This window comes from Hyla sarda, chromosome 10 (assembly GCF_029499605.1).
Source record: "Hyla sarda isolate aHylSar1 chromosome 10, aHylSar1.hap1, whole genome shotgun sequence".
NCBI classification, from domain to species: Eukaryota; Metazoa; Chordata; class Amphibia; order Anura; family Hylidae; genus Hyla; species Hyla sarda.
The window spans coordinates 23,013,206-23,119,808 of NC_079198.1; the positions used below are offsets into that span (position 1 = coordinate 23,013,206).

The following is a 106,603-nucleotide window of genomic DNA, read 5'->3' on the forward strand; positions in this document are numbered from 1 at the left end:
ACACAAGAAATAGGTGGAAATACCTACTCAGCCAATTACAAGCTGACAATGGTCTACGCTGCGGCAAGTGATTGGTGAACATGGTATCAAATCCAAGCATTGTGACGTCACGACCCGCCCCGTGTGACCTCACGCTCCGCCCGTAACTTCACAATGCTCCGTCCCCGTGATCGCCAGTCATCAGACTCGGAGCGAACGCGCTCCGGGGACTGATTCTAATGGGGTGCTGCGTGCAAGATCACGGGGGTCCCCAGCGGCGGGATTCCCGCGATCAGGCATCTTATCCCCTATCCTTTGGATAGGGGATACAATGTCTTAGCGCTGGAGTACCCCTTTAAGTCATGAATTTCCAAGAATGTTCCCCTTCACTTACAGCAAGCAGGGGTGCTATCAAGTAGATGTTCCATAACCTTCAATTGAAGAATTTAAGGGGTAACGTGCTCTCTGCTGACATCTCTGTCCATGTCAGGAACTGTCCAGAGCAGGAGTAAATCCCCATAGCAAGCCTGTCCTGCTCATGGACAGTTCCTGATATGGCCAGAGGTGTCAGCAGAGAGCACTGTGGTCAGACGGAAAAGAAATTCAAAAATAAATACTTCCTCTGTAGTATACAGAGTGCTGCGTTGAGAACCGGAAGACACCGAGCGGGAGGCATGGAGCGGAGGAGGCACTCTGAACCCCACAGGAACTGAGAGACCCGGGCCGGGAAACAAGCCAAGGAATGGGAATTAAGATGCAAGCTGTACAACATAAATGAGCAAGAAGTAGATCTTCAGAACTGTAAGTGGAATCTTGTTGGTAATTCATGTAATGCTGGTGCTAAAAAAACAGGAAGAGTACGGGGCTCTGTGGACTGGTAAGACTGTTATGGTCCTTGTTTTTCCAGGTATTTTTTCCAGGTTCACTCTGAGTAATAAAGAAAGAAATATAACCCATCAAGTGTGGTAAAAAGGTCTCAGATAAGATAATGGCCCCAAAATTACAACCAAGGAGATCTGGCGGTAATGCCGTGGGAGACGTTGCAAATACAGGAAAAATGGATACGTTTTTAACATCTCCTAAAGACGTTGTCAAAACAAGGACCCAAAGATATGGTGGGAGTGTAAATGGATCCAGATATACGGTCCTACAAGAGGAAGGGGTCACGGAGGAGGGAGAGAGCGGAGAGATCAGTCCTCAAATGCTGAGTTCTATTTTGAATGGAGTGAAAAAAAGCAACAAATCATTGGAAGAACTGACAGTACAAGTTGGCAGTCTCAGTTCGGATGTGGGGTTGATCCGGGAGGATATGACAAAGGTTAAAGAAAGAGTGGAGAAAATAGAGGAATTGATCCCACAACTAGATGGCAAAATTGGTGGCATGGAAAAGGCACAGGAAGAACTAACTAAAGAGAATAAATATTTGAAAGGAAAAGTAGATCTAGAAGAGAGATGTAAGAATTATTGGCTTACCGGAGGGAAAGGAAGGGACAGACCCAATAGCATTCTGTACTCAATGGATAATTGACACGTTTGGAGAACAGTCTTTCTTATCCTTGTTTGCTATAGAGAGAGCGCACAGGGTCCCGTTTACAAAACCAATACCAGGAGCTCCACCAAGGACTTTACTACTAAAATGTATGTGTGCCAGAGATCGAGAAACCCTCTTGAAAGTAACAAGGGAAAAAGGGAAGATTGAGCTGGGGAGTGCAAACATCTATATATACCCAGACTTTCCAAGAGAGACACAAAGAAAAAGGATGGAGTACAGAGACATTAAGAAAAAATTGCACAACCACAACATTCCCTTCTCACTATTATTCCCGGCACCTTTAAGGGTTGTGTTTAATGGGAAAGCATTAATTTTCCAGACTGGAAAGTGGATGGAAGTGCAAGGTCTATGATTTTAAAAATATGGAGAAGAATAGTGGAGGGAGAGAGGGAGCAAGGGAGTTAGGTGGAAAGGGGAGAGGTCTGTTAGTGGAAGCGGACTATTGGGGGGAGGGAAGGGGAAGGGAAAGGGGTGGGAAGTCAGCCTGGCACAAATGTAGGAGGAAAGGAGGAGAGGCAATATTGGAATGACAGGGGCCCGGGATAGGCAGGATGGTAGGGTTTAGTTTGGAATATTAGGGGTATTAAAGAAAGGATTATGGATAGAGTCAAGAACTACCTGCCAGCAATCATATGTTTACTCGAAACCCACCTTAGTCTGCATTCACATCTCGTTTTTACACTATGGGTGCCGGATCCAGAGATGAAATCCATTCACTTTAATGAATACTACGGTTTTAGGTCCGGTCACAAAACTGGATACGGGTCAAAAATGAGCCGACCGGAGTCACTGTTTGACTCCGGTCGTCTCATTAAAGTGAATGGAGTTCAGCGCTGGTCCGGCTGGGGTACGGGAGAGCCCGGTTTGCCCCTCCCCCAGCCGGATCTGACACCCGTAGTGTAAACGGGCTGTGAATGCAGCCTTACCCTGGAAACTGTACATTTAGTTAAAAAGAACTGGGCCGATCAGGAGTTTCACGCTTTTGGGTCTAACTATTCAGCAGGGGTTTCTGTTCTAATATATGGGAAACTCAACATTAATGTGAAGATGATACAATGTGATAAAGAGGGGAGATTCGTAGAATGGAATAGGGTATATGTGGTGCTCCCATTTGTATATATTCCCCCACCATATTCACCAGAGGTATTGAAAATATTAATGGAGTTTTTGAATGGGAAGTATTATAAGGATTTGTACATTATGGGGGATTTTGACTCTGTAATGGACAACAAAAGAGATCGTAGGGGCGGTAGAACAAGACTAGCAGACCTATGTGAAGAATTAGGTTGGAGGGATGTGTGGAGAAATTTTTACCGGATAAAAGATGTATTTTCATGTTACAAAATGAGTCACAAAACTCATGTGAATCAAAAAAAATGATACTGGCCAATGATAGTGGGGTTAGAGCAACCCGAAAAATGAGTTATGAACCTAAATGTATATCTGACCATGTCATGATTGTATGTAGCTTAGCATTACCAACATACCGTATTTTTCGCCATATAAGACGCTCCAGCATATAAGACGCACCCAATTTTAAAGGGTGAAAATCTAGAAAAAAAGATTCTGAACCTTCAACCTGCGGATCTCCAGATGTTACAAAACTACAACTCCCAGCAAGCCCGGACAATATTAATTGGTTCCAGGACGACCATTGTATGTTGAAACCATTGTATGTTGAGACCAGAACTCTATGGAAATCTGATAATTGGTTCTGAAGCCCCAAAATGTCATCCAAAAATAGGAAAAAGTGATGATTAAAGAAAAATAAGTAGATAACTAATATAGATAAAGCAAATCCTTCCATATAAAAGTAAGAAAGATCTGCTGGGAGCTGTAAATCACTGTCTATGTCAGTGTTTCCCAACCAGGGTGCCTCCAGCTATTGCAAAACTACAACTCCCAGCATGCCCGGACAGCCGTTGGCTGTCCGGGCATGCTGGGAGTTGTAGTTTTGCAACATCTGGAGGTTTGCAGGTTGAAGACCACTGGTATTGGAGGTTATACTCACGTGTCCCCGCCGCTTCGGACCAGTCTCCGCTGCCCTGGATGTTGCCCTCCATCGCTGTTGCCGCGTCCCCAGGGTGTCCCGGTCGCTGCAAAACGTCTCTGCTGCTGGGTATCCTCGCTTTCCGTTGCCGCCATCATGTCGCTACGAAAGAGATGACGAAGGAGAGCGCCAGCTATGCAGGGGATCCCGGCACGGAGCAGAAACCGAGGAGGCAGGTAAGGTCCCTCCCTGTGTCCTGTAAGCTGTTCGGGACGCCACGATTTCACCTTGGTGGTCACGAACAGCCCGACTGAGCAGCCGGGTTAGTGTCACTTTCGCTTCAGATGCGGCGGTCAGCTTTGATCGCCACGTCTGAAGGGTTAATACAGGGCATCACCGCGATCGGTGAGGTCCTGTATTAGCCGCGGGTCCCGGCCGTTGATGGCCGCAGGGACCGCCGCGATAGGACAGGTTTTAATGTATTTTTGCCGTATAAGACGCACCAACTTTTACCGCCAGTTTTGGGGAAGAAAAAGTGCGTCCTATACGACGAAAAATACGGTACCTTCTAAAATAAAAGTATGAACATCAACACACACTGGTTGGAAGTAAAAGAGGTAACAAGTGGAATAGAAGAGAAGATTAAATGGTTCTGGGGGGCTAATAAAGACACTACAGATCAATTTATGGTATGGGATGCTTTGAATGCGTATTTGAGAGGTATACTGTTTAAAAATATCTCCCATTTTAGGAAACAGGTAAAATCTAGGGAAGAGAGCTTGGTGAAACAGATTAAAGGGGTACTCCGGTGAAAAACTTTTTTTTTTTAAATCAACTGGTGGCAGAAAGTTAAACAGATTTGTAAATTACTTCTATTAAAAAAATATTAATCCTTCCTGTACTTATTAGCTGCTGAATACTACGGGGGAAATTCTTTTCCGTTTGAAACACAGAGCTTTCTGCTGACATCACGAGCACAGTGCTCTCTGCTGACATCTCTGTCCATTTTAGGAACTGCCAAAGTAAAAGTAAATCCCCATAGCAAACATATGCTGTTCTGGACTGTTCCTAAAATGGACAGAGATGTCAGCAGAGAGCACTGTGCTCGCGATGTCAGCAGACAGCTCTGTGTTTCAAAAAGAAAAGAATTTCCACTGTAGTATTCAGCAGCTAATAAGTACAGGAAGGATTAAGATTTTTTTTATAGAAGTAATTTACAAATCTGTTTAACTTTCTGGCACTAGTTGATTTAAAAAAAAAAAAAAAAAAAGTTTTTCACCGGAGTACCCCTTTAAGTGTTTAGAAGAGGAGTATGCAAAAAAATCCAGAGGAGAGGGATTGGGAAACACTAGAGCAGGCTCAGAAGAAATATAAAGAATTTAATCTGGAAAAGGCCCAACATAGAATGTTTTTTTGGGGCAAAGGAAATTCACAGAAGGTGGCTGGCCGGTATCATTAAAAATCAAAGAGAGAACAGTGAAATTAATAACCTGAAGAATAAGGAAGGGAGGTTGGTGAGAGGGCTAGAAGATATAACCCAGGTGGCGGTAGAATACTACCAAAAATTATATAATAAAACTGAAAGAGAAATAAAAAATTTTTGTTGAAACTTACTTTACCAAAATTGAAAGATGAGGACAGGGGAAAGCTAAATAAAGAGATTAGCCTGAGCGACATTCAAGAGACTCTTATCTCCTGCGCTGGTAATTCTGCGCCTGGATCTGACGGATTTAAATTTGAGATATATAGGAGTTTTCAAAAAGTATTGTTGCCCTGCTTGTTGGAGATATTCAATGAATCCTTAGGTAGGGGATGTTTATCTCCCTCAATGTCGGAAGCAGTGGTCATTTTAATCCCCAATAAGGGGGGCAAGAAAGAAAATATTGAAGATTTCCATCCAATATCTCTCCTATATACGGACTTTAAATTATTAGCAAAGATTTGGGCAGGTAGATTGAATAGGGTTGTAGGAGGAATTATAGGGGGGAGCAGAGAGGTTTTCTAATGGGGATGAATATGTTTGGGAACATACACAGGGCTTTTCTTAACCCCTTAAAGGATGCAGCTCATTTTCACCTTAAGGACTGAGCCCTTTTTTGCAATTCTGACCACCGTCACTTTACACATTAACAACTCTGAGATGCTTTTACCGATTATTCTGATTCTGAGATTGTTTTTTAGTGGTAAATTTTCATCGTTACTTGCATCCTTTCTTGGTAAAAAATCCCCAAATTTCATGAAAATTTAGAATTTTTCTAACTTTGAAATAGTGTTGAGCGGCATAGGCCATATTCAAATTCGTGATATCTCGCGAATATATGGATGAATATTCATCATATATTCGCTAAATTTGCATATCCGTAATATTTGCGTTTTATTTTTGCATAAGCGAAAATTCACGGATGCGAAAAGTAGCTTATGCAAAAATTAGCATATACACAAATTAGCATAAGCGGAAATTCGCACGCCAGTCTCACACAGTAGTATTAGAGCCTTCTTTACACCACACAAGCTGGAAGCAGAGAGGGGTGATCACTGTGAAAAAAAAAAACAATAAAAAAAAAAGAATATTCGTAATTACGAACATATAGTGCTATATTCGCGAACATTCGCGAATATGCGATATTCGCGAATAAAATTCGCAATGCGAAGGTTCGCGAGCAACACTACTTTGAAACTCTCTGCTTGTAAGGAAAATGGACATTCCAAATACATTTTATATTGATTCACAAATATAATATGTCTACTTTATGTTGGCATCATAAAATGGACTTATTTTTACTTTTTGAAAATATTAGAGGGCTTCAAAGTATAGCAGCAATTTTCTAAATTTTCATGAAAATTGAAAACAATCTGAAGGGACAGATGTTACAGAACTACGTTGGCTGTCCGGGAATGCTGGGTGTTATAGTTTTGCAACATTTGGAGGTCCGCAGGTTATAGACCACTGGTAGAGGAAGTTGTACTCACGTGTCCCCGCCGCTCCGGACCATCACCGCTCGTCACCGCTGCCCGTTATGTTGCCGTCCATCGCTGTCGCCGCGTCCCCGGGGTGTCCCCGACGCTCCGGCAAGGCCTCTTCTTCCCCGGCATCCTCGCTCTCCATCGCCGCCATCACGCCGCTACGCACGCCGCTCCTATTGGACTGGACGGCAAGCGCAGCGACGTGATAACGTCGATGGAGAGCGCCGACGATACAGAGGATCCCGAAGAGGACGTGCCGGAGCCCCGAGGACAGGTAAGTGATTGTCAGCGGACCACACGGGGCACTGTAAACGGCTATCCGGCGGGAGCTGAAGCAGTCTGCGCTGCCGGATAGCCGTTTATGCGATGGCCCCGACATACAAAAGCATCGTATGTTGATGCTGCCTTCAACATGCGATCGTATGTCGGGGCCATCGTAGGTCGGGGGGTCACTGTATTGACCTACATGTACCTACTGGATATAAAGGATTTTATTAGTAAACAACAATTTCCTTTTTTAGAGCCGTCAGTCCTAATTTTCCCCAGCTTAAGCAGCAGAATACAGACTTTCTACTGATAATATGGAATGAATTGGAACAAGAAGGAATCAATTTAATTTGCTTAGTAGAATATTCATTGTTGGGCTGGACCAGGTCTTTATCTCGCAGTGTGTTTTCCACCTCCAGATAACCATCTGATTAGGTTGTACACCATTGTATGCATCTGGAATAGGAATCTCCCATAACCTCTGCAGGCCATATAGGAGCTCTACTACATGGTGTCCCTCATTGTATTATAACACCAACCTCTCTGCACAGGTGATGGATAAATAATGATTCCCATGAATAACAATTGCAACAAACACAGAACTTTCCAGAGTTAATTAAAATGTGTAAAGAAATTGTGACCTTCAGATATAAAGGTGAATGGAGACGTTATCATCTAATCTCTTCTTATTTGTCCTCCTGTTTGGCGTCTTAATAGTTAAACAGTGAAGCTTTCGCTCTAGACAATCGGGATGTGTCATTGATACGATAGAAGATATGAAGATACGCCAAGTACTGGTGCATCAATACACAAGCTTCCGCGGGCGTTCATGTCAACATATAGAGCATACATTAAAGGGGTACTCCCGTGAAAAACTTTTTTTTTTAAATCAACTGGTGCCAGAAAGTTAAACAGATTTGTAAATTACTTCTATTAACAAAAATTAATCCTTCCAGTACTTTTTAGGGGTTGTATACTACAGAGGAAATGCTTTACTTTTTAGATTTCTCTGATGTCACGACCACAGTGCTCTCTGCTGACCTCTGCTGTCCATTTTAGGAACTGTCCAGAGCAGCATATGTTTGCTATTGGGGATTTTCTCCTGTTCTGGACAGTTCCTAAAATGGACAGCAGAGGTCAGCAGAGAGCACTGTGGTCATAACATCAGAGAAATCTAAAAAGTAAAGCATTCCCTCTGTAGTACATAGCCCCTGAAAAGTACTGGAAGGATTAAGATTTTTTAATAGAAGTAATCTACAAATCTGTTTAACTTTCTGGCACCAGTTTATTAAAAAAAAAAAAAAAAAAAAGTTTTCCATGGGAGTACCCCTTTAAAAAAATCTGAAAAAGCTCATATTTTCTACATTCTACAATTTCATTTCAAAAGAAAACCATCCTACTTGGCTAAAGTACCGATGTTACCTGTGAGCACAACTATCTTTGGAATTGTTCACGTGGTGCAATGGGTAGGAATGAGACTTCTGGACACTAGAATTCCGTGAAACAACATAAAAAGGGGTACTCCACTGCCCCAGCAATCGTAACTGTCACGATGCCGGCTGGCAGGTAGTGGATCCTCTGTGCCAGAGAGGGATAGCGAGGACCGTGCTAGTGGACCGGTTCTAAGACACTACTGGTTTTCACCAGAGCCCGCCGCAAAGCGGGATGGTCTTGCTGCGGCGGTAGTGACCAGGTCGTATCCACTAGCAACGGCTCACCTCTCTGGCTGCTGAAGATACTGAAGATAGGCGAGGTACAAGGGAGTAGGCAGAAGCAAAGTCGGACGTAGCAGAAGGTCGGGGGCAGGCGGCAAGGTTCGTAGTCAGGGGAGATAGCAAAGTTCTGGTACACAGGGTATAAACACACAAAAACGCTTTCACTAGGCTCTAGGGCAACAAGATCCGGCAAGGGAGTGCAAGGGAGGAGACTAGATATAAGGAGGGAACAGGTGGGAACCAATTAAGCTAATTGGGCCAGGCACCAATCATTGGTGCACTGGCCCTTTAAGTCTCAGGGAGCTGGCGCGCGCGCGCCCTAGAGAGCGGAGCCGCGCGCGCCAGCACATGACCGCAGGAGACGGGAACGGGTAAGTGACCTGGGATGCGATTCGCGAGCGGGTGCGTCCCGCTGTGCGAATCGCATCCCCAACGGCCATGAGAGAGCAGCGCTCCCGGTCAGCGGGACTGACCGGGGAGCTGCAGGGAAAGAGACGCCGTGAGCGCTCCGGGGAGGAGCGGGGACCCGGAGCGCTAGGCGTAACAGTACCCCCCCCCTTAGGTCTCCCCTTCTCTTTATCGGGTAACTGCCTCCCCTGGGATGAGGACACCGGGAAAGGATGGAGGGATTCCTCAACGGCAGGCAGAACCGCAGGAGTAGGAATGGGGAGAGAGGGCAGAGGGCGGGACCTGGCACGGGGCAGTGTGACACCAGGAGGAGGGCCATGAGGGGACACAGAAGCTTGCCTGATGGAACTGGGAGGGGGGGAAGGGCATTTCCTGTGGCAGGCAGAGTCCTTAATGACCTTAGGGGGACCAGATACAGGAGGAACCACAGAGTTACGGCAAGGGTTACTGGGAACCGGTTTTAGACAGTTCTTGGAACAAGAGGACCCCCAACTCTTGATCTCCCCAGTGGACCAATCCAGGGTTGGGGAATGAAGTTGAAGCCAGGGAAGTCCAAGGAGAATTTCCGAGGTGCAATTGGGGAGGACCAAAAGTTCAATCCTCTCGTGGTGAGATCCGATGCTCATAAGAAGGGGCTCCGTGCGGAAACGTATGGTACAGTCCAACCTGGCTCCGTTGACCGCGGAGATGCGGAGTGGCTTGACAAGACGGGTCACCGGAATATGGAATTTATTCACAAAGGACTCCCGAATAAAATTTCCAGAAGCTCCAGAGTCCAGACAGGCCACGGCTGAGAGGGGAGAGCTGGCTGAAGTGGAAATCCGAACAGGTACCGTGAGACGTGGAGAAGCCGACTTGGCATCAAGAGACGCCACACCCACGAGAGCTGAGTGTGAGCGTGCGTTTCCCAGACGTGGAGGACGGATTGGGCAATCCACCAGAAAATGTTCAGTACTGGCACAGTACAAACAAAGATTCTCTTCCTTACGGCGATTCCTCTCTTCCAGGGTCAGGCGAGACCGATCCACTTGCATGGCCTCCTCGGCGGGAGGCCTAGGCGCAGATTGCAGTGGAGACTGTGGGAGAGGTGGCCAGAGATCTAAGTCTTTTTCCTGGCGGAGCTCTTGATGCCTCTCAGAAAAACGCATGTCAATGCGAGTGGCTAGATGAATGAGTTCATGCAGGCTAGCAGGAGTCTCTCGTGCGGCCAGAACATCTTTAATGTTGCTGGATAGGCCTTTTTTAAAGGTCGCGCAGAGAGCCTCATTATTCCAGGAAAGTTCAGAAGCAAGAGTACGGAATTGTATGGCGTACTCGCCAACGGAGGAATTACCCTGGACCAGGTTCAGCAGGGCAGTCTCAGCAGAAGAGGCTCGGGCAGGTTCCTCAAAGACACTTCGAATTTCCGAGAAGAAGGAGTGTACAGAGGCAGTGACGGGGTCATCACGGTCCCAGAGCGGTGTGGCCCATGACAGGGCTTTTCCAGACAGAAGGCTGACTACGAAAGCCACCTTAGACCTTTCAGTAGGAAACTGATCCGACATCATCTCCAGATGCAGGGAACATTGGGAAAGAAAGCCACGGCAAAACTTAGAGTCCCCATTAAATTTGTCCGGCAAAGACAGGCGGAGGCTAGGAGTGGCCACTCGCTGCGGAAGAGGTGCAGGAGCTGGCGGAGGAGATGGTTGCTGCTGCTGTAGCTGAGACTGAATCTGCTGTAGCTGCGACTGGAGTTGCTGAGTCATGGTGGTCAAGTACGACAGCTGGTGATCTTGTTGGGCAATCTGTCGGGCTTGCTGGGCGACCAGTGTGGGGAGGTCGGCGACAACAGGCAGAGGAACTTCAGCGGGATCCATGGCCGGATCTACTGTCACGATGCCGGCTGGCAGGTAGTGGATCCTCTGTGCCAGAGAGGGATAGCGAGGACCGTGCTAGTGGACCGGTTCTAAGACACTACTGGTTTTCACCAGAGCCCGCCGCAAAGCGGGATGGTCTTGCTGCGGCGGTAGTGACCAGGTCGTATCCACTAGCAACGGCTCACCTCTCTGGCTGCTGAAGATACTGAAGATAGGCGAGGTACAAGGGAGTAGGCAGAAGCAAAGTCGGACGTAGCAGAAGGTCGGGGGCAGGCGGCAAGGTTCGTAGTCAGGGGAGATAGCAAAGTTCTGGTACACAGGGTATAAACACACAAAAACGCTTTCACTAGGCTCTAGGGCAACAAGATCCGGCAAGGGAGTGCAAGGGAGGAGACTAGATATAAGGAGGGAACAGGTGGGAACCAATTAAGCTAATTGGGCCAGGCACCAATCATTGGTGCACTGGCCCTTTAAGTCTCAGGGAGCTGGCGCGCGCGCGCCCTAGAGAGCGGAGCCGCGCGCGCCAGCACATGACCGCAGGAGACGGGAACGGGTAAGTGACCTGGGATGCGATTCGCGAGCGGGTGCGTCCCGCTGTGCGAATCGCATCCCCAACGGCCATGAGAGAGCAGCGCTCCCGGTCAGCGGGACTGACCGGGGAGCTGCAGGGAAAGAGACGCCGTGAGCGCTCCGGGGAGGAGCGGGGACCCGGAGCGCTAGGCGTAACAGTAACATTTTGTTCCGAACGCTGGGTGAGGGCTGCCACGCCCCCTCCCATAGACTTGCATTGAGGGGGTGTGGTAAGACATCACGAGGGGCATGGCCATGACATCACAACCCCCGCAGCCCACACCCAGCGTTCAGAACAATATGCAGGACGCAGTCTACACAGGCCGATTCGGTTGTTCTCTATGGATGAGTACCTACACAGGTTGGCTTATTGTGGCACAATACTTGTACTTTTTTACTCACATACTCTTGTTGAGGAATGATACCCAGAGGAAAATACGCAGGAAACATTGGATGATGTAAAAGCCACGCAAGCATTAACTCCGATCTTAGGTCACTGAACAGATGAGTGTATGCAGAGGGTTCCTTGTTCAGCCTTATTCTCCTCTAAGATAGGACTTGAAACACCAAATGAAGAAATGAAGCCACGGCACTGGGTAAGTTTGCAATTAAAAGTTCTTCTTTATTACAGCATAGCAGGTCAGTGTGGGAGCTGGACCACAACGCCGACGAGCGCTGGTTTCGCGTGCAAACACGCTTTGTCAAGGCATGCTGGGAGTAGACGGAGCCCAGTGTATAAACTCCCCTTAGCCAATCACAATAGCTTAGTGAAAATACATTCATTAACATATAAAACACAATACACAGTAGAAATTATTGCATATAGTGAAACACAGTAGTGATACATAAAACAAACATTACTGTTACTGAAACAAATTAAATATAAACTGCCCTTAGTCAGAGAAAGGAAGAAAGGTCATTCCGATCATTGAGACCAAGAGCACCCGTTGCTCCGGTCCGTATGATCCATTTTGTTTCTGCCTGTAAAAGTTTTGTGTGCCGATCCAGACCTCCGTCTGTATACATGATTCTCTGGAGACCAATAAATCTGAGTGCATTACTGTTACCATTATGTATTTCTGTCCTATGAGAGATAAGGCGAGGGCAAACTTTTCCTGTCCTGATCGAGGCTAGATGTTCACGAAACCTATGGAACAAAGGGCGAATAGTTTTGCCAATGTAGAATAAATGGCATGGACAGATCTCCGCATACTAGGGATGTAAGAAAAAATCGATTCGCACGATTATCGCGATTTTTCATTTGGCAATACTGAATCGATTCTAAATATTTTTGAATCGATCCTTTTAGGGATGTGGAATTTGTATCTCCTGACCCCCGGAACAGCATGTCCCGGGCATCAGGAGATACAAATTCCACATTTGTGGAGCCGGGCAGGCCGGATGTGACGTGGCGGCGCTCTGGGTGTACGGAGCGGGCTCCGACTCGTGCCCGCTCCGTACTCTGCGACCCCCGGCTTATTTCAGTAGCCGGGGGCCGCTGATACATCTCCGCCGTTAATATCCAGCATGCGGCGCTCTGCAGCATGTATGGAGCGGGCTCCGGACTCCTGCCCGTTCTCAGTAGCCGGGGGTCGCCGCTAATAGCCATCGCCGCGGCTGGCTATTAACCCTTTAGATCGCCGTTTGTCTAAAGGGACCTGTGAATGCTCCCTGGTGGGCTAGTGGGGTGGATCGCCCCCCCTCAGCGCGATCGCGGGCGGGCGATCCACTGTGGAGGTACCCAGAGAGCTTACCTCTGCTTCCCTGCTCTCCGTGTCATTGATAGATCCTGGCTGGACTAGGCTCTATCAATGGATCGCAGATCAATGGAGTTCAATAGAACTCTATTCATCTGTGGGAGGAATCTAATGATTCCTCCTAAAAGTCTAATAAAGTGTATAAAAAAAAAAGTTTTAAACAAAGTGTAAAAGACATTGTTTTTTAGACAGACTCGAGATATATCGCGATGTATCGTCACCTAGACGGTATCGCGATATATCAGGATATATCGAATCGCCACACTGGTATCGCGATTCGAATCGTATCGCCAAATTCTTGGCGATTCACACCCCTACCGCATACACAACAAAATCTGAGCGGCATGTAATGAAGTTGAGTATAACAGGATTAATACAACCTAATTGGATAGAACCAGAGTCGACAAACTGGTAGGACTTGAAATACTTTATCCTCACAGCATGAGCTGGAACTGGACAGGGATTTATAGCAGGTTCCGACTTATACAGAATTCCACCTAGAAAATAACACTTTGGACTATGTGTAGGCATGCCTAGCAAGAACATATCTAGGAGATGTTCACATTCTAACTAGACTGACTGGTCTGCCCACAAGAGCAGAGCGAGGAGACATGTGCTTCTGCCAAGAGTCCTATCTAGAATGTAGGAGGCCGAGTTGGAGCCATCAGTCATGTGACCAATGAAATAGTGCAAGTATCTCTGCTCATTGTCCGGTCAAGTCCTGTGGTGCAAAGTCTGGTACCTTTAAAGGGGCACTCCACTAGAAATCATTTTGTTTTAATCAACTGGTGCCAGAAAGTTAAACAGATTTGTAAATTACTTCTATTAAAAAATGTTTAATCCTTCCAGTACTTATCAGCTGCTGTTATGATCCACAAGAAGATATTTTCTTTTTGAATTTCCTTTCTGCCAGAACACAGTGCTCTCTGCTGACATCTCTGTCCATTTTAGGAACTGTCCAGAGTAGGAGCAAATCCCCATAGAAAACCTCTCCTGCTCTGGACAGTCCCTGACATGGACAGAGGTGTCAGCAGAGAGCACTGTGGTGAGGCAAAAAAGGAAATTCAAAAAGAAAAGAACTTCCTGTGGATCATAACAGCAGCTGATAAGTACTGGAAGGATTAAGATTTTTTAATAGAAGTAATTAGCAAATTTTTTTTAAATTCAACCAGATGTAAAAGCACCTCTAGTTTAAATGGTGGAGGTATATATATGAAGGCAAGGATTATCTCTTGGGTTCTAAAATTACTATACAAAAATACATATCTACCAATACTATCAACTTTATGATTTATGACTGTCAAAGGTGATGTATGAGAACCGACGTAACGGAAGAGTAAGAGGAATGGGTCGGAAGAGTAAGAGGAATGGGTAGAGAGAAATATTTGACCCGCCCATGCTTTTTCGACCCTTAAAATAGAATCTTTATTGATATGAGTTTCTGAAGAGGTTTCTGAATTTGGTCAAAGACCGCCACTCTTTTAAGACGTTCTCCCAGTCCTCTTATGTTCCAAGTAAAGATTTTAATAGAAATTTACATTAGGGGGGGCGGGGAAGCCCCTCTGGTTGGCGCAAACCTCCCTCCTCCCCAAACCCCCCAAAGAGATCCAGTAAATTCCACCAGACCTCTCAACTAGTCCTACTGACCCCAACCTCCGACCCCTTCCGACCCCACAGAACCAACCCCCACACCCCCCACCCCGAACCCCCCAGTCCACAGGATTCATATTATGTCCCAGAGACTGAGAGTCCAACCAATCAATCGCATCCTTTGCTGTTGCGAAAAAAATAGTGCGCCCTTCAAAAATTACTCTTAGGCGATATGGAAAAAGTAAGGAAAACGGTAAGTTAGCCATACGGAGTCTCTGCTTTGCTTGTTTATAGCTTGCCCTGGCTATTTGTGTGTGTTTTGCAAAGTCTGGAAATAATGCAATTTTCGCTCTGTTTTAAAGGGGTATTCCATAAAAAAACTTTTTTTTTTTTTTTTTATATCAACTGGCTCCAGAAAGTTAAACAGATGTGTAAATTACATCTATTAAAAAATCTTAATCCTTTCAATAATTATCAACTGCTGAAGTTGAGTTGCTGTTTTCTGTCTGGCAACAGTGTGCAGTTCCCGAGACAAGCAGAGATGTCAGCAGAGAGCAGAGTAGAAGAGGTTTGCTATGGGGATTTGCTTCTAAACTGGGCGGTTCCCGAGACACGTGTCATCAGACAGAAAAAAACCGCTCAACTTCAGCAGCTCATAAGTACTGAAAGGATTAAGATTTTTTAATAGAAGTCATTTACAAATCTGTTTAACTTTCTGGAGCCAGTTCATATATAAAAAAAAAAAGTTATTTCCTGGATAACCCCTTTAATGTAAATCCCCGATTTCCTGGCTTTCCTTAAAATAATGTCTCGATCGGAATTTTCATTATCAGAGCTCATGGAGGGGCTCCCGGAACTGTCTTTTTCTGGGTAACTAACTCCATGAGCTCTCTCAACATGAAATTGGTTAGATAGATTCTGCGTCCCGATATTTTCAAGAAATGGATTTTCTTTTTCTGCTCCTTCAGGGAGGCCCACCATACGAATGTTTGCCCTCCTAGACCTGTCCTCCAGATCTATAACTTTCTTTTGTAGAGTGATAAAGATATGGGGGGGAGATTTATCAAAACCTGTGCAGAGGAAGAGTGGTGCAGTTGCCCATAGCAACCAATCAGATTGCTTCTTTCATTTTCCACAGGCCTCTAAAGAGGCCTGTGGAAAATGAAAGAAGCAATCTGATTGGTTGCTATGGGCAACTGCACCACTCTTCCTCTGCACAGGTTTTGATAAATCTCCCCCATCATCCTGGGCCTTAGAGCTCGTAGTTAGCGTAGGTATAGTAGTTTCAAATTCCGTCATTTTTTTCTCTCATACGTCTCAAGTCATCTTTTAAAAATGACATTTCTGTTGAAATAGAACCCATGGGGGGAGATTTATCAAAACCTGTGCAAAGAAAAAGTTACCCAGTTGCCCATAGCAACCAATCAGATCGCTTCTTTCATTTTGCAGAGGCCTTGTTAAAAATGAAAGAAGCGATCTGATTGGTTGCTATGGGCAACTGGGCAACGTTTCCTCTGGACAGGTTTTGATAAATCTCCCCCTATGTGTATTTGAAGCTCATTCATTACTTTATTGCATTTTTAGCGCTCTTCCCCCTGCCCCCCCTTCTTCCACTTCCAATGCTGCATATCTAGTAGAGACTGAAATAGAATCAGATGTTGGAATCCCCTGCTTCTGACCTCTAGTTTTCACAGGGGCCGTGGGTGATTTCCAAAATGTATCCATCCGGGACAATCCCAGAGATGACCCAATGTTAGTTGCACTTCCTGATTTTTTTCCCGGGTTTTGGTGGCATTTTGGGAGCAACGGCTAATAAGAGATCTTAGGCCTATTAAATATGAGAGGATAAAAAAAAAAAAAGAAAAAGGAAATAATATCTTAGGCCCTTTAAAGGGGTACTCCGGTGAAAACATTTTTTCTTTTAAATCAACTGGTGGCTGAATACTACAGAGGAAATTCTTTTTTTTTTGGGAATGCTCTCTGATGACATCACGAGTAGAGATGAGCGAACTTACAGTAAATTCGATTCGTCACGAACTTCTCGGCTCGGCAGTTGATGACTTATCCTGCGTAAATTAGTTCAGCCTTCAGGTGCTCCGGTGGGCTGGAAAAGGTGGATACATTTCTAGGAAAGAGTCTCCTAGGACTGTATCCACCTTTTCCTGCCCATCGGAGCACCTGAAAGCTGAACTAATTTATGCAGGAAAAGTCATCAACTGCCGAGCCGAGAAGTTCGTGACAAATCGAATTTACTTTAAGTTCGCTCATCTCTAATCACGAGCACAGTTCTCTCTGCTGACGTTATTATAATAATAATAATGCTTTATTTATTGTTGTCCTTAGTGGGATTTGAACCCAAGTCCCCAGCTCTGCAAGGCAGCAATGCTAACCACTGAGCCACCATGCTGCCCTTAGCATACATCTGCTATGCATCTGCTATGCATCTGCTATGCATCTGCTATGCATCTGCTATGCATCTGCTATGCATGGTTGCTAAAATGGACAGAGATGTCAGCAGAGAGCACTGTGCTCGTGATGTCATCAGTGTTCCAAAAAGAAAGGAATTTCCTCTGTAGCATTCAGCAGCTAATAAGTACTGGAAGGGTTAAGATTTTTTAATAGAAGTAATTTACAAATATGTTTAACTTTCTGCCACCAGTTGATTTAAAAGAAAAAAGGTTTTCATTGGAGTACCCCTTTAAGTTCTGAGCTGCCTTTCCCCTTTCTATAGTAACCCCATACATATGAAAAAACAGTACCTTAGAGTTGATAGCTGAAGAAAACAAGGAGCACTTCAGTCTGCCATACAAGGCTGCAAGTGATTCTGGGATGTTATTTTCTCAGGCTCTCATATACATTTGTGGTAAAGAGGGGGGTATCATTTTTTTATTACTCAATATGGACCCAGAGCAGGCAGAAAATTAAGCAGACATTCAGGCTTAAAGGGGTTGTGCGCTGCCCTACAGTTCGGAGCTCCGCTCACAGCGTCCGGAAGTTCATTACTCCGAACGCTGTGTGCGGGCTTCCGTGTTCGCAGCCGCCGGGCGTGACGTCCTGTCCAGGCCCCTTGGTGACGTCTCGCCCGCCCCCTCGTGACGTCCCGCCTGGCCCCTTGGTGACGTCTTGCCCGCCCCCTCGTGACGTCTCGCCCGCCCCCTCAACGAAAGTCTATGGGAAGGGGGCGTGACAGCGGTCGCGCCACCTTCCCAAAGACTTTCGTTGAGGGGGCGGGCAAGACGTCACGAAGGGGCCGGGCGTGACGTCACGCCCGGTGGCCGCGAACACGGAGGCCCGCACACAGCGTTCGGAGTAATGAACTTCCGGACGCTGTGAGCGGAGCACCGAACTGCAGGGCGGCGCACAAACCCCTTTAAGTAACTGATCAGCTCTCCCCTGTTGTTCACAGACATCTTATCCCATATCCAAAGGATAGGAGATTAGATTTCTGATCGTGGGGGTCCCACCCCCGCGATCTCTCTGATGCACCCGGCATTCGTTTAGAGCAGTGGTCCCCAAACTGTGGCCCTCCAGATGTTGCAAAACTACAACTCCCAGCATGCCTGGACAGCCAACGGCTGTCCAGGCATGCTGGGAATTGTAGTTTTGCAACATCTGGAGGGCCACAGTTTGGGGACCACTGGTTTAGAGCGTCGGGTGCAGCGCCGGAGGCTCGTGACGTCATAGCCGCACCCCTCTCGTGACGTCACGTCCACACCCCTCAATGCAAGTCTATGGCAGGGGGCAATATCAAGGTAGAAAACTAAAAAATAATAAAAATTAAGGGAGGGGGTGGTTTATCATGATGGGGGCAGTGAACTGCGAGGATAAAAAAAATTGACAGGTACTCTATAAGCTGTGTGTCACTTATTCACTAATGTAAAGTAGTTTATGAAGCCAGTGCAGCCAAAGATAAGTGGCGATCCTTGTCAAGCAAGGAGACATGTCAAAAGTTTTGATTGGTCGGGGTCTGGGTGTTCAGACCCCTACTGATCACAAAAACAAGCTGGGAGAAGAGTTTGGTTGAGCGCTTCCGTTCCTGACTTATTGCAGCAAGATGGGGAGAGAATTGTTCCGTCAAGCACTAGTTCTAGTGATTAGTGGGGGTCTGAACACCTAGAACCCGACCGATCAAAACTGTTAACATCTCCCTACTGCTATGTCATGTTTTGCTAAATGACAGTAAGGCTATGTTCACATGCCGGAATTTCGGTGCTGATTTCCGCTTGGAATTCTGCACGGAAATTCCGCTGCAGCAGAGTTCCATTGAATTCTACCAGATGTTTCCAGCACAGAAATTCAAAATTTCGTGTCCGCAGAAAGAATGAACCTGTTCATTCTTTCTGTGGACTCCGCACGGAATGCATAGCCGTCTATGAGATGGCGGATTCCCGTGCAAGTCCATATTATGGCAGCGCCCGCAGTCTGCAGAACATCATTCCTGGAGTTTAAACATAGCCAAACACTTAAACATTTCTTTTTACACCTGTTATGAACAACTATACTAGTATTATCATAAACAGATGCAAAACTACAACTCCCAGCATGCCCGGACAGCCAAAGGCATGCTGAGAGTTGTAGTTTTGCAACAGCTGTAGGCACACTGTTTAAAAACACAGAGGTATACATATTCATTACTAGGGCTCTAGAGCAGTGGTCTCCAACCTGCGGACCTCCAGATGTTGCAAAACTACAATTCCCAGCATGCCCGAACAGCCAACGGCTGTCCGAGCATGCTGGGAGTTGTAGTTTTGCAACATCTGGAGGTCCGCAGGTTGAAGACCACTGCTCTAGAGTCTTCTGTCAGAAAAATAGAGTATATTAGGAGAACTTGCCAAGTTATATCTAAGGACTCATTATACTGGGAGATTATTGGTTAAACAGGCGCTGGCTATAAAAAAAAATAATAAAAATCATCAACTAGCCTCCCAATGTTAAAATAACAAACTTTAATATATATATAAACTTTATTAAAAGTGCAGTGTACTTCAATAATCTATATGGCAAGAGAAAGGTATATTGCAGTGGTCTTCAACCTGCGGACCTCCAGATGTTGCAAAACTACAACTCCCAGCATGCCCGGACAGCAGTTGGCTGTCCGGGCATGCTGGGAGTTGTAGTTTTGCAACATCTGGAGGTCCGCAGGTTGAAGACCACTGGTATATTGGGTTTACACCAGCTGGGTGAATAGGGGCCTATGGATACATAATTCCCAAGCACATCATGAACACTTGTATTTTTTTACATTGTTGATTCTTTACCTTTCTGCAACAATTATATCCTGGATAACAAATGTGGGTCTGTAGATCACCACCTAGTGGAGAAGGTTGGTATTACAGCTTTTCTTTGCATTCAACATTATCTACTCAATAAACTACTGTATATTGACCCCTTCAGGACAAGGAATTACAGTATTTAGATTTTTGTATTACATCATAGAGCCGTGATGGGTTTTTTTTCCCAGTGACTTTTTTTTTTTGTAATTTATTAATTAATAAGGTATATGGGGGAGATTTATCAAAACCTGTGTAGAGGAAAAGTGGTGCAGTTGCCCATAGCAACCAATCAGGTCGCTTTTTCATTTTTTATAAACATTAAAGGGGTACTCCGGCCCTAAGACATCTTATCCCTTAGCCAAAGGATAGAAGATAAGATGTCTGACCGCGGGGGTCCCGCCGATGGGGACCCCCGCAATCTTGCATTCGGCACCCAGCTCTTTGTGCTGCACGCCGCGCTGCCAGCTCACAAACTGCCAGGTGCCGACCACGGGGCCGGAGTATCGTGACGCTCCGCCCCCGCTATGCAAGTCTATGGGAGGGGGCGTGACGGCCGTCACGCCCCCTCCCATAGACTTGCATAGCGGGGGCGAAGGGTGATGTCACACGGAGGCGGAGTCGTGACCTCACGATACTCCGACCCTGTGGTTGGCACCCGGCAGTTTGTGAGCTGCCAGCGTGGCGTGCAGCTCAAAGAGGTGGGTGCCAAATGCAAGATTGTGGGGGTCCCAAACGGCGGGACCCCTGTAGTAAGACATCTTATACTGAATGCCAATGTGATACTTCAAACCACCACTTGCAACAGCTGGATGCCCCCAGCTTTGGGACCACTACTATTTGCGCGCGCAGAGCACATCAGTGACACGAGGAACGCCGGTCACCGCTCCCATACTGCTGTCATCTACCACCTACAACCTTCGGCAACCAAGTCCCTTGTGGCCGGACAGCTCCCTGTGCCAGCCGCCATACCTACAGATCTACAGCCTTCCATCCACTTGCAGACGGGCATCTTCCTCTGAGCCGGACGCCTCCGTGCCAGCCCGACTGCACTTCTCCAGATACTCCGACTGGTGAGCGGTGCCGTGCACCAAAAATTTTCCTCCGGTGTCTTTACAGTTACAGGAACGGAACTATCTGACATTACTATCTGACATTACAGTCGTCCCTCAAGTTACAATATTAATCGGTTCCAGGACGACCATTGTATGTTGAAACCATTGTATGTTGAGACCAGTACTCTATGGAAACCTGGTAATTGGTTCTGAAGGCACCAAAATGTCATCCAAAAATAGGAAAAAGTGAGGATTAAAGAAAAATAAGTAGATAACTAATATAGATAAAGCAAATCCTTATATATAAAAGTAAGAAAGATCTGCTGGGAGCTGTAATCACTGTCTATTTCAGTGTTTCCCAACCAGGGTGCCTCCAGCTGTTGCAAAACTACAACTCCCAGCATGCCCGGAAAGCCAAAGGCTGTCCGGGCATGCTGGGAGTTGTAGTTTTGCAACAGCTGGAGGCAACCTCTTTGGGAAACACTGGTCTATGTAGAGGACAGGAGCTTCTTCAGGGACAGGCACTGTCCTAAAAAAAAGAAAATGGAGCCGCCCTCACCTGATGCCCAAAGGAGAAGCTAACCCTGGCACAGGTAAAGAGTACAGAACATGTAATACCTCCCTGTACTGTAGGGGGCGCTACCAGACACCAGGGTTTTATCAGTGAAATATACATTCTGATTGGTCGGTTCTTCCAGCCATTGACACGTTTTGCAGATTCCAAAGCATTTTATGTTGAGTCTGGTTTAAAGTCACAATTAGAGATGAGCGAACTTACAGTAAATTCGATTCGTCACGAACTTCTCCGCTCGGCAGTTGATGACTTTTCCTGCGTAAATTAGTTCAGCCTTCAGGTGCTCCGGTGGGCTGGAAAAGGTGGATACAGTCCTAGGAAATAGTCTCCTAGGACTGTATCCACCTTTTCCAGCCCACGGGAGCACCGGAAAGCTGAACTAATTTATGCAGGAAAAGTCATCAACTGCCGAGCCGAGAAGTTTGTGACGAATCGAATTTACTGTAAGTCCGCTCATTTCTAGTTACAATGGTCCAGAAAAGACCATTGTATGTTGAAACTATTGTATGTTGAGGCCATTGTAAGTTGAGGGATCACTGTATAAAAAAAAATGTATTAATAAGAAATGTATATAATATACTATTCCATTGTAGAAACATCTGGGGCCTGGTGCTCTAGATTTCCTGGTGCCCGGTACTGTGGAGCTCGGGTCACCATTTTTGAGCTGGAGGAAGCATTACTAACTGGGGCCACTCTAGGGGCAGCAATACTGCTTGACAATTTGTTACGTCAGGGCTTGACAAATTTGTTACGAATCTAGGATCCAGCCAAAAAAAAAGGAGCCAGGATGGTGACTTCACTATGTCGGATGGAAGGCGGCAATGACGACACTTTATAGGTTTGCATCACCCTTCGTACGCCATTGTAAAGTGATCTGCATAGTAGGTGGAGACATTGTGGTAGCGGTGTTCTTTATATACTGTATGGAAAATATACAGCAGTGACCCCGCACCCCCCAACCCCCAACCAGATGAAACGCTAAAACTCTCAGTTTGAGCTGTGTTTGTGATGCCAGGGGCGGCTTCATCACTTCCCAGACAGAGCAGGCTTACAGCGGGACACAAGGGACGGACATCAAGGGGGATGTTAAAGGGGTACTCCGGTGAAAAACTTTTTTTTTTTTCTTTTTTATCAACTGGTGCCAGAAAGTTAAACAGATTTGTAAATTACTTCTATTAAAAAATCTTAATCCTTCCTGTACTTATTAGCTGCTGAATACTACAGAGGAAATTCTTTTCTTTTTGAAACGCTGACATCACAAGCACAGTGCTCTCTGCTGACATCTCTGCCCATTTTAGGAACTGCCAGAGTAAAAGGAAATCCCCATAGCAAACATATGCTGTTCTGGGCAGTTCCTAAAACGGACAGAGATGTCAGCAGAGAGCACTGTGCTCGTGATGTCAGCATTTCAAAAAGAAGAGAATTTCCTTTGTAGTATTCAGCAGCTAATAAGTACAGGAAGGATTAAGATTTTTGTTAATAGAAGCAATTTACAAATCTGTTTAACTTTTTGGCACCAGTTGATTTAAAAAAAAAAAAAAAGTTTTTCACCGGAGTACCCCTTCAATGAGGAAAAAAGAGGGCCGCCTGCTGATGCCTGGAGTCACTTCCTTCTCCTGCGTACAGAGTGCGACCACAGAGGCAGCTGATTGGCTGCAGCAGTCACTTGCTCATTTTACACCAGAGCACCGACCACAGGCAAAACAGGGATCAGCGCGGGACCGGAGGAAAGCTTTTTTTGTTTCTGTTTTTTTTTTTTTTTTTTATAAAAAGATGGACAATATTGGAAAGAGCTGACAAAATCCTAGGAGCCACCGCAATCTTTTCAGTCGCCACTCCTGGGATTTGTCGCACGAGAAACAGGGGGCAACATTCCTGAATTAGAACACTAAGGAGCATTATTACTAAGTAGGGACATTGGGGGAGATTTATCAAAACCTGTGCAGAGGGAAGAGTGGTGCAGTTGCCCATAGCAACCAATCAGATTGCTTCTTTCATTTTCCACAGGCCTCTTTAGAGGCCTGTGGAAAATGAAAGAAGCAATCTGATTGGTTGCTATGGGCAACTGCACCACTCTTCCTCTGCACAGGTTTTGATCAATCTCCCCCATTGAGGGGGTCTCTTACTAAATACGGTAGGGGCACTAAAAAGTATTTTAATAATTCGGGAAAACATTATTTGGCTATAGTCACAGGGCAGAATTTCTGCCTGAAATCCGCACAAGCAAAAAAAAAAAAAAAAACACCCAAATGAATACGGATGGGGAATTGGTGCGGATTTGTGGAAATTATGTCATGTGATTATAGCCTGGGGGCACTTAAAGGGGTATTCCAGGCAAAAACTTTTTTTCATATATCAACTGGCTCCGGAAAGTTAAACAGATTTGTAAATGACTTCTATTAAAAAATCTTAATCCTTCTAATAGTTATTAGCTTCTGAAGTTGAGTTGCTGTTTTCTGTCTAACTGCTTTCTGATGACTCACGTCCCAAAAGCTGTACAGCTCCTATGGGGGATATTCTCCCATCATGCACAGCTCCCGGGACGTGACATCATCATTGAGCAGTTAGACAGAAAACTTCAGAAGCTAATAACTATTGGAAGGATTAAGATTTTTTAATAGAAGTAATTTACAAATCTGTTTAACTTTCCGGAGCCAGTTGATATATATAAAAAAGTTTTTGCCTGGAATACCCCTTTAAGACTACCCATTACAGAGAGGAAAGCTCAAAGTTGGCACCAAAACTGGGGTTGGAGGGCCACTAAGGAGCCACTATTTTCGTTTGGGATACTATGTGTTGCACCCGCACATGATCATGGTCTGGGGGATTATTTGGCATTTGTATAGTAGAGTACGGTATTATTCATAGATATTCTGTTACATTGACACTTAGGACAAAATGTATCGATTTTACCGCAGTGTGGAACTGTACCCCTAGTTTTTGATGCCAAAGTAAGGAATGAATTAAAAAAAGAATAAACAAAAGAAAGGAAGGTTGTATAGTGTGATGGATCCACTGCTGACTTTAAAAAAAATTCATGGGAGATTCCAGCCTTATTATTGTGTCAGTTCATTATTTCGTAATAATTTCCTCTATTTGCCTGGTTTCTCACACGTGTAGGAGCATTTATGCACACTCAGCAGTTCCACGTAGAAACCCCCCCCATCATTTCACAAAAATGGGATGAAGCATCATCAGCTCATGTATAGACTCTTCGTAATTCTTAAAGTGTACCCGTCAGATCCAACAAAATTTTTTTTTTAATATATCACTCAGTACCTAATCCTGACCATGTACATCTAATTTTTATGTGTCTATCACCTTAATTTATTTTTGTATTACACTTTTGATTTAGCTCAGTAGTCTGAATTCCTCTCAAAGGGAGGGGCGTGGCCTCACTGTGCAGGTCTCCGCCCCCTCCCTCCAGTATGCTGTCTGCTCACATCTCCCCTAGCATTAGCAAAACTACAACTCCCAGCTTGTCCTCACTGACAGTAGCGGGACACAAGATGACAGTGGGAGGATTTTTCCTCCAGCTCTGAGCCCTGCGCTCACAGTGGTCAATCAAGGAAGTGTGTCCATGACATAGGTGATGACTCATGGACACAGCAGGACTAGTATGTGTCCAAGCAGGCAGGGGGGGGGGGGCAGTTGTTTGACTGTTTTTTTCAGTATGAAATACTGAAAATTTTCTCATGAAAAACCTATTGGTTTTTCATGCTTTGCAACATATCAAAAGTTTTTGTATCTGACAGTGCCCATTTAAATGCAAACTGTGCAGGTAAGTGTTCTTTTATCCTGCAGCACCACCACAGGGGGGATTAGGCATTACTCTGTGTCCAATGAAACTAACGGGCCATAGTATGGGATTACACAGTACTTTGGTCCATATTTTCAAACTTTTTTTAAAGTCTATTGCAGGGAATTTATAATTAGTTTTACCCTTGTTTTTGGGTGTTAAATTGGCGAAAAGTTATCAACTTTTAATTGTACCTTCTTAAACAGTAAGATGGTTGAAGTCAGAACAGCCTTCACTTTTGAAGTGGTAGCGGATTTATCATTTGAAATGATTTAAAATTGTCACCCCAAATGTCTGCGCAAATCTCACTCGGACCACATTTTGAAACTTGCTTAGATCTAAGGTATTTATCTATTTATATAGAATGTGCTCCTCTTGATACATTTGGGGGACATGAAGTACACATATACAATGAAAAGTTCCCCCCTTTGTTCCCACAGTTTTTTTTAGCCATTTCACAGAACTTTTAATCAGAACAGGCTCACTGCTATATCTGAAGACATAGTAGAGAGGAGCACTCATTGGCAGTCCTAGTACTATTTATGGGGGCACCTTTTATGATATAGTATATAGAAACACTAGTAATGGCACTGTTTATGTTTAAGTATTCCTGATGGCACTCTAGCACTCTTTATGGGGAACTCTTTGGCTGAAGTTGGGGTGTAGGGGCACTCTCATAGGAGCACTTGTATTGGCAGTACTGGCACTCTTCATAGGGCACTATGGTACAGAGCGCTGGTATCGGCAGTATGGGCACTGTTTATGGTAGCACTAGTACTGGCACAGCTCATAGGAGCACAGGTTTTGGCAGTATGGGCTTGTTTATGGTAGCCCTCTGACACAGCTCATTGGAGCACTGGTATTGGCAGAATGGGCATTGTTTATGGTAGCCCTCTGACACAGCTCATTGGAGCACTGGTATTGGCAGTACAGGCATTGTTTATGGTAGCACTAGTACTGGCACAGCTCATAGGAGCACAGGTATTGGCAGTATGGACACTGTTTATAGGGGCACTCTAATTTGCACAGTTTATAGGAGCACTGGTATTGGCTCTCTGTATGTATTTTGGGTGGCACTCTAAGGCTATGTTCACATGCCAGAATTTCGGCATTAATTTATAGCCTATACACTTCAGTGGGATTCCGCTGTCACATTTACACTGCAGGATTTCCGTTGCAGTAATTCAATTGGAGTGAATGGCCAATTAATTTCTGCAGAATTTATTGCAGACTTTTCATGCAGAATTCTGTGCAGAAATTCTGCTGTGTGGACATAGCCTCTTTATGGGGCAATCTATGGCTGAAGCTGATGGCACTCTAGCACTCTTTATGGGGCACTCTCTGCAAGTATTCCTGGTGGCACTCTAGTACTCTTTATGAAGCACTCTCTATAAGTAATGGCGGTGGCACTCTTGATGGAACACTCTTTATGGGGCACTCTCTGTAAGTAATGGTGGTGGCACTCTTTTTGGGGACTCTGCATGTATTACTGGTGGCACTATTTATGGGGCACTCTGTAAGTAATGGTGTTGGCACTCTAGCACTCTTTATGGGGCACTCTCTGTAAGTAATGGCGGTGGCACTCTCTGTAAGTATTCCTGGTGGCACTCTAGCACTCTTTGTGGGGCACTCTGTAGGTATTCCTGGTTGCACTCTAGCACTCTTTATGGGGAACTCTCTGTAGGTATTACTGGTGGCACTTTAGCACTCTTTATGGGGCACTCTCTGTAAGTATTCTTGGTGGCACTCTAGCACTCTTTATAGGGCACTCTCTGTAAGTATTCCCGGTGGCACTCTAGCACTCTTTATGGGGCACTCTAGCACTCTTTATGGGGCACTCTCTGTAAGAAATGGTGGTGGCATCCTAGCACTCTTTATAGGGCACTCTCTGTAAGTATTCCTGGTGGCACTCTAGCACTCTTTACGGAGCACTCTCTATAAGTAATGGCGGTGGCACTCTTGATGGAACACTCTTTATGGGGCACTCTCTGTAAGTAATGGTGGTGGCACTCTTTTTGGGGACTCTGCATGTATTACTGGTGGCACTATTTATGGGGCACTCTGTAAGTAATGGTGGTGGCACTCTAGCACTCTTTATGGGGCACTCTCTGTAAGAAATGGTGGTGGCACCCTAGCACTCTTTATAGGGCACTCTCTGTAAGTATTCCTGGTGGCCCTCTAGCACTCTTCATAGGGCACTCTCTGTAAGAAATGGTGGTGGCACTCTAGCACTCTTCATAGGGCACTCTCTGTAAGAAATGGTGGTGGCACTCTAGCACTCTTTATAGGGCACTCTCTGTACGTACTCCTGGTTGCACTCTAGCACTCTTTATGGGGCACTCTCTGTATGTATTCCTGGTTGCACTCCAGCACTCTTTATGGGGCACTCTCTGTAAGAAATGGTGGTGGCACTCTAGCACTCTTTATAGGGCACTCTCTGTAAGAAATGGTGGTGGCACTCTAGCACCCATAGGGCACTCTCTGTACGTATTCCTGGTGGCACTCTAGCACTCTTTGTGAGGCATTCTCTGTACGTATTCCTGGTGGCACTCTAGCACTCTTTATGAGGCACTCTCTTTAAGTGTTCCTGGTGGCACTTTGGCACTCTGTAAGAAATGGTGGTGGCACTCTAGCATTCTTTATAGGGCACTCTCTGTAAGAAATGGTGGTAGCACTCTAGCACTCATAGGGCATTATCTGTACGTATTGCTGGTGGCACTCTAGCACTCTTTAGAGGGCACTCTCTGTAAGCATTGGTAGTGACACTCTGGCATTCTTTATGGGGCACTCTATGGCTGAAGCTGACTTTAATTTCTGCCCCTTCCTGTGAGGCGGTCTACACACACACACACACACCACTCCGTTGTCCACAACCAGTTGTCCGGGCATGCTGGGATTTGTAGTCCCGCTATAGTCGGCACACGACAGCACCACAGCGCCCACACAACTACACTGAAGTGACGTCACTCCACTCACTTACCATTCCTTCCTCCCCATGACGTCAGAGCCCTGCCCCGGGAGACACAGCGCGCATGCGCAGTGCGCTTTCCTAACTCCCGGAGAAGTTTTGCTGCTCATTGATGTTCCCGGTCCGGGAGGCTGATCAGTCCGGTGTCCGCACTCCTCGGTCCCCGGAGCAGCTACTGTGAGTGCGGCTGGTGAGTACAGGCCGGGGCGGGTGTGAGGTGCTGTTCACCACAGTTCACACTGCTGCGGCTTATTGTTATGCGTTTTTTTTTATTATAATAACACAACTTGTATAGCTGTCTATTTCTTATGATTATTAACCCTGCTGTTATTGAGTATATATATATATATATATATATATATATATATATATATATATATATATAAAAGCTTATAAATAAGTCTCCCCAACCTGTGGCAAAACTACAATCCCCATCATGCCACAAACCTCTGCCCTGTGCTGATGGTTTGCTACAGTGTATCACCCAGATTTCCAGAATGATCAGGCTGGGCCCTTTGGCATTGCTCAGAGATTTCTCTACCTGTCATTGATGTGAATGGACTTTAGCTGATGTTATTGTCAGGTTTCCAGTGATGAAGTCCCTAAGACCTAGGTCTCCAAACTGGGAACCTCCAGCTGTTGCAAAACTACAACTCCCAGCATGCCCGGACAGCCGTTGGCTGTCCGGGCATGCTGGGAGTTGTAGTTTTGCAACATCTGAAGGGCCACAGTTTGGAGACTGCTGCTCTAAGACAATGATCTCCAACCTGTGGCTCTCCAGCTGTCACGAAACTACAACTCCCAGCATGCTTTGACAGCTGTTGGCACTCTAGTCATGCTGGGAGTTGTAGTTTTATGACATCTAGGGAGCCATAGATCACTGCTCCAAGTAATGCCAAAGGTGCGTGGGCGCTACTTTTCTTTCTGGTATAAGATGTCACACTCCACTAATGTGATTGTTTCCTACTGGGGTCTTATGGTGCAATGTGTGTGTGTGTGTGTGTGTATATATATATATATATATATATATATATATGAAAAGAAACAGATGTCCAGCGCGGATGTCAAGCAATACGAAATTTCTTTATTCAGCCATAACGCAAAGTGATGACAGGTGACGCGTTTCAGCCGTAATCAACGGCCTTAGTCTTACCAAGTCTGAGTCTTACTACGGCCGTTGATTACGGCCGAAACGCGTCACCTGTCATCACTTTTCGTTATGGCTGAATAAAGAAATTTCGTATTGCTTGACATCCGCGCTGGACATCTGTTTCTTTTCATTTACACTAACCAAGGTCCGGTTCTGTCCGGGACGCGGGAGGGGCGACCGAGTGAGCTGTGCCGCACTTACAATATATATATATATATATATATATATATATATATACATACCTTAAAATATAACTTTTATTAAACCAGATAAAAATATTAAATGTAGAAATACAAAAAGCCACCAGAAGGCCGCAAAAAACCACAGGTGCAACTATTAGGGAACGCTCACGCTCGCGGATTTTTTAGCGGGTTTTCCGCTGCGTATTTGAAAGTGGGCGGGCTCTTCTCGGCTGTCCGCAGCCGATTTTCCGCCGCAAGCCCCATTGAAGTCAGTAGGGACTGTGGCGGATTTTCCGCAGCGTAAATTCCACCGCGGAAAATCTGCTGTGGACAACTGAGAAGAGCCCGCCCCTTTCAAATACACAGCGGAAAACCCGCTAAAAAAAATCTGTGTGTGAGCGTTCCCTTAGGCTAAGTTTCCACTTGGCTTTTTTTTCTGGCAGTTTTTGGAATATGGCCACTGCAGTTTTTCAGCCAAAGCCAGAAGTGGATTCAAAAGGAATAGGACATATAAAGGAAGGACTTACACTTCTCCTCCCTTATGGATCCACTTCTGACTTTGGCTCAAAAACTGCAGTGGCCGTATTCCAAAAACTGCCAGAGAAAAACCAAGTGGAAACTTAGCCTAACAGAGAACAAATTGCCATACTGTTGTTTATAAGCAGTCCCTTATCCCTTTAAAGGGGTACTCCGGTGGAAAACTTTTTTTTTTAAATCAATTACTTCTATTAAAAAATCTTAATCCCTCCGGTATTTATTAGCTGCTGAATACTACAGCGGAAATTCTTTTCTTTTTGAAACACAGAGCTTTCTGCTGACATCATGACCACAGTGCTCTCTGCTGACACCTCTGTCCATTTTAGGAACTGTCCAGAACAGCATATGTTTTCTATGGGGATTTCCTTTTACTCTGGACAGTTCCTAAAATGGACAGAGATGTCAGCAGAGAGCACTGTGCTCGTGATGTCATCAGTGTTCCAAAAAGAAAGGAATCTCCTCTGTAGCATTCAGCAGCTAATAAGTACTGGAAGGATTAAGATTTTTTTAAAAGAAGTAATTTACAAATATGTTTAACTTTCTGCCACCAGTTGATTTAAAAGAAAAAAGGTTTTCACCGGAGTACCCCTTTAAGCACTAAAATCCTGATCTGTATGCCGAAATTGCTATGTGAAAAGATCAAGGTGATGCATTGAATAATAAAGTGCTATAAATAAGACTGTTAGTCTGAATTATATGTCGGGGGCGTCAATGGTTGCTATGAGTGACTGCAAGTCGTAAAAGTAACGATCTTTGGTGTGTGCCGTTACATATTTAGCTGTGAATGTGGAGTCGGCTATTGTGTTGGGTCATCCTTATGAATTAAAGGAGTTATCCGCCATAAGGTGATTTTAGTACGTACCTGGCAGACAGTAATGGACATGCTTAGGAAGGATCTGCGCTTGTCTTGGGGCTAAATGGCTATGTTGTGAGATTAGCATAGCACTGTGGCTAGCTTTGTGTGAATTGGTATTTCCTGTTTGACTTTTCTTTTTTTTTTTTTTTTTTTTACTACAAATCCCACAATTCCATTTTCCTCCCTCCCACACATCAGCCACCCCACCCATTGAAACAAAAGACCTGTGGTTTTCAATCAGGGTGCCCACAGCTGTTGCATTAGTTGCAGATTGATCCCTCCACCCATTGAAGCAGACAGGCTCCCTGTCATCAGCTGACTAGTGATGTCAGGTCTCGGCCGCATTGCAAGCTAGGAAAAATCTGAGACAACAGTCATTTTGTATGCTGTTAAAAATAAATATTGGGGTGAAAATCACAGAAGAATTGTGAGAAAACTGTCACACACAGGTACAGACACTATATTATGAACTACACTAACTTTACAGCCCCTGTACCATAGTCATATTCCTGGAATACCCCTTTAACAGTGATACTGCAGAGCTGTATTCACATGGACGAAGGCTGTCCGGGCATGCTGAGAGTTGTAGTTTTGCAACAGCTGGCGGCATCTAATACAGGCTCCCCAGTTGGGAAACACTGATCTACACCTTTCCTTGTGCGTACAGTAAATGTGCTCTTCTGGCGCGGTGTAGAATCAACTAGTAGCAAAATATGGCACTCTTAATCCAGATGGTGGGTGCACGAGTAGGGTCCCAATCCTTACTTAAATACAACAAATAACTCGGCACTCAAGATAATGCTTATGTGGGGTTTATTTCATACGCAATCCAAGTAGATAACGTTTCGGTCAGGTATTGACCTTCATCAGATCTAGATTGCTGCGGAGTATAGTGCTGGAAGATTCGGCTAAAACCGCCGTGGTTTGGGTCCTGTGTAGAGCGACTGTAGTCGCGAAGGCATCTGATGCACAGACCCTACACAGGACCCAAACCACGGCGGTTTTAGCCGCATCTTCCAGCACTATACTCCGCAGCAATCTAGATCTGATGAAGGTCAATACCTGACCGAAACGTTATCTACTTGGATTGCGTACGAAATAAACCCCACTTAAGCATTATCTTCAGTGCCGAGTTATTTGTTGTATAGCGGTGTAGAATCAGTCACTGACCAGGCCGCCCTCGTGGCTAGAGAGTAGGCGAGGAGTCCACGTGGGCAGTAACGTCCCTGTGTGAACTCTGCTCTGGTGCTTGTAAACATTTTATGGCCATATGGCTGAAACTCAGTATAGCAGGTAATATTGTGAGGATCTGATATGCAAAACAAGGGAGTGGACACGGGCACCTAATATATTATTATACTGAGTTTCAGCCATGTAGCTGTAAAATGTTTTCATCACATCCTGTTATATGTAGAATATAGTGCAACATCATAGGCTGGTAGGGGTGGATTTATCCATGGTGAGTCTAAAAAGATGGATCCAGCTCCCGAAAAGACGAAATCCAGTAAAACTTAGTGTTTAACGGTGCACATTAAAAATGGTATTCCACCAAAGCGGCAAGTGACATGTCACTCAATAAAAACAAGGAGTGAAACCTGACGCGTTTCGAGCCTTAGCTCTTAGTCCTGTGGATTTAGCAATATGTCACTTCACAGGCTTTTTTTTTTATTTTTTTTATTTAAATTTTTTTTTTTTGCTGTGTGTTTGGGGCCAAAGCGGCACACGGATTGTGATAAATTTAGCATAAATGAAAAATCACCTGCTGTAGGATGTCACTTTTCTAAGGCAAGGCAGAAGTGGTATGAATTTGCATGTTTGTTTTATTATTTTTCTATTATGCATTATTTTTGCACCTTTTAAAAAAAAAAAAAAAAAAATTAAAAAAAGACGCAGTTAATAAATCTCCTCCACTGCATAGTCAAGAATGAAGTTCTGCATTTCAGTCACGCAAAAACTAACTGCGCAAAATTTTTTCCACCAAATTATAGCCCCCAAAAAATGTCAGGAAGGCAATGAAAAATCTCTTCCCCCCCCCCCCCCCCCCCCCCTCCGTAGTTTCTGTAGCAGGGTTATCGATGGCTTTAAGGGGAACTCCGCTGCTAGACATCTTATCCCCTATTCAAAGGTAAGGGGATAAGATGTCTGATTGTGATGGGGTCTCACTGCCGGGGTCCCCGCGATCTCCCGCAGCACCCGGCGTTCTGAACAAACACAGGGTTCCTGCGGCAGTGTTGGGACGTCACTGCCGCACCGCTCGTGATGTCGTGCCACGCCCCCTCCATTCATGTCTATGGGAGGGGGTGTGTTGGCTGACACGTAGTGATGAGAGGCATAGGCCAAATTCGAATTCGCGATATTTCGCGAATATATGGCTGAATATTTGTCCTATATTCGTGAGATTCGCATATTCACTATGTTCTTCTTTTTTTTTTTTATGCGAGAATTCGTAATGAAATTTGCATAGTGCGCATGCACGATTATATCCTTCACCTAAAAGAAGGGAGTGATCAGTGTCCTCTGACTGGAAGTGCCGATATTCGCGAATATTTGCATATTCACATATTTTCGAAAAAACTAACAAAAAAAAAAAGAATATTCGTCATTACGAATATATATCACTAGATATATCAATAGATATTTGCGAAATCGTGAAGTGCCAATATTCGCAGTAAAAATTAGCATTTCGAATATTCACGCTCAACAATACTGACACGCCTCCTCCCATAGATATGAATGGAGGGGACATGGTGAGACATCATGAGGGGGCACGGCTGTGATGTCACGTTCACGGCCTCCAGCTTTGAACGTTCTGAATAAAATGTTCAGAATGCTGCGCCCCGGAGTACTCCTTTAAAGAGGTTATCTGACCCCTGATGGCCTATTAATATCATACCTGCGGGGGTCCCTCACTTGGCATCCCACCCATCAGCTGTTTTGATGCCACCACACCCCTGAAGTCTTTGCACTGTTCACCACTACTGCCGGTCTGTTCATAACTGTTAATGCCATACTTGAATAGGACAGCGCCATGGTACCCTGCCACACGAATACGTATAGTACAGGGTTTGCTAGTGTGAATGAGGTAAACATTGAAGAGACTGCCGCACCGCGACACCTTCAGACAGATGACGTGCAGGGTCAGAGCAGCGCTAAAGGTAGGAGATCTGTTTTAAAGGCTGGATTGGTCGAATCCCAATTTTTTTAAAATAACCGACCATCTACTATGTATAGGGGCACCCCAACTCACAACACCAGTTGTTGGGGAGAGAAGGGTCAGACAGTTGTGGATTTCACCATACTGGATCCTTTTATTTTCAGGGATATAAGCTGCCACCAGCGCTGTCTGACAAGGTTGTTTTCCCCATTCAGAACACATGGCCCAGTTGCCCATAGCAACCAATCAGATCGCTTCTTTCATTTTGCAGAGGCCTTGTTAAAAATGAAAGCAGCAATCTGATTGGTTGCTATGGGCAACTGGGCAACTTTTCCTCTGGACAGGTTTTGATAAATCTCCCCCAGATTTTGTTTTATAACCTTCTTTTTAGCCTTAAAGGGGTATTTCAGAATTCCCTGCTTTTTATTTTTATATTTTTAACATGCTACTGGCACTGCTGTAAAAAAAAGAAAGAAAATGCAATACTTATAGTCCCTTGCAGTGCCTGTTCCTGTTGGACTTCTAGTCCCCTGTTGCCCTAATTTTCTACCTGCTACCAAAACAGAGCATTGGAATAGGACCTGTCTCCTCAGCCACTGAGAGGGGACATGGCTACAGCCAGTAATTGGCCGAATGGGCCAAAAAGAGGAGCAATGGGGGACTGAAAGTCCATGGAGCAGGCACTGGGGGGAACTGGTTAAGTAAGTATTATTTATTTTTCTTTTTTACATTAGCACCAGTGACACTTTAGAAAAGCCAGAATTTGGGGGAGATTTCAGTGAAGCTGAACAGCAAGGGGTTGTCAGTCATAAGGAGAAGGTGCAGGGATGGGATAGGGGATAGGCTGCATCTGAATGCATCTAAAATGGCCATATAAGGCACGATCATTGACAAACACTATGCAGGCTTGATTTCGGACATGTGTGTTTGTCAGCTTCTGCGGGCGCAGCCTTAGGGTACACTCACACTACGGAATTCCACGGTGTGAACTTAAAATTAGTGTGAATGGGTCTCCGCGAGGCAGCAGAGAACATGTTCATTCTTTGCTTGGATTCCGCGAGCACTGCATAGCCGTCAATGGTGACGGCTCAGTGCCCCGCGGCCCTAGCGCCGAGGTACTTTCGGCGGCGGCCGCCAGACGGAATTTCCGCTCGCTGAATTCAGCGAGTGGAGATTCCTCAGTGTGAACGCACCCTTACTCTCATGAAAGGCCAAGTCCATAAAGTTATAAATGTCAATATGGTGCCAACCCCTACCGGGTGCTGTGGTTAGTTTAACTATAACAAACCATCTGCAGATGGATGTGTAAATATTCACTGTCTCCACCATTAGGATAGTAAGAGTTAAAGGGGTTCTCCACTGGGAAACTTTTTTTTTTTTTTAATCAACTGGTGACAGAAAGTTAAACAGATTTGTAAATTGCTTCTATATTAAAAAACCTTAATCTTTCCAGTACTTATCAGCTGCTGTATACTACAGAGGAAGTTCTTTTCTTTTTGAATTTCCTTTCTGCCTGACCACAGTGCTCTCTGCTGACACCTCTGTCCATTTCATGAACCGGTCAGAGCAGGATAGGTTTGCTATGGGGCTTTGCTCCTACTCTGGACAGTTCCTGACATGGACAGAGGTGTCAGCAGAGAGCACTGTAGTCAGACAGAAAGGAAATTAAAAAAAAGAGAAGACCTTCCTGTGCAGCTGATAAGTACTGGAAGGATTAAGATTTTTAATTAGAAGTAATTTACAAATCTGTTTAACTTTCTGGCACTAGTTGATATAAAAAATTATTTTTTTTCTAGTGGAGTACCCCTTTGAGTCCCACTGTACTCCAGCCGTAGCAATACAGAACACAGGTGTGCGCAGCACTATTCTGCCTTCATGCTGCATGCACTAGATGTGTAGACATGGGTGTGACCCTGTAGTGAAATATCAGGTTGCACTGAGCTGCTGGACGTGGGAGCTCCTATATCATTCTGGTATGACAATGAGGAAACAAACAGGAGCTCCGTATAGTATCACTTCAACCCGCAGACTGGGGAAGGCTCAACAGATCTGCAGTCTTTTCTGTGATCTAGGACTACAACTCCCAGCAAACGCGAACAGCCAACGGGTGGACTTCTGCTAATGTAATTGTAAGGTTTCCAATAAAGAAGTTTCTAAGACCCTAGTTCAGTGGTCTCCAACCTGCGGACCTCCAGATGTTGCAAAACTACAACTCCCAGCATGCCCGGACAGCCGTTGGCTGTCTGGGCATGCTGGGAATTGTAGTTTTGCAACAACTGCGGGTCCACAGTTTGGAGATTGCTGCTCTAAGACAACGATCTTCATACCTGTGGCCGTTCAGCTGTCACAAAACTACATCTTCCAGCATGCCCTGACATCTGTTGGCTGTGCGGGCATGCTGGGAGTTGTAGTTTTGCAACAGCTGCATGGCCATAGTCTGGCGACCACTGATTTAGAACAATAGAATTAAAAGCAGAGAAAATAAAGAATGTGTTAAAGGGGTACTCCGGTGGAATTATTATTATTATTATTATTATTTTTAATCAACTGGTGCCAGAAAGTTAAACAGATTTGTAAATTACTTCTATTAAAAAATCTTAATCCTTCCAGTACTTATTAGCTGCTGAATACTACAGAGGAAATTCTTTTCTTTTTGGAACACAGAGCTCCCTGCTGAATCACGAGCACAGTGCTCTCTGCTGACATCTCTGTCCATTTTAAGAACTGTCCAGAGTAGGAGAAAATCCCCATAGCAAACATATGCTGTTCTGGACAGTTCCTAAAATGGACAGAGATGTCAGCAGGGAGCACTGTGCTCGTGATGTCAGCAGAGAGCACTGTGTTCCAAAAAGAAAAGAATTTCCTCTGTAGTATTCAGAAGCTAATAAGTACTGGAAGGATTAAGATTTTTTTTAATAGAAGTAATTTACATATCTGTTTAACTTTCTGGCACCAGTTGATAAAAAAAAAAAAAAAAAAAAAAAGTTTTTCAACGGAGTACCCCTTTAACTACCTAGCGGTGTAGTTCTTTTCAAACTTTAAAACTAATTGGGGTAGGGGGTGTCTGACTGCTGGGACCCCTATTTATCCCAAGAACAAGGCTCCCTTTCCCCCTGTTTGAATGGAGCGCATGCACCCTGCTCTTGCCAAAGTCCCCTGTTCTCATAATCTTGGGGGGGTCCCAGCTGACAGACACCCACCGGACAGATTCATATCTCTCATCCCATGTTTTAGTTTTGATTATGGGTTATATAAGAACAGAAGACAAAGAAACAGCACCCCTACTGTCTATTGGCTGTGTCTGGTATTGCAGCTCAGACCTTTTTTTTATGGAACTCTAGTACTAGACGCAGTCCCATTTCTGCACAATAAGTCAACCTTTTCTTTACCTAATCCCATATACATCAGTCCATATGCTGGCCCATAAGAACTGGCACAAGCCTCCCTGTATTGTGTCACCTTGCCATGACTAAGAGCTTGTTTCAAGCTCGAAACGCGTCGGTGTGCTGCATTTTATGCACTTTAGGTGTTTATTTGTTTTCGTTTCCATGTTTTTAATCTAAGACAGTAAAAGCTATGTTTTAACAGCAACTTGGTACCTGAGAGCTGGACCTCCCCCCCCCCCCCCCCCCCAATTCTACTACAAGCCCCCTGGGCTTACTATGGCCATCGGAGAGAATGAAGGGTCCATATTTTTGTGCAGAAGACAAGTCGTGGCATTCAGGATAGGTCATCGGTCTGTTTGTTTGGCTCTGTCATGCCGCGAGCTATGTGCAAACAAAACCGCCTCTATAGGCTCAAACGTTGCAATTTTTAGACCTTTTTTTCTTGGAATTTGGTATGTGGACGGAATCCGGAGCAGTGACATTCCAGATTGCTTTTGCAGAAAGGTCACCATGAAATAGAGGAAAAGCTTTCTGTCATCTTTACATTGTGATGGCCATGATTTTTTTTTTCTACTTTTTTAGTTTAGGATGCGTTCACACGGCCGTCTGTCCCCGTTTCCCCCCCCCCTCCCGTTTAGGTTCCGTTGTTGCAGCTTGTAAACGGATTACAAACGGTTGTAAAATAATCTCATTGATGTCAATGGGATTTTTTTTTACAATCCTTTCACATCCGTTTGCACCCTTCTGCGCTCATTTCCGTATTTTTTTTTTTTTACGATGCATGCAGTATTTTTTCTCCCGCCTAAAAAACGGAAGTAAAAACGGATACAGTAAAATTAACATTGCAAATGAAAACCGGATGAGCCTTTAATGTCATCCATTTGCATCTGTTTTTTCAATCCGTTTTTTGAATCGTTTTTACTTCTGAGCATGCTCAGAACAAAAAAAAAAACTTTTTTCAGGTTTATTAACTGAACAATAACAGATACAAACGGATAACATCCATTAGCATCCTTTATTGTCCGTTTTTTTTAAAGTTCATTTTTATTTTTGACGGGAGAACAGTACGGGTCTGGACGGCCGTGGGAACGCAGCTTTATCTACTTATTAAACAGAAAATGGAAAAGGACCTCATTCATCCAGGCGCTGCCGGTTAGGTCATCAGGTGCACAAAATGATGCAATGTATACCTTGGAATATTGTATACATGAAAGTTTATTTAAAAATAATAAACAACATACAGATTACACGTTTCGAGGGTGACTCCCCTCTTCCTCAGATCAGATGTGCTGTCATACAACAAACAGGTAAGTATTTATGTGAAAAAAGGGCGCTGTTTGTTGTATGACAGCACACCTGAACTGAGGAAGAGGGGAGTCACCCTCGAAACGCGTAATCTGTATGTTGTTTATTATTTTTAAATAAACTTTCATGTATACAATATTCCAAGGTATACATAGCATCATTTTGTGCACCTGATGACCTAACCGGCAGCGCCTGGATGAATGAGGTCCTTTTCCATTTTCTGTTTGATGACTACGTCAGGACGTATGTGCCTGTGACCTCCGGCTTGCAGCCCTCCCTTGGACATCAGTGAGTACCCCTATATGGGGTGATATGCGTTACTTCTATTTACATCTGGTGAGCAGCCACCCATAAGTGCCGTGGGTTTTTCCCACATTTACACTTGCTGTTTGTGTTTAAGGGTAATACACGAGGCGCCGTTCCCCGGTCTTTTTTCTTTCTCTTTATTTTATCTACTTATTGGCAATTGTATCTGTATCTATTGCAGAAACTTGATAACTGTATCTATTTTGTGTATATTGTACCGCTCCTATGCAGTCCTATGTGTCAGGTCACAAACCCTGTGTGTAATCAGTAATATATTACTGCCTTCCCATCATACTTTACAGACAGTAGATCAGTGGTCTTCAAACTGTGGACCTCCAGCTTTTGCAAAACTTCAACTCCCAGCATGCCTGGACAGCTGATGCCAGACACCTCTTATAGCAAAAGGATCAGGCAGTTGATATTGACTTTGTCTGTCGGAATAGAGTCGAAAAGGGGTTGTGGCCTCAGTAAGAATAGGTGTAGCTTGAGGGGCACCAAAAATTGCACCAAATTCTAACACATGTTTAGGCCAACTAATAGTTGGTGTAAACTTGAATTAGACAGTGTTCAGATGTACTAGAATTATCCCTGAGGGAGATTTATCAAAACCTGTCCAGAGGAATAGTTGCTGAGTTACCCATAGCAACCAATCAGATCGCTTCTTTCATTATTGAAAAGGCCTCTGAAAAATGAAAGAAGCGATCTGATTGGTTGCTATGGGCAACTCAGCAACTTTTCCTCTGTACATATTTTGATAAATCTCCTCCCCTGTGATTATTTTGCCACATTTAAAATGCGTCCGTCTAAGTTTGCACTGTCAGTTAGACATTTTTTGTAAATTTGGGCCATTATTTGAGCCAAGGATAAGCTTGGCAGCTCTTTGTCATTGACAGAAACATGTGACGGCCTCTGTTTTAGCTCGCGTTCACACCACGTTTAGGGCATGCGGCAGCCGGATCCAGAAGGGGACTTTCAAAACCGCCTCATACCAATCCCCATTTACTTCAATGAGGTGACCCGAACCGGGATATAAAGCGCAGTTGACCACGGTTAAAGAAGCGGATACGATGGAAAAATGAGGCAACCGGAGTCTATAGCAGACTATGGTCACCTCATTGAAATAAATGGCGTCCGGCCGGACCCATGCCAAACCCCATTTCCTTCAATGAGGTAACCGGAATATAAAGCGCAGTCGACCATGGTTGAAGGAATACGCAGTCGACTTCAGGAATACGGCAGGAGGGTTGGAAATCCCTCTGCTGGATCGTATGCCTCAAAGGTGGTGAGAATACAGCCTTCCTCTGTTTTAGGCCGGGTTCACACCACGTTTTTGCAATACAGTTCCCGTATACATTTTCAATTTGAAAACCGTACGGAACCGTATTGAAAACCGTATGCATTGACTCTCCATTGAAAACCGCCTGCCAAAAGATCCATCCAGTTGTGTCCGTTTTGCATCTTGTACGGTTTTGTTAGTTTTTTTTCCTGTACCCAAAACCATAGCCTACCACGGTTTTTGGCCCGGGTGAAAAACCGTATTGAAACGTATACTTTTTTTTTTTTTTAACATGGGAGTCAATGGGAACCATATGTGCGTACGGTTCCATCCGGTTTCCACCATCCGGTTTTTGACTTTGCACAGTTTTTTTCCTGGAATTTAAATTAAACAAGTGAAACTTTATTCATAATGGAATGTAAAGTTAAAAACTTATCCTTTTTTTTTTTTTTTTCTTCAAAAACTGATGCAACTGGACATCACAGTTTTTCAGTTTTTGACCATATACAGATTAAAATTTGTACACACGTTTTGATACAGTTCAGTCCGGTTTTGAGGAATCCGTTTTTTTTTTTTAAATCAAAAACCTTATATGGGAAACGTATTACAAAAACGTGGTGTGAACCCAGCCTTAGGGTGCACACCCAACACGTTTTTGCTATACAGTTCCTGTATACAGTTTCAAGTTAAAAACCGTACGGAACCGTATAGAAAACTGTATGCATTGACTTCACATTGTAAACCGTATGTCAAACACATCATCCGGTTTAGTCCGTTATGCGTCTTAGGCTGGGTTCACACTACGTTTTTCAACTACGGTTCCCGCATACGTTTTCTATCAAAAACCGTATGGGGAAAAAAACGGATGGAACAGTATGGGAAAAAGTAAACCGTATGGGTTTTTAAACAGTATACTGTTTTTAAAAGTGCATACTGTTCCGTCCGTTTTTGTAGAAAAAAAACCCATACGTTTTTGAAAATTTTGTCCATTTTTAATGGGAGGGGTCTTGGGTGGGGACTTTAGGATTCAAATGCGCATGTGCAAAGTAAAAACGTATACGTTTTTCCTGTATGGAACCGTATACATGTGCATTTCCCATTGACGTCCATGTTAAAAAAAACGTATGCGGTTGCAGTACGGTTTTTAAACCGGAATCAAAACCGTGGTTGACCACGATTTTGTCTCCGGTTTAAAAACCGTACTGCAACTGCATACGTTTTTTTAAACATGGACGTCAATGGGAAACGCACATGTATACGGTTCCATACGGGAAAAACGTATACGGTTTTACTTTGCACATGCGCTTTTGAATCCTGAAGTCCCCACCCAAGACCCCTCCCATTAAAAATGGACAAAATTTTCAAAAACGTATGGGTTTTTTTTCTACGAAAACTGACGGAACTGTATGCACTTTTAAAAACAGTATACTGTTTAAAAACCCATAAGGTTTACTTTTTCCCATACTGTTCAATCCGTTTTTTCCCCCATACGGTTTTTGATAGAAAATGTATGCGGGAACCGTAGTTGAAAAACGTAGTGTGAACCCAGCCTTATACGGTTATGTCTAGTTTTTTTTTTTTTTACCCGTACCCAAAACTGTAGTCTACCACGTTTTTTTTTGTCCGGGTGAAAAACCATATTAAACCGTATACAGTTTTTTTTTAACATGGGAGTCAATGGGAACTGTACCGAACTGTATGTGCGTACGGTTCCATCAGGTTTTCACCATACAGTTTTTGACTTTGCATAGTTTTTTTTTTTCTTGGAATTTCAATCAAACAAGTGAAACTTTATTCAAAATGAAGTGAAAAGTTAAAAACGTATACGTTTTTTTCTTAAAAAACTGATGCACCCGGACATCATTTTTCAAACTGGTATATGGTTTTTAACCGTATATGGGTTGAAATTTGTACACACGTTTTGATACAGTTTAGTCCGGTTTTGAGGAATCCGTTTTTCATCAAAAACCTGATACGGGAACTGTATTGCAAAAACGTATTGTGAATGCACCCTTACCCTCCTCCATCCAGAAGGCCCTCAACATTACTTTACAACCTAAGTTTTTTTTTTTTTCTCCTGGCAACCGCAGTCCACAATAGTGTGTAATGATAACCGCCTATTACGAAGATTACTGTGTAATCTGAGAGGGCAGAGTATCACAAGGAAGTATTTTCTAGGACAGCTATGCAAAATTCTCTAGCTGTCATCTTCAGGTTACACCCTAGAGCTGTATTTCCCAACCAGGGTGCCTCCAGCTGTTGCAAAACTACAACTCCCAGCATGTCCGGACAGCCGATGCCTCCAGCTGTTGCAAAACTACAACTCCCAGCATGCCCGGACAGCCTTCGGCTGTCCGGGCATGCTGGGAGTTGTAGTTTTGCAACAGCTGCAGGCACCCTGGTTGGGAAACACTGCCCTAGATGGTAAAGGTGAACATTCGCTGGCGCTTAGACAAAGATCTGTGTACAGTGAGTCAGGATACGGTGATGACATCTGCACAAGGGGAATTCCAGGGAAAGTTACACTTATCTGTGATGTCATTTATTGATGTCATTGGGCAACTTTAAAGGGGGTATTCCCAGTTTTTAAAATAATGGCATATTGCCAGGATATGACATCTCTTTATGAACAGTAAGGGGTTCTTCACTAAATAAAATGTATCCCTTATACACAGGATAGGGCATAAGTGTCTAATTGCGGGGGTCCGACTGCTGGGACCCCCCACGCTGTCCTGTACGACGCCACGACTCTGATCGCAGGCTCCGTCTCTTCTCCACAGCGCACTCCAGCCCCCAGTCTTGGAGACGCGCTCTTGCTGTAAAGATGTGACGTCTCACTCAATCACTGGCCAAGATGCGGGATACGGGTATACATTTTGCAGAGTACCCCTTTAAAGGGGTACTCCACTGGCCAGCGTTCGGAAGTAAATGTTCCGAACGCTGTTTTCGTGCTGCGGGGGGTCGGCCACGCCCCCTCATTGTAAGACTATGGGAGGGGGCGTGACAGGCATCACGCCCCCTCCCATAGACTTGCATTGAGGGGGCATGGCCGTGATGTCACAAGGGGCGTGGTCGACCCCCGCAGCTCAAAAACAGCATTCAGAACATTTACTTCTTAACACTGGCCAGTGATATATCCTTTGAATTGTTTTAAAGGGGTACTCCGGTGGAAACCCTTTTTACAGATTTGTAAATTACTTCTATTAAAAAAATCTTAATCCTTCCAGTACTTATTAGCTACTTCTATTAAAAAAATCTTAATCCTTCCAGTACTTATTAGCTGCTGAATACTACAGATGAAATTATTTTCTTTTTGGAACACAGAGCTCTCTGCTGACATCTCTGTCCATTTTAGGAACTGTCCAGATCAGCATATGTTTGCTATCGGGATTTTCTCCTACTCTGGACAGTTCTTAAAATGGACAGAGATGTCAGCAGAGAGCACTGTGCTCGTGATTCAGCAGAGAGCTCTGTGTTCCAAAAAGAAAATAATTTCCTATGTAGTAGTCAGCAGCTAATAAGTACTGGAAGGATTAAGATTTTTATATAGAAGTAATTTACAAATCTGTTTAACTTTCTGGCACCAGTTGATTTGAAAAAAATAAAAAAATAAAAATGTTTTCCACCAGAGTACCCCTTTAAATATATGTTGTGTGAATGATCATGGTAACAAATGGAAAGTTGCATCTTGTTGTCCTTTTCTTTCCTAATAATTGTATGCTCTTCCCTGTATTTCAGAGCTGTGGCGTGGAATGGATATAGACGCCAACCCCACAAATGGAGACCTCAGCCTGATAAAGGTGAAAGCAGAAACAAAATGCGTCTTGGAAGCCTTTCTAAAACGATCCTTAAGTCAAGAGGAGGGAAGACATCTAGGACATGTGGGGCGTTCATACCATGACCCAAAGAAGTATAGTCACAGGTACATCCTCTAATGATCCCTTATAATTATTGAGGACAGTACCAGATTCTCTTTTTAATATGGTGATTAAACTGAGCTGGGTTGGTAGCGGGGCTTTCATTATCAAAAAGACTCTATATTTCATGTACAGTAATGTATGTCAGAACTAAATATACATAAAATGTTGGATCTCCAGATTGCGCTTCTCCCAAATGGAAACACAAGTCCAAGGATGCCAAATCCAAATATTTTTTTTAGAACAGCACAAACAACGCGTTTCGAGTCTGAACTAGACTCTTCATTAGGCAAGTGCATCAACAGATCTTACAGACAACACACTTAAAAGGTAGATGCAAATTTGGGGCCAGATCACGAAATGACATTAATAGATTGATCAGAAGAAATCCATATTCATAAAAGCACATAAATGATGAAGAAACATTATAAACACCTATAGAAGAAATTAATTTACAAGTAAAAGGGCTAACACGTTTAAAATATCTTACATATCTCAGGTGCCCTTTTGTATTGGTGAAAGGTTGGTGCGTTCCTCACAAAGTAAATTATAAACAGGAACCTGTACAGTGATCCCTCAACTTACAATGGCCTCAACATACAATAGTTTCAACATACAATGGTCTTTTCTGGACCATTGTAAGTTGAAACCAGACTCAACATACAATGCTACAGACAGTCCAGATCTGTGAAACATGTCAATGGCTGGAAGAACTAACCAATCAGAATGGGCAATTTACTGGTAAAACCCCTGTATTACTGAAGCGTATGCACTGACGGATGATTGGTAGCGCCCCCTACAGTACAGGGAGGTACAACATGTTCTGTACACTTAACCTGTACCAGGGTTAGCTGCTCCTTTGGACACCAGGTGAGGGCGACTCCATTTTAGGACATTGCGTGCACTGTACAGGACCCAGAAGAAACTCCTGTCCTCTACATAGACCAGTGTTTCCCAAGCAGGGAGCCCCCAGCTATTGCAAAACTACAACTCCCAGCAGGCCCGGACAGCCTTTGGCTGTCCGGGCCTGCTGGGAGTTGTAGTTTTGCAACAGCTGGAGTCTCCCTGCATGGGAAACACTGACATAGACAGTGATTACAGCTCCCAGCAGATCTTTCTCACTTTTATATGTAAGGATTTGCTTTATCTATATTAGTTATCTATTTATTTTTATTTAATCCTCACTATTTTCCTATTTTTGGATGACATTTTGGGGCTTCAGAACCAATTACCAGGTTTCCATAGAGTTATGGTCTCAACATACAATGGTTTCAACTTACAATGGTCGTCCCAGAACCAATTAATATTGTAACTTGAGGGACCACTGTATATACATCTAAAAATGATCAAATAATAAAAACAAATGATTATGAATGCATTACTATAAAATCTCGCCTTACATAAAATAGCGCTCAAGACTAAATACACAGAAAGAATAATCTGACGTTATTTTGACGGGTCATAACGGCCAAAAATGTTTTCTCCGGATATTCTCAATCCTTAAATAACGGACTTCACCCCGCCGGAGACAACCAGCAGTGTGAATGTAGCCCTATAGGGTAAGGTATTTCTAATATAAGCTAATAGCTATGCATTTATTTTCACTTGTTAGGTGTTTTTATTTTTGGATGGTTTCAGGTGTATATACTCGTTCCTGTTTATTTAGTAAAGAATGTACCTACCTATTGTGCATACCAATTTGTTGTATAGGTTTTTGTAATCTTTCTACTTTCATAATTTATGTATATGGATTTCAACTGATTAGAATTTGAATGTGATTTCTATACTGTGACCTTTTGACCTGGCGCCAAATTCACGTCTTACTTTTAAGAGTGTTGTCTGTCAGATCTGTTTACACAATTGCCTGACAAAGTCTAGTTCAGGCTCGAAACGCGATGTTTGTATGGTTCTAAAAATAAATTTAGAGTTTCATATGCCTCCTTGGACTTGTGGTTCCATTTGGGAGAAGGGCCATCCGGAGATTTGATGTTTTCTGTATATTTAATTCTGATATATACTACTGAACATCGGTGGCGACCTGCTTGCACAAGTTTCAAGGTGGATTGAGAAGCAGCAGCCCCTTGCACAATATTCACGTTATTGGTTGGGGTCTACACTAGGGCCGCAGGTTTTTGTTCTTAGTTGATATTCATAAGGTTCATAGAATGTGATTTTTTTGTTTTTTTTTCCTCCTTTCTTAAGGGGGAGTCATGAAGATGGTAAAGAATCGTTTCAAAAGAAAACCAAAAAATCAGATCGAAAAAAAAACAAAGAGTCGGAAAAAGATGAAAAGAACAGAAGCCCAAGATTCGGTGAGCGGTCAGCCGAGGGGCATAATGGTACCTGGAATTCCCTACACGAAGAGATCAATCGGGTGGAAGAGACGAAACACGGCTTCAAAACAAACATTAAGAAGCTGCTGAGAAAAAATAGCCAGAGCAAGGAGAAGGCAGTGACACCAAAGGAAAAGAATGGGAGTATTAATAGTAAATCGAGGGACTCCATTGACTCTATACTGAATGACCATGAGAAAGGGGTGGCCAAAGCGGATTCCTTGAAACGCCCCAAGTCTCCTAATCCCTTACTTGCGTGTACTTTGGCTCCCTCCACAATTTCTTTAGAAGAAACAGGTTCTCATGAGAAGCACAAAAAAGCTGGCCGTTCCTTCTCCCTTAAAAGATTGCTTAAGAAGAAAACGCACAAAGACCATTCCGTGGGATCGGACTCCAATCCTCCGAGGCCCGACTTCCTGCCATTGACACCATGTTATGATGACCCTCGTACCCCTACTCAGGAAACTGGTATGAATGTTTAATCGCTTATCCATTCATCTTTATTGTTTGTTGTGAATTTTTATGTAGGCAAATTTTGGCTACATAAAACACCGAGAGGTTGAGGATGTCCATGCATAATGACTGTGGGGCCAAAAACAACCAACTGTGTATGGTGCTGTTCTCTGGTGCTGTTCTCTGGTGCTGTTCTCTGGTGCTGCTAACATGATACCTTACAAAGGTCAACAGGATTGTAAATGCCTGCCAGGATATACACATAGCAACCAATCAGATCGCTTCTTTCATTTTGCAGAGGCCTTTTCAAAAATGAAAGAAGCGATCTGATTGGTCACTATGGGCAACTCAGCAACTTTTCCTCTGGACAGGTTTTGATAAATCTCCCCGAGTATATTGCTAGTTAAAAAATAAAAAAAAATATTTATAAAATAAAGATTAACTTTTTATATAAATTTAAAAAAAATACCCAAAATTATTTTAAATAGAAGGAAAAAAAATGAAATAAGATAAAGTCCCACAAGAGTCATCCTACTGTTCCATGACATCATCTGTTGGGATATAGTCAGGATTAGTGTTGGGTGCGAATATTCGCATTTGGAATTTTAATCGCAAATTCGCGAATAGATTCGCTATATATTCGAAAATATGAATATTCATTTTTTTTCCAGCATATTCCTTCTTTTAACTTGTGGTCCAATTAGAATGATGCAAATACCCTTGTCCGAGGTTATCAACAAGATCCCATAACAACAACAACCAATAGTAAAGTTGCCCACCCCCTCACTGTTTTCTTCCTCAAATATGCAAATATAACGAATACGCGAAATTCGCAAATATTCGTCTATATATTAGCAAAATATCGTAAATTTGAATATGGGCAATGCCGCTCATCACTAGTCAGGATATTAGATGGTTGCAGAAACCGCTAAATTCCTTGGGTTCGGCTGACATGTATCTGATGTGTACTGCGAGATTCATATCCCAAGTAAATCTATTTAACCCCCAGTCCCTGGAGGGGGCAATCGGACTCTAATATGCCTGAGGAACCCTATACATAGAGCCAGGTCAACAGACGAAGTGGGAAATAAAAAACACAAAGGGAGAACGCTCAGTTAATGCAGCTTGTATTATTAGTACGGTTAGTCACTGACTACAGATCAACTCACTTCACAAACTACCGACAAAGACAAGTGAAACAAGATGAAACATAACATTTCGGGTTGCATTAGCACCAAAAATATTTATTATTGTTATTTATCTCCAGGCAACCATACTAGAGTTTTTTTTTTTTGTACTGGGGTTAGGTCAGATTGTGTCCATTTCAAGGTAAATTGAATAATTTTCCTGTTTTTAGCTTAGATTTTTGCACTAGTATTGCATTAATAGGTACTGACCTATAAACTCTTATATTATTGGATGTTTTAATATATTATACAGGGAAACTTGAAGACTCTGAGGTTTACTCGTTGGCTGCGAAGAAGCTGGAGACATTGATCAAACACAAAAAGCTGAAGAGTCCCCAGGAGCCCCCGAAGATTCCTGCTGCTCCATCATTCTTCCTAGCTCCACCAGGTATAGCAATGTTTCTTATTTCCTAGAATTATTTGTATCTCTTATACTTTTACATGGTGAGGGTGAACAAATCTGACCATTCTAGAAGGTATCCATCTTGTTTCTGGCATAATCTTGGGAAGTGCATAGATGTCCATTGCTTTCACTTGGCATTATGTATTGCCTTGTTGTGACATGTCAAAAGTTTTTTCTTCTAAATGCTAATAAAACTTTAGGGTACGGTCCCACGTAGAGCTAACACAGCGTAATTCACACTGCTCAAAATGTGCAGCACAGTGGGAAACACGCTGCATATTCTGCCATGAGCATACACACAGGGCCACCCAGCGGCGGCAGCCCTGTGTGTATGCTCATAGGAGAATATGCAGCGTATTTCCCGCTGCGCAGCATGAAATACGCTGCGTAAGCGTTATGTGGGACCGTACCCTAAAACTGTAACTGCAAAGTCGATGCAGCACAGGATACACTTCAAAAACTCCGTAGCCTACTGCTAAAGCGAGTTGTCTACAGCATTATTAGAAGTCCAATGCAAGTCTACAGTTTCCAGGACTTGTAAAAGTGTATCCTGCCGCCCCACCGACTTTTTTAGTTGACCGAAACTCTTAGAGGGGTACTCCGGCGCTAAGACATCTTATCCCCTTTCCAAAGGATAGGGGATAAGATGCCTGATCGCGGGGGTCCCGCCACTGGGGACCCCCGTGATCTTGCACGCAGCACCCCGTTATAATCAGTCCCCGGAGCTTGTTCGCTCCGGGTCTGATTACTGGCGCTCACAGGGGCCAGAGCATTGTCACGTCATGGCCCCCCCCCCTCAATGCAGGCCTATGGGAGGGGGCGGAGCGTGATGTCACACGGGGGCGGGGCCGTGACATCACAATGCTCTCTCATTAAAACTAATTTTTACTATTGCACTCCTTATGGTAAATAAAAAATCTTTCTAATGTACTTTTTTTTTAAAAAATTAAGTTTTCTTTGTTTTATTTGTGTTTAAAAAAAGCAGCCACTAGGTGTCTCCCTACTTATCCACAGCACATCCCCCCCCCCCCCCACCATCTCTTGCTTGCACAGACTTTGGACTCCTGCTGGCCTGGCAGAAGTCCAAAATCAGGAAATGCTGAGGGGGGTGTGTGCAGCCTTAGCCAATCATAGCTCACCTCACACACTGAACTGCCCTGGGCTGTGTGTAGCAGAGTAAGGGAGGAAGTTCTCCCCTAGATGGCTACAGATGATGTCATGACTACTGGGGAATGCCCCTTCCCAGTCTGAATCTGACTGAGCAGAAAATACAGCGCAATAAATATCAAGGTAGAAAACTAACAAATAATAAAAAATAAAGGCAGGGGGTAGTGAACTGGGAGGATTATAACATTTAACAAGATAATGACAGGTACTCTTTAAATAAAAGTAAGTTGAAGGTTGAACAACAGTTAAAGAAACAATAATCTGACGAACCATTGTTTTAACAGATACAGCCATACACATTTTAGTCCATATTGGCCATTACAGGAGATCTGCAGCCCTAGACATTTCAGTGTTCGACCCCCCCCCCCCCCCGCGATCAGACACTTATCCCACACAGATCTCCTGTAGGGGAACCCGGCATTGCCACGACCGCTCACTGAGGTCAACGACACGCCACCTCCATGTATCTCTAAGGGAGAGGTGGAGGTGCAGCGTTTGGGCATCCCTGCCTCTCCCATAGAGCTGTATGGAGGGGGCGTGTCATTGACCTCAGTGAGCGGTCTTGGCAATGCCGGGTCCCCCTATGGGAGATCGTGGGGGGTCTCAGCTGTCGGACCCCTCGCAATCAGACACTTATCCCCTATCCTGTGGATAGGGGATAAGTGTCTAAATCTGCAGTACTCCTTTAAAAGATGTTCAAATTGGCCATACGTGATTTATGACACCGGACAAAAGACTTATTCTTGGGGATATTCGTTCTCAAAAGATCTTTTGTCCGATTACATTTTCAATATGGCTGACTTGGCTAAAACGACAGTTTTGTGGTTACATTTCTCTCTGGCAAACAATGGTTTTTGGTTGAAATCATTCATTTTCATCAAATATAATCTAAAGTGCACGGACATCTTTAGTGAACATGGGGTGAGTTTGTGTTTTTCTACAATTCGTAGAGAATAATAATGTGGTGACTGAGGAGAAGCCGACTGCCGAGGACAAAGACGAAATCATACGGAAGCTGGTGGCCCTGCTGCAGGAACAGGCTGAGGATATCAATAAAAAGGTGAAGGATGATAATCTAGACTAGTCATCATTGTCCAGTACAGATTTGACCCCCTTGTGTTTTTTTTAATTTTATTCTTGTTGTTGTTATTATTACTATTATTATTATTAATAATAATAACCACAATAATAATTAAAATAATAATAATATATTATTATTATTATTATTATTATTATTATTAAAGGGGTACTCCGGTGGAAAACTTTTTTTAAAAATCAACTGGTTCCAGAAAGTTACGGTAAATAGATTTGTAAATTACTTCTAGTAAAAATTCTTAATCCTCCCAGTACTTATTAGCAGCTGTATACTATGGAGGAAATTCTTTTCTTTTGGGATTTCTTTTCTGTCTGACCACAGTGCTCTCTGCTGACACCTCTGTATATTTTAGGAACTGTCCAGAGCACGATAGGTTTGCTATGGGGATTTTCTCGTGCTTTGGACAGTTCCTGACACGGACAGAGGTGTCAGCAGAGAGCACTGTGGTCGTGACAGAAAAGAAATACAGCCACTAATAAGTATTGGAAGGATTAAGATTTTTTAATAGAAGTAATTTACAAATCTACAAAAAAAAGAAGATTGCAGCAGCACATTTGGTCAAAAAATGGAGGCTCTTAGCGCACTTTTTGATCAAAACGTGTCCCCCCCCCCCCCCCCCCATCCACCACGCGGAGGTGGCCTCATTTAGGATGGGACCCTAACACAAATTCTGAGCCTAACACTCTTAACCACTCACCTCTGTTGGGCATATAGCCTCTGACTGGGTGACATGCTGGATCCATTATCAATTTAAAAACACCTCCTGTGAAAAAGGGGAGGGGTGCACAGCTAAAGGGAGGGGTGTTTCATTTTCTGGCATCAGTTGATTTAAAAAATAAAAAAAAAATACGTTTTCCACCGGCGTACCCCCTATAAACTTTTATTGTTATTATTCTTATTGTTGTTATTATTTTTTGTTATTGTTGTTATTATTATTATTTATTTTTTATTATTTTTGTTATTATAATTTTTTCATTCTTCTAATTATTTTTATTATTTTTTTTGTATTCTTTTTATAATAATATATATATATTTTTTTTTCTATACGTATGCTTGTTGGTAAAGAGGCAATACCTAGAACAGTGTTACCATACAGTGTGTCTCCAGGTGTTGTAAAACTACTACTCCCAGCGTGCCCGGACAGCCAACGGCTGTCCGGGCATGCTAGGAGTTGTAGTTTTGCAACAGCTGGAGGCACCCTGGTTGGGAAACAATGCTCTAGACATTTCATGCATGCTAGGAGTTGTAGTTTTGCAACAGCTGGAGGCACACTATTTAGAAAACACTGACCAAGAAAGACGATTAAAGCGGTTTTCTGGGTCTAAAATCCTTAAAGACTCAGAACAAAGGAGGATGCTGCAGTCCATTTGTTATGTTTCCAGGCACAGTGGGTTGTCAGTACCTACAGATACACGCTCCTGTACCTCAGTCGCATTCACCTAAATTGCGCTACGTGGCCTAACCACACATACATGTGAGTCGCTACGCCTGGATAGACAATGGTAGGAATGTGATGCTTCTCCTGCTGAGGGTCAAATCGGATTCTGCAAGTAATGAATGTGTAGTGGAATGTTTTGGGCTCGATAAAAGGATATTTGAGTTAGTTATATAATTTACTACCTACCTCATCCACGTCCTCTCCTATCCAAAAGATAAGGGGATACCAATCTGACTTTTGGGGCCCAGTAGATCCCGAGAATAGGGACAAAATTGTCCATGGAATGAAAAGAGCGCCTCCAGTGGTCAAACCCCCACCAATCAGTTTGTTACCCCAATCCTATGGATAAGGGATAACTTTTGAAGTTAAAGGGGTAGTGCAGTGCTGGACATTTTATTTCCGATCCAAAGCTCTCCTCGTGCACGGAGCGGGGGTCGGCACACCATTCATTTCTATTGGAGAGCCGGGGAAACATGAGAACAGAGCTTGGGTATCTCTGGCTCTCCTATAGAGATGAATGGAGGGTGTGTGCTGACCCCCGTTCTGTGCACAAGGAGAGCCGGTACGCAGCGTAAGAGTTCGCGGGGGGTACCATTGGTCAGATCTCCTGTGATCAGACACTTATCCCCTATCCTTTTGTCCAGCACTGCAGTACCCCTTTAACCCCTTAACGACCACAGACGTAAATGTACGTCCTGGTTTGGCGGGACTTCCAGGACGTACATTTACGTCCTGTGTATAACCGTTCCGTTGCTCGCGTCATACACGGTAGGTTCCGTGGACCCGCCCGTAATGGCCGACATCCGCGATCGCCTCAGATGCCGTGATCAATACAGATCGCGGCAGTGCGGTACTTTGGATGATCGGATCGCCTGCAGCGCTGCCGCGGCAATCCGATCATCCAGCATGGCGGCCGGAGTTCCCCTCACCTAGCTCCGGCTGTCTCCCGGGGTCTTCTGCTCTGGTCTGCGATCGAGTAGACCAGAGCAGAAGATCACCGATAATACTGACCAGTGCTATGTCCTATACATAGCACTGAACAGTATTAGCAATCAAACAATTGCTATAGATAGTCCCCTATAGGGACATAAAAAGTGTAAACTAAAAGTTGAAAAATGTCAAAATAAAAAGTAAAGAAAAGGGAAAAATCCCCTTCCCCAATAAAAATTGTTCCTTTTTCCCATTTTACCCCCAAAAAGCGTAAATTTTTTTTTTATAAACATATTTGGTATCCCCGCGTGCGTAAATGTCCGTACTATCAAAATATAATGTTAATTATCCCGTACAGTGAATGGCGTAAACATAAAAATAAAAAAATTCCAAAAATGCAGCTTTTTTGTCACATTTTATTTAAAAGAAAATTAATAAATTATCTAAAAGTTTTATATATGCAAATGTGGTATCGATAAAAAGTACAGATGGCGGCGCAAAAAATGAGCCCTCATACCGCCCTATATATGGAAAAATGAAAAAGTTCTAGGTGGTCTAAATAAGGCGATTTTAGATTACTGATTTTGTACAAAAAGTTTTAGATTTTTTTTAAGCGGTACGAAAATATAAAAGTGTCTAGCCATGGGTATCATTTTATTCATACTGACCCACAGAAAAAAGAACATATGTCATTTTGTACCGTAAATGTACAGTGTGAAAACAAAACCCTCCAAAATGTGCAAAATTGTGGTTTTCATTTAAATTTCCTCCCTAAAAATTTTTTGGGGAGGATCGCCGTACATTTTATGGTAAAGTGAGAGGTTTCATTAGAGTACAATTGGTCACGCAAAAAACAAGCCCTTATATGGGTCTGTAGATGGAAATATAAAGGAGTCATGGATTTTAGAAGGCGAGGAGGAAAAAACTAAAACGCAAAAATAAAATTGGCCTGGTCCTTAAGGTGAAAATGGGCTTGGTCCTTAAGGGGTTAAAGGGGTACTCCGTTTTTTTTTTTTGTTTTTTTTAAATGAACTGGTGCCAGAAAATTAAACAGATTTGTAAATTACTTCTATTTAAAAATCTTAATCCCGTCAGTACTTATTAGCAGCTGTATGCTACAGAGGAAATTCTTTTCTTTTTTGTCTTGTCCACAGTGCTCTCTGCTGACACCTCTGTCCGTGTCAGGAACTGTCCAGAGCAGCATAGGTTTGCTATGGGGATTTTCTCCTGCTCTGGACAGTTCCTGATACGGGCATCAGGTGTCAGCAGAGAGCACTGCGGACAACACAAAAAAGAAATCTCCCTTGACCTCCATACGTACATGCATACTCATATCGGTGTGCGTGTTTTATTCTCAGCAGGGCAAAAGATTGGGCGTTTTCAAAGCCAACATCTGCCATGGAGAACAGCTGGGAGGTGCCCACACCTTTCATATAGGTCTTTCGTGTATGGACCGACTAGAAGTCTTTATTTGCAGTTGGCTTTAGCCATTTATGCTAAGAAGGTTGTTCTGTTGTAATGGAAATTGGGGAAAAGTTTTCCAGTTGCTTTGTCAGTCCTACATTGTGAAGCCTATAAGAAATTTACATTTCTAATTCACATGGCAGAATGCTAATGGTCTTTACTCGGGGGTTTGAATGGGACGCCGGGGGGAGCCTGAAAGGAAAGTCAAGTGCCTGTTGTTCGAGAAGTTTGCCTGTGAATGAAAGTGGGCCTGGGGGGGAGAGGAAAAGCCTTAGTATAGTAAACAGGGTCATGAAAGGAAAGTACGATCACACAACAACATCTATACATGTGCATACTGTGTGAATATAAATGCAAAGAAAAATAGTTACATGTAACTTTATATTTATAATCTACACCCTTGACAGGTTGTATATAGAGATGAGCGAACTTACAGTAAATTCGATTCGTCACAAACTTCTCCGCTCGGCAGTTGATGACTTTTCCTGCGTAAATTAGTTCAGCCTTCAGGTGCTCCGGTGGGCTGGAAAAGGTGGATACAGTCCTATGAAAGAGTCTCCTAGGACTGTATCCACCTTTTCCAGCCCACCGGAGCACCGGAAAGCTGAACTAATTTATGCAGGAAAAGTCATCAACTGCCGAGCCGAGAAGGTCGTGACGAATCAAATTTACTGTAAGTTCGCTCATCTCTAGTTGTATAGTTTTAAAAGGGTATTCCAGATACTAACATTTTTTTTTTTTTTTTTTTATATATTGCTGGGGCTGCAACAAAAAAAAAAAATACACATACTCACCTACCTTGCTGCTTCTGGGCTCTCCCCTGGTTGCGCTGGCTGCTACTTTCAAAAAGGACGGCAGTGACTGACTGCTCAGCCAATTACTGACTGCAGAGGTGCCTTCCCTTAGTCAGTCATCACCGTAGAGACAAGTTTGTCTTGGAAGTAGCAGCCAGTGCGACTAGTGGGGAGGTTGAGGGAGAGAGGTAGGGTAGTGAGTATGTTGTTTTTTATTTTTATTTTTGCATTCCCAGCAATATAGTAAAAAATAAAATAAAATAAATAAATTTTTGTATGCACATGACACCATTTTATTGATTTGATTTCTATCCTGCAGATCAGTAAGGATCCCTTCCTGAGGAACAGCCTCAGCCGGTTGTCCTACGGCAGCTTCTTCCGCCTTGCAGAAGTTTTCACCAGCAACGTGGAGGTAGAGAAGAGTGAAGCGGGTTCAAGCGTTAGCCCAGAACTGACAAAAATCGCCCTGACTATGGAGCTTACCAGGAAAGTGGCCGGGATTAATAGCCATGCCATTCACACCCTCATGGGCTACAGTCTTCAGTATATGGACATGTTTGTTCCCTGGCTGCAGCAGCAAGGAGGCTGGGTAAATTTTTCATTTTTCTGCATTTCTTAAAGGAGTTGATTAGTTTAGGAAAAGCCTTTTCAGGTACCCTATTAAGGCATCCTAAGAACATAGCCAAGTGTTTTCCAAACAGTGTGTCTCCAGCTGTTGCAAAACTACAACACCCAGCATGCCCGGACAGCCAAAGGCTGTCCGGGCATGCTGGGAGTTGTAGTTTTGCAACAGCTGGAGACATAACACTGACATAGCCGTTAGCAGAGCAGCTACACAGAGCAACTCGAGCTCCGGAGGACCTGACGCTCCCATGCATTACACAGATAGCTCATTGATTTCAATAGGGACGGTGTAATTCCACCATTGGACAACAGGTGGGCACAATGTCTTGGTAGCTGAAGCATTACGATTTCCCTTTATCGGAACTAAGGGACGAAGCCTAAACCCTGGGTGGGGGAAGATAGGGGGTGCAGGTGTACGACTGCTGGGACTTCCCACAATCTCCTGTACAGCGTTCGTGTATCTCCGGCTCACTTATGGAGGAGATGCAAGGAGACCACCGCGTCATGCTGTGGTCACCACACTTCATTCATGCGCAGAGCCAAGGCCCTGTACAGGAGATCGCGGGGGGTTCCAGCAATCGGACTACATCTTTTAAAGGGTTACTCCACTGGAAAACATTTTTTTTTTGTAAATCAACTGGTGTCAGAAAGTTAAACAGATTTGTAAATCACGTCTATAAAAAAAAATAAAAAAATTAAAATTAATCCTTCCAGTACTAATCAGCTGCTGTTATGATCCACCGGAAGTTCTTTTCTTTTTGAATTTCCTTTCTGCCTGCCCGCAGTGCTCTCTGCTGGCACCTCTGTCCATTTCAGGAACTGTCCAGAGCAGGAGAGGTTTTCTATGGGGATTTGCTCCTACTCTGGACAGTTCCTAAAATGAACAGGGGTGTCAGCAGAGAGCACTGTGGTCAGACAGAAAGGAAATTCAAAAAGAAAAGAACTTCCTGTGGATCATACAGCATCTGATAATTATTGAAAGGATTAAGATTTTTTAATAGAAGTAATATACAAATCTCTAACTTTCTGGCACCAGTTGATTTAAAAAAAATAAAAATAAAATGTTTTTCAGTGCAGTACCCCTTTTAAGGGTAGGTCCACACTGCATTCCTGCCCGTTAATTGTATCTGTTGGCATCCTGCCGAAAACTAGGTATACTGTTAACGGGAGCAGCGGACTGGGTTTAGATCAGCGGACTGGGTTTAGATTTTGGGTGTACACGCTATTTTAAGCAGACTCATAACGGAGACTGTATTACTTCCCAAAGGGAGTTACTAGGTGACTCAGTTCAGCCACAGAGGTGAATGGGGTCACCTACTCCCAAAGTACATGTCAGCATCTCGTTTTCGGCAGGATGCCGATAGATACAATTAACGGGGGCAGGAACGCAGTGTGAACCTAGTCTAAGAGCTGTGTCCTTATACTTTTTTCTATATAGTGTATTTTTTTTTTAATATTTCTATAAGAATGTTAGGCTAGGTTCACATTTGCATCGGTAAGTCCGTCATAATGACGGGAGTTTAGAGGGGGAAAAAAATAAATAGTGCATGCATTATTTGATTTCTCCAGTAAACTACTGGATTTAAAGGGGTAGTCCAGTGGTGAAAAACTTATCCCCTATCCTAAGGATAGGGGATAAGTTTGAGATCGCGGGGGGTCCGACCGCTGGGGCCCCCTGCGATCTCTCTGTACGGGGCCCCGGCTCTCCGCCGAGATAGCGGGTGTCGACCCCCGCACGAGGCGGCGGCCGACACGCCCCCTCAATACATCTCTATGGCAGAGCCGGAGATTGCCGAAGGCAGCGCTTCGGCTCTGCCATAGAGTTGTATTGAGGGGGCGTGTCGGCCGCCGCCTCGTGCGGAGGTCGACACGCCCCCTTCCCGCGGGCTGTCGGGACTCCGTACAGGACATCGCGGGGGGCCCCAGCGGTCGGACCCCCCGCGATCTGCAACTTATCCCCTATCCTTAGGATAGGGGATAAGTTGCCCACCACTGAATCACCACTGGACTACTCCTTTAAGTCAATTGGAACCACCGGGACCCGATGGTGTCAGTTGTGCTCCGTCCCATCCGAAATGGGACGGAGCACAACAGCAATGTGAACCTGACCTTACCCTACCAGATTTATTTTTCTTACTTGTATCTTGTTAATTCAGTCTTAAGCTGGCGATCCATCTCAGATAGCTGGCAGCTGACTGACTGCTTGCTTCACCCTTGGCTCAGCCAAGCATTCATGTGTTCCAAAAAGAGAGAAATCCACTACCAGAAACCTCTGTTGTTGGCTTTTCTTCCAAAGAACAAAATAGTTGGGCGCAGAAATTCTTCTCCGCCCCCCAACATCTGCTGTCAAGCGTATAACATTAGATGGCCAGATATTCCTATTGAAATCAGTGATTTGTACAGCATTAATCTAATGTGTATTGCCATCTTGACTTACGCATTCAACTTAGGTCCCGTTCACACTGCTGTTGGTGCCCGGAAGTGTGACGGCCGCTGCAAAATAGCGGGAGATAAATTACAGCATGTGTCTTGTTCTCCTGCTATTCATAACCGGTCCCGGCGGCCCCCATAATAGTAAATGGGAGCCGCCGGGGCCCGTTCTTTGCCGTTGCTCCCCGTTAAGAGAACGGCCGTTAAAGTCAGAAAAATAAAAAGTGACTTTGTTGGCTATTCTCAATGGGGAGCAACAGCAGTGTGAAAGAAGCCTTAAAGGGGTACTCCGGTGGAAAACTATTTTTTGCAAATCAACTGGTGCCAGAAAGTTAAACAGATTTGTAAGTTACTTCTATTAAAAAATCTTAATCCTTCTAGTACTTATCAGCTGCTGTATGCTCACCAGGAAGTTAAATTGTTCTCTTCAGTCTGACCACACTGCTCTCTGCTGACACCTCTGTCCATGTCAGGAACTGTCGAGAGCAGTAGAGGTTTGCTATGGGGATTTGCTTGTACTCTGGATAGTTCCTGACATGGACAGTGGTGTCAGCAGAGAGCACTGTGGTTAGACTGAAAAGAACAACTCAACTTCGTCTGTACTATACAGCAGCTGATAAGTACTGGAAGGATTAAAGGGGTACTCCGCCCCAAAGGATAGGGGATAAGATGTCTAATCGCGGGGGTCCCGTAGCTGGGAATCCTGCAGTCTCTCCTGCAGCACTCCGTGTCATCTGGTGCACGGAGTGAGCTTCGCTCCGTGCCTGATGACTGGAAATGCAGGGGCCGGAGGATCGTGACGTCACGCTCCGCCCCCTCAATGCAAGTCTATGGGAGGGAGCGTGATGGCTGCCACGCCTCCTCCCATAGACACACCAGATGACCGGTGCTGCAGGAGGGATCGCAGGGGTTCCCAGCGACGGGACCAGCGACCTTTGGATAGGGGATAAGATGTCGAGAGGCGGAGTACCCCTTTAAGGTTTTTAATAGAAGTCATTTACAAATCTATTTAACTTTCTGGCACCAGTTGATTCGGAAAAAGTAACATTTATGACAATGAAAATATGTAACCAGAGTAATGGTCGTAGTTTTAATGCATATAGCATCCCAGGTACCTCCAAACTATCTTCAAGACATCCTTGTTAATTTTAGGCAGAACAGGACAGTTCTTACCAACCAGTGTGCCTCCAGCTGTTGCAAAACTACAACTCCCTGCATGCCCGGACAGCCAACGGCTGTCCGGGCATGCTGGGAGTTGTAGTTTTGCAACAGCTGGAGGCACACTAGTTTGGAAACACCAACATAGAAACTTAGAAACCCATTGCAAAGTGATTTAAGGGTACCTTTCATCAAAAAAAAACTTTTTAAATATTATAGATTAATGTATGCAGAATAACATTCAAATTGCATGTTATTAAAAAATATGCTTCTTTATATTTAATTTTCCACTTTTAAAAAAATGACCACTAGAGGTCTCCCTACCAGTCCTGGCCTCAAGCCCTTTTTATAGATTTCAGACTCATGCTGGAGTCCTAAATCTCAGACTGCAGCCAGGACACAGACAAGCTCATCTGGCAGCTCTGAATCTTCTCCTCTCTGTTTACACCTGCATGTGCAGAGAGAAGAAAGATCAGAGCTCAGATAGTAAAATGAATGAGGGCATGCAGCAAGGCAGGAGTCAGGAGTATGCCCTGCGGTGCTATGAGCACAGTGCTGGCTCCTGCCTGTATGATTGACAGGCAGGGAGCAGTGCTGAGCTTGTCTGTGTCTCGTCTGCAGTATGAGCTTTAGGACTCCATCATGAGTCTGAAATCTATAAAAAGGGATTGTGGCCAGGACTGGTAGGGAGACCTCTAGTGGTCATTTTTTCAAAGTGGAAAATTAAATAGAAGGAAGCATACATGCAATTGGAAAGTTATTCTGCATACATTAATCTATAATATGTCAAAAGTTTTTTGATGAAAGGTAACCTTTAAAGGGGTATTCCGCCCCTAGACATTTTATCCCCTATCCAAAGGATAGGGGAAAAGATGTCAGATCGTTGCGGTCCCGCTGCTGGGGACCCCTGGGATCCCCGCTGCGGCACCGTGCTATCATTACAGCACAGAGCGAGTTCGCTCTGCACGTAATGACGGGCAGTACAGGGGCCGGAGCATCGTTACGTCACGGCTCCGCCCCTCGTGATGTCACGGCCCACCCTTTCAATACAAGTCTATGGGAGGGGGCGTGGCGGTCGTCACACCCCCTCCCATAGACTTGCATTAAGGGGACGGGCCGTGATGTCACGAGGGGCGGCGCCATGACGTCACGCGGCTCCGTCCCCTGTATCGCCCGTCATTACACACAGAGCGAACTCGCTCTGCGCAGTAATGATAGCAGGGTGCCGCAGCGGCGATCCCCAGGGTCCCCAGCAGCGGGACCGCGGCGATCTGACATCTTATCCCCTATCCTTTGGATAGGGGATAAAATGTCTAGGGGCGGAGTACCCCTTTAAGTGAAAGAGTATAAAATATATATAATTAAAAAAAAAAATTTTTATATACACAAACACACACGTCATTTGATTTTTGTTCTCTTTTACCCCACAGGAAAAAATAGTTTCTCATGAAGATGTTACCGACATGCAGATTGACTAATCTGGTGGAATCTGTGAACTACCTCGTATGCCACAACTCCATTTTATCCGGAGCCTGGCAGCCTGCGCTGTTTCTTAACCTTAATATAAGCTAAGGAAACAACACACGATACTGTCACCTGGACGTCTATGGCATGATACATTATCCTCCGACATCTTGCAATACCTCAGGGAGCAAAGTCCTGCCAAATACCACCTGTGACTTACTTTTTATTCTTTTTTTTTTTTTTTTTTGTATATTCTTGTATATATATAACACTGGCATCTGCTGGCATGTGCCAATGACTTATTTTATTGCAGAAGATAAATCTTTGTGCAAAAAAAAAAAATGTTTTTTAACTTACGTTTGGGTTTTATACACCATGGGGGGAGATTTATCAAAACCTGTCCATACGAAAAGTTGCTGAGTTGCCCATAGCAACCAATCAGATGGCTTCTTTCATTTTCCAGAGGCCTTTTCTATAATGAAAGAAGCAATCTGATTGGTTGCTATGGGCAACTCAGCAACTTTCTTCTGGACAGGATTTGATAGATCTCCCCCAATGTTTTTCAATTTTAACTGTGAGGTATGTCTGACATTGGGACACTTAGGGGGAGATTCATCAAAACCTGTCCAGAGGAAAAGTTGCTGAGTTGCCCATAGCAACCAATCAGATGGCTTCTTTTATTATTGAAAAAGCCTCTGGAAAATGAAAGAAGCGAGCTGATTGGTTGCTATGGGCAACTCAGCAACTTTTCCTCTGGATGGGTTTTGATGAATTTCCCCCTAAGTTCTAAGTACTAAGTGTAGGCCCAAAGCCTTTACAATACTAATATTACTGTAATCGCTCTGTTCTGACCGCTGGGCAATGTGGTTGGAAGTCGACTGTTGTGCGGCCGTCTGAGCGCTCGTACGTCTCCGTGTGGGGTGAATCTGCTGCTTAAAATAAAACTGGCCATACACATCAGATTTAATGGCCATACGTCTCGTCTGATGTGAATACACCCCCCCCCCCCCCCCCGATTTGTAGATTTTGGGGGTAGAGAAGAATAAGGCATGTTGTCTTTCAACATTTCCCATATCTTGGGGAGATGAGGAGTCTGGCAGCAGTTTTTCTCTGTTTACTAAAACGCGTGCATGCTCTGCCATACTGAGTGTGCATTCATGGTGGGAGAGCTAGCTGTTAACCCAGTGTTTCCTAAATAGGATGCAAAACTGCAACTCCCAGCATGCCCAAACAGCCGAAGTTTTTCAACAGCTGGAGGCACCCTGGTTAGGACCCACTATTAGCAGAACGATCAGTAATGTATGGCCAGCATAGGACTAAAATGGACATATACTGACCGGGCTCTGCTGCCTACGTAGAACCATCCTGGAAAATGTATGGCGTATATGAGACATTATGTTACCTCATGGTTGACGGAGCTAAAGGGAAACACTGTACAAACACTATTTTGCACTTTTCTTGTTTACTGAATGTGTGGATGGGAAGATAGACTCTTTTTTTATATTACGTTTATAATTGAAATATTACGGTCTCTGTCAGGAAATGTTTATATTGGTGTAACGTTTGCCTGGCAATAAAATGAAGATTTTATGAATGTAAAATGAAGGTATCTCTGTTTTACCTCACAAACACATATAGATTTCAGATTTGAGGAACCCCCCCCCATCTTTACCATTACATTTCTGGTCTCTCCCTTGGTTTCTCAGACCCCTGTAACCCTCAGTAATGGTGGGTCCAATGTACAGCGCTATTTGGTCTTTTGTGTAACCTTCGCTGGCTGCTTTAGTTTGCTAGGTGGGGGTCCTGGAGACGGGACCAGATGTGAAAAGTTCTATAAATGTCTTAAAGGAGATCTCCAGCATTAATTAACTTATCCCCTATCCACAGGATAGGGAATTTAGTAGCTAATCGCGGGGGGTCCGACCTCTGGGGCCCCCTGCGTTCACCGGGACAGGACTTGGCGCTCAGTGAGGAGTGCACTGCAGCCGGCACACATTTCAATAATTTCTATGGGAGCGCCGAAAAGACCCGAGTACAGGTCTCTGGCATCATCGGCGCTCCCATAGAAATTAATGGAGTGCATGTCGTCTACCGGTAGAGAGCGCCTAGGTCCCATCCTGAAGCTCACGGGGGGCCCCAGGGGTTGGACCCCCAGCGATCAGCCACTTATCCCCTATCCTGTGAATAGGGTATAAGTTAATGTTCGTTGGAGTACTCCTTTTAAAGTGCAACTGTCATGATTTTTTAGCCTCCCCAGACTACTACAATGTTGTTACAGATGTCCATAACTTGAGTGTAACCATACCTTTATTGCTTTTCCTCCTTCTTTTATAACTTATAAAATACATTTATCCAGCGGTCAGGCACAGTCGGATAGGCGTGGCTTGGGGTTCACAAAGCCCTGCCACTGCCATGCCTATCCTCTCCTTCAGCACTGCACAGCGCATCCACAGCGCATGCGCCCCTCCTGACGTGCGTGCGCTACCACCCTGCATTGACAGAGCGAGCGCTCGCTCCTGCTGCCTATGCGCTCCCTGCACAGGTGCAATACTAAAGGAAGGGAGGGATGCATGCACTGCATCTTACTACACAGCGGTCCCAGCGCTGAAAGGAGAGGCTAGGCATGGCGGCGGCAGGGCTTTGCGAACCCCAAGCCAAGCCTATCCAATTGTGCCTGGCCGCTAGATAAATGTATTTTATAAGTTATAAAAGGAGGAAAAGCGATAATGGTATGGTTACACTCACGTTATGGACATCTGTAACAACATTGTAGTAGTCTGGGGGGGGGGCTAAAAAATCATGACAGTTGCGCTTTAACGGAGTACTCCAATGAACATTAACTTATACCCTATTCACAGGATAGGGGATAAGTAGCTGATCGCTGGGGGTCCAACCCCTGGGGCCCCCCCGCGAGCTTCAGGATGGGACCCAGGCACTCTCTACCGGTAGACAGCATGCACTCCATTATTTTCTATGGGAGCGCCGATGATGCCAGAGACCTGTATTTGGGTCTTTTCAGCGCTCCCATAGAAATGATTGAAATGCGTGCCGGCTACAGCGCACTCCTCACTGAGCGCCGAGACTAAAAAATCATGACAGTTGTGCTTTAAGGTGATTAAATATTCCATTAGATGTCCTAATCGAGTCCCAAAGTTCAGAAATACATTTTCCTGTATACAACTTAAGGGTGTAGAGCAGTTTTCCCAACCAGTGTGCCTCCAGCTGTTGCAAAACTACAACTTCCAGCATGCCCGGACAGCCGTTGGCTGTCCGGGCATGCTGGAAGTTGTAGTTTTATAATCTTTAAATATAATGCACAATACTACAGGTGCACTTAAATTATATAAACCTCCCAAAGAAAAATGCACAACACAAGACAAGTAGAAAAACACTACAAATCTTTACTAGAGAACATATTATCAACATAAAAACATATGTTAAAATATAGAGGCAATAAATACATCGCTGGAGACCTGCACATGGTAAAGACAAAAGCATTGATATCCCAAAAATGAAGTAACAAATATAGCAGGGTAAGGCCCCTTTCACACTATGGGTATCATCCTGCTTTTTTACTGCCGTTATTTTACAATAACTGATCAAAAAAATAAATAAAACTGATGCAATAACTGGTAATAACTGATAACTGACGACCATCCTCAGTTATTTTTAATGTTTTTTTTCTTTAAAAAACTGATGTTGCTCATCCATTATCATCCGTTATTACAAGTTACATCCGTTTTTTTTTATCAGGTCTTTAACCCTTTTTGTAAAGCTGTACTGAGCATGCTCAGTACAAAAAACGGATGCTAAAAAAACCTGACAATAACTGATGATAACGGATGTTTTTTTCTTTTTTTTTCTTTTTTTGTTGTTTTTAACATCCGGTTCCCATAGACTTCAATGTTAAATTTTAACGTCCGTTTTTTCACAATTTTTTTTTTACCGGACCAAAAATTTGTGCATGCACCGTCTTTTGTGTCGGCAAAAAATAACTGACGTAAAAACGGGAGAAAAGGGAGAGTGCTTCTTGGTGTGATAAAAGAGACAGCAGCTCACCAGATGTGGTTGTGTAACGTCATGCACAACAATGGTAAGCGCATCAAGAGGTAAGTGTATCCGCAGCCCTCCGGCTAGGCAAGGTATTCAATCGGTCTGGTTTCAAGGAGAACGCCGGCTCCACGTGGCGCAGGATACAAAAGGAATGGAGAGCAGATAAAATCGAGGTAGTTTATTTCCCAAGATGCAACGCGTTTCGCTGCGGGAAAGCAGCTTCATCAGGCATGGCTGATGAAGCTGCTTTCCCGCAGCGAAACACGTTGGGAAATAAACTAACTCTATTTTTGTATCCTGCGCCACGTGGAGCCGGCGTTCTCCTTGAAGCCAGACTGGTTGAATTAGTAAAAACTGACATACCTGATGTAAAAGGATGTTCAAAAAATCCCATTGACATGACTAGGATTTTTTGACGGCCGTTTTGAGGACTTTTTGCCGTGAGTGATAATGGAGGTTTTTTTTACAGGATGATAGCTGTAGTGTGAAAGAGGCCTAAGGTAGACAAATAGGGTATAGCTATATGAAGAACAGTAAATATACAAGTAATATTAGCACTAGAGTACATAAAACCTCCATCATAAGAAAGCCAATGAAGGGAAAATAGACACCCAATGCCGAGTCAATACCAGCGTGCACTTACCCCAACATATTTTTCAATATGGCGCTTCGTCAGGAGGCATTGTCGCTGAAGTTGTAGTTTTGCAACAGCTGGAGGCACACTGGTGTAGAGGAATACAGATATGATTTTGTTATGTTAACATTTGTCATTACTGGGTTTTCCCATTGGGTTAACCCCCTTTTATCCAGCAGAAATTTTGATGTAAAACATTATGTGGACTATTTGAACATGGGTTCCCCTGATGGGATAACACCTTTATGCTCTTATGTACCGTACAGATTTACGTGTACATCAGTATACAATACATAAAGTCTTCAGACCCTTTCACTTTTTGCACATTTTGTTATGTTGTGGTCTTGTCCTGATTTAAAAAAAAAAAAAAAAATACATCTTTCTGTGCTTAAAGGGGTACTCCGGTATTTGCCGGATAATGAAGGGGTTAAAGGGGTACTCCGGTATTTGCCGGATAATGAAGGGGTTAAAGGGGTACTCCGGTGGAAAACTTTTTTTTATTTTTTAAATCAACTGGTGCCAGAAAGCAAAACAGATTTGTAAATGACTTCTATTAAAAAAACTCTTTACCCTTCCAGTACTATTTAGCAGCTGTATGCTACACAGGAAATGCTTTTATTTTTTAATTTCTTTTTTGTCTTGTCCACAGTGCTCTCTGCTGACACCTGATGCCCGTATCAAGAACTGTCCAGAGCAGGAGAAAATCCCCATAGCAAACCTATGCTGCTCTGGACAGTTCCTGACACGGACAGAGGTGTCAGCAGAGAGCACTGTGGACAAGACAAAAAAGAAATTCAAAAAGTAAATAATTTCCTCTGTAGTATTCAGCAGCTAATAAGTACTGGACGGGTAAAGATTTTTTAATAGAGGTAATTTACAAATCTGTTAAACTTTCTGGCATCAGTTTATTTAAAAAAAAAAAAAGGTTTCCACCGGAATACTCCTTTAACCCCTTCATTATCCAGAAAATTTTGTATTTGGTTCATGTTTTTCCTACCTCACTGTCAAAGACCCATAACTTTATTTTTCCACTGACAAAGTTGCATTAGGGCTTATTTTTGGTCGGAGAAGTTGTACTTTTAATTGACACACTTTATTTTATCATATCATTTTTTTTTCTAGCTTCATAATAAATTATATGAATGGCAAAATGTAAGAAAATATGGAATTGCCCAATTTTGTGGGGCAATAATAAGAGTGACATGCACATCTTTGCACAGCGCAATGGTGGGCACGAAGGCAGCAGTGTACCTGGGGGCTCCTGAGTTCACGGAGATCCTTCTAATCCGAAGGGTGAAGCTGAGCGGCGCAGCACCATGCCACCGAATCCCAGTGCAGTCCTAACATATGGTATCACTGATAGTAGATACAGAAGTTCAACAGACTGTATCACATAAGATCGGCTTCTCGCTGAACATACAAAATCACAGATAGGATTAGATACATTGGCTGAACACACAGTATCACAGATAGGATTGGATACAGTAGTTAAAGGGGTACTCCGGTGAAAACCTTTTTTCTTTTAAATCAACTGGTGGCAGAAAGTTAAACATATTTGTAAATTACTTCTATTCAAAAATCTTAATCCTTCCAGTACTTATTAGCTGCTGAATGCTACAGAGGAAATTCTTTTCTTTTTGGAATGCTCTCTGATGACATCATGAGCACAGTTCTCTCTGCTGACGTCATTATAATAATAATAATAACACTTTATTTATTGCTGTCCTCAGTGGGATTTGAACCCAAGTCCCCAACACTGCAAGGCAGCAGTGCTAACCACTGAGCTACCATGCTGCCCTTAGCATACATCTGCTATACATCTGCTATACATCTGCTATGCATGGTTGCTAAAATGGACAGAGATGTCAGCAGAGAGCACTGTGCTCGTGATGCCATCAGTGTTCCAAAAAGAAAGGAATTTCCTCTGTAGCATTCAGCAGCTAATAAGTACTGGAAGGATTAAGATTTTTGAATAGAAGTAATTTACAAATATGTTTAACTTTCTGCCGCCAGTTGATTTAAAAGAAAAAAGGTTTTCACCGGAGTACCCCTTTAAGCAGGCAATACCTCTCATTATGGGGTTAGATACAGTGAAACAGACAGTATCACACATGATTGGATTAGACACAGTAGCTCAGCAGGGAATACCCCCACATGATGGGGTTAGATACAGTAGTTTAACAGAGTATCACACAGGATGGGGTTAGACACAGTAGCTCAGCAGACAGTATCACACATGACAGGATTAGATACAACAGCTCAGCTGACAATACCCCACATGATGTGGTTAGATACAGTAGTTTAACAGACAGTATTCCACGGTATGGGGTTAGATACAGTAGCTCAGCAGACAGTATCACACAGGATGGGGTTAGATACAGTAGCTCAGCAGACAGTATCACACAGGATGGGGTTAGATACAGTAGCTCAGCAGACCGTATCAAACGAGATGGGGTTAGATACAGTAGCTCAGCAGACAGTATCACACAGGATGGGCTTAGATACAGTAGCTCAGCAGACAGTATCACACGTGATGGGTTAGATACAGTAGATCAGCAGACAGTATCACACGTGATGGGTTAGATACAGTAGATCAGCAGACAGTATCACACAGGATGGGGTTAGATACAGTAGCTCAGCAGACAGTATAACACGGGATGGGGTTAGATACAGTAGCTCAGCAGACAGTATCACACGTGATGGGTTAGATACAGTAGCTCAGCAGACAGTATCAAACGTGATGGGGTAGATACAGTAGCTCAGCAGACAGTATCACACAGGATGGGGTTAGATACAGTAGCTCAGCAGACAGTATCACACGTGATGGGTTAGATACAGTAGCTCAGCAGACAGTATCACAAAAGACTGAACATACACATGATAAAGGAGGGGGTCCCAGACTCCCAGTATTTTCTCCACTATCAGTGTTATACATGGGGAGGCCATATAGTTTATTATCGCTGGTGTTCCTGCAGCCCCCCATCTGTCCTCCATCCCTCCGCAGCGCGCCTGCGCCTCCGCGTATAGAGACCGCAGAGCATCATCTGCCGGGGGCGGGGCTTACACGACACGCCCACATTTCCCATCGTCAGCCAATCCGGCAGAGGAATCGTAAATCGAGAAGGGCGCCAGAAGATCGCAGCGGTGGGCGGGGCTTGTCCGGCCTTTATATAGTGACGGGCCTCACCGCATGTCGCAGTTGTCTCTCAGGAAGCCTTGTCTCCATCTTTAGGGCTTCGGACGAGTGTGGTGTAGGAGGCGAGGGGCAAGCATGGCGGAGGCGAGCACCTGCAGCATGGAGGTAACGGAGTGAGGGCCTGTAGGGGATGGCGGTTGGACCCTTTCATTGTGAGGGGAGGGGGGAGAGGCCTCTGCCGGCTTTTTTTTTTTTTTTTGTGATATAATTTTGGGGTTATCGTCGTATTATATGTGGTTGTTATCTGTGGGGGCCGCTGACGTCATGACGTAGATGTGGAGGGGCTCCCTAACTGTCCCCCCATCATGTGCTGTGGCCCCGCCCACTCGCCGGTAACAAAGGGCCTTGTGTGCGCCCCACGTGTGCCCGGCCTGCATGTATGGACGGGCCGCGTGCGGTGGGTGTATTACCGGGCCTATAGGGCACCGCGCCGCCTGAGAGCGGCCATGACTGAGCCTCGTGCGCCCACTGTTCCCTGTTATCAGCCATCAGTCTGGGCAATGAATGGCCAGTGAGTGGGACTAGTGACTAGAGACCCCCCCCCCCCCCCCCCAGATAGCTTTTCATTGAGCTGCACACGTGACTTGTATGGCTATTAGTAATTGGGCCCAGCCGGTGTTGCCCTCGTGTATGGATCACGTGGTTGAGTCACAATAGGGGTTTCCTACCTGAGATGTAAAGGTCACATCCTATGGGGTAGGAATCAGAAGGAAAAGGGCTCTCAGGACTCCTATCCTAGTAGTGTCCAAACTGTGGCCCCCCCCAGATGTTGCAAAACTACAATTCCCAGCATGGCCGGACAGCCGAAGGCTGTCCGGGCATGCTGGGAGTTGTAGTTTTGCAACATCTGGAGGGTCACTGTAGTGGGGGCTTATATGGGGCTCACAATTCTTTCCAATCCCACCCATAGAAAGTTGTGGTGGGGTCATTTAAAGGGGTTCTCCACTGGAAAACACTTTTTTTTTTTCTTTTGAATAAAAGTTAAACAGGCTTGTAAATTACTTATATTAAAAAAAAAAAAAAAAATCTTAATCTTTCCAGTACTTATCGGCTGCTCTATGCTCCACAGGAAGTTCTTTTCTTTTTCACTTTTTTTTTTTTTTTGGTCTGACCACAGTGCTCTCTGCTGACACCTCTGTCCGTGTCAGGAACTGTCCAGACTAGGAGTAAATCCCCATAGCAAACCTCTCCTGCTCTGGACAGTTCCTGACACGGACAGAGGTGTCAGCAGAGAGCACTGCGGTCAGGCAGAAAGGAAAGTCAAAAAGAAAAGAACTTCCTCTGTAGTATAAATCATCTAAAAAGTACTGGAAGGATTGAGTTTTCTTTTTATAGAAGTAACTTACAAACCTGTTTAACTTTCTGGCACCAGTTGATCTAAGCGTTTTCCAGTGGAGTATCCCTTTAAAAAGGGGTATTCCTGAGGTCTAAAATCTCCTAGCTTTATGGAAGAGGATAAAACCTAACCCTATGGGCCCCCCCCCCCCACCAAGAATGGAGCAAAAGGAAGTGTAGTGCCCAGCCAGAGCTCCATTCATTTTCTAACTGTGCCTCCCAACCAGGGTGCCTCCAGCTGTTACAACACTACTAGCCTGGTGTTGTCTGGGCAATGCTGGAAGGTTTAGTCTTGCAACAGCTGAGGGCACACTGGTTTGGGAAACCCTACTGTGGGGCTGCTAAACACTTATAACCTAAGTCTGGCTGCCCCATAGAAAACGAAGTCCTGTCTGCTCACATGGGGATTCATCAAAACCTGTGCAGTTGCCCATAGCAACCAAACTGCTTCTAGTCTCTTAAAGGCTTTTAAAAATAAATAAATGGGAATGGTTCCTTTACACAGGTTTTAACACCTCCCTTTCAGATGGAGTGTAGTTTCCCCTATTCTGTGGCTCATCCAATAACTGATCTGGCATTTTCGGTCGGGAGTGGAGCAGGAAGCGCTTGTCTGCAGGATGGACAGTTCTCTGCCCTTTTAATTTAAAGGGGTACTCTAGCGAAACAATAGAAAAAATAAAAAAAACTATACCCACGCTTCCAGTTTAAAGGGAACTCCCCTGGAAAACATTTTTTTTTTTTAATCGGTGCCAGATTTGTAAATGACTTGTATTAAAAAAAATCTTAAGTACTGGAAGGATTATCAGCTGCTGTATGCTCCACAGGAAGTTCTTTTCTCTTTGCATTTCCTGTCTGACCACAGTGCTCTCTGCTGACACCTTTGTCCATGTCAGGTACTGGCCAGAGTAGAAGGAAATCCCCATAGCAAACTTTTCCTGCTCTGGACATTCCTGACACGGACAGGTGTCAGCAGAGAGCACTGTGGTCAGACAGAAAGGAAACTCAGAGAAAATAACTTCCTGTGGGGCAGACATCAGCTAATTACTGCTATTAAGAAATCTTAATCCTTTCAGTAATTTACAGATCTGTTTAACGTTCTGGCACCAGTTGACTAAAAAAAAAGTTTACGGGGAGAACCCCTTAACAACGCAGGACGTATATTTACGTCCTGCGTTGGCTCCCGCGATATGAAGCGGGGAAGCGCTGCGACCCCCGCATCACGTTGGTCCCGGCACTCATCAACGTGGCTAATACCACACATCGCCGATCGCAACAATGTGCGGTATTAAACCCTTTAGAAGCGGCGGTCAAAGCTTCTAAAGTGAAACTATCCCGGCTACTCAGTTGGACTGTTCAGGACCGCTGCAGTGAAATTGCGGCGTCGCGAACAGCTTACAGGACACAGGGAGGGCCCTTACCTGCCTCCTCGGTGTCTGATCGATGAATGGCTGCTCCGTGCCTGAGATCCAGGCAGGAGCAGTCAAGCGCCGATAACACTGATCACAGGCGTGTGAATACACGCCAGTGATCTGTGCAAGAGATCAGTGTGTGCAGTGTTATAGGTCCCTATGGGATAACAGTGATCAGCATGAGAGATCAGTGTGTGCAGTGTTATAGGTCCCTATGGGATAACAGTGATCAGCATGAGAGATCAGTGTGTGCAGTGTTATAGGTCCCTATGGGAGCTGGAACACTACAAAAAAAAGTTAAAAAAAAGTGTTAATAAAGGTCATTTAACCCCTTCCCTAATAAAAGTTTGAATCGCCCCTTTTCCCATAAAAAAAAACTGTGTAAATAAAAATAAACGTGGTATCGCCACGTGCGTAAATGTCTGAACTATAAAAATATATCAATTAAACCACATGGTCAATGGCGCACGTGCAAAAAATTCCAACGTTCAAAATAGTTTTTTTTGGTCACTTTTTATACAATAAAAAAAATTAATAAAAAGTGATCAAAAAGATCAAAACAAATCATAACGATAAACTTCAGATCATGGCGCAAAAAATGAGTCCTCATACCGCCCTGTACATGGAAAAATAAAGTTATAGGGGTCAGAAGATAAAATTTTTACACATATAAATTTTCCTGCATGTAGTTATGATTTTTTCCAGAAGTGCGACAAAGTCAAACCTATATAAGTAGGGTATCATTTTTACAGAAATATGCACTGCATAGAAACGGAAGCCCCCAAAAGTTACAAAATTGCGTTTTTTTCTTCTATTTTGTCGCACAGTTATTTTTTTCCGTTTCGCCGTGAATTTTTGGGTAAAATGACTAATGTCACTGCAAAGTAGAATTGGTGACGCAAAAAATGAGCCATAAGATGGATTTTTAGGTGGAAAATTGAAAGGGTTATGATGAGTAGTCATGCATTCTGAATGTGAAGGGGAGTCACTGCCAGACTCCTGTGTTTTGTTATAGTTGCCTCTCCTCTGGGACCCCCACAATCTCTCCTGTACAGGGCCCCAGCAGTCTGCAGGAAGGGGGCATGTTGACCACAGCACTAAGTGGAGGCTGACACTCCCCTCAATACAACTCAATGGGTGCAATGACTTCAGCAATCTCAGGCCCTGTATTGAGGGGGCGTCGGCCATTGCATTGTGCAGTGGTCGCTGGGGTCCCAGTGGTCGGAATCCATAGGATAGGGGATACATTTTTTTTTTTTTTTTCAATACTGGATATCTCCTCCTTAGTGCAGGTGTTAACCCAGCCTGAGTTTTAACATTCTTTCTATCCTTTTGAAGTTCTAGGCCATGACTACAGGATATGAGGTTAATACAATGTCTTTCCTTGTCACTTTCTCCTAGAACTTTGTAGCCAAGTTGGCCAATGGAATGAACCTGTCGACTGCAGTAGAAGATGTAAATATCCTTTGCATGTGGCTGGTTGAACCTTGGCCAACAGGGCTATGGAAGTCCTATGGAGAGATCACCACTTAGCGCAGTTTAGTTCTGTTGGTTCCCAGATGCCATAATGTTGTCAGATTAGGGCAGAAACTGACAGTGAAGGGAGTCACCAAATTGTCCCTTATGTGGCGTACATTACTCCAAAGTTAAAAAGTTTAAACGGGTACTCCGGCCCGAAGACATCCCCCTATCCAAAGGGGCCACTGGGGACCCCCACAATCTCTCATGCAGGGCTGGAGTATTGTGATGTCACGACTCCACCCCATGTGACATCATGCACTGCCCCCTCATTGCAAGTCTATGGGTGGGGCAAGTCACGCAGGGATAAGAGGTCTTAGGGCCGTAGTACCCCCTTAATAAATTGTGCTTTTTCTAACTTTCCATTTTTACGATCTACATAAAATTCTGAAATCTTGCATTTCTTAACATCAAGCCAAAGGCTAGGTTCACACTGTGGAATCTCCAGGCAGAAAATTTCCACCCGGAGATTCCGAGTGCGTCCAGCGCCGACTGAATCAGTTGGCGCTAGGACCGTGCGGACACTGCAGTCTCCAATAGACTGCAATGTGTTCCGTGAGTATTTCCACCTGAAGAATGAGCAACGTCATTCTTCAGGCGGAAATTTCCAAGCAGGTTTTCTGTTGTCAAATTCCGAAGTGTGAAATTGTCAATGGAAACCCATTCACTACACTATACATTTTAGCAGGTGGAAATTCCATAGTCTGAACTTAGCCTAAAACTAAGCTGAGACTGAGGGAAGGGCTCCTATAATATTGCTTTGTTATATGGTGGACAATCTTACTGCCGCTCATGGGATAGCCCCATAGACCCCAGTGAGCATTAATCCAGAGAAGGGAGCGGACAGCAGTGTCGTCCACACTAACCTGAATAAACATGATGATTCGAACACTTCTTACCAGGTGAACACTGATGTGGCCGTTCCGGTGATGTTCCTCTTGTTGCTAATATGGATTTCACTTTACTGGATTAGAGATAGCGGCTGCTGTATGTGAAATATATTCTCCTGCCCTTTCATTAATAGTCATCCCCCTCTTCCTCAGTGTATATGAAGGGGTGTGGGTGGGATAAAGCTTGGTACATGCTGCCTCCCAGAGCAGTTCAGTAACAACCATATTGGCAACAAGATGAACATCTCCTGTGGCTGATTTTCACCTGGTAAGAGTTAGAAACAGGGGTCACCTGAACGATCTATGTGTGTGTTCAGGTTACCTGCTGTCAGTTTCCCTAGGCCAGTTTGGGTGAATGTAGTACAGCCACAAGTCTGGTCCTCCAATGCATAGTTACTTAGAATGAAAGGGGTACTTCGCTGCTCAGCATTTGGAACAAACTGTTCCGAATGCTGGAGCCAGCGTCGGAAGCTTGTGGCGTCATAACACCACCCCCTCATGACATCACGCCTCACTTCCTCAATGCAAGTCTATGGGAGGGGGTGTGACGGCTGTCACACCCCCTCCCATAGACTTGCATTGAGGGGGCAGGGCTATTACATCACAAGCTGCTGGCTCCAGCATTCGAAACAGTTTGTTCCAAATGCTGAGCAGCGGAGTACCCCTTTAATGTGCACCAGTTCAGGTGATAAGATTTGCTCAGACTGGGGGGAGTCTTCAAGATGCAGTTTTTGCAGGGAGTATGGTGGCTTTATTAAAGGGGTACTCCACTGGAAAAGAACTTTCTGGCACTAGGTGATTTAAAAGGGAAACTGATCTGTAAATTACTTCTAATAAAAAAAAAATCTTAATCCTTCCAGTACTTAGCTGCTGTATGCTCCACAGGAAGTTATTTTCTTTGAGTTTCCTTCACCTACAGTGCTCTCTGCTGACGCCTCTGTCCAGAGCAGGATAGGTTTGCTGTGAGGATTTGCTCCTGCTCTGGACAGTTCCTGACACAGACGGAGGTGTCAGCAGAGAGCACTGTGGTCAGACAGAAAATTTGAAAAGAACTTCCTCTGGAGCATACAGCAGCTAAGTACTGGAAGGATTAAGATTTTTAAATAGAAGTAATTTACAAATCTTAACTTTCTGGCACCAGCTGATTAAAATGTTTCCAGTAGAGTACCCCTTTAATCCCAAAGTGTAATTCCTGATAAAATGCAAAAACATTACCATAATTACACACCTGAAATTGACCAAATGCCAATACAAAGCGGCCGTCCTAGCTCATTCATGAGGAATAACCTTTCCATGTTGCGGACGAATGCTTATGTTCCACCATCCTTTTTGACTAGGTTTCCTGTACTACACAACCAGAGAGCAGCGTCGTCAAGACAAATGCAGAAGACATGACCTCTAAAGATTACTACTTTGACTCGTATGCGCACTTTGGTATTCATGAGGTAAGATGAGCTGCCTTTTTATATTTATAACTTTTATTTATTTATTCTTCTTGCATTTATCTTATGTTCTAATGGACCTCCTTGTGGCTTAATTTTGCAGGAGATGTTAAAAGATGAAGTTCGGACACTGACCTATCGAAACTCAATGTTCCACAACAGACACTTGTTCAAGGATAAGGTTGTTCTGGATGTGGGCAGTGGGACGGGAATCCTCTGCATGTTTGCAGCTAAGGCCGGAGCAAAGAAAGTTATTGGGGTAAGGATCTCTGCAGGTACTTGCGAAGCCTGTCACTTGGCTTATGAATCCCACTCCTGACCAAGTTTTTTTTTTTTTTTTTTTAACATGAGTCAATGGGAACCTTACAGAACCATATGTGCATATGGTTCCATCCAGTTTTTGACTGTTCAGTTTTTTTTTTTTTTTATAATTTCAAACAAGTGAAACTTTATTCATAATGGAATGAGAAGTTAATGTATACTTTTTTTCTTTAAAAAAACAATGCAAGTAGAGATCAGCAAACTTACAGTAAATTCGATTCGTCACAAACTTCTCGGCAGTTGATGCCTTATCCTGTATAAATTCAGCTTTCCGGTGGGCTGGAAAAGGTGGATACATTCCTAGGAAAGGGTCTCCTAGGACTGTATCCACCTTTTCCAGCCCACGGGAGCACCTAAAAGCTGAACTAATTTATGCAGGATAAGTCATCAACTGCCGAGCCGAGAAGTTCGTGACGAATCGCATTTACTGTAAGTTCGTTCATCTCTAAATGCAACCAGACAATTTTTCAAACCGTATATGGTTTAACTGTATACAGATAAAAATTTGTACACACTTTGATTGTTTAGTCAGGCTTTGAGGATTCAGTCTTTATCAAAAACCTGATACGGGAACTTTATTGCTAAACGTAATGTGAACCCAGCCTTGAACACCTAGGGTCTATTCACAGTGGAATTTCACCTCAAATTAAAGCCCATGGACTTCTATGGGAGTGCGGAATCCCATAGAAGTCTATGGGCTTTAATTTAAGGCAGAAATTGTACGGTGTGAATAGATTTCTTATCCCCCCCCCCCCCCCCCCCCCCCCTTGTGGCTCCCTTGGTTTTTGACTTGTGGGCACCTGTAATGAGAGATCTTGCAGATATTGCATTGAAAGTGACAAATTAAAGATCGTTAAATTTAATTGGTGATTCATGACACCACCTGGCCAACTTAATAGTTCTGAGAACCATGATACGACACTGCCCATCTCCATGTAGTAGACTTCCAATGAAGGATTCCAGTTTTTTGTTTATCTGGAGTCTTTGTATAGATGTCTTGCAGTAAAACTAATCCTCTTAATGCAGGCATAGGCAACCTTCAGCACTGCAGATGTTGTGGACTACATCTCCCATGATGCTTTGGTGGTTTGGCTGGGAGATGAAGTTTAAAACATCTGCAGTGCCAAAGGCTGCCTATGCCTGATCTAATTCTATAGGTTGATGACTGCTGTGGACTTCTTTTAATAACATTGCATTTTCTTTCAGATTGAGTGCTCAAGTATCTCTGACTATGCTATCAAGATCGTGAAGGCAAATAAACTGGATCACAGTAAGTCCCGTGTAATTTATGCTTGGGCACTTTTTTGCTGCATATCTTTGTATTGCAGAAAGCTAAACTTTGCTGGTATTTTACAGTTGTTACCATCATCAAGGGGAAAGTGGAAGAGGTTGAATTGCCTGTGGAAAAAGTTGACATAATAATCAGTGAATGGATGGGATATTGTCTATTCTACGAGTCCATGCTGAACACTGTAATCTATGCCCGGGACAAGTGGCTGGTGAGTACTGTACCTTGCCCTTCATGTCTTGTGTAGCAGTTAATGTGCAATGGGCATTACCGGTTCATACCAAATGATCAATTCTCAACACAACCATTGTGCCATTCAGATGGAAGCCTGACAACTGTGCACAACTACACTATAATTGTGCAATAACTTGTTTATCAGTACCAACACCTAACACAACTCCATTGTATAAATAAGGTATTGGGTGTCAAAATATTACCAAAGCATTGTAAACACTTCAAATGGTAAATTAATGCCATCAGACCTGAAGAAGTTTGGCATAAATGACATGAAACTACATTTTATGGTAAAGCGAAGATGTCATTACATAGTAAAATTGCACCTAGAAAAGCCCTTGTAGTACCATAGAGAAAAAAAACATTGCCCTAGGAGGGGAAAAGCAAAAGTTAAACTGGCCTGTTCTTAAAGGAGTACTGCAGTGAAAAACTTAGTTTAAATCAACTGGTGCCGGAAGGTTAACCAGATTTGTAAATTTAATTCTATTAAAAAAATCTTAAGTACTGTGTGGATTATCAGCTGCTGTATGCTCAACAGAAAGTTCTTTTTACTCTTAATTTCTCTTCAGTCTGACCAGTGTTCTGTTCTCTTCTGACACCTCCGTCCATTTTAGGAACTGTCCAGAGCAGGAGAGGCTTGTTCCTGCTCTGGACAATTCCTGACATTGGCAGAGGCGTAAGCAGAGAGCACTGGTCAGAAATTCAAGAAAAGAACTTTCTCTGTAGTATACAGCAGCTAAGTACTGGAAGGATTAAGAATTTTTTTTTTTTTTATAGAAATTTACAAATCTGTTTAACTTTCTGCCACCAGTTGATTTCAAATTGTCTTCCTCCATAGTTCCCCATAAGTGTTACAAAAGTGTTAAATACAAAGCTGGGAAACAGCAAAACAATGGCTGAACAGATCTTTTGTCTCCCAGCAAAATCCTGTGGTTTCTTCTGACTTGTATGTAACTTGGTACTATTGTATTTATTTTTCTCTCCAGACACCTGATGGTCTTATTTTCCCTGATCGTGCAACTCTTTATGTAACTGCAATTGAAGACAGACAGTACAAAGACTACAAAATCCACTGTAAGTTCCCTATGTGATTCTTGTTACTTAAATGTAAGCTCTTACTGAAGTGACTGGGTGGTAATTGTTTAAAGTTGTTGTGCCTCATCTTCTAGATCTGGAATTATTGGGGCTGCCTAGCAGTCACTGAGCAAAATAGTTTCCTGTGGATTTTTATACTGTGGGAGGGTTTCTGCATGAATTGTATGGGTGGCAGCATTTATTTACTGCTTATCCTGCTTTAACAATGCAGATCTACTTCTAGAGATGAGCGAATTAACAGTAAATGTGATTCGTCACAAACTTCTCGGCTCGGCAGTTGATGACTTTTCCTGCATAAATTAGTTCAGCCTTCAGGTGCTCCGGTGGGCTGGAAAAGTTGGATACAGTCCTAGGAGACTTTCCTAGGACTGTATCCACCTTTTCCAGCCCACCAGAGCACCGGAAAGCTGAACTAATTTATGCAGGATAAGTCATAAACTGCCGAGCCGAGAAGTTCATGAAGAATCACATTTACTGTAATTTTGCTAATCTCTATTTACATCCTACGCCAGTTCCTGCAATGTAACACACCTGGTCAGTCCACCAAAAACCCTGATCTATGGCATAGCATTGATCAGTGTGGGCAATTAACGTACTGCATGTTATAGTCCCCTATGGGGGCTATAACTTTGCAAAAATTAAACATTTAAGACTTGTAAATAAAAATAAACATTGTATCACCACATGTGTAAATGTCCACAGTATAAAAGTATATCATTTATTAAACCTAGACATAAAGTCCGACATAGCATTTATTTTTATTTTTTTTGGTCACTTTATACCATAAATGAAAATCGGTCAGATCAAAACAAATGGTACCGATAAAAACTTCATATTACAGTGCAAAAAATGAGCCCTCATACTAAAGAGGACCCTTTTAAACATACTCATTTCCGTGCATGTAGTTGTGATTTAAAAAAAATACTAAGACAAAATAAAACCTATAAGTAGGGTATCATTTTAATTGTATGGACCTACAGTCATTTTTACAGAAAAATGCACTATGTATAAACAGACCCCAAAAGTTACAAAATGGCTTTTCAATTTTGTCGCACAATTTAACTGGTGCCAGAAAGTTACAGATTTGTAATCTACATAAAAAAAAAAAATCTTAATCCTTCCATTATCAGCTGCTGTATACTAGAGTTCTTTTCTTCTGGAATTTCCTGTCTGACAACAATGCTCTTTGCTGACACCTCTGTCCAGAGCAGTATAGGTTTTCTATGGGGATTTGCTCCTAAAATGGACAGAGGTGTCGGCAGGGAGCACTGGGCAGAAAAAGGAAATTTTAAAGAACTTCCTCTGTAGTATACAGCAGCTAAGTACTGGAAGGATTAAGATTTTTAAATGGAAGTAGTTTACAAATCTAAAGTGTGAGAAAATAAGGTAAAAGTTAGAGATGAGCAAACTTACAGTAAATTTGATTTGTCACGAACTTCTCTGCTCAGCAGTTGATGATCCTGCATAAATTAGTTCAGCCTTCAGGTGCTCCGGTGGGCTCGAAGGTTGATACAGTCCTAGGAAAGTCTCATAGGACTGTATCCACCTTTTCAGCACACCGGAGCATCTGAAAGCTGAACTAATTTATGCAGGAAAAGTCATCAACTGCCGAGCCGAGAAGTTTGTGATGAATCGAATTTAGTGTAAGTTTGCTCATCTCTAGTTACAGTCAAAGTGATATAGTGAGGAGGGGGAGGAATCGGATAATAGAGGTGAACAAATAAGATTAGACCATAGAGTAAACAAATATAAATTTAATTTAGAAATTAGATTCAAAAAATGGTAGGTGTGGGCTATTCTACCCCCACTTGATTGCTTGAGGACTTACCTTATTTTTTCACACTTCATGGTTTTTAGCCAAGCACCATGGGTATTAGATGCTATACAGAACCTCAGTTATCTCATTTTCTACCTAGTCGAGCTGCCCAATCCCCCTCTTAATTTACAAATCTGTTTAACTTTCTGGCACCAGTTGATTAAAAACCTTTTTTTCCCCAGAGTGCTCCTTTAAAGAGACCAGTGACACTTAACTCAGGATAGTTATCAAACTTTGCTGTGTGATTTTACACTGTTACCATTTGTGAGCTAGTACATAGTTTTGGGAATAAATGGGCTTTGACAAGCAGCTGGCAGGGTTGAGTCTTATCTTGGGTTGATGAAGCATTGAAATACTTGCTGTAAAATCTAACTCGTGCTTTATCTTTCAGGGTGGGAGAATGTCTATGGATTTGACATGTCCTGTATTAAAGATGTAGCCATTAAGGAGCCACTTGTTGACGTTGTCGATCCCAAACAGTTGGTTACAAACTCTTGTCTCATCAAGGTATGTATAATGTGGGTACACACCGCATTTAGTCAAACCTGCAGCAAACACTATGGTGGAGATTGCCCATAGCAACCAATCGGATCGCTGCTTACATTCACAGGACTCTTTAAGAGTACCTATCACCATCTAAACTTTCCCTAATCCCCCCCTCCCCATCTGACTCTGCCTAAGTCTATCCCTGAATTTTGCTTTAAAACCCCCTAAAAATACCTTTTTTTCTATGCTTGTCAGTAGCTCGATTCAAGGCACAGGAGGTTGTCATAGCAACAGCAAGTGGAGAACATAAGCAGTGCATATATAATTAGCCATGTGGATAGCGGGGAGAGGAACTGGGGAAAAGAGGGAATGTATTGTTTTTCCCTGCTTGTGTACAGCTCGGTGCTCCCTCCCTCCTGCTGGGAGCTGAGCTGATTTCAGACTCGAGTCCAAAATGCTTGCTGACAGGGTTGCTAGGGAGACCCCTAGTGGAGAAGTTTTTCAAGTTAAAAAAGGGAGCATTTTTTAAATTAAAGCAATTAAAAAGTTGTTCAGTAGGGCTTTATCTTTAATATATAATTGTTTCATGAAAGGTACACTGATCTGGTTACTATAGGCAACTAGTCAACTTTTCCTCTCGACAGGTTTTGATAAATCTTCCCCTATATGAATGTGACGGTTACCGTGCTATGGTTCCAGTGTGCTGTTCATGACGCCAATTATAGATTAGGGTTTCCAAACAGGGTGCCTCCTGCTGTTGCAAAACTACAACTCCCAGCATGCCCGGACAGCCAAAGGCTGTCCGGGCATGCTGGGAGCTGTAGTTTTGCAACTAGAGGCATCCTGGTTTGGAAGCACGGTTATAGATCATGTATTCTGGTGTCTTAATATGACTAAGATATATATATATATTTTTTTTTTTCCTCCCCTTTTTGTAGGAAGTGGATATATACACAGTAAAGGTGGATGACCTCAGCTTCACATCTCCATTTTGCCTCCAAGTGAAAAGGAATGACTACATCCATGCCCTCGTTGCTTATTTCAACATTGAGTTTACACGTTGTCATAAGAGGACGGGCTTCTCTACCAGTAAGTGTTGATTTTGAGACTTTTTAGATTTTTTTTTTTTCCTCCTACCAATTTATATCACCATAATGGGCAAACCACTGTCAACGACCTGACTAACATTGTGCTCTTGTTCATAGGCCCAGAGTCTCCGTACACTCACTGGAAGCAGACGGTTTTCTACATGGAAGACTACTTGACTGTCAAAACTGGGGAGGAGATATTTGGAACAATAGGCATGAAGCCAAATGCCAAGAATAATGTAAGTTGGTACAGGTAGTTTCTGTAAATATGAAGTTCATATAGTTAAAATTCTTAAACTCAGAAAACGCAAAGTTAGCATTTTGAGGTGTTTGCTGCAGATATGTAGGTTAAATCTAGTGTTCCACCCATATCTAATGCAGCCCTAGAAATAAAGCCCTGATCCTGTGTTCACCAGAAAGATGGTCCAGCCCAGGATTGCAGATAAAAGCAGTTTCTTTCTTTATTGTGTTGTGTTCAGACAGAACAGCAGCTGACACATTTTGGACCTACACCAGGTCCTTAGTCATGGCCATGACTAAGGACCTGGTGTAGGTCCAAAACACGTCAGCTGCTGTTCTGTCTGAATACAACCCAATAAAGAAAAACTGCTTTAATCTTCAATCCTGGGCTGGACAGTCTTTCTTTCTGGTGCACACATGTGGTCAGGGACGCTGCTGATCAGGCCCGTGCGGAGGTGGCAGAGGTGAGCTGTCATGTCTACATTCTGATCCTGTGTTCTCTTACAGCGAGATCTGGATTTTACCATGGACATCGACTTTAAAGGTCAGCTGTGTGAATTGTCGTGTTCCACCGACTACAGGATGCGCTGAAACAAAGATGACTAAACCATTCGACCAGACAGAAGAAAACAATACATCAGATATACATTTAGCTGTGTGGTTTTATTTACATATAGCATACACCTTTTTAACTCCCTGCTGTTTTCCTCAGTGGGGTAGAATATTTTAGAACCCTCCCCCCTGGACCAGTCTGTAAATCAGCCTTGGCCATCCTGATGACTTGGTCTTTACCTCCAAAAAAATGGCTGCATGGCTTGAGGGAATATCATCTAGCTTTAGAAAGCTGGTTATACTCTGTAAATATTGGCCCTGAAAGGGTTTTGTGTACTGTTCTCAAACTCATCAGGCTTTGCTAAGACAGCAGGCATCTCTAATAGAGGCCTCTTAACCTACTTCAGAGGACCTGCATTTTTTTTTTGGCAATGCCTAAACAGTTTATGAACAAAACTACTGCCATTCCTTTTCGTGCAGTAGCCCCCAATTGTGTTGCGGTGTCGCTCATCTCCTACAGTACCTCTTAAGCATATCTTAATGTTTCCGTTCCAAACATCACACATGGTGAAAGCAAATTACACTCTCTGGATGCTGCTGGAATGAAAGGGATAGACTGTTGGAACCCGATGTAGACACTAAAATTGGTCACTCCTGGTTGCAAGCAGTGTTTTTGTCTCTAGACACCCCCACACTCTACATTGCTGTGGAGCAGTGGGCTCTTAATCTGCCATTTTGTACGGTTTTGTACGTCCTTTTCAGATTCCCACTTGGAAAGGTGTTTTTTTGTTTTACAGATCAAATGCCCATTGTGAATTTCATAAGTTATGGTTTTTATATGGTTACATTCATAATGAAATTAAAAAGTGAACTGTGATGTAGCTGTGTTTTAATATGGCATTTTTTATTTATGCAAATGTATGATGTATTAAACCTCTAGAGCAGTGTTCTTCATCCTGCAGGCCTCCAGATGTTGCAAAACTACAACTCCCAGCATGCCCGGACAGCCGTTGGCTGTCCAGGCATGCTGGGAGTTGTAGTTTTGCAACATCTGGAGGTCCGCAGGTTGAAGACCACTGCTCTAGAATACAGAAGACTGCAGGGGCCCCACTGTTTGACTTGCACTGACCCAAGGTCAGCAGTTTAACACTGAATCCAGGTTTATGGTTGGCTATGAAATTTTTGTTCCCTTCACCAAGGTTATTCCCTAGAGATGAGCAAACTTAGTGATTCGATTCGTCACGGACTTCTCGGCTCGGCATTTGCCAACTTTATCCTGCATAAATTAGCTCAGCTTTCAGGTGCTTCGGTGGCTGGAAAAGGTGAATACAGTCCTAGGAAAGGGCCTCCCACCACCGGAGCACCTGAAAGCTGAACTAATTTATGCAGGATAAAGTCAGCAAACGCCAAGCCGAAAAGTTCATGAAGAATCGAATTACTGGAAATTCGCTCATCTATATTCAATACAACAAGCTCACAACACAAAGCAGTAGTAATGCACCTGAGATTACTAACAAGCTATACTGCCTGTGTACACAAGGTTAGGTCATGGTTAGTGATGAGCGCACTTACAATAAATTCGACTCGTCACGAACTGCTCGGCAGTTAATGACTTTTCCTGCATAAATTAGTCCAGCTTTCACGTGCTCCAGTGGGCTGGGAAAGGTGGATAGTCATAGACTCTTTCCTAGGACTGTATCCCACTATTCCAGTCTACCGGAGCACCTGAAAGCTGAACTAATTTATGCAGGGTAAGTCATCAACTGCCGAGCTGTGAAGTTCATGACAAATCGAATTTACTGTAAGTTCGCTCATCTTGTCAAGGTATCCCTAGGTTAATGTAAATTTTGCATTTAAGAAAATTACTAAAGCCTAACTTAGTTGCCTTACAGTCTAACTGCACATAGCTGAGGTTAATTTTATTATTTTTTAACCCCCTTCTACTGATTAGGGTTTCTTTCCTCCCATTGACACAAGGAGATGCTAGTTGTATGCAACAAATCAAAGTTTGGGTTCAGACTGCATACACCTTTTTAACCCCTTAAGGACCAAGGACGTACCAGTACATCCTTGGTCCTGCTCTCCTGATAAAACACGAGGTTACACAGTAACCCCGCGTCATATAACAGCGCGCCCGGCGTCATAGTGAAGCCAGGACCCACCTAATAGCGTGCAGCGCTGATCGCGGCGCCGCACAGCTAAAAGCAAAACCGAAAGTGGCCAGCTAGCTCAGTCGGGCTGTTCAGGATAGCCGCGGCTAATCGCGGCATCCCGGACAGCGGGAGGGCCACTACCTGCATCCTCGCTGTCCGATCGCTGAATGACTGCTCAGTGCCTGAGATCCAGGCATGAGCAGTCATGCGACAGAATCGTTGATCACTGGTTTCTGATGAGAAATCAGTGATCAATGATGATCAGTGTGTGCAGTGTTATAGGTCCCTATGGGACCTATAACGCTGCAAAAAAAAGTGAATAGAGATCATTTAACTCCTCCCCTATTAAAAGTTTGAATCACCCCCCTTTTTCCAATAAAAAAAAACTGTAAACAAAAATATATGGTATCACCGTGTGCAGAAATGTCCGAATTATAAAAATATATCATTAATCCGCTTGGTCAATGGTGTGTGCACACAAAAGTCCAAAATAGTGCATTTTGGTCACTTTTTATATCATTTAAGTTCTATCAATGCAAAAATGGTACCATTAACTTCAGATCACAGTGCAAAAAATGAGCCCTCATACCGCCCCATACACGGAAAAATAAAGTTATAGGGGTCAGAAGATGACTATTTTAAACGTATAAATTTTCCTGCATGTAGTTAATGATTTTTTTCCAGAAGTCCGACAAAATCAAACCTATATAAGTAGGGTATCATTTTAATCGTATGGACCTACAGAAAAATAAAGTGTCATTTTTACCAAAAAATGTACTACGTAGAAACGGAAGCCCCCAAAAGTTACAAAACGGTGTTTTTCAATTTTGTCGCACAATGACTTTTTTTCAGGTTCACCGTAGATTTTTGGGCAAAATGATTGACGTCATTACGAATTAGAATTGGTGGTGCAAAAAATAAGCCATCGTATGGATTTTTAGGTGCAAAATTGAAAGTTATGATTTTTTTTAAAGGCAAGGAGCAAAAAACTGAAAAACCACCGGTCCTTAAGGGGTTAAAAAGCTTGTGAAGTAAGAGTGTAGACTATGCTAGTTTGGGAAGGTAAGAACTGACATTAGAAGTGGTGATGCTACTATGTTGGTTTAAAAGGTCATTGAGGAAGGGATTCCTTGGTTAGGTGTTTGTATGTGCATCCTGTAATGACTTAACCATGCAAGAACTGTCTGGTTCACCTAAATCAGTGGCTGCAGTTAGTGCTGGGTGGTATACCAGTATGAATTGGATACCATTTCCCCCCCCACCACCACAGTATGGATTTTTGCTATACTGGTCGGGCCCCTCCCCACCCTCCGAGTCAATAAAAAAATAAACTTGCCCGCAATGGGGTTGGTCCAGGCCATCCTTCCTGTAGTGTCTGGCATTCTGGGTGAACCAGTCTGGGCTGTCCTTCTCCGGGGTCCTCCCATGGTCTATGAATCTAGTATTCTACTGTTAAAGGGGTACTCCCTTGCCCCAGTGTTCTGAACATCTTGTTTAAAAGCTTGGAGTGGTAGGTCATGATGTCACACCCCTCATGGCACATGTCTTCTATAGATATGGTGTGACATTACATTGGGGGTGTGGCTGTGATGTAACAGCCGCTAGATCAAAGCTTCTCAACAGGATGTTCAGAAAGCTGGGGCACGGGAGTACCCTTTAATGTTAAATACAGAGAAGCTAATTGCATATCTCAGTGAAAATCGTGAGCCCACTGAGCTTTAGCTTGGAATGCAGATCACAGGCTGTGGGTAGGTAACATACAAGGCAATCTGGGTTGAGGTCTTACAGGCAGTGAAAGGATCTGTTAACAGAATAGGAGAGATCATTCTAGAACTGAAACTACAAGTCTGAAACCAGGAGTGGGTACAAACTGCATGTATTGGGGTGGGCTAAAAACTAAGCAATGGAGCTTGGTAGCAGCTAAAGTGTAACTAAGGGTGGGTTCACACTACGTTTTCTCCCTTACGGGAGCGCATACGGCAGGGGGGAGCTAAAAGCTCGCGCTCCCGTATGTCATTCATTTCAATGAGCCGACCGGAGTGAAACGTTCGGTCGGCTCATTTTTGCGCCGTATGCGCTTTTACAACCGGACCTAAAACCGTGGTTGACCACAGTTTTAGGTCCGGTTGTAAAAGCGCATACGGCGCAAAAATGAGCCGACCGAACGTTTCACTCCGGTCAGCTCATTGAAATGAATGACATACGGGAGCGCGAGCTTCTAGCTCCCCCCTGCCGTATGCGCTCCCGTAAGGGAGAAAACGTAGTGTGAACCCAGCCTAAGGCTGCATTCACATCACGATTTCTCCATCCGACCTGAGTACACGATTTTTATAACTTAAAATCGTATGAAATCATATATAGTCAGATACATTGCCCTCCATTAAAAAAATTGGATCCATTATACACATCCGATTTGATCCGCATCAGATTTCACACTATTTTTGTTCGGGTCTGAAATCGGGTTTGACCACGATTTCAGACTGAACAAAAATCGTGTGAAATTGGATGCGGATCAAATCGGATGTGTATAATGGATCTGTGTGTTTTTTTTTTTTTTTAATGGCGGTCAATGGATCCGACTGTATACGATTTTAAGTTATAAAAATTGTGTACTCAGGTCCAATGGAGACCTTTGAGAAATCGTCATGTGAATGCAGCCTAACATAAAGAGAACCTACCAGTAAGTTTACAACCCCCATATAACTGCACCCCTGGAGAGCACCCTACACTGTATGATGGGAAACCTAAGATAAAAGGCGCACACTTCTCCATATGTCTGCAAGTAATCAGTTTCCTGTTCATTCACGGCATCATACAATAGATTCATCATTAACCTGGAATAGAAGATGGCACACGCAATGGCATAGACAAGCAATTAGCATAACAAGGTCCTGCCTCCTAGAGTCTAAAGATCCAAACACACAAGTAGTTTGCGGCACACCGACACTGCTCCAGGGAACAGGCAATTGTCCCAATCCCGCGGCCATCCTGCTACTTATGGCTGTTTGGAAGTGGACCAGGTGGGTAGGAAAAGATCCAGCTCTCCTTTATGTCCAGCCAGTTATGGCCTGGAGTTCCGTGATGTGACCGAAGCATCTAGCTTTTGCGCAAGGCTTGTATTACTGGCAGGAGATTTGAAATTGCCAGGAATCTCCCTCGTGGGTCTAACACTGAGGCAACAGATCCATGAGAGGTCAAGGTATTTACCTCTCCCTCCTCCTGGCTCTTTATATTTTTATTATTCTTTACTAATCTTTTTAAGATGTCGGGAGCAGGAGAGAAGTGCAAGAGGAAGTCCAAGCACACTGGACTTGAAGTGTCTACAGCCTTTACCTGAATCGTGGAGTAAAGATTTGTGAGAGCTGTATGCATTTGGACAAACCAGCCCCTTTGGTACCAGGTGCGTTCTTAGGGTGGTTTAAAGGAAAACTGTCAGCTTGCTCCTCCCTTGCACTAACCAGTGGTACTGGCTGGTAGTGTGGGAGACGCTGATCAGTTTGATGCCTACCATGCCTGGATGTGCCATGCCATTCGCCCGTTATCTTTCATCTTGATATGCAAATTAGCTGCTAACTGTGATGTAACAGCCGCCTGGCCCACAGCACCACCCGGCTTATGAATATTCATGTTCTTCCTCATCATCTCCCTCTCCTCCCCGCTGATTTCCGGACTCCACTGCTCATGTGCTGGCTACCTATCTACACCCGGAAGACGCTTCAGGGCAGTTGAGTCCTGAAATCAGCAGGGAGGAGAGAGAGATGATGAGGGAGAACATTCATGGGCCAGGGGGGTGGTTACGTGTCAGTGCCAGATGAAGGCAGTAACCCTGCCCGTGCCAGTTAGAAGCTAATTTGCATATCAAGAATAGACTATAACAGGCGAACGGCGCGGCGGATCTGGGCACAGTAGGCATCAAACTGATCAGCGTCCCCCGCACTACCAGCCAGTACCACTGGTTAGTGCGGGGGGAACAAGCTAACAGTTTCCCTTTTAAAGGAGAGCTTACATCCGCCTTCCAGAAAAAGCAAAGCAAGCATTATGTTTCTACAGAATCTCCGGATGTGTCAGATTCCTCCAGTGCCATCACTGTGTCAGATTCTATGAGTGAAGAGGATACAGAAGATCTTTATCTACTACATAAAGATAAGATGCCTAAGCTGATCTCGGCAGTGAAGGAAGTGTTGGAGTCTGACAATTACGTATCTGCGAAGCCAGCAAAGGACCGGCTATTTTATTTTCCTCCCAATTCAGTGAGGGAATTTCTAGGTCACCAGTTGATCTCGCAGTGGTGTGAGAGGGATTGGGACAAGCCTGAAAAATGCACAGATCCTGGGGCAAAGTTTAAATACATCTACTTGTTCTTCCTGGGGCAATCATCCCAAGGTGGATAGTGCCGCAGCTAAACTGGCAAAGAGTCCTCTAGGCTACCTGATCCTATGGAGAGGAAAGCGGACTCAATATGCAAAAATTCCTATTTGGCGGCCTCAGCAGCTAAAGTGGCAGAGGCGTCAATTCCGGTAGTGAGAGCGCTCGGATGTCTTTGGAGAGGTGAGTCCAACACCCCCCCCCCCCCCCCCCCAGTCATTCTCTGGCCAGAGACCACCGCTGCCTGCTTCTCTCCCCCAGCCGGTCCTTAGTCCAAACACCGCCGCTGCCCCATTGCCTCCCCCATCCCAGTTTTATAATTACCTGTTCCTGGGGTCCGCGCTACTTCTGGCTCCGGCGGCATCCTGAGCTGTCACTGTGCGCACTTACGGTGACGTCACGTTGAGGACGTCACCCGTCATTGTGCAGCATAACGCAGGACGCCGTGAACAAGTCATTATAAAACCGGGGAGGCAATGGGGCATTATCGGCAAGGTAATTGCCGATACCGATAATATCGGCCAAACCGATAATCGGTCGATCCCTACTTTGAAGTTCTCTGCAAGATCCATGGCATTAACCAATGCAACTAGAAGAGCATTGTGGATCAAATAGTGAGCTGGTGATCCCAACCAAGTATAACTTCGAATCCGTACCTTTTCATCCCTCTTCGCTGTTTGGTCCACAGCTTAAAAACATCCTGAAGTCCTTCAGAGAGGAGAAGGGTGCTTCTTTTCCTTTTAAAAAGAAGTATAACTTCAAGCCCTACAAAAGAAGGTATAGGAGGCAGAATTCCTTGTGCCAAAATGAAAGGAGGAGACAAAATAGAGCAAGTCAAGAGCCTGCATCCAAAAAGAAGCCGTTCTCCACAAAGAATGAAGATCAATGACGCCAGTCCTCCGGTAGGCGCCAGGCTTCTAGATTTTGTCAGCATTTGGTCTTCAACATCCTCAGGTGCCTGGGTCACGGCCACTGTAAGAAGAGGATATTCTCTGGAACTCAAAGGGTGCCCTCCAGACAGATTTATTGTCAGCAAAACCTCAAATACGAATGTGCTTCAGCTTGTGAATCAGTTCATTCAAAAGAAAGTGCTAGAAGGTGTTCTGCTCTCAAAGGGCATTACCCTCCGATATTTTCAGTCCCCAAATCGGGGGGAGATTGGAGCCTGATAATAGATCCATCCTTTTTGAACCTGTTCTTCGTCAAGAAGACATTCCGGATGGAATCTATTCGGTCGGCAGTACTGTACATCCAGCAGGGGGATTACCTAGCATCTATAGACCTTCAAGATGCCTACCTGCACGTCCCCATACTGAGGAGTCATGGGAAATTTCTGCATATAGCTGTCCAGGAAAATAGACTTGCATTGAGGGGGGCGTGGTTGTGATATCACGAGCCTCTGGTGCTGAACCCGACGCTCTAAACAAATGCCGGGGTGCAGCATGGAGATCGCTGGGGTCCCCCGTGATAAGACCCCTTTGGATAGGGGAGACGATGTCTAGGGGTGGAGTATCCCTTTAAGGTTCTTGCCTTCATTAGCTTGAGCTATTGTCATACAAATCTGCTACCTGTATATTTAGTAGCTGCTAACACTGTTCTTTCCTGCAAACTGCACCCATCTTTGGTGGCCTCTACGTAACAAGGCATCTTCTGACATAATAAAAGGATCATGCAGTTTTTTTTTGGAATTGTAATAGGAAGAATGATGTCCTGACTGGAGAAACTGACAGCACCTACAGAGTAAATGAATCATGGCAACTCTATCATCCAGTGTTGTGTGAAGAGGAAACTGACAGCCTGGATTTCACTAACCCTTCTAGCTGTTATGGTGACTAAAAGGAAAGTTATTTTTAGTGAGAAAGTTAAAGTATCATGGGAAAAAAGTTTTAGATTGCGGAAGGTCCGAGTGCTGGGGCCCCCGCGATCTCCTTCACAGCGGCGTGTCACGACCCCCGCTCTATGGGAGAGCCGAAGATTGACGAACTTCCGTGATACTTAATAAGATGGAATATGTAGGCTCGCAGGCGGCTTCCACTAATGTGGATGACACTAAAGTTCCCTGGTGGCACTCCATATTTGATTTAGTGCAACTATTATAAATCTCTTTATCCAAGGGTGATCTGCTAAACTAACACTACTACAACTCCCAGCATGTCTTTACTGTAAGGACATGCTGGGAATTGTAGTTGTGCGGCATTGGGGGAGGGGGGGGGGGTGGGAGTGTGTTGGATGGGCGTGTGGATCATAACCTTGTCACCCGCCTGCATGACTACAACTCCCAGCATGTCCTTACTGTAAGGGCATGCTGGGAGTTGTAGTCATGCAGTGGGGGCAGGTGGCAAGCTTGTCACCCGCTTGCACATCTCCCCCCAGCCCTTCTGCATCACTACAACTCCCATTATGTCCTTACTGTAACGGCATACTGGGAGTTGTAGTCATGCAGTGCGGGTGGGTTACAATAAATGTACTAACCTATTTTCCTTGTTTTTTTTTCCTTCTCATTTCAGATCCATGTATCCTGTGGACTATGACGATGACCAGTGTTTTTTTTTTTTTTTTTTTATGTTAATAAAATGGTTAACGAGGGCTTGTGAGGGAGTGTTTTTTGGAATAAAAATGGCTCAGAATGGAAATATAGGGAACCCTATGCGTTTTTTCCCTCATAAATAATAAAAGAGAAACGCATAGGGTTCCCTGTATTTTTATTCTCAGCCGGATACCAACCAAGCAGCAACAGCCCGATGTTACCAGGGTGGGCGAGGACCATTGTTACTGGTCTTTCAGCCTAAATAATGCCAACCTGTTACCTCCTAGGCCCAGGAGCGCCATTTTTGATGCTCCGAGCCTGTTGGTAGCGTCTCTTCCCGGCACCCCTGTGGCTACCTGGGTAATAATGGGGGGGGGGGGCAGCGCTAGCTGTTTTTGGTGCCAACGCTAAGCCCGGCTTAGTAATGGACTCCGCCTATAAGACAGCTTCCACTACTAAGCCTGTAAAGTAAATAAAATAAAAAAACACACATTTAAAAACTTTTATTTCAAAAACACTCCCCACAAGCCCTTGTTACAAAATGTTGTTAATAAAAATAAAACAAACTGGTCATCGTAGTCCACCAAATCTGAAGTAGCCCACAGGAAAACAACAAAAAAGCCCACAGGAAAACACATAAAAACAACAAAAAATGGGTTAGAAAATTTAGGGGGAAAAAAGTGGTAGAAAAAAATGTCATTAACATAAACTTTTTTTTTTGCTTATGTGTGCTAAGAAAATGGTATTCCAAAGTGATTTTATAGTTTTTTGCTTATGTGAGACAAATTTATCAACCCCCTGTGATAGTATGATAAATATGTCACACATAAGCAAAAAAAAAATAAAGTGCCTACAAAACCATGATAAATGTCCCCCATTATTCTTCACTCTCATGTCCTAGTTATTACAACATGAGAGTGAAGAACAGCCAGAAGTGCATGCGCTCTGCAAAAACACTAGAATGTTCACATGGCCGCAGGCTCTCACGTCACTAGCAGCTGCGTCTCATTCTTTTTCCAGAGGCATCTGACATTGTGCACAGGATGAAGCTTCACAGATTTGCAGCAAGGCTGGGTGAGATGCACAGGCTCTCAGGACATTTGGGGAGATTTATCAAAAGCTGTGCAGAGGAAGAGTTGTGTAGTTGCCCATAGCAACCAATCAGATCGCTTCTTTCATTTTCCACAGGCCTCTTCAGAGGCCTGTGGAAAATGAAAGAAGCGATCTGATTGGTTGCTATGGGCAACTACACAACTCTTCGTCTGCACAGGTTTTGATAAATCTCCCCCATTAAGCCTACAACGAGGCATTTCCCCCCTCCTCTAAAGCTTTTAAATATTTGCGCCAGGCCTCCCTCTGGTGATAGGCTCTCGTTACCTCCGACCCCAGGCTCCAGGAATATACAAGGAATATGACCATCAGGGAACCTTCAGTCTGGCTGGAGAGGTATTCCTTATCTTTAGGGGGACTGCGTTTCCCTGGGGAGTCTATCTGGCCGACAGGAACCCTGACATGAGGTATGGAGAGACGTGCTCCTTATATCTCTAAGGTTTTCTGGCAAAGACCATACTGAAGGTTTAAAGTTAAAGGGGTATTCCGGGCAAAAAGATCGCAATCTCTCTGCAGCACCCGCATTCTATGCGAGGCTGGGGCATAAATCACATAAGAATTACAATGCTGCCATCAAACACGGGATTTTCAGCTTCTAATCTGCAGTTTCAAATCCTGCGCATTAAATCTGCGCAGGATCCTGTACGTGTGAACGTTCCCTAAAGGACACTTGGGTTGGGGGGGGGGGGGGGGGGAATTCATCAAGCTGTACTCACATACACTATTTTCCATGGTGTAAGTGTTTCTTACGTGTGACACATTTATCATACTATCACAGGGGGGTTCATAAATTTGGCATACATAAGCAAAACCCAAGAAATGACTTCAGAACACCACTTTGTAACACCACCTCTTCTCCTATGTAACTTTTCTGCGCTAAAGCCGCATTTGTGACAAAAATGTGCGATATATGTAGTTATTTCATTTTTTACCACTTTTTTCTCCTAAATGTACTAACCCATTTTTGTATTTTTTTATTTATTTTAATTTTTTTTTATTATTATTTCAGTTCCGTGTATGAAAAGGACTACTTCGGACTACAGTGACCAGTATTTATATATATATATATATATATGTATTTATATATATATATATATATATATATATATATATATATATATATATATATATATATTAATAAAATGGTTAATGAAGGCTTGTAGGGGAGTGTTTTTTTGGAATCAAATTTATTTTTTTTTTTTAGTTGCCTTGACAGGCTAAGTGGTTTAACCCCTTAAGGACCAGGCCATTTTACACCTTAAGGACCAGAGCGTTTTTTGCAATTCTGACCACTGTCACTTTAAACATTAATAACTCTGGAATGCTTTTAATTATCATTCTGATTCCGAGATAGTTTTTTCGTGACATATTCTACTTTAACTTAGTGGTAAAATTTTATGGTAACTTGCATCCTTTCTTGGTGAAAAATCCCAAAATTTGATGAAAAAAATGAAAATTTTGCATTTTTCTAACTTTGAAGCTCTCTGCTTGTAAGGAAAATGGATATTCAAAATAAAACATTTTTGGGTTCACATATACAATATGTCTACTTTATGTTTGCATCATAAAATTTATGAGTTTTAACTTTTGGAAGACACCAGAGGGCTTCAAAGTTCAGCAGCAATTTGGAAATTTTTCACAAAATTTTCAAACTCGCTATTTTTCATGGACCAGTTCAGGTTTGAAATGGATTTGAAGGGTCTTCATATTAGAAATACCCCATAAATGACCCCATTATAAAAACTACACCCCCCAAAGTATTTAAAATTACATTCAATAAGTGTATTAACCCTTTAGGTGTTTCACAGGAATAGCAGAAAAGTGAAGGAGAAAATTCACAATCTTCATTTTTTACACTCGCATGTTTTTGTAGACCCAATTTTTGAATTTTTGCAAGGGGTAAAAAGGAGAAAATTTGTACTTGTTTTTGAAACCCAATTTCTCTCGAGTAAGCACATACCTCATATGTCTATGTAAAGTGTTCGGCGGGCGCAGTAGAGGGCTCAGAAGGGAAGGAGCGTCAAATGGTTTTTGGGGGGCATGTCACCTTTAGGAAGCCCCTATGGTGCCAGGACAGCATAAAAAACCCCACATGGCATACCATTTTGGAAACTAGACCCCTCGGGGAACGTAACAAGGGGTAAAGTGAACCTTAATACCCCACAGGTGATTCACGACTTTTGCATATGTAAAAAAAAAAAAAAAAAAAAAAAAAAAATTTTTTACCTGAAATGCTTGGTTTCCCAAAAATTTTACATTTTTAAAAAGGGTAATAGCAGAAAATACCCCCCAAAATTTGAAGCTCAATTTCTTCCGATTCAGAAAACACCCCATATGGGGGTGAGAAGTGCTCTGCTGGCGCACTACAGGTCTCAGAAGAGGAGGAGTCACATTTGGCTTTTTGAAAGCAAATTTTGCTCTGGGGGCATGCCGCATTTAGGAAGCCCCTATGGTGCCAGGACAGCAAAAAAAAAACACATGGCATACCATTTTGGAAACTAGACCCCTCGGGGAACGTAACAAGGGGTAATGTGAACCTTAATACCCTACAGGTGATTCACAACTTTTGCATATGTAAAAAAAATAAAAAAATTTTACCTAAAATGTTGGTTTCCCAAAAATGTTTGATTTTTAAAAAGGGTAATAGCAGAAAATACCCCCCATAATTTGTAACACAATTTCTCCCGAGTACGGCGATACCCCATATGTGACCCTAAACTGTTGCCTTGAAATAAGACAGGGCTCCAAAGTGAGAGCGCCATGCGCATTTGAGGCCTGAATTAGGGACTTGCATAGGGGTGGACATAGGGGTATTCTACGCCAGTGATTCCCAAATAGGGTGCCTCCAGCTGTTGTAAAAGTCCCAGCATGCCAAGGACAGTCAGTGGCTGTCTGGTAATACTGGGAGTAGTTGTTTTGCAACAGCTGGAGGCTCCGTTTTGGAAACAGTGGCGTACCAGACGTTTTTCATTTTTATTGGGGAGGGGAGGGAGGCTGTGTAGGGGTATGTGTATATGTAGTGTTTTTTACTTTTTATTTTATTTTGTGTTAGTGTAGTGTTTTTAGGGTACAGTCGCATGGGTGGGGGGTTCACAGTAGTTTCTCGCTGGCAGTTTGAGCAGCGGCAGAAAATTTGCCTCAGCTCAAACTTGCAGCCGGATACTTACTGTAATCCTCCGCCCATGTGAGTGTAATAATTGGGGGTGAGCGCTAAGCCCGACTTAGTAATGGAGTCCGTCTATTAGACAGCTTCCACTACTTAGCCTGTTAAGAAAAAAAAAAACACGTTTAAAAAATTTTTATTCCAAAAAACACTCCCCTACAATCCCTCGCTAACCATTTTATTAATATAAAAAAATAAATAAAAAAAAAACACTGGTCATTAACGTAATCCGCCGAATCCGAAGAAGTCCTCTGCATACATGGATCTGAAATGATAAGAAAAAAACATGGAAAATATGTTAATACATTTATGGTGCCTCCAGTAGTTGCTAAACTACATCCCCCATTCCATGACGAGAGTTGTAATTTAGCAATAGCGAGCCTCCTGTTTAGCAACAGCTGAGGGCACCCTGTTCCTAAACTACAACTCCCATCATGGGAGTTGTAGTTTATCAACAGCCAGGGAAGCCCGTTTATCTCTCTCCGCCTGTGCCGCATGACCACAGCTGCTAGCATGTCCTCACTGTAAAGGCATGCTGGGATTGTAGTTGTGAAGTGCGGGCTGGTGGGAAATGTGTGGGCGGGTGACAGGGAAGATTGTCACCCACTTGCACATCTCCCACCCGCCTGCATGACTACAACTCCCAGCATGCCCTTACAGCAAGGACATGCTGGGGGTTGTCCTCACTGTAAAGGCATGCTGGGAGTTGTAGTTGTGAGGTGCGGGCTGGTGGGAAATGTGTGGGCGGGTGACAGGGAAGCTTGTCACCCACTTGCACATCTCCCACCCGCCTGCACGACTACAACTCCCAGCATGCCCTTACAGCAAGGACATGCTGGGGGTTGTAGTTGTGTGGTGTGGGGAGCGGAGCGGAGCCAGCCGGGAACCATGAATATATTACTATGGCACTGTCATTTCAGATTCCCCGCCCGGAGCTGTGATTGGCCAAGGGGTCTCGGTCAATCACAGCTTCAGGAGGGAAATATGAAACTACAGTGCCATAGTATTATATTCATGGTAGCCAGCCGGGGAGCGGAGCGCTTGTCACCTGCGCCGCATGACTACAAATCCCAGCATGCCCTTACAGTAAGGACATGTTGGGAGTTGTAGTTGTGAGGTGCACGCAGGTGACAAGCGCTTCGCTCCCCGGCCTGGAACCATGAATATAACACTACGGCATTGTCCTTTCATATTCCCCACTCTGAGCTGTGATTGGCCGAGGGGTCTCGGACAATCACAGCTTCAGGAGGGAAAAATGAAACTACAGTGCTGTAGTTTCATGTTCCTGTGAGCCGGCCGGGGAGCGAAGCGCTTCTTTCAATTTTTTGAGGTTGGATAAGTTATCAAATCTAAAATAAAGTACAAACCTGTAGAATTCAGGCAATAGGAGAAACAGCAAATAAATACTTTATACAATCATTGCACTTACTGATAAAATATTCAATGTAACAGCCCTGAAGATATAAGACGCAACCAACCGAAAACATAGCAGATACATGGTCGACAAGCAAAGTGCTGACCGGTCGGATGCTACTTCTCTAATGGTGCGTAGTTCAGCAGCTTCTCAATAATATCGACATGAGAGAGCAGCATCCGGCGACAACAATAACGTTTCAATCCTAAGGCGTCCCTTGGAATGGAATAACGTCAGATTACTTAGTGTCCTGTAGATTATTAATCACAATTACACCATATAACATAAAATGCAAAAGGATCCAAATTTGTAAAAAACAAATCATGGCGTATTTTTATTTTATTTATTTCTTGGGCCAACTTCACACAGACGTATTACAGCCGTGTTTTTGCATCCCCATTATACCCTCAAGTCCCGACCTTACCGCTGTCAATTACGGTCATCAGACTATGGTCAGGCTGGGCGGTTGTAATACACCCATGCAACTGGCACCGACCAATCAAAGCTCCCGGCAGGGAATACAAAATCCCTGCACAGTAACTTCATATTCCCCTCTGGGAGCCGGCCGGCCGGGGCGCGAAGGTCAGTGCCGCCTTCACCACCGTGCGAGGTACAGTGCTGCAGGCACCATCAGTTAGGGCATAATGCGATCTAAGGGAAGGTCCTCTTCCTTATTTTGCTGACGTACAGGGATCCGCGGGTTGGGGCGGGGAGGAGGTGTGCCGCTGCGAGAGTCCGACGGCCCATCTGACTGTTGAATATAACTTCACAAACTGTGGGCAAAGTAAGAAAAAGACCTTCTCTTATATCGCAAAACGGATGGTGCCTGCACCTCTATAGCTCGAACAGAGGTGACAGATTCACTTTAAATACTAAGTCAGTGTTTCCCAACCAGGGTGCCTCCAGCTGTTGCAAAACTACAATTCCCAGCATGCCCGACAGTCTTTGGCTGTTTTTTTTATGTTTCCTCCGTACCCCTATTATTACTTGGCACAGTGTTTCCAGACCAGGGTGCCTCCAGCTGTTGCAAAACTACAACTCCCAGCATGCCCGGACAGCCTTTGGCTGTTTTTATGTTTCCCTTGCACCTCTACTATTACTTGGCACAGTGTTTCCCGACCAGAGTGGCTCCAGCTGTTGCAAAACTACAATTCCCAGCATATCGATACAGGATATCCACGAACGCTTTACTTAAAAAATAAAAATATGTACAGTAGTTTTTTTTTATGTTTCCCCCGCACCTCTATTATTACTTGGCACAGTGTTTCCCGACCAGGGTGCCTCCAGCTGTTTCAAAACTACAACTCCCAGCATGGGAGGGCATGTTTGGAGTTGTAGTTTTGCAAAGTAAGAAAAAGACCTTCTCTTATATGGCACAACTGATGGTGCCTGCACCTCTATAGCTCGAACGCTTTTCACTTTAAATGCTAAGTCAGTGTTTACGACCAGGGTGCCTCCAGCTGTTGCAAAACTACAACTCCCAGCATGCCCGGACAGCCAAAGGCTGTTTTTATGTTTTCCCCCACACCCCTATTATTACTTGGCACAGTGTTTCCAGACCAGGGAGCCTCCAGCTGTTGCAAAACTACAACTCTTAGCACATCGATACAGGATATCCACGAACGCTTTACTAAAAAAAAAAAAAAAAAATTTCAATAAATATAATTACCGTATTTATCGGGGTATACCACGCACCGGCCTATAACACGCACCCTCATTTTACCAAGGATATTTGGGTAAAAAATGTTTTTTACCCAAATATCCATGGTAAAATGAGGGTGCGTGTGTGCGCGTGTATACCCCGATACACCCCCAGGAAAGGCAGGGGGAGAGAGGCCGTCGCTGCCCGCTTCTCTCCCCCTGCCTTTCCTGGGGTCTAGAGCCCTGCTGCCGCCGCTTCTCTCCCCCTGGCTATCGGCGCCGCTGCCCGTTCTGTCCCCCTGACTATCGGTGCCGGCGCCGATAGCCAGGGGGAGAGAAGGGGCAGTGGCACCCATTGCCGGCGCCGCTGCCCCGTTGCCTCCCCCCATCCCCGGTGGCATAATTACCTGGGCCGGGTCCCCTGCTTCGTTGCTATGCATGGCGCGGCGCACTGACATCATGCGCCGTGCAGCGCATAGCAACGACGCCGGGGACGCACGCCGGAGGCCTGCAGCAGCGCGGACCCGACCCAGGTAATTATGCCACCGGGGATGGGGGGAGGCAACGGGGCAGCGGCGCCGGCAATGGGTGCCCCTTCTCTCCCCCTGGCTGTCGGCGCCGCTTCTCTCCCCCTGGCTATCGGCGCCGGCAATGGGGCGTCGGCACCGATAGTCAGGGGGACAGAACGGGCAGCGGCGCCGATAGCCAGGGGGACAGAAGGGCCGGCAGAAGGGCTCTAGACCCCAGGAAAGGCAGGGGGAGAGAAGCGGGCAGCGACGGCCTCTCTCCCCCTGCCTTTCCTGGGGGTGTATCGGCGTATAACACGCACATAGACTTTAGGCTAAAATTTTTAGCCGCCTAAAAAGTGCGTGTTATACTCCGATAAATACGGTGTATATATATATATATATATATATATATATATATATATATATATATATATATATGTACAGTAGTTTTTTTTTATGTTTCCCCCGTACCTCTATTATTACTTGGCACAGTGTTTCCCGACCAGGGTGCCTCCAGCTGTTGCAAAACTACAACTCCCAGGATGGCTGGACAGCCTTTGGCTGTCCGGACATGCTGGGAGTTGTAGTTTTGCAACAACTGAAACAGAGAGGTCAGTGCCGCCTTCACCACCGTGCGAGGTACAGTGCTGCAGGCACCATCAGTTAGGGCATAATGCGATCTAAGGGAAGGTCCTCTTCCTTATTTTGCTGACGTACAGGGATCCGCGGGTTGGGGCGGGGAGGAGGTGTGCCGCTGCGAGAGTCCGACGGCCCCTCTGACTGTTGAATATAACTTCACGAACTGTGGGCAAAGAAAAAGACCTTCTCTTATATCGCAAAACGGATGGTGCCTGCACCTCTATGGCTCGAACAGAGGTGACAGATTCACTTTAAATGCTAAGTCAGTGTTTCCCAACCAGGGTGCCTCCAGCTGTTGCAAAACTACAATTCCCAGCATGCCCGACAGTCTTTGGCTGTTTTTTTATGTTTCCTCCGCACCCCTATTATTACTTGGCACAGTGTTTCCAGACCAGGGTGCCTCCAGCTGTTGCAAAACTACAACTCCCAGCATGCCCGGACAGCCTTTGGCTGTTTTAATGTTTTCCCCGCATTCTACTATTACTTGGCACAGTGTTTCCCGACCAGAGTGCCTCCAGCTGTTGCAAAACTACAATTCCCAGCATATCGATACAGGATATCCATGAATGCTTTACTTAAAAAAAAATAATAATAATAATATGTACAGTAGTTTTTTTTTATGTATCTCCCGCACCTCTATTATTACTTGGCTACTTGGCACAGTGTTTCCCGACCAGGGTGCCTCCAGCTGTTGCAAAACTACAACTCCCAGCATGGGAGGGCATGTTTGGAGTTGTAGTTTTGCAAAAGTAAGAAAAAGACCTTCTCTTATATGGCACAACTGATGGTGCCTGCACCTCTATAGCTCGAACGCTTTTCGCTTTAAATGCTAAGTCAGTGTTTACGACCAGGGTGCCTCCAGCTGTTGCAAAACTACAACTCCCAGCATGCCCGGACAGCCAAAGGCTGTTTTTATGTTTTCCCCCGCACCCCTTTTATTACTTGGCACAGTGTTTCCAGACCAGGGAGCCTCCAGCTGTTGCAAAACTACAACTCTTAGCATATTGATCTCCACGAACGCTTTACTTAAAAAAAAAAAAAAAAATTATATATATATATATATATATATATATATATATATATATATATATATATATATAATAATAATAATAATAATAAATATATGTACAGTAGTTTTTTTTATGTTTCCCCCGTACCTCTATTATTACTTGGCACAGTGTTTCCCGACCAGGGTGCCTCCAGCTGTTGCAAAACTACAACTCCCAGGATGGCCGGACAGCCTTTGGCTGTCCGGACATGCTGGGAGTTGTAGTTTTGCAACAACTGAAACGGGTAACACTGTGCCAAGTAATAATAGGGGTGTGTGGGAAACATAAAAAACAGCCTTTGGCTGTCTGGGCATGCTGGGAGTTGTAGTTTTGCAACAACTGAAACGGGTAACACTGTGCCAAGTAATAATAGGGGTGTGTGGGAAACATAAAAAACAGCCTTTGGCTGTCTGGGCATGCTGGGAGTTGTAGTTTTGCAACAGCTGGAGGCATCCTGGTCGGGAAACACTGTGTCAAGTAATAATAGGGGTGCGGGGAAAACATAAAAAAATGTTAAATAAAGCGTTCGTGGATCTGCTATATCGGTATGAGTAGTGATCACATGACATGACTGCTTGATGATGCTACTAAAGAAACTCCAGAGATCAAAGGGGGAGATTTATCAAAACCTGTGTGGAGGAAGAGTGGCGCAGATGCCCATAGCAACCAATCAAATCGTTTCTTTCTTTAAAAAAAAAAAAAAAGCCTTTGAAAAATGAAAGTGATCTGATTGGTTGCTATGGGCAACTGCACCACTCTTCCTCCACACAGGTTTTGATAAATCTCCCCCACAGTATACAAACCATGGACACTGATGATGATAATAAATGGTTTATGTTTCATGTTCACGTGTCCTAGTTCAAAAATTTTTTTATTTTGGGTTTCGGCCTCCATTTTTATACTTTGGACTGAAAACACTTGTGATCTGGTGAGAACATCTACAGAAGAACAGGAAAATGGTGTCACTGGTCGGCTGGTGCCTTTTTTTTTTTATTTTAGCAAATTTCCCTTTAAAATTTGGTCCCCAAGGGCTGAGCGGAGAGACCAGGACAGCACGAGGTGCTACAGTACAGTACAGGGGTAAAGGGGTACTCTACTGGGAAAAAAAATGTTTTAAATCAACTGGTTTCAGAAAGTTAACTAGATTTGTAAATGATTTCTATAAAAAAAAAAAAATGTAATCCTTCCAGTACTTATCAGCTGCAATATGATCCACAGGAAGTTATTTTCTTTTTGAATTTCCTTTCTGTCTGACCGCAGTGCTCTCTGCTGACACCTCTGTCCATTTTAGGAACTGTCCAGAGCAGGAGAGGTTTGTTAGGGGGATTTGCTTCTACTCTGGAAGTCCATTTGGACAGAGGTGTCAGCAGAGAGCACTGTGGTCAGGCAGAAAGGAAATTCAAAAAGAAAAGAACTTCCTGTGGAGCATATAACAGTTGAGAAGTACTGGAAGGATTCAGATTTTTAAATGGAAGTCATTTACAAATCTGTTTAACTTTTTGGCACCAGTTGATTTAGAAAAAATGTTTTCCGGTGGAGTACCCCTTTAATAAATATATTCTGAGATCCTTATCACAAGCATTTGACATCTATAACACATGATTTCACTTCTATTGTCATACAAATTTAAAGGGGTACTCCGGTGGAAAACACATTTTTTTTTTTAAATCAACTGGTGCCAGAAAGTTAAACAGATTTGTAAATTACTCCTATTTAAATATCTTAATCCTTCCAGTACTTATCAGCAGCTGTATCCTCCACAGGAAGTTGTATTACTTTGAGGAGTTCTTTTCTGTCTGACCACAGTGCTCTCTGCTGACACCTCTGTCCATGTCAGGAACTAGCCAGAGCAGGAGAGGTTTGCTATGGAGATTTACTCCTGCTCTGGACAGTTCCTGATATAGACAGAGGCAGAAAAGAACTACACAACTTCCTGTGGAGCATACAGCTGCTGATAAGTACTGGAAGGATTAAGATTTTTAAATAGAAGTCATTTACAAATCTGTTTAACTTTTTGGCACCAGCTGATTTAAAAAATAAATTGTTTTCCACTGGAGTACCCCTTTAAGGTACAAAGGCAGCCAACACCTTACCCTTCTGTATATTCAGCTTGTAGCAGACCCAGGTACGCCTCCCATTTGTTTCCCACCACCTTACCGCAGGTAAAGCATCTGACCGGAATTATCATGTTGCACTAAAGAATAAACACAAAAGACAGATGACAAAAGGATCCTGGTACTTCATGTCTATGCAAAGAATGGCTAACAAAAGTGTAGTGTGGGAAGGTCCATGTCTCCTGCAATAGCATATCCCAAATATAATCTACACGGGATGGGAGCGACCCCAAATATAATCTACACGGGATGGGAGCAACCCCAAATATAATCTACACGGGATGGGAGCAACCCCAAATATAATCTACAGGGGTTGGGAGCGACCCCAAATATAATCTACACGGGATGGGAGCGACCCCAAATATAATCTACACGGGATGGGAGCGACCCCAAATATAATCTACACGGGATGGGAGCGACCCCAAATATAATCTACAGGGGTTGGGAGCGACCCCAAATATAATCTACAGGGGATGGGAGCGACCCCAAATATAATCTACACGGGATGGGAGCAACCCCAAATATAATCTACAGGGGTTGGGAGCGACCCCAAATATAATCTACACGGGATGGGAGCGACCCCAAATATAATCTACACGGGATGGGAGCGACCCCAAATATAATCTACAGGGGATGGGAGCGACCCCAAATATAATCTACAGGGGATGGGAGCGACCCCAAATATAATCTACAGGGGATGGGAGCGACCCCAAATATAATCTAAACGGGATGGGAGCGACCCCAAATATAATCTACACGGGATGGGAGCGACCCCAAATATAATCTACAGGGGATGGGAGCGACCCCAAATATAATCTACACGGGATGGGAGCGACCCCAAATATAATCTACACGGGATGGGAGCGACCCCAAATATAATCTACAGGGGATGGGAGCGACCCCAAATATAATCTACAGGGGATGGGAGCGACCCCAAATATAATCTACAGGGGATGGGAGCGACCCCAAATATAATCTACAGGGGATGGGAGCGACCCCAAATATAATCTACACGGGATGGGAGCGACCCCAAATATAATCTACACGGGATGGGAGCGACCCCAAATATAATCTACACGGGATGGGAGCGACCCCAAATATAATCTACACGGGATGGGAGCGACCCCAAATATAATCTACACGGGATGGGAGCGACCCCAAATATAATCTACACGGGATGGGAGCGACCCCAAATATAATCTACACGGGATGGGAGCGACCCCAAATATAATCTACACGGGATGGGAGCGACCCCAAATATAATCTACACGGGATGGGAGCGACCCCAAATATAATCTACACGGGATGGGAGCGACCCCAAATATAATCTACACGGGATGGGAGCGACCCCAAATATAATCTACACGGGATGGGAGCGACCCCAAATATAATCTACACGGGATGGGAGCGACCCCAAATATAATCTACACGGGATGGGAGCGACCCCAAATATAATCTACACGGGATGGGAGCGACCCCAAATATAATCTACACGGGATGGGAGCGACCCCAAATATAATCTACAGGGGATGGGAGCGACCCCAAATATAATCTACAGGGGATGGGAGCGACCCCAAATATAATCTACAGGGGATGGGAGCGACCCCAAATATAATCTACAGGGGATGGGAGCGACCCCAAATATAATCTACAGGGGATGGGAGCGACCCCAAATATAATCTACACGGGATGGGAACGACCCCAAATATAATCTACAGGGGATGGGAGCGACCCCAAATATAATCTAGACGGGATGGGAGCGACCCCAAATATAATCTACAGGGGATGGGAGCGACCCCAAATATAATCTACAGGGGATGGGAGCGACCCCAAATATAATCTACAGGGGATGGGAGCGACCCCAAATATAATCTAGACGGGATGGGAGCGTCCTGTGGATTCACTACTGAACATTTCCTGGGCATCTTTATGGCACTGCCCCAGTACTCCTCCCGCACATGGTAATGTCATGTGATGCCAAAATGATTCCATGAATAGTAGTTGGTCCCTCCTTTCCCTTTGGTTCCTTAAAGCGTTAGGAACATTTAGTTTTGAACACTGGTGCAGGCTTTGGTGGTCACCACGCCCCCTCGTGATATCACGCCCCACCCCCTCAATGTAAGTCTATGGGAGGGGCGTGACGGCCGTCACGCCCCTCCCATAGACTTACATTGAGGTGGGCGGGGTAGTAACGTCCCGAGGGGGGGCGTGGCGACCCCCAAAGCCCGCACCAGTGTTCAAAACTAAATGTTCTGAACGCTGGGGAGTGGAGTAACCCTTTAAGCAGCTCCCCACACTACCTCTACGGGAACCAATAGGAGCCCCTGTTGCAGATTCATAAAAAAATATCCTGGACAATACAGCCCTGTACGCAGCACAATCCTGTCCAGTACAATGCTGGAGCCATGCTGCCATCCCATTGTACAATGCGTTTGAAAAGTCTTCAGACCCTTCCATTTTGTTTTACCTTATGCTATGTTGTGGCCTTGTGCTAAAATATATATATATAAAAACATTTTACACAGTATACTTCATAAAGTGAAGACACAATCGTAGAAATCTTTACTAATGTATTAAAAAAGAAAAACTAACATATTGCCGTGACATAAGTATTCAGACCCTTTACTCAGGACTTAGGTGAAGCCCCTTTGGCAGCGGGTACAGCTCCAGTCTCCTTAAAGATGAGCCTCGAAATTCTGCCAGAGTTCGAGCCGGCGGCACTAGGACCGCGCGGACTACATTGCCGTCCCCATAGATGGCAATGCATTTCTGAGCAGATCTCCCAAAAGATCCACCCAGAAATGCATTGCAGTCTATGGGGGCAGCAATGTAGTCTGCTCGGTCCTAGTGCCCCCGGCTCAATCTCCGGCAGAAACTCCCAGCCTAAGGGTACTTTCACACGCGCGGATTTTCAGCGTATTTTACGCTGCAGATCCGCTGGTGAAGGCCCGCTCTATGCTGTCTTTACACGTGCCTGCTCCTAGCGGCAATATGCCCC

At 44.0% G+C, this 106,603-nt stretch overlaps 3 protein-coding genes across 10 annotated transcripts in view; 2 read left to right on the forward strand and 1 right to left on the reverse strand.

Moving 5' to 3' along the window:
- Positions 1-662: 662 nt before the first annotated feature.
- Positions 663-61,592, forward strand: BCL2L12 (BCL2 like 12). 7 transcript variants are annotated; one of them, XM_056543970.1, is made up of 7 exons: positions 663-780; positions 44,205-44,388; positions 46,586-47,184; positions 48,610-48,744; positions 50,877-50,986; positions 55,968-56,237; positions 61,291-61,592. In XM_056543970.1, the coding sequence occupies exons 2-7, from the start codon at positions 44,219-44,221 to the stop codon at positions 61,336-61,338; spliced, it is 1,332 nt and encodes a 443-aa protein (XP_056399945.1). In that variant the 5' UTR covers positions 663-780; positions 44,205-44,218; the 3' UTR covers positions 61,339-61,592. The 7 variants fall into 7 exon arrangements, with proteins under 7 accessions (XP_056399945.1, XP_056399943.1, XP_056399947.1 ...); XM_056543968.1 differs by lacking the exon at positions 663-780 and adding an exon at positions 28,345-28,504; XM_056543972.1 differs by lacking the exon at positions 663-780 and adding an exon at positions 28,422-28,491.
- Positions 61,593-69,097: 7,505 nt separating this feature from the next.
- PRMT1 (protein arginine methyltransferase 1) lies at positions 69,098-83,802 on the forward strand. Of its 2 annotated transcripts, XM_056543974.1 has the most exons (11): positions 69,098-69,312; positions 73,353-73,406; positions 75,697-75,804; positions 75,905-76,060; positions 77,329-77,392; positions 77,479-77,621; positions 78,631-78,718; positions 80,947-81,062; positions 81,980-82,130; positions 82,247-82,368; positions 82,877-83,802. In XM_056543974.1, exons 1-11 carry the CDS (start codon positions 69,283-69,285, stop codon positions 82,958-82,960), a joined length of 1,116 nt encoding a protein of 371 aa, XP_056399949.1. In that variant the 5' UTR covers positions 69,098-69,282; the 3' UTR covers positions 82,961-83,802. The 2 variants fall into 2 exon arrangements, with proteins under 2 accessions (XP_056399949.1, XP_056399950.1); XM_056543975.1 differs by lacking the exon at positions 73,353-73,406 and having other exon boundaries at positions 69,101-69,312.
- Positions 83,803-97,493: 13,691 nt separating this feature from the next.
- LOC130294340 (DNA-directed RNA polymerases I, II, and III subunit RPABC5-like) overlaps positions 97,494-106,603 on the reverse strand; it is an 11,749-nt gene continuing 2,639 nt past the window's right edge. The window contains exons 2-3 of the mRNA XM_056543978.1: positions 103,585-103,685; positions 97,494-97,869 (exon numbers count right to left, since the gene is read on the reverse strand). Coding sequence (XP_056399953.1) covers positions 97,770-97,869; positions 103,585-103,679 — 195 coding nt within the window. The 5' untranslated portion in view covers positions 103,680-103,685 and the 3' untranslated portion in view covers positions 97,494-97,769. The remainder of the gene's footprint in view (positions 97,870-103,584; positions 103,686-106,603) is intronic.

Excerpts from the sequence above, each read along its gene's own strand:
- BCL2L12 (XM_056543967.1), top strand. The coding sequence starts at position 39,570 with ATGCCAGACACCTCTTATAGCAAAAGGATCAGGCAGTTGATATTGACT. Across the intron at positions 44,389-46,585 it reads CCAAAGAAGTATAGTCACAG|GGGGAGTCATGAAGATGGTA; the intron begins GTACATCCTCTA and ends TCCTTTCTTAAG. Across the intron at positions 50,987-55,967 it reads CTGAGGATATCAATAAAAAG|ATCAGTAAGGATCCCTTCCT; the intron begins GTGAAGGATGAT and ends TCTATCCTGCAG.
- PRMT1 (XM_056543974.1), top strand. The coding sequence starts at position 69,283 with ATGGCGGAGGCGAGCACCTGCAGCATGGAG. Across the intron at positions 75,805-75,904 it reads CGCACTTTGGTATTCATGAG|GAGATGTTAAAAGATGAAGT; the intron begins GTAAGATGAGCT and ends TTAATTTTGCAG. Across the intron at positions 76,061-77,328 it reads GAGCAAAGAAAGTTATTGGG|ATTGAGTGCTCAAGTATCTC; the intron begins GTAAGGATCTCT and ends ATTTTCTTTCAG.